The sequence below is a fragment of the Patagioenas fasciata genome, chromosome 2 (genome assembly GCF_037038585.1).
Source record: "Patagioenas fasciata isolate bPatFas1 chromosome 2, bPatFas1.hap1, whole genome shotgun sequence".
NCBI classification, from domain to species: Eukaryota; Metazoa; Chordata; class Aves; order Columbiformes; family Columbidae; genus Patagioenas; species Patagioenas fasciata.
In genome coordinates, this window is record NC_092521.1 from 98,140,188 (window position 1) to 98,284,366 (window position 144,179).

Below are 144,179 nucleotides of genomic sequence, written 5' to 3' on the forward strand. Positions count from 1 at the left end.
CTGAGTGTCTCTTGTGAAAGCTTTGGATTTTCTTAACTGTATCTATTCCTATTTTTCCTTCTCATTAGTCTCCCTGGGAGCCCCAGGCAGAGGCAGCAGAGAGATATGGAGTAGGAAAGGTCAAGGGAAGACTTGTATTAATATTTGCTTCATTGGGTGACTGGAGCCTGACTAAACTCTCTCACTCTGCTCTCAGCACTGTCAGGAGAGGAGAATTACTCTGTTTTCTGGTATATTGTATTCACTTTTGTTTGCCTAATACCTAACATGTTTAGCTGTTGCCTGGGAGGGATGTTGTTCCTGATGGTCTTTTCAGCTGGAGAAGCCTTGCTGTGTGTCTGCTACCAAAGTGAGCTGAACTATGTAACATTACAGTGTCAGTGGCAGTACAGCGGGATAGTGCCATTTTAAAACCATAATCAGAATGGAAACTCAGGCTAAGAGCACCAACAACCAAAATTTGAAAGATGCTGGGGCCTCCAGCCTATGTCACCCTTAAGTTTTGATACAACCAGGGAAGCAGCACTCTGAGACTCCTCAGGGGCAATGGCTTAAAAGTGATAATAGGGATGCTCTGGGCTGCAGTGGGACCTGAGTCCCTCCCAGATGGATGAGGAAGAGCAGCAGGGGCTGATAAGCTGTGGTGATCCAAAAACCAGTAGAATGCTTCTGGTAGTGATGGTTGATGGGGTTTTACACTGACCCCTCCTGCCTCTGAGCTGTGTTGTCTTCATGAGAACCTGAGTCTCCCCGATTTGTGGTCTGAGGCACTTGGCTGTGGGAAGACTCTAGAATGCAGGGTGGAGGCATGGGGTGGCTGTAGAAAAGCTTTCTCCTCCCTTCTAGCAACTATATAATGGTTCGTATGATAATGTGTCTTTTCTCTAAACTGGTGCTTCAGTCTATATAGTTTGTAGCTTTTGGAGGAAAAGATATTCCTTAGTTAGCCAGAGATGTTCTGATTAAAGTTCACCTGGTAAATATTACTATCTTACTAGTTCTATCTGTGAAAACATGTGATTTTTTTTTTTCTTTTTTTTTTTTTTTATTTTTTAGGCTGAAGTGGGTCAGTAACTTCACTGATATCAGGTCTCTCATACAGACTTTGATCCCTGTGGGTTTTCTTTCTGCCTGTTCTCTCCAGACACGTGGCAGAGCTGTTCATTCTGTTAAAGACAGAAGTGCCTGTTTTGTAGCTGGGCTGCTTGGGCACAAGTGTGCAGCAGTGGTGCTGAACTGGCCTGATAAGGACAGGTGAGGTGCCAGGGGCTCTAGTACCAGATGCTTCAAGTACAGGGTGTCTAACTGGTATCTGAACTCTGTCTTCAACACCTTTTCTAGGCTTTTCTCCAACGGTTTCACCTTTTCCTGTTTCTACCCTGTTCTCCCTGTGCTTCCACATCAGCTTAAAACCTAATCTCTGCTTTGGGGAGCAGGTTTTCTGTGGTGCACCTTTGGCAGGAGTGGCTGGGATGCTTTTGTTTGTGCTTGCCAGGAACAACCTGTTCAGTTTGCAGATCAGGAGCAGTTACGCTGGCCACAAAAAAGAAAGTTTGTTGTGGTTTGAGCCTGTTAACCCTGTGGAGTCAGAGAGGTGAACACCTCTGCCTGCTTCCCAGGCAGTCCCTGAGCGCTGTGTGTGTGTGTGTCTGTGCCCTCTGATGTGCTGGGAAGTGTGGTTGAAGGTCAGTGGAGTGCCAAGGTCTGGCACAATGGGGACTGGCAAAGTGTCAGCTGAGGGAGAGATTCATATTAGCAGCACTTCAGGATTATTTGAATTTGGCATCTGGCACAGCCACTCCAGAGGACCGCTCTACCTGGGCACTGCCAGCGATGATAGGTGTGCCTCCTTAGCAGGGCCCTGCTGCTGCATGGGAGTTCAGCTGGGACACGTTCATCACTTGTCCAGAGCTCAGACAGGGAAATACCACAGCGAGATGAAAGGTGAGTTTTGTTATGAATTTGATCCTTCCACTTCTCCACCTACAAGGTAAATTCTTTCAGCAAAGGCCTATTCACATCTAAATGACCCAGTAAAACTATCAGTGTGCTTAAAATGACATGACCTGAGAGAGAAACTGAGGACTGGCTCCCCACCCACTGGGGTGAAGGTTTGACAGGTCACCCAGCCCCTGACATACTGGATGCATGTGCCGATGCTCCTGCACGGCTGCTTTTGCAGGATGCTGTGCCCAGCCTCCAAAGTGCCCCAGCATCTGCAAGGAGCACCTACTGGACAGCCAGCTCCTTGCTGCTGGCACCCACCTTCCTTCCATGCTGCACTGTTGGTACCATCCACACTGTTCCTGAGCCACGTGTCATTCTCCTGGGCGTGTCAGGACAGGAATGGTGGGGAGATGTGACCCTGCTGAAAGCAGAGGGGGAGGGAGGGTCTGAGGTCAGAGGTGCTTGGGAAGATGCTTGAACACAAGGGACACAAACACAGTTGTGGGAGCTTTTCCCAATGCCCTGGGCTCCAGCTGTGGACCTGAACAGGGCATGTGGAAGATGCTTCACAAGGAGCATGTTTATGTGGGGCTTGGAAGAGGAGGGATGTCTGGGGGAGGCCTGGCTGCTGCTTGCCTCAGCATCTCTCCTGTCTTCCAGGTCTCTGTTCAGGGCTGCTTCCCAGCTGCTCCTGATGGGGCAAGATTGTTTCTTCAAGCCCATCCAAAATCCCCTAGAAACCCTAGAGAGGTGAATGTTGCAGAGAAAACACAAACACAACTACAGATAGGGGAAGAAAAAAGACACAGTCAAAGAAGGGAAAGGCAAATGCATGTGTAGGAAAAAAATTCATGGGAGTGATGTGCAAGACTATGTTATTTTTATGTTGATTTTGATGAGATGACTCAGTTCAGCTGCCAGAGCCGAAACATATGGGATCCATAAAAATTATTCAAAGAAGAGAGCATGTATGTAAACAACAGGGGGTATCTCAGCAAGAATCAAACATGTGTTGTAGTTAATTAAAAGCCAAATCCTAATTCTAAGCTTCTTGTGGCTCATAATCCCCTGAGCATTTTGGTCACACTTCCCAGTTGTGGCTCAGGTTTGAATGGCTTCAGGCATGGGTCTGTGGTTGTGCTTAGTGTTACATGTCTGTGTGTGTCCCACCACAGCCAGTCTGGCCTGTGCTGAGTTTATGCCTTTGTGGGCAGGGAGGCTGCCAGGGTTGCACACCCACCTCCCTCCAACAGCCTCATCTATTGCTGATGCCGCTCAGTGGGGTGCAGGGTGGTACCCCCCATCCTTCCCAAGCACCTTCTGTCTTCCTCTGGTCCTGTGCTGGTGTATTTTGGATGCTGCTGCTGCCTGGCTGGACCCAGCTTACAGTTACAAAATCAAGGAAAGGCTAATGGTGGCTTTGCTCCATGAACAATAAATAGCAAAGGATTGTTTTTCTGAATTCCTGAGTAGCTCCAGCAGACCCTGGACACCGGGCAGAGTAGGGGTGCACAGCAGTGTGTGTCCATGGGGGCTTCCCCAGCACAGGCTGTGGTGGTACCCTGTGGGGGAGGTGTCAGTTTCTACTCTGAGCACAGACACCGGGGTACATTACTCCGTAGGGAGGTATGTCCATATCTTACCTCTTCCCCTGGACTTATTTGCATGGTAGCAGCAAAGTACTCTGTGACTTCCATTCCATTCCTCTGGGAAGGCAAGTTCCTCTCAGCCCTGGGATTTTGTGTCAGTCAGTGTCTGTAACTGTCATTATGTCACTTGAAAAGGATTAGCACCAGTGGTGACCAGGACTACTTATGACCTTGTCAAAGGAGGTGTTATTGTAAACCTAATTATTCACAAGTTATCATTATACAATCATATAGAGCATAATTTTATATAATCATAATTATCTAGCTATATATTCATATGCATGTAGTGATAATGACTGTTTTTTTCCCAGAAATGATTGTGCTCCAACATATGTGAGACTAAAATATATATGTGGCCACCATTCAAGACCTGGAAAGCCTAGGGATGATAAGGCTCTGGGGCTATGAAGGACGTAACTTTGGTAGTTGAAGATCGGGTTTCCCTCCCCCAGCTCATTCTTTGAAATGACTGAATGGTTTTGGCCGAAGTTGTGCCCTCTATCTCTTGTTACTGGATTTTGAACATCCAAATGTTCCTATAAAGCCTGTTGGGACTTCTGATGGGACTCCTTTGTATCCTGTGGGCTTCCTCAAGCAGCATATATATTACAGCTTCCCCCCTAAGATTTGTTTTAAATAATGGATGCTAGTGTACTAAAAGGAAAGATACCATTTATTTTTAAACAGGATTCAACTAGAAACCATTTGCTGTATTCTTTGCTGTATTCTTTGTGTTCATGCTGTATTCTTTGTGTTTCATTTATGTCTTGTGCTTTGGGAAAGCAATGTGGGAAAAGATGTACAAGTCCAAGCTGGAAAAGAAAAGAAAAAGAAAAAACAAGTACTGTATCAGATATAGGATTCTGCCACTTACTGTAGTGATGCCCACAGTAAACCCATGGGTACCACTTGATGTATCAGCTGGTAGTACTGAGAGTCAAATGCAGATAGCCCAGAGGTGAAACACAACCTACTACCCTGCTTGCAGCCCCAAGGAGCATGGGACATAAGATTATAGAATCACATTGGTTGGAAGAGGCCCTCAGGACTGACTCCAGCTCAATTTAACATTGTCCCTAAGCCATGTCCCTCAGAACCTCATTTGCATGTCTTTTAAACACCTCCAGGGATGGTGACTCAACCACTTCCATGGGCAGCCTGTTCCAATACCTGACAACCCTTTCTGTGAAGAAGCTTTTCCTAAAATCCTTGTGCAACTTGAGGCCATTTCCTCTCATCCTGCCACTTGCTACCTGGGAGAAGAGACCAACCCCCTCCATGCTACAGCCTCCTTTCAGGTAGTTGTAGACAGCGATCAGGTCTCCCCTCAGCCTCCTTTTCTCCAGGCTAAACAGCCCTAGTTCTCTCAACCGCTCCTCATGACTTGTGCTTCAGGCCCCTCACCAGCTTTGTTGCCCTTATCTGAACTCTCTCCAGCACCTCAATGTCTTTCCTGAGGTGAGGAGCCAAAAACTGAACACAGGATTCAATGTGAGGCTTCATCAGCACTGAGTACAGTGGGACAATCACTCTTCTAGTCCTGCTGGCCACATTATTCCTGATACAAACCAGGATGCTGTTGGCCTTTTTGGCTACCTGGACACACTACTGGCTCATATTCAGCTGGCTGTCAATCAACACCCCCAAGTCTTTTTCCACCAGGCAGCTTTCCAGCCACTCTTCCCTGAGCCTGTAGTGTTGCCTGGGATTGTTGTGACCCAAGCGCAGGACCCAGCACTTGGCCTTGTTGAGAGAAGCAGCAGTGCAGGATCAGCAGCTGCTCAGTGACTTTGTGCAGAGGGGAAAGTGAGTGTGGAGGGGAGAAGGGGAGCAAGAGGGCAGGAGTCATGAGTGTCACAGAGAGATTCGTCTTGTGCCTCTAAAGCATCTTTTAGTCTGTCATGCCCACCATCACAGTGTTTTTCCAGGTTGTGCTACATCATCTCTGCTCCCGGAAAGTGATGGACCTGCCAGAAATGCTGTGGAATAAGAGGTATTGATTTCTGGCTGTGATCCTTTCTTTAAAACTCCTGCCTACATCATGGTATGGAAACAACTTGTAAAGGAGGGGTTACATGGGTGGACAGACAAAATAGGGACCAGGAAGTAAAAGGTGGTTGATAATAATTGTCTGACTCAAAGGCAAGAAACTAATGTGGGACTGTAGCAAGCTGACTTCACAAAATGATTTAGGTATTTTTCCTTGAATGTTGGTCTCTGCTGGGAAATAGTTGGTGTGGGCACACTGACAGACTTTTTCTGTTCCTGGAAGAGTCAGAGGTGATTCTGGACTTTTTGGGTGGGTGTTGAGTGTCTGAGAGGGAGCTGTCTCAAAGTGGTAGCTCAGGGAATGGCAGATGACAAACACTGTGGCATGTATTACTCCATGGAGAACTGCATGTGTTGCTATAGGCTTTAGAACTTATACTGAGGCTTTGGTGGGTGCAGCTTCCTTGAGCTGACCCTGAAGAGGGAGTTCCTGGCCACTGAACACCTTTTGCTGCATAAGACTTGTAGGCACCTGACTTGAGCATCCTTGTTGTGAGTCCTTGAAGGATCATAGGAAGCTGTGTTTGTCCTTGTCCCTCCCTGTTATCCTCCCCTGTTTCCCCAAAAACTCTCATTAGTGGCCTCAAGGAAGGGTGAAGCTGAGACATGGGACAGAGCCATGTCCCTGCTCCAGAAAGTAGGACACCCTCTCTCAGAGGTGTGGTCCCACCACGGTCATGCACTTAGCCACATCTGAGCCACGTCTGGAGGATGTCCACAGCAGCACAAGGGTCTTATGTGGGTTACAGAGTGATTTGAAGTATGCTTGTGCATGGGCTTGCTGCCTGGCTAACAGGGCACCCTGTGGCCTCTGGCTTACCAAATGCCTGTTCCCCAGATCTGGGAGGAGTGGGGCAGGAAGGGATTTGGCTGTGCAAGCCACCAAATGGTGTCCAGGTTGCTGTTCCCTGGCCTTTAGCAAGGGTTGGGGTAGAAAGAGGATGAACTAGAGAGGTTTGGCCCGATGGGAATTCAGTTGCAGCAAGCTCCTCTTCGCTGTGACGGGAAAGTTAAATGCTGGTTTGCAGCACAGCTGAAGGCAATCTCTGCTCCCCTCCCTGGCTATACTGCAGTGAGCGACTCCCTGGAGATAGGGGTAAATTCTTCTGGTGCAAGTAGGTTACATTCTCCAAATGATACAACATATGACGTGTCCAAACATGGTTTAAGTTGCTGGAGTGATGCAACTTCCCATTAACTTGGATCACAAGGGTTTTAATGTGGATTGCTGCACACTTCAGCTGTGATGTGTGAGACTGTTGATCCCTTTTCACAGAAGTTAAACGATGTCCTTGAAATATTTCAGATGTTTCTCTTTACGGAAACTTTCACAACTACTTGCAGGAACAGAGTCTTTGCAACTTTGGAAATAACCAGGCTTTCCCTTGTGTACTTAAGGCATCTCTAGGGACTTCGCTGGTTTCCCCTTTCAGCAGGCATGACACAAGGTAACAGCAAAGAGTAGGGTAAAGGGGGGTTGTTCATGATCTTGGCCCTCTGCCAGACAGCTGCCTTCATTGCAGGGCAGAGCAGCAAACTAACACAGAGGCTTCGGCCAAGCACCATTTTAGAACCAAATCTGTGTGGGCACAGTGCTTTGGAGAAGCAGCCACCATGGCCAGGGCTGGAGACTGACCTTCCCAGCAGCTGCTAAATGGAGCTGATGAAGGTAACCTTTTAAAAAAATAATACCTCTTTATCTCTGGGTGGGCACCAGAAAACTGAGTGACTGTTTTCCTGCTAAAAGCTTTCTTTTCTTCCTGGAAAGGCCTCCAAAGGGTTTGGAAATGCCAATGACTCCCTTCTGCTGCCTCTGAGGGCTCCCTGGGGCTGTTGTTGGATGGTGTAGAAAAGTTTTGAGTGGCGGAAGGTTGGTTACTGCCAGCATACACAGTGCTAATATCAGTGTGGTTGTGCTGCAGTGAGTTGGATTAAATGCTAGGAAGAGATAAAATGGGTGAGGTCACAGCCCCTGAGGGAAGTGGGGCCCTCTCTGAACAGGATCATCTGAAAATACCGGAGTGAGGGGTACAGCAGCAGATCAGCTGAGGCTGGGTGAGCCATCAAAAGTCCAAGAGTGTACTTAGGAGTAACTTTACCAGAGAGCGGAGAAAGCAACCCAAATGAGGAAGGAGAAACACATGCAGGTAGTATTAAAGAAATCCCTATTCTTAGTTTACTATATTCCCACCGTTCTCCCCATCAGTCCTTAGAAACCTGGTGAAGTGAAGGAAAGTACCTGGGCAATGTTAGCAAAGAAGTTATTGCAGTTGGCTGAGTCTGTGCAGCTTTAAGTTACAAAGTACAGTTTTGGCAAAATTACCTCTGAATATGTCAGCCTGTTGGCAGCACTGACAGCTCTCATGCTTGCCACCTGCTGTAGGATTTGGACTCTAGAAAATGGCAGAGAGATGCTGAAACTCCCCACTAACACCCCAGCCCTGCCCAGATGTGTACAGGCTGCAGAAAGCTGCTGATGTGGATGCTGGTTCCTGCACCAGGCACCTGTGGCAGAGCAGGCTGCAGAGGGGAAATGAGATGCAAGGTTTCTTCAGATGTGGGCTCCCCTGGTATAAGAGTTGGATGTTGGGGAGAGGAGAAGTCAGAAAAAGAGGGATGAGTGCATAATGCTAAGGATGTCTGATGTCAAAGGGGAATTGTAATTTGAGCTTTGTCTGTCCATCAGGCCTGATTTATCCTCAGGTGAGAGATGTTCATCATATCTCCTACTGCTAGTAAGGGCTTTGCAAGGTGGATATTATGGATGTGCACTGGGGGAATAACTGATCTGTGCGTTTCCGTTTACTCTGTGGCTGAATGCAGGGGGAGTTTTAGGTTGGTGTTAGCAGGTGTGAGATCTCTCAGGAGGAGGAAAACAGCTTACAGAAGTGTATACAGGTAGTATGTGCTTTATATTCTATGGCATGAACATAAGCACTGTGCTGCTGTAGATCAAGAATTCACCTCAGTCCTGTCATGTCATCATTACTTAAAGGACAAGCTTAAAAATGAAGCATGACAGATAGTGCTGTACCCCAGTATGACCTCCTTCAGCTTCTCTCAGGCAGAGCTTGAAGGCCCTTACAATATTCTCTCAAGGTAGCTCATGGTTGTCATTGCTCTGAGAGGCTTCTGAAGGGTGCATGGCGTGGCATGGGCTGCATGGATGGGTGCCTGTGTGTGGGGAATAAAGCTGGGGAAAGCAAACCTGTGAGCAGTCTCATTGCTCCTAGTTCTTGTGCCAGGGGATAGTTTGAGCCCATTGTCATACGTTGTAAACAGCTTACTCCTTGTTGCCATTTCCACCCCTGGATAGGAGGCACCCAACATGTCAGTGAAGGTGGGGTGTACAGGAAGGCTTGCTGCACTGCGGTGACCCTCCTGCCCATTGAGAAGAGCTGTCATGGGCTGTCCTGTGGGGAGATGCTGCATAATGCATGGCCTGACAGGTGACAAAAGGTGTCTGTACCCTAGATGAATACTGAAAACAGAGTGAAACAAAACAAACAGGGGGATCCCTGTTATGCTCTCTCCCCTTGCTTCCTGTTCCACCAGGCAGGTGAGGAGAGCATCTCTGTAGGTGTGTCAGGATGGAGGGATAAGCTGGGGGAGCAGGAGACAAGTCTGTCATGCAAATCAGTACAGGTACATAAAGGTGAGGTGGCAGTGGCTCTAATTGAAAACAAAGTAAAAGAGAGGTCTTTATGCTGAAGAAATGAGTTTGTGGGAATACCCCCAGAAAGCTGCCCAAAATTATCATTGGGACAAAACAGCCCCATTAAAGGGGAAGAGATGGTGAAAGTGGGTCATGGCTGGGGCTGAGGGGATGCTGAAGGACTTTGGAAAGGGTCTTGGTTGGGGAGACAATGCCAAGGAGAGGCAGCTGGTAACTGAAGAAGGTTTGCAGAAAGCACAGCACAGAGTACGTTGCCTTCTTATTCTGAGTGTGTATGACCCCTGCTGTTTCTACACATAGTTTGAGAAAGCCTCTACTAAAGAAATCAGAGGCTGACAGTGGAAAGATGCTCTGCAGCGGTATTTCCTGCTGGAGGTCCAGATTTGGGATGGACTGGAGGTACAAGTGGCTGAAGGCTCTTCCAACAGATACCTCTCAACTACTTGGGTGTACAACACTCACTGTTTGGAAAGCAAGAAATTATATGGGGCAGGGAAGATAAACAGGACAGAAAGAGTAACTTGCAAGGGTAAACAGCCCTCCAGGTAGTTGGAGAGGCAATATTTGTGTTGTGAAACCTGTGAGCTTTTGGGCTCAATCTATTGGATTTAACGTGTGTGAAGGATGCTATTGGGTTTGCAAGGCTGCTAGAGTAAGGCAGGCAGGAGGCTGTACCCCAAGGGACAGGTCTTCCCAGTAAAAGAGATTAATATCCCAAGGGAAAGTTAGCTCCCAGCCCCGCGGGGCTGACACCCCGCAGGCAGGGACGGAGATGAGGACCCTCAGGCGGGAGGCGGCCAATCGGGCTCCCATGTGTGGTTTCTTGCTGCCATCTAGTGACATTCGGGAATACTGAAAAATGTCAAAAAAGGCCTGCTTGTGGTGTCGGGCTGCACACGGAGCCGCTGAATTTGGCAAGCTAAACAGCGCGGAAATAATCCTGGAATATCGCGGTCTGTTTTCTGTATCTCCTGCAAAACAGCCGTGGGAAGCTTTGGCACTCTAAGACAGATTTCGATGGGTAATTGGTCATGGAACGTATTTGTTGGTGAATATGGTTATTTCCAAATAGAGACAAAACTAGAGCTGCCTTTTTTTCCTCTCTGTGGTATTGCTGCTCCAGGTCCGAGCAGGTTTGCTTTGCCTGTGTTTGCTGGTTTCCTCTTAACGGTGCTTTTGTAATGTCTGCACAGAAACAGTGAGAAGACCTGATAAAAACTTGGAGTAAACTTGAGTGATCTCACTAGAAATTGCAAAAGACCTGTATTTTTGAACTTTCAAGCACTTAAGGCTTACCTAATAATGATGATTTTTTCTATGGAGAGGTGCAGGGAAGACCTAACAAAGTAGACAGCAGGGCATTGATTGAGATGGGTTATTGTCATCAGAGCTTTCTTGGTCCTCCCAGTTCTAGGAAATTAATAGGGTTGTAGTTAATCTAAACTTCTAAAACTGGACTCTACCTGAACTTCTGTATGAAAATATGAGGGCTTTCTACAGAAACCAAAGGGAAAAGCTCCTATGAATTTTGATTAGTCCAAGATTTCACTTTAAAACTTGGGAGCCCATTTACTACTCCTGAAATAATGACATGATGAGAGAATATTTCTACCTTGGAAACATTTTTTGAAAGTTTACTGGCGCATCTTTGTATGTGCTGCTGCTGTGGCCTGCTTATCCCAGTGCAAATATGCTTTGGGTATGCGAGTCTTTCCCTTGTGTCTCCAAATACCCTTGGCAGGAACTAATGCCTTTGCATACTGCTATCACCTAGCAGGCTCCTACCACCCACCTCCAAACAGTGGCTTGCAAGAGCAGTGATGGAAATGGAATATTGCAAAATTACTTTATTTCCTCTTTCTCTGTGCCTTCCTCCTGGCCTGAAGCTTCCTAGGGAGCCCTTCTACAAGGGCTTTAGCTGCTGAGAGCAGGACGCCTAGACAGACTGCAGGTATCCCATGACTATTACTTCAGCCTTTCTTGTTCCCTGGCACCTCAAGGGAGCTGTGACGCCAATGGTGATAAATAATTTCTGCTGCTTGTGTCCTTGGGGGCAGCTGAGGTAATTACTTGGAATGACCCTTGCTTTCAGCCATCATGAAAACCTTACCATAATCCCAGAAGAGCTTAAATCCTTGATAGGATGTAAACTGTTGGCACCATGGGCAGTGCATATAGCCAAATAGGAACATAATGCTGCATAGGAACATAATGCATACTGCCCTCCAACCTGTGTATTTTTAAAACAAGGTTAATGATCTCTTGCTAAAAAGAGAAAAAATGTGCAGTGGTCTTCAAAAGGTGGTGATTGTTTATCCATCTGTAATGTTGTAAAGGCTATTATCAGGTAATTGGAGATGACTGTCCCCTTCATTGGAGTATGGAGGTTTGTTCGAACACAAGAAGGTGATGTGTGTGGGACCTAGGGGAGCTGACAGTGCACTCAGGTGGAGATGGGAGTGGTGATTTGGGGCTGCTTGTGAATCAGAGAACCTCATGAGGAGATGGTGGTTGTAATACTTTCCCCCTCTGAAGGTGAATCTGTCTTTGTCATGATAGGTTTGCTACACTCTTTGATCACTGGGGAGGTACAAAATTGAACAAAGTCAAAAAGCTCCTGGAGGCATGCAAATGACTCTCAGATGGTGAAAGGCACACAAAAAGCAGAGCTACCTGTGTTGGTGAGCTCTTTCCAAAGAGCAGTTCTGTGTTACTTTTCACCTTTTGCTAGAATAAGGACTGGGGAACAGACCATAGCAGAGGTTATGCTGAACAAGTTCTTGCCTTCTACCCCTGTCTTTGCTCTGTATCTGAGGGCATCGTATTGGCTAACTGGCTTCAATAATCCCAAAAACCCAAATCTGAAGATGACTCTAGTGAAATCACATCTGAGGCAGAGGAGAAGAAAATTATTACTTTGTACAAACTCTAATTCATAGCTTTTCCTTATGGTAGGAACCATGTATGTGGCAAACATTCAGATCAACTTCATAGCCATCTGCATCAGGACCAAGGCTTCAAAACTCCACATAGAATTAGTCACAAAAATCTGAGAAAATGCTTTGCTTTCCTTGCATGGCAGGCAGAAAACTGTGTGTATCCTTTGGAGTTTGAGTATAAATGTATAAGCACACAGGTAAACAATAATCCTCTGACATAGCTTGAAATAAATGGGCAGATTAAAAAAAAAATAGCCTGGCTTTGTTTTGAAAGGATACTAGAACATGTAAGTTGGACAAGAAGCCTAAACAGGATTGCTGAAGGAAGCATGTTTGCGTATCAAACCTAAAGCCCCCAGGCTGAGTGTTGGATCCTAAGAACAGAAAAATCGCAAACTTAGAGTTTCTGCCACTCATGTCTTATCGGTCATTTGGGCTGGAACTCCTAAAGCAGAAAGTTAAATTTAGAAGTGTGTGGTTTTTTTTTTCAATCTTGTTCAGCCACCAGGGTTTAACTGAGGGCAACCTTCTCCAGAGGAGGAGGTGGTATGTGATGACCTCTGGTGGTGGATACATGCAGAAAAGAGAAGTGATGATGTTGTGGTTTTTTTTTTTGTTTGTTTGTTTTTTTAAACTTTGTGATCAATTTATTCCCTCTTGGAGCATTCATGGGATGAGAAGAGCAGCTGGAGGCACCGGGAACCACCTCTGCACAGATTTGCTTTCTCTTTGGCATGATGGCAAGGGACCGGCTTTCCCCTTGTGACTGGATTGTAGTACCTTGCTTGTATTTTTGAAAATCAGTGCTTCTATCTGGACAGTAATATTTTTTCAAGGCTTTGTGACCTCTTCTCTGAGGCTTTATGGGTGTAAGACATGCTCACTTTCATATCAACCCAAATGATTTTGCCCTTGAAATCCCCCTTTCCTTCCAGTGCCCTTGAGGTAGAAAGCAATGGTGGTTTACCATCAGGTTTGTCACTGATCCAGTAGTTCTTGTGGCAGGTAAAGAGGGACAAATTCTTGATATGGTAATCCTGACCAGTCCTAACCATTTCAGCAGTGTTATCTGGAGTTCTTGCTTTTTGTCCTACGGGAGCTGCGCTTCTGGACACTGTTGGACAACCACTGAGATAGCTAATTGAGAAAGGAGGTGGCCCTGCCCAGGGTAATTGTTTGACAAACCTATGTTTTTAACTATGAGTGCATTAAAAGTGTTTCTGAACTTAGCATTGTTCAGATAATCCATAAAATCAGAGACCAGATGTTTCTTGAACCTTCCCCAAATGGTGGATGCTTGCGGAAGTGGCTAAAGCACTGTTCTACTTGGCCACTGTGCTGATAAGCACTGTCCTGAATCTTCTGCAGCCGTGGTGGCTGAGGGGCTCTGTGGTGGGGATTTGGCACCTCACATCACCTGGGTGTGTGGATGTGCTGGGTCTGGAGTGGCAATTCTTCTTCTGGCCCTGGTGCTATTCAGCTGTGCTGTGGGGGCCAAAGCACAGAAAAGGCAGAGCTACCCCTAATCATCATGAATTTGATCTGCAACAGGGGTTTGTTTCAAATTCATCAGATACTAGGAGTATCCATTTATTTACAGTTCTGTGTCCTACTCAGAATGGCTTCTTCAGAGTTTGATTTGATGTCTGTGGGATCTATGTGGGCAGGCACCTCAGGATTGGTTGATAAAATATCTGTAGAAAACATCTGTACTCCAAAGCTACCTGTTTTCGAGAGTTAACAGCCCTTTAAAACATCTTTTCATTGAAGTCTTTTCCCTATTGACATTATAGGTAAATATTATATGTATTTTTACTAAACATTAATAGTGAATTGTTTACTTAATTACTAAGACGCTTGCTAAATGCTGCCTTCAGCTGTACCTTGACTCATGTGGGAAATTTTTGGTGTAAAAGTATTTTGAGTCCTCTTATATCTTTGCACAGTCCCAAGAAGTCCCAGGTGCTTTGTGCTTGTCACACTGAACATCAACACAGTGCTGTTGTCTGGCTGGAATGAAAACTTCTCTGTGAAAGCAGACTTCCCTTGTTCTCTCTTTTGGGCATTCCTCCTGCTGTCTTCCCACCAGTACTTTTCGGTGTGTCCTAGGGCTGAAGTGAGTAGATCCCATGACTTTTGTGTGACTGCTTGTAGCAGCAGCAGGGCTGCAGCTGTGTAGTGTGCCTCCCTGCCTGCTAGGGCAACATAGAAACTTAGGCCATGTTGTAGCATTTAATCTTCCATTACCTTCGTGTACATTTAACTTTCTCAAGAGATCAAGAAAGACTTTTTAACACAGTAACATTTCTCTGCACAGACCTGATGAGGTACAGCCCATCCCAGAGTGCTGCAGACCCAGGCTGTATTCCAAAAATACTGCTTGAAAGGGACCGGAAGTTAGCACAGATGTCCCCCATCTCTCTTTGCTGGTCAGAACATATGGTGGCACAGCCAATGGCAGGCTACCTGCCCTGGTTATTTAGCTGCAACTCAAGCTCATCACAGACTTATTTCAACTTGATCATATACTGCTGGCATAGCGAGTTGCTGCTTGCTTGCAGCAGCAGTGTTAACAGATGCTTGGTATGCTGAAGGTGGTAAATATAGGTCACTACATCCTTGGCAAAGCTGCCCACACTTTGCACGGGTCTGTGAATCTGTGGAATAGCAATTCAGCTGCAGTGGTCACCGACAATGGACAGACATGAGCAACTTTTCAAAGGAACAGCATAGCTGCGTTGTACTGGGGAGAGAATACGGATCTTTAACCTTAAGCAACTGCTCCTGGGCATTGGTTGCAATATAGGAAAGGAGGTGTGGAAAGCACTTCACAGGGTCACCTCCTCTCTAGCTTCTCTGAAGCCTTTGCTGCTGCAGGTTTGTCTAACTGCCTGTAGAAGGGATAGAGCTCACATCGCTTTGCCTTGGCTGTCTGCTTCTGTGCTATCTACCCTCATTAGAAAGCTGGGAGTCATCTCTGCCAGCCCCTCATTCTTCTGACCTAGCAGTCTTTGCTGCTGTGATGGTCGATGGACATCTAGTCTCTGTGTTCAGTAAAGCTGAAATTGTCTGTAGTCATCTACTTAGGACAAAATGAATCTCACCCTAACCTTTACTGATATTGTCTTCAGCTGAAGTGCTTACAGTGGAGACACCTTTGTTTAATCAGACTAATCCCATTCCTGTTGTTTCACCTGATTTTTTTTTTCTTTTCCTCACTATCATGGTGTTGCAGGACACCGGTTACTTGTCTTCAGTATGAAAAACAGATTTCCTTGGGCAAAAATATTTTCATTCTTAAACCCCCTCCATTGCTTCTCTCAGTTCTCTCTCCTCTGAATATATTGGCATTGTTTAACCTGATTTTTCTCACAAGTAATCTGAGACTTCTGATTGTTCCTGTGGCTCACTGCTAAATACTTTCCTATTAGTTCTTATCTTCCCTGAAGTGTGGTGCCCAAAACTGGAGACAGTTCTCTAGCTGAGGCCATATTCGTGCTGAGCAGAAGGAACAGATAGCTATGTACAGAAGCAACAAATTTTCTTTCCATTTCCTCTACTGCTTTCTAAAATCAATATTTTCAATGTTTCCAGAAAACTCCAGTGCTCTGTCATACATTCCTTCCTCAAAAGCCACTCTGAAGCTTCAATATATCTGGGTTTTGTGTGCATTAAAACACTATGCACATACCCTTTCTGTGTGCCCCTGGATGCACAGGGCTACAAACACTTCAGGAGTGATGTTGATGTGTGTAATTATTATACATGTCACTCCTCTCCCTGACAGATTGTTCCTTGGCTTTCTGGTACCTCATCCCATACAAAATCCACTCTGTGTACAGCCTGAAGCAGGCTGGGTCCAGGTCACTCTTAAAAAATAGTTGTCTGTCTGTACTGTTCTGAGCTTGTTGTTATTGTTGCATTTTGCTTCCATGTAACCTCAGCCAATGATACCTCATGGATAGTTCATTTTTCTAACTTTTGAAAGTTAGACTTTTGATATATGCTAGACCAAACTTCATAGGATACTCATAGGATTTTTGACTGATATAATCCATTGATCTGTAGAATATGTATTTCCTGATAATTTTAAACTCAATACTGATAGAGTTCAGATTTTTCAAAGGAATCCAGGGTTTGGTTTTACTGTAACCTAACGTGTTACTTCCACTGGTAGGAGGGCAAGAAAAAGGCATCTTGGTGACACACAACATCACCTCTATGCATGTCTATTAATCTTCACCTTTAATCTAAGATCAGGGTATATAGTACCGAAAATCTCAGCAGTGTCTGTTTTAAGATTTGACTATGTGGGGGAGGAATGGATGGAGATAAACCAGAGGTAGAAGGCAATTTGAGTGAAAGCAACCATGAAACAACAGAAGTGCTGTTCTGAGGAAAGAAAGGAGTGAAAGGAGCACAAAGAGGGTAATGAACGCCAAAAAGCAGACGTTGACAAGCCTGGGAAACAGGTAAATGTGTGTCTTCTGGGAAGATAATCCTGAAGATAAATGGACTGTCAGCTACTGAAACTGCTGGTAACAAAAGCAGAATGGTAAGCTATCTGGATGTGAAAGAAAAAGGAAACCAATCAGGAGAGCAGCATCCAAATGCACCAGGAGCCAAGACCTGGAAATCAAAGGGACTTATGTGGTAGGTAGAAAGAGGGACTTATAACTGGCAGTGATTACAATATAGCAGCATAAACATCCTGGGGTGCAATCAGAAAAAAATCACATGCAAAAACAATCAGGAAAAATCTAAAACGTCAGCTTTCTATAAATAGACAGAGGAAAATATACATCTTTAATTTAATGAAAAGAAGTACAAATAGCAGATGAGGCATAATGGCTGGAAAAGTCAACATTTTCTTTGCTTCAGTTGTGTGAAGAAAGTATCTGGTTAAAATCAATTAAAACTTAGAGAAGCTGAATGTATTCAGTTCAGCAGAATAAGGTGAAGAAGACATTAACTTCAGAGTTCTCAGAGGTCTGGAAATAAACCAGGATGATTTCTATCTCTAAAAAGGTGGGGAAAGGAGAGCCTGAAAATGTTTAACTAGGTTGCCTAACACTGAGGCCTAGAAAGTTACCTGAACAAATTATTTAATACTCCTTCTTGTAAGTATCAAGAAAATTTAAAATGTTAAGAAGTCAGCCAACATGGGTTTGTCATGAGCAAATCATGTTGAACCAGTATAATTCTCTTATCTGATGGAACAGTCATCCAGATGGGTGAGGAGAAAGCAGTGAATGTGGCATATCTTGATTTGGGCAAGATTTTGGGGACTGTCTTATAAGGAGGTAGTGAAGCATGGTACAGGAGAAATAGACATGTTGTTGGGTCTGTAAGTATCTCTATTCAGAGAGAAGTGACCTCTGCCACACTGCTGGAGTCTTAGTGGACTCCTTCAGATGTTTCTTCTCAATCCATATATCTAGTTATGCCACTAGTTCATAGGTGTATGAACAAACTGTAAGCCTAAAGATAATGATATGACCTCAGGTAACACAGGTCTTGCTCTACTCTGGTCTCAGGTTGTTGGTAGTATGGTTACTGTCATTAAAAAAAAGGGTACTTCTCATTCTCATAGGAAGTGGGAGAGAAGTATTCCTTTTAACTCTGCAATGCTAAGTCCTCAGTGGAGGAGCGTGCAGTTCTTGTAACCACATTTTAAGAAAGACAGAGGCAAAAGATGGCAATAAGACAGGGCTCACAAGGCAAGATAAGGCTCAGAAAATACTGTCTGAGAGGTGAAAGTCCTTTCAGTCCAGGGAAATGAAGGAAACACAGCATCGATGGATTGTGTGTGTGAAAAGTTTCAAGAGTGTAATAAAGGTCAGTTGGTGTCTGTGTGCCCTTAGAGCAAGAAGAAACCCACTGTGCTGGTGGCAGAGAAGACCCAGCAGAGAGAGTCCATGGTCCCTGTGTTTCTATGGTCCCTGCTCACCATAAAGTATTCCCAGCTATTCTCCTGGGGGAGGTTTTGCAGCCCTGGAGGTACTTGTCAGGCTGGTACCACGGCATCAGTGGTATGCAAAGTGATGTGGCATTGCTGCACAGCAACAAAGTCAGGAAAGCACACTCTGCACATTGCATATAAAAATTAGAAAACCCTTCTGTATGAAATGATTCCTGCCATGTTCATGGTCAGCTCTACGGCTCTTATCACTGGGCTTTTTGAAGGAGAGCACATTTCCTCTGTCTCATGCAGGAAGGAGCTCATTATTCCTTATTAATTAGGTCTTCAGTTACTAATCTGTTATGTACCTTTCCAGCAACTGTTTACAGATAAGTGTTGTAGGATCTAATTGATGGAGGATAATTAGCTCCTCCCTAATTAGACTGAAGTGTGCTTCTTTTCACTCTGTGGATGATCGCTTATGAATGAAAGGCCACAAATGGAAAGCTCAAGATGTGCAATGTGTCAGGAACTAATTTGCTTAAACTATTTTTGAAAGCTTATTCAATTAATATCCAAATAGTAGGCTTATGCATGAGTGTGTGGAGCTGACTTCAGTTGTTGACAGGTATGTGGTTGCTGCAGGCTTGGGAGTTAACGTCATGCTCTGTTACTGTAGGCTGCGCGGGCATCGTGAGCAGCAGGTCCACAAGCATCAGCAAGGATGATACAGCATCTGGAAATAAAACAAAACCTTCTGGAATTTTTGTTTGCAGCTTCATCATCTTACACAATTGTCTCAAAACTGAAAAAGGAAGAGTTCAAAGCAGCCTATAGCCAAGTTTTGGCAAACTTTGGGGTGCCTTTTTTTTTTTTTTTCTTTTTTTAATACCTAGCCTCTGAAACTCGCAGAAGTGTCTTATTGCCAGAGAACAGGTATTCAGCATCCTTTGGAAACCAGATGCTTATATTCAAGAGGGCGCCAAAATTACTAGCTATTGTATGGGGATATAGCGGAAGATTTGGCGAGGAGGTTAGTTAAATGTAAATACGCTGAAGTGACTTGCACCTGTCTGTAGAAAAAGCACACACATCACACTAATTGTCTTACTGACCTTGTGTGCTTGATGAGTAGAACCTCTGTGTTAGATAACACAGGCCTGTGAGAAGCTCTAGGCACCTTATCACTATGTCTGAGATTCCTGCTTTGTTGTGAGAAAGAGTGAGAGGCTGCGCCTGCCTGAAGCCTTGGAATACAGGGGAGCTCAGCAGGCCCAGCGATCTTCCAGCAGGGCTGAACTGACCAGCGCCTGTGTCCCTGCTGGTGTCACCTGTGCCTGGGAGCTCAGGTGTGGCTTCGGAGATCCCCCAGTAGAGAGGTAACTAAAATAAAACTTGCTCTTTGCAAATGCATTCGTGGCCTCTGGCTCTTCTTGCGATGTGCCTGCGTATGTGCACACACTATTTTCCAAAGAGCTTTTCTACAAAGACTCTAGATGTTTCTTTCTGTAACACAGCTATGAGTTATTGTCATAATTGGTCTCAGTTAGAACACTTCTTTTCAAAATGTGACCATTTTTCCCCATGACTGCCTATGGTCTCCTGGCTGCAAAAAGAATACTTGGGAGTCACTGAGCTACCTTCTGTGGGTGGATATTCACTGTGTAATACAAGTGCCAAGATTTGAAATATGTGCTGATGTATCTTTAAACTTGTAAGGGAAGATGTGGAACTTATATAATTAAAAATTATGTGGATTCATGACACAGCCTGAACTGCTGTGGAGGCAGATACACTTTTGTATGGATGACACTGATGTCAGGCATTTGACCAGAAGTCTACTGTTCAAGAGCTCACAGAAGTTAATAGAAAGCATCTCATTGACTTTCCGTGTACTTTGAATGAGATGACACAGCTAGAAATCCCAAGGGAGAGTAAGTAAATAGGCCTTTACTCCTGGTTGTGAAGAAAGTATTGAAATTGCATTCCTTAAGGATTTGAAACCCCAGAAAACAAGAACATAAATTCTGTTCGTTGTTTGCGTGTGTGTGGTGTTTTTTTTCTCCCTCCCCAAAGAGATTGAACATCAGTTTAATGATTTGGGAAGTTATGTTCTGCTGCAGTGCTGCTGACCTAACATACTGAGACAGACATGGGGGTAGCAGAGAAGACATGGATGAGGTTAGGATTACCTGCAAATTTCTAATATTCGCTGAGACTGGAGAATTGCTTCAGTGGCAGTAGCTATGTTCCCTAGAAACCTGATACTGTTAATCAGCAAAGAAAGATTTCACTGTTTCATTATGTGCTGCAGCTGAAACTCAAGGAAATTACTTGTGTCTCATTATCAGATAAAGTTAAGATGCCAGTATGAAAGAAATCTCTTTTTCACACTCAGGTTGAGAGTAATTTATTTTTGCTAGCTTAGATTTTAAAAATAGAGAGCCAGCACAGGAGAATACAATAGAACTGCACAAAATCTGGATACCACAGATCTGCTTTGATACAATAACACTTTCCAGCCTCTCTTTTATCTTTATAACCATTCCTAGGTATGGTGGGAAGAGATTAGAGTGGCAAGCCAAAGCAGCGTGTCTGTCCACTGTGAGGCACTCACCCCACTCCATTATTCTGTGGAGCCTGCAGCTGTAAAAGGGGCTGGTACCATCACCAGGACCTGATGCTACCCAGAGTACCTGGGGGACAAAACAATGCTTGGGGGACAGAGTGTAACTGTGCAAATCCCTTTAGGAAAGCAGGAGCAGACTCTGCATCTTCATCTGGTCCACACTTTTCCCTTGTGAGGAGCGACCCTGCACACCTTTCCAGGTGCAGGGTACTTCTCCCTGGCATCGGCACCATGCCTGGGGCTGGAGCCTGGGCTCTGTCCATCCTCTGTGCTCCCCATGGAAAGGAACACCTGGGACAGCCTGCTCATTACCTCTGGGACCCAGCCGGTCCCTGAGCACCCCCTTGCCCTGCTGTCTGGAGGGAGGCTGGGGAAAGAAGTGCGCTCCCAGTAGAGGTGGTGCTGGGCTGCAAATAGCTTTTGAGCAGGATGGGTTGTGTGAATGTGTCTCAGTGCTGCAGAAACCATGTCTCTGAGATTGTCTACGCTAAAAAAAACCAACAAACCAAACTTGCTGTCAGTCCTCTGGGTGCTTTGTCCTGGGAAATCTTGCTGTAATGAAAGCCAAGCTGAAGGGCTTGGTTATGTTCTGGACAATGGTTGGTTTCCAGTGAGGTTTTGATGTCAAAGTTCAAATGTTTTTCTTGCAAAACACAACACTGACTAGGTTATGTTAGTTACAAGATGTAAGCTTACAGAAACAGGATAAGTTATCAGGGATGACAGCATGAATGTCCCTTCTCTCTCGTGCCATTAGAGAGAGATGCAGCTCCCAGCTCAGCTACCTGAGCTCAGAGCAGGGCAGAAACAAAGAAGCTCAGCCGGGTTCTTGTTTTCCTTCTAAATAACTTGGCAAAACCTCTAGAAGCCTCAGTGGTGAAATATAAAACCTTCTTGTCCCCTTGATTCCTCAGCCACATCTGAGCAAGGCTACGTGACTTTCTGAAGTGAGCTGAAATATGCTAATTGGGAAGTGCCATGAACTGCGCTCTGCTGCTCTTTGCCAATGTCCTTTTTTTCCCTTCCTGAGCTGGGAGTGTGCAGGGACTCGTTTTACAGCCCAGAGGAAGGCTGGAGTGTCAGCATTGATTAAAATGAGAGGAACATGAGGTCTTCGTTGCTGGAAGTCTTTGGGCATCAGTGTTGCCCCAAGCACAAAGTCACCCAGACTTTAAGACAGAGAAAACACTTTGGATGTGTATTGTAGTAGGTGCAGGACTTATTGCTTTCTCTTGGTCAGTGATAATTATGCAAATTGGTCCGCTTTTTCTACATCAGATAGATTTGATGTAATGACCAAAGCCAAAAGTTGAGGTCTTAAAGGTTATTCCACTTAGGAGAAAAGGCTGATAGAGAACTTGGTTGCCTCTGAAGTCAGACTGTACCTCCCATCTACAAGGTTGTATTATTGTGAACTCAGGAGCAATCAAACAACTAGGAGGCTGTATCTTTATTCAAAATCCCGATCTCCTTTAGCATGTTCCCTAGCTAAAAACACTGTTCTCCATCACTCCCATGGGCTGTGTACTGTAACATGTGAAAGTCCTTCCTCCTTCTGCACCTGAACCAGCTTTTCTCCAAATCTCTCTGTAATCCTCGTGCTTTGAAACAGAGCTGAGCTCTACCCCTTTTAACTGAGAGCTCTTTAATTTTTAAGACATCTTATTTGCCTTGTTTTAGGAGGATAGGCATCCTCAGTTTTCCTCTTCCAGTTATCTATAAGGAGTTAGATCTTGCACTTTCCAAAAAATGTGAATGATAATATCAGATATAGTAATGATATATGTCAGATAACTCTTAATTTTTGGTAGCTTTGGTGAACTGCTCTAGCTATAGGAATTGTGCATGCATATTTGGATATATTACTTAAATTTTCAGCCTTCTTTTCCTAGTGGGAAGGATGTCTGAAATGTCAGCATACAGTTATGACTGCTCCAGAGAACCTAACTCTTAGTCAGGTACCTTCTGGCTTTTCAGGTGCAACATTACCAGTCTCTCCTAAGCTGAGTGCTCCTGTCTTTTTAATAGGGAATAGAACAAGATTAACCCAAAACATTTCAGCTGCAGCAAGTTTGGATATTTGAGACACTTCTCCAGCACTGTTGCAAGCAAAGGTCCTGCATCCCTGGCCATGCTCCACAGGTTCCTCACCCTCCTGAGCCTGGAGGCAGCTCACAACATGCAGAGGAGCAAAAATGAGTCAGTGCTGTGGACACCTCTGCATGCTCCAGGAAGTCTGTGCCTTCAACTCATTGCTGTGCCTTAAAGGCAACCTGGCACATGAATGAATAACAATCCACACGAACTGAGGAAACAAACCGCAAAAGCAGCTTTTGAGCAGAAAGGTTGCTCCTTTCTCTAACTCCAGTATATAACTATTGCCTCCCTAAGGCTTTGCTTTATTTACTTATTTTCTGCATGTGAGGTGCAAATGAAAGGCAAACTATATGGGTCGGGTGTGATGTCCTGGATAATAAACAGCTGGAAATAATTACCTGCTACCAGGAAGAAGGATGATGGATAGAAGTGAGGAACAGCTGTGTGGCATCTTCAGCTGGCTGCTGTGACGGGGGAGGGGGGAGAATGAGAAATGCCTAGAGAAATTGCTTGGAAGGGCTCTGGGGCCAAGGCAAAACGTGAGTGCTAGTAACAGGTCACACCACAGCAGCCTGCTGGTGAAACTCTTCAAGGGATGCTTCTTATTGTGAGACCTCTGTACTACCTTCTGGAAAATCTAATATTAGCCTTGGCTGCCAGCAAGACAGATATTTTCCTAACAGGCTGTGGGAAGCTGCTGCTCCACTATTTCTACTCTGGGACCATGAGTAGGGGTGCCCCCCTGTCTTTTGGAGTGGTATGAATTAGGAGGAGAAAGGGGCAGCAGGTCTGCAGCCAGCCTGAGTCCTTGTGTAGGAGCAGGGATGCTCAAGCCCTCACTCTCGAGGAAAACAGCCAAACTCGCACATTGTGGGCTCTTATACTGCTGGGACAGTTCCTATAGCTGACAGCTTCTCCCTGTGGCTACTTTCTACAGCTGGGTTTAGGAGGGGGGGATGGCTGTCACCAAAATGCATGAGAATCTCCTTCATAGCCAGGAGGCCAGCAAAGAGCCCAGGAAACTGTTCCCCTTAAATAGTTAAATGGCTGCCTCTTGACAAGCACAATGTCACATTGAATTTGAAACAGGGAACTTTTTATATTTTCCCCCTGATTGTGCTGGCACCTGGCAGATGCCTATTTACCACAGGCATCAATACACATAGTAATCAAAGGAAATCAGAGGCACAGATTAGCAACAGCTGCAAGTCATTAGTGGCAGCCATGGGAAAGCACAGCTCTGCACCCAACTTCGAAATAACCAATATGAGTATTTCAGAGCACGAGGGTAACCGCAGGGCACTCTGCAAACACCAGAGAAAGCAAACAATTGCCTCGCTTGTCTCTTGAGATGGCTTCCTTCTCCCAAAGGCAGTGCCATGTTATCGATGAATCAATCATGTTTTATTGGCCTATTGAACATTAACTCTTTGGGAGGCTGAATTTCACGGACCAGGAGTTGCCAGAGCTGGAGAAGGGGCTCTCCACCTGAGCAAATTTTATAGTGATTATTTCCCCTGGACTGTTTGCTACTCTGGTTGCTGGTGTCTTCGACAGTGTCTTGACACAAATGAGGGCTTGGGATCTCTGAGACTTAATGCTCCTTTTACAGTAAGTTTTATTTGAGCTAGTGAAGAGCAAATGCTGACCAAGAGACTATTTGTGTATCTGATTTCTTTAATCAATTCATTTTGAACCAGAATAGAGTCCACATCTTATTTAAAAACTTGGTGCTGACTGAAATTTCCATTGCAGATTTAGGCAGCTTGAATTTCTATTTTGATCAGTCTCCGGAAAAGCCGATTTTACTTCAAAGCCTCTCTGACTCCTGCAGGAGCAGGAAGCTGCTGCCCTATTAATAGAGAGAGCAGAATTCAGCATCGCTGAGGTGCAGCATCTCCCTAGTAGTCCTTACATGCCTGACTGTACCTGTCATCCATTCATCCTTCCTTGGCAAGGCTGTCACCATCGTAAGTGCAGCCCCCACTGTTTGTGTGGTCTTTGTGGTCCACAGCAAGTGTTTTCCAATGCTGCATGCCTTGCGCCTGCTGGACTGCAAGCCCATCCCTGCCTTGTGTTTGTCCAGCTCTTGGACGCCTCCAGGAGGAGGTGGGCATGTGTGAGGGGGTTGGCAGTGAGAAGATGGACAAATGCTGATCTTCACTAGTTCAAAGTACCCCTTGAGCTTCTCCTGCCTTTCTCAAGGAGAGGAATAAGAAGAAAAGGGTTGGGAGAAAGGAGTGTAGTTGCAGAGGCTGGAGAAATGGCAAGTTGTGGGGAGAGAAAAAGACCTTTCCAGAGAAGCTGTCTCCCATGGTCAGCCTGACACTTGTAGCCCCTGGATTTTCTCCCAGTCCCAAAACCTTCAGTTACTCTCAGCTCCCCACCTGCATCTTCTGACACAGACCTTATTTCTTATCTGCACAGTCAGACTTGACTAATGAGTGAGGTTTAGTCAGATCCAGCTTCCTCCAAACTCCTTCCTCCTGTGTTCTCTCCACTGTTATTGTAAAAGTTGAATTTGGTTTTCCCAGGGATAGTAGACAAAATTTACATGGAGGTAAAAGTGAAATTCAGTCTTCTATCCTAAGGCCTTTTAAGCTGGCTCTGTAAAAAAAAAAAAAAAAAAAAAAAAAAAATATATATATATATATATAGAATATGCAAACAGAACATTCAAGGTAACAAAGGAAAGGATTATTTTTAAAGTGAGCAATCTCAAAAGACAAAGCACATTGCAAGTGCTTGCGTCTCCTAGTGTTATGATGAAAGCAAGAAGAGGCTAGAGGAATGTTAGTTCTGCTACTCTTTCAGTCCCACAGCTGTTCCCATTTGTAAACTAATGATTTTAGGATCACAAGAGTAGTGAGCAAGACTTGTCTTTGTGGGGAAACCTTCAATGTTGTTAGCTGCATAAAGTAGGGTGAGTTTCTGTGTGCTAAGTAAGGGAAGCAGGATGTTTTTGGGAAAATTCCTAGGTAAGTGATTGTTTTTAAAGGAATTTTCAGTTTGCTCTTAGGTTTGCAAAATGGAGTAGTAGAGTGCCTTCTTCATTCTTATTTCACCTAAAAATTGTAAAGAAATGTAATTTTCTGAACTTTTTTTTTTCTTCAGTAAGAGATCTTGTTTTCTGTGTGTCTTTGCTTTCTGTCTTCAACTTGGGTGTTTAAGTGCTTTGCTTGCCAAGGTACCAATCACACTGATTTTTGTTCTAGTATTTTCAAATAAGCCTTTTCTCCTTAATGTAGTCTCACTGGCTGGCACTAAAAATGCCTGTGCTGTACTCATTTGTGGTGCTTAGGTGATCTAGGCTCTTCTGTCTTTGCAATTCCTTCTGCATCATGTTCCAGCTAGATGTCCTCATTCAGACACATGGAGAGATCAGTAGATGACAATTTGTACCTGCACTGTGAGTAGGACTCTGTTGTCAAAACTGGCAAATAGTCATATAACTGTTATGTCTTCAGGGAAATTAACTTCCTATATTCCTTATATTACTTTTTTCCCCCCCTCTTTTTTTTCTTCCACTTATAACTGCCAAGCTCATGTTGAAAGGACAGAATCAATGCTGGTGTAAACAGGAAGTCTAAGGGAAGGCCAACAAAATTGTGAGTGTGCTAGTAGACTTGCTCATGAGATGAGATCTAAAGAGGTCAGTATATTCAATGTATCAGAAACAGACTGAGGCATACTTGACCACTGCATGTAAGTACCTGTATATGAAGGAGGGAGACACCTTTTCCAGAAAAATTTTTCTGTGGAAGAACTGGCAGGGTTGTATGAATTTAATCTCGATAACAGAGATGATGTTCCAGGTATTTGAATAGTGCAAACAGAGGAGCAGCTCAGCAGAGGAAAACTTCACTTACAGCTTTAAAAGGAAAAAAAAAAAACAAACACAGCATGTGGCTTTTTTTTTAAGGATAAGTTTGTGAGTAGACATAGTGACACTTTTTCATACAAGGGTCCCTTCATTCATTGCCATCTTTGCGGATCTTCGGGGAAGAAGGATTTCTTTTGATGGCGTGTCAGTGCTGTGATTTCTGTTGAGGCACAGGCTGCAGAACAGATTTCAAGCTTCAATCTTTCTTGCCAGGAAGGGTTTCTCACTGTTTGGGGAACTGGTAGGACTTGTTCTCTTGTTTGTTTAGCTCCTTTTTTTTTTTTTTTATCTTATAATTTTTCTGTGAAATGCCCTTGTAAGCAGAGCCATCCTTAGGGGCAGAGCCCTGGATGGGGGTTCTGTACTCTGGAGATGTGGCAGATTGCATACTGCTCAGAGTGAAAATGATGTATGGGGTCAAGTGGTGAAGATCTTAAGGCTTTTTTCTTTTTAGTTTTTCCTTTCTTTGCGGTATAGGTCATGAATTACCTTTTCAGTCACCCAAATATTGAATTGCCTCTTCCAGTTGTATCTCAGCTGTTTGATTTCCAGCCATCACAGGGCTGTGGAGTTCGGTAATGCCACCAGCCTTTCCGATGCTTTGTTTGGGTTGCATCAGCAGTGATGTAGGCTCTTGGATTAATTTTTCAAAAATTCAAAACTGGTGCTTTGTGGGTGATGTACAACATCCTAGCATAAGTAGAATGAAGTGGTCTGTCAGACCACTATTCCTATCGGCACTCAAGCCAGTGTCACATATGGAATGTGAATCCTATGTTAAAGTCCATACTTTCCTTATATCAGATTCTGTGTAAAATGTAGAGCTGAATACTAAATTTTGTAACAAGGTGCTACAAGTACTGCTGGTAGTTTGTCTGTGCTTGGAAAAACAGGCAACTCCTATAGGTTGTGTACATATCATAGATACAGGGCCCGCAGAGAGACGGGGCTGTGAAAATGGTAAGATGACTCTTAGTCTTTCTTCTGTAATCAATGATTTTTATGCTGGAACAAAGTTACTCAGTGTTTTCAGCTTTTTAAATTTTGAGTCTGCACAAATGAGTAGATGAAAAGAGTAATGCGTACACGCTTGATAAGCCCTTGAAGGAAATGAAGACCTGGATTTGTGCTGAGTGATTTTGATTGGTTTCTCCTTAAAAATATAAGGCTAAAGTTCACCATTGTAATTCTAAATTTTTTTTTTTTTTTTTTTTCATGTTAGCAGCCAGGCAAAAGGGTACACAATGTTTTGATTGCTTTATTCTCTGTTGTGCTTTCAGAGCTACCTGAAGGACTTGATTGTAGATCAGTTAGCTGCAAAATGAAACCCATCATAAAGCATTGAGACTGAGACTGATCTGCTTGTATAAGGTCCGTTGCACATGGGTCGCTAACTTGCATCTCGAAAAGAGATCGACAGGGAGTGGTGGTCCTCACCCAACCTGGCTGGCAAGGGCAGCCAGAGCTGTGCTTGGTCAGTGACCTTGCTTCAGGGACTGCAGAGGAAACTTGGGTTTCTAAGTTTAGTTGCTGTGAATAATGTCCAAGTTGGATGCCTGAAACTGCTCTAAGAGGGTGCTATGAATGCCCGTCTTTATGCAGCACTGGCATCTCTGTTCAGGAGGGCCTTGAATGGAGCATCTATACTGATTTAACTGCCTTTCACATCTGTTGGAGGGTGTATGTGTGTACCCTTTCAGGTCAAGAAAAATTATTTTGTAGAAACCTAGCTGTTAAAATGACTAGCTGCTCAGGATTAAAATCCAGAATGATTCAATTTTCAACTCCTGACAAGGATCTCTATGTTTCCACAAGTACAAATACTCAGGAATCACTATCTTGTTCCTTCCAGGGAGTTGTAGTGTCTTTCACAAATCACATTTTTTTTCTCTTTAAAATAAAGCCCTGGGGTGCTTTGCAAGATGCTCTCGGTTCTGATTCACCATGTGAGTGTGTTTGTATGTGCAGGGGAATGAGGCTGTGTTGCATGTAGCCCTAGAGGCCTCATTAAATTGTGATGTGTGGTGTCACATTTCAAACCCACAGTTCTTGCTGTCCCTGGTTTAAAACTTGATGCAAATGATGAGTAACGACGGTACAGAAGCTGTCTTGACAAATAATCGCTACAAAACAATGGCTGAAATGATTTGAAACATCCGCTTGTTTTATGTCCTTGGGTTTTTCAGTTGCTCAACTCCAAGACCATTGTACTTGAACTGTCAGAGGTGCGTCGCACGCTTTTTTCCCCGTCCAAAATACAAAACGTCAGAACCTCGTAAGCACTTTGGAAAATGTTCTTGATGACTAACGTGTTACTGGCTGGATATGTTTGGTCATGTCTTTACACTCATTTGTGTTTCCTCAGGAAATATATTAGTGCTGTTCTGATGAAGGTCAGCATCTGTTTGTACTCATTTAACTAAAAGAAATGTATTGAGAAGGTCAGCAGCTCTCTTAGACCTGAGAGAATAATTAGCAATGAATTATTCTACTGTGCAATTGTGTTTTTTTCCCTATTTGTTAACTATCTGCAGCCAACTTCTAAAATGTGTCAGCACTAAGAGAATTATTCACAAATCACTACTCGACAAATAGTTTGAAAGGGTGCTGGCAGGTGGTACAAAGGTGGCATGTTCCCTGCCTGGAGGAAGGCCAGCAGGGTCGTGCCGTGGTAGAGGATGGGCAGGACAGACGGTATTGGGCCAGCCTTGGTGCAGAGCAAAGCCTCATCTTGGCCCCACACAGTTACCATTCCTTTCCACTCCAAGGTACACTCTTGATACTGCCCAAAATCCCCAGGCTGGCAGCAGCAGACTAGTCCTGAGGTTTTGGAGAAATCAATTTGCTGTTTGTTAGTTCACAATAAATAATTTTAAATGATGTGTGTTAGTACCAAGAAAAAATGACCAGCAAAATGAAACAAGTTGTCTCTGTGGCAGGAAGCAGTTGTCCTTATTTCACAAGGCTCAGTCTCAATATGTAAGGCTAAATCTGTGGAAGTCCGTGGCTATGTTAATGTGCATTTTGAAACTCTGAGTGAAAACTATACCTGAAGTTATCAGTCTGCTGACTTGGCCAGTTCTCTCTGCGCTTTTTTTTTTTTTTTTTTTGGATGTTGGTCACTCAGTACAGTTGTGACTTTTTATTAGTCTGGTCAAATATGTTCTGTATGTACTTCTCCTTCAACCCCTTTGGTGCTGAGACAAAGCATACACATGAAGAAGATGCAAGAACAATGTAGACAATGTGCTTGTGGTGTTTCGGTGAATGGCTGACTCAGTTGAAATGTAGGATTTCCACCACAAAGTGTTAAATTATCTCATCCACTTCGAACATGTAGACAATTGGTGTGAAAGGGAACTTTAAGAAGTATCTGTCTACATTGAGTTCAGGTCCAGGTCTGTCCCCTGTTAAAATGTTAACATAAAACAGAAACGTTAACAACTGATCTGTGTATTCGGCATACAACTCTTTAAAAACAGCTTGCTTCTCATTGTTTCAGTGACTTTACTCCTCTGAGATATTGCTACAATATCAAAACCAAGAGGTTTTTTGGGAAGAAATTGAACACTTCTGTATGTCAGAATTACTATTGTTATTATGAAATAGTATGTTTTCTGCTTAATGGGACTTTCATGCAGTGTCTTTGTGGTTGTTTTTAAGCTTCCGATTTTGTGTGTGACCGGATAGAGTAGCTTGTTAACTTTTGCTGTTCTCATGTGTGTCCTTTTTCTAGGAGTTTCTGAGAGTGTTGCCATGAGAGGAACTTTCTATAGAAGTAAAATTTAAGCCTGGCCCTACCTAGACTAGACTTTAAACTTCAGGGGCATAACTCAAGGAGGACAAGGGTGTAATGTTAATGAAATAAGCTCAAGTACTGGCAATCAAGTTAATTTGTTGGGATATGTTTGATCAAGTATTACACTGGCTAGTAAATAACCCTCCACCTGCACTGATTTCTTTTAGATTTTGTTTGCATAGTTTATGCTTAAGTGGATTTCAGAATAATCTTGATGTGAAGAGGCTGCCAGAGGACAAGAACAGTGTTTCCTCATTGGTTTACTCTTTCCACAGCTTGGAGAATCACAGCTAATTGATACTGTTTCCATTTTAATTACACATAATTTTTCTGTTTTGCTACCCAGGGAACCAGGAGAAGAAAACAATACTCTGTCTACATACAAATCTTCCAATCAACAATTTAAAACCTTTATGTTCCCAAATTTGTTCTTTTTATTTCAAAATGAAAATGTACATGCTTGGGCAGGTCCTCACAAATTTTCATTGAGCGGTGATACTGCCACTGAAGTTCAGACCTGTAATTTAGTGCAAGAAGCTTGCTCCTCCTTCTCTCCCTCCCTTTCCCTGTGTGCTGGGGTTCAGAGTTGATGTTCAGGGCTGATGTCAGCATTTCCAGTTCCCATGGTTTTGGGAAGAAGTGTCCCACAAACAGAAGACACTGTGGTCCATGTACCTCTTGTGCTTCACCTGAGTCCTTTTACATGCTGTCCTGCTCCACTTTCAGCCCTGTGCAGGAAGGGCTGTATTTATGCTTTGGTAAAGGCTGTGATACAGGCACGTGGGATGTTGCATTGCTTGCTCTGGTTGCATGAAAGATGCTGTGGGAAATAATGAATATGGACATAGGACAGAATGGGGAAAGTCAGCAGCTTCAGGAACGTGGGAATCGATACTTCAAGGCAGAAGCCAGTGGGAGTTTTCCTGTGGACTTCAGTGGAGCTCTTGGGTAGAGAAGACTTTCTTATTTGGAGTGAGGAGTTGCTGGGCCAGGAGTGTGCACAGGAGAGATGCCCTCTACACCTCCTGCCTCAGTTAGCAGAGGAGTCAGCAGAAACCTATGTAAAAAAGTGGCTCCTGGAGGGAGTAGGAAAGTGGGAAGGCTGAGAAGTATTTTTAGTTGAGAACTGTCCATATTTCCATGCCTGATGACAAAGCCTGCCTGCTCCAGTTTGGAAAAGTAAATATTGGCTGTGGGGATGGTGCTCCTGATGTGCTAAATCTCCTTTCCTAATGTTGGTGGGCTCAACCTGGACCTCAGGCTCATGTTTGGTTAATCTGGAGGTGTCAGAGGGTAGGAAAGCAGTGCTGCTTTGGTGCCTTGCCATGCCTTTTCTGATCAGCCAGGCATCAGCTATGGTCCCTGAGCAAAACCAGGCAGTTTGTGCTCCAAGAAAGCCTCACTGACTGAACTGCAGCTTTATGATGAAGAACAACTGAAGGCTGTGATCCTATAATGTGACAAAAATACCAAGGTTATGAAAGAAACCATTATACAATCTCAGCTGTGCTTTTCCTTTCACATGCGCAACTTTTTCAGCACAAGCATAGCAGTCAAGCCTGGTTGTTTGGAAGAAGGATGGTATCCCCTGGCACGTTAGCACTCAGAGGTGACAAGCCACTACTCAGAGTAAGCCCTGGGTGGTGTGGGTCAGCTTGACACAGTGGAGCCTTGCTGTGTGGGACCTTCCCACCTCCCATAGCCAAGACGCCCTTTTGCCCTGCGGTCTGTAGTATCTCTCATCTCTCTTCTTTCCTTCCCCTTCTGTTCTAAATTTTTGCGAATCCATCTCTTTGTACCAAAGCTTGTGACTAATGCAGCAACTCCTATTAGGTCAAAATAGCTGAAATCATATGGCAATTACATATGCATGCTCAAATGCACGCATAAGGTTTTTTTCCCTCCCTTCCTCCCCTGTGCCCCCCTTTTCTCATCTCTGGAACAAAACATTCCCTCACTGCTTGGAGAGCTGGAGCAGCTGCCCAGCTGGCAGGAGCAGAGTTGTTAATGCTGTCAGTGAAAGGATGAGTCACATTGCAAAAGTTATTTAAGAGGGTCAACCTTCTTGTCTCCTTTCCCCTCCAGCCACCGATCCTTTCGAGTTCATCAAATGCTGGAGGTCTGCATTGGCTGCTGCCCGCAGAGAGCACAATGAAGGCTTTTCAGTGCAAGAAGGCTCCTGATGGGAGTCACAAAAACAACTGGTCCTGTGCTTGACTGATCTGTTGGTCTCCTGAAAAAAGCTTCTGCCTGTCTTGGAAGCATGTGACACTAGCTCCAAGGGTGACTTTTTTTTTTTTTCCTAAAGTTGATTAGATGGGACTTAACAGTGTGTAAGGGGAAATGCGAAGTAAAAGGCATAAGGATAACAAAAAAATCATGACACATTTAACTTACTTTTGGTTCTTATTTATTTATTTATTTATTTTTTTTTAGAAGGAGGTCACCAAAAAACTGTCTTCTTCCTAGGAAAATCATGCTTCTCTAAGCTCTCTGGGGGATGCTCAGCTCCTCCAAGAACCCTCTCTAGCTAAGACACCTTCAATGCCATGAACTTTCTCCTCCTGAAGGTGACTAATGTTTGCTGCCTCCCCAGACTCCTGCAGGACCAGAGTGCCCCAGGAGCCAAATCTGTATGAGCCAAACTCTGCTCCCTCAGAGTTTGACAATAACTTCCTCAGTCAGCACCAGGTTTGTCACAGGGCAAACTTGGCTTGTTCATGTTCTCGACTGGGAAAAACTTTGATTTCTGAGAAGGCAGTGTTTGAGAGAAAGTGGGAGATCAAGGCTGGTATTGGTGTAGGCTTGGTAGTCTTGCTTATTAAATATCTTCTGGTGAAGACAGAATTAAGGTCTATCTATTCTGATAATTTCTTATGCTTTTAAATTATGTCTCTGAACATAGAATTGCTGAATGGCTGCCATGTCTGTTCTGGTGCTTGCTTACATCCATGCTGTGAGGGAGACTGATCTCTGTTTTTCCCCATCTGCAGAGTGTAGTCCATCGTGCTTAGAGCTGTGCTGAAGAGGCGTGGTCTTCCCTGCGTGGCCTGAACTACCTTAGGTGAGGATCTCCTCTGCAGATTTCAGGTTATTAATGCTAAAACAAAGCTGTTGCTGGGGTCATACTGATGAGATGGGACTGGAGGTTGTTGTAGCTTCTTCTGTGGTTTGCAGTGTGTAAAGTGGGCATGTGCATGACATGCATGGATCATCTGTGCATCCTTCTTCTCTCCAAGTCTATAGTGCCTATGAGAGGATGCTTAAAACTTTCCATTGCTCCTTAATGTCCATAGTACCTGCATTTTCTGATATGTGTCAGCAAGTCTGCTCTAAGTTGCTTTGACTGCTTGGAGGGCTCAGTTTCCTTGATTAAAAACAGGTTGGTCTAGAACTGATCGGATTATTTTTAAATTTAGTAGAGTGGAAAAAAAGACAAAAAAAGTATTATGAGAAGATTCAGGCATCCTTGATGATAATAGTTCTGTCTGGGCAGAAGAGGAAAACTCTGAATCGAATCTTTTGTTGCTTTTAATGCTTAAAATGTTTTGACACTTTTCAACATTCCTTTAGAAATGTTTCTTATCACTTTTTAAGTGATTTACTCATGACAGACAGGAATGCAGTCCCTTCCAGACTGTGCCACAAGCGGAGAAGCATTGGCTCACAGTACTACTGTGGCAGAGACTTCCACTGATACTCAGTTGCTTGCTCCTTTCTGACCCCCTTATGCCCTTGCTGAACAGTTAAATATAGTTGGTTAATCCTACAATTAGCTTGTTAATGATTTTTTTTTTTTTTTTCCTGGATGATCTGATGTTGATATAACAAAAAAGAAAAAAAAAAAGTCCTGATTTCTGAAAACCAAGAAAGTGTATGTGGATGTGTTTTCCTCCTTTTCTTCCCTCTCCCCACGATTTCTCTAGTGTACAAAGGTATTAATAACTCTTTAATTTTGGTAGATAACTTGAAATTCTGGCCTTGAAAAAGGCAAGTAACCTAGTTAAGTAAATTTGGATATGTCAGTGGGGAAGGATGATCTCTTGATGGTGTTTTAATTAAATATCTGGTCAAGATACTGTGTTCCTTCCCTTGCCACCCCCCAGAAAGATACCCATAAGTTGACTATGAAATATAATAGCAAGTGACTAAGTGTACTGACAGAAGAATTACAAACCCAGAACACTCATCAGCGACAAACCAGTCTTGTGTCATTTTGTGGGTGTCTAATTGGCCCGGTTTAAAATACCAAATTAAGCCTGAATATTCAGATTAGAAGACTAAAATAGCCTCTCCCAGAAGTTTATTCTGTTCTCTGATATTTTTGTCCTATTTTCAACCTTTATAGAGGTGACACATCCCTGCTCAGCGTTACTGGCTGCGCATTGTCAGTCTGGAGTACTGGTGCTCCATCTGTGAGCTCCAGCTAGCAGCAGGTACTGTAAATCATAGAGATTCATGACAAGGCTGTGAAGTTTTCTGAAGGACAAATCACAGTATCTATGTAGAAAATCACTCTATCTAGTAACCAGGAGTGGCTCTTGGGCTCTCAAAAGTTGCTGTGATAATGTTGTTGGGTGATACTTTGACTGTTGTGAAGTAAGTATATAGAAACGACATGTGCGTTCCTGTACGTTTCGCAGCTTGTCATCCCTATGCATTCACTTTCACGCTTCTGCATACGCTTGTTGCCTCAGAAGAGCTGAGCTGAAATGGAGCACGAGGCTTTTCCTGTACTCTTCTGATGTTATTTTTCTTAAATTTGGGAATGGAGAAGGTTGAATCACCCAAAAGCACATGACCCCACACTGCTGCATGCTAACAGCAACTCAGATGAGAGGGACCAAAGGATAATGGCTCCAGCGCCTAAATAGCCATGTCCTGGAGGGCTTCCAGCCTGTGATGCCACAGGCAGGTTTGCTTGGTTGTGGTGTTCTTGGGAACTCAGTTTGGCTATTTTACAGGTGGATGCAACTTGGATTAAGATGCACACCTTTTACATTTGGTTTTGCTCTTGCTAATACCATAGGTCTTGGGGGTCCTATGGGATGCCAGTGGCTGAATGATCCCAGCTGGTGGAGACTACCAACAGAAGCTTTTGGGAGTCCAAGTTCTAGAACAAGGCTTATGGTGACCATCTGGATGAAAAGGGTTAAACAAATGGACTAGCTCATCAGGATGAGCAGCCATCAGCCCAAAGTAAGTACTTGTAACTGTTGGATTTGGTGGAACAGGGTTTACAGCAGATCATTGACTGAGCTTGACTTTGCTGGATTCTATTCACAATGTGAGAGCTGCAATGCTGATGGTCAGAGTTGACCTCATGTGTTGTGGTGGGGCTGCCAATGCTGGCCTGAGTGGGAAGGATGGGGATGACTGGGGATGGGTGAGCCTTGAGACCTCTCTGTACAGCCTTTGCTCCTGCAACCCTGCTCCATCACCTTGAATTTGGATAGTGCACAGAGACATCCTTGGACTAACATGGATGTACTCCAATATCCATCTGCAGTGAACTGTGCCTGGAGAAACTGTCCTGCCATGTCCCTTGGTGCATCCTTGGGACATTTGTGTATGCCTAGCTTCATCTTCTGTGTTTCTTCCTCTTCATATGAATTTTTGAGGGAGATGAGAAACGTAACTGCAGTGGGATTTCTAAGAATAGCTTCATGTCTTTTCCCTTAACTGATAGCCTCATTCTTACTTCTTTTGGTGCCAATGTTAATGTGTCTTTTGGCTGTTTAGGGGAGTTTTTAGTCTTGCTTAGAAGAATCTCGTCCATTTTCCTTATGTGCCACTTGCTGTGCAGTGGGAAAGGGTGAAAACCTACAGTTACTGAGTATTTCACTTCAGAGGCTTTTCAGTTGACAGGTTTCTGTACCACTGAGAACCTGGGCTCAGCTCAGGGTACCACCACAGTGCAGGGGACAGCAAACATCGTGTTTCTGTGCAGTTCCTGAAGCCTGTGTTACATGGGACACTCTGTCATGAAGCATAATTTTGTTTCACAGCTTATTACAGAAACTGTGCATGAAGCCATGAGAGAAGGGCACATATGTGTGTCCACACACGCTGAATCTCCTTGACTGGACTGCGTTGCCATCCTGTGCAAGACTTTCATGCAAAATATATTTGTGTTCTTGGTGCGCCTGCTGTGGTGCTCTTGAAAACAGGAGAGAGACGTGACTACTTTAGGGCTGGCCCCACTCCAGATTTCCTGGAGGCCCATGTGTGCCCCACAGAGCGCCTTCACCATCACCGAGCACTGTTGTTAGTGCTTCTGGCATCAAAATCCAGGTGGCGACTCCTGTCTCTTCCTCCACCCTCCACCATGAAAGGGTAGGAAAGAGGGGGAGGAAAAAACCCTAACACAACGATGCATGCATTGGAGGTCGAACAGTCTCATGGATAGTGTGGGGAGAAGCACATAAATTAGAGGAGAAGCTTCCTCCTGAGGAGGAGGGGAAGCATACACCTTGGAGGCAAAACTTTCTCCTGCCAGCTCAAGCTGGGACAAACCTGCTTGCCACCTCATTACCCCAGAGAGGTTGTCTTTGGTGTTGGTGGCTTCAGCATCATGTCTGACAACAGCCATTCTCTTCAGTTTGCTGTTCCTAAAATGTACTTTAGGAAAACTGCGTTTCTGAGCCCAGTTCAGAGGAGTGTTACCACTTAGGACAGCATTTAATCACATATTGGAGTCAAACTGAGATTGAGTGGGAACTGAGTGATGCTTAAAGAGAGGGAATATACAGCTGAGACCTGGATCTCATTTGCAGGCTGCAACTGCTTTATTGCACCAAGCAAAACCTGAAGATGAGGCAGGCCTGATCCTTCTTTAGCATTAGGGGATGAATACAAGGAGTGAAAGTGGGGTTGACCACCCTGTCAAGGCAGGAGTTTGGATTTTGTTGATCCTGTGTGTCCTGCACTCCGAGGGCGTATCAATGTGGTGCAGGCAGGAGTGACCATACCTATCCAGCTTCACAGGCTTGTCCCTGGACCTCATCTTAGCTGAGGTGCTGGCTCTGGACTGCTGGACATGATGCTGGGTGGTCCCCAGACAGGGACCAGAGCTGTGGCTTTTGTTGGGGGGTTGTAGAATTGGGAGACCCACATAGGGCCTACATTTGGGCTGTCATGGGAAGGGGCAATACAAAGTAACCCCTTTTTCTTGTCGCTGTTCCCACAGAGATTTCATAGAGAGTTTATACTGTTGACTTTTTTTCCTAGTGCAGTAGGTACTTCAGGCCTCTGGGGACTATGTGTGTGTGTGACAAGGACCGAAGGAAGGCTGCGGGAAGCATGGTCTTTCCTACAGGTCCCTGCTGGGAAGCAGTCTCCGCAAGGTCTTCTTCTCTCTCTTACTAGCTCAGAGCATAAGAAATAAATGTGGCTTTGCTTTCCTACGGTTTCAGTAGCTCCAGGTAGTTTAGGGTTTATCCTATGGCAGTGATGAGGCTCTGGCTTTGCCTTTTGCGTAGGTGGGCTTTAGTGTCATAGCTTGTCTCCTAGGGCAGGGAGTTTTGAAACTATGTTTTTTTGGTTTTGGCATCTGGTATAGGAAATGTAGTGTGGTCAAAACTAGCAATTTTCTCTACAGAGAGGCAAACCCAAGAAAGCTTTCCAGCAAGCTTGTTTGCTTCTACAGATTTTTATTCTTAGTTTCAACAGGGAAGTTGAACAAAAATGAGTAAGGATCAGAGACCTCACACAACTCTGGCTGAAGAAAGCATGCAATTCCACTGCTGAAGCGGTGTTTCCTAAAATAACAGCCTCGGGAACCTCTGCAATCTGTTTCCCTGTCTCTTACCCTTTCACAAGAACTGAGAAGTCTTTCAGTATTGTGAAGCAAGGCTGCGAAATAGCAGCCAGAACAAGAGTGCCTCAGTCTCTCGCGCTCTATCTGGGGACCTATTGGGCTATTATTAGCAGGGGATACCAAATACATTTTGTAAATATTTGAAAAGCCTTGCCAAGCGGTGTTGCAAAGACACATGTTCTTTTATGAGCCCCACAATCGTTAAACTCAGGCAAAACGCAATGAAAGAGCCAGAGCAGTTCCCATGTATCATCCCATTTTGTTCTTGTCTGTGTAAGGAAATGCACTTGTAAGACTCTTGGCTTGAAGCTGAAAATCCTGCCCGTGATTCTTGGCACAGGGGTTTTCTTTGCAAGTGGAGATCAGACAGCTGGTCTCCTGAGCCCCTGGCCCAGGACGTGGTGGTCTCCTGGCACACACCTCCCGTGCTGAGGTCCGACACCTGCTCTGCGGGGTCATCCTGCTCCTCCAGCCCAACACCAGGTGCCTGTCTTTTTTTCCTGCGGGGGATTTGGGATTCCCTTATAGCCTCTTGTCCTCTTCCAGAACAGGAGTGACCCGCAGTCTCGGTTTTCATCGCTAGAGGGAGGGAAACTACACGGAATTGTCACACCCCGCCCCCGCTCCTCTCCTTTCTCTTCCTCCGTCCGTCGATCCATCTGCTCCAGGCAGGGTACCCAAGTGTTCTTCTAGCTTTTTTTTTTTTTTTTTTTTTAAAATAAGAAACAGGTAAACCCGTGGTAGGTGGGTGGTTGTTCTTCGACGAGTACGAAACCAAGGTTTGTGCACATCCTCGTAGGTTGCTGGGAGCAGGGTCTGGGAGCCGTGCTCTGGGAAGGTCTCTGTAGCCCCGGGGACTCGCTGAAGGAGGTGGGACCACCAGAGCAAGGCAGGCAGTAATTTTTTGTGGGAAGTGAAATTGAAGTGCGGTGTTGCAGAAGTCACTTCCCACCCCTGTGGTAATAAAATTGATGGGTGAGGGACTGAGTGAACTTGACACATGCCATGCGGTGAAGACACAGGCTGAACACTGTATGGTGGTGTACTTATACCCTTCTGAACTCAGGGAGGGTATGTGCATTATCTCCCCAAATATACTTTCCTTCAAAATACCTATCAACGCTTGTATATCTTCTAGCTTCATAATCTGTGCTGTGGCCAGTTTAGTGTGGCTTAACAAATAAAATAATTCAAAAAAATGCAGCTTAAGGGAAGACTATTCTCCCACTCTAATGTGTATATTTAAAAAGCTGAAGTAATGGAAAAAAAAAAGCTTTGACAAAATCAAATGATGATCGAAACTCAAACTTATAGGTATTCTTGAAGCAGTGTATCAGAGACACCCTTTTCTATTTGAAAGCGTAGTGATTTTGAAATTAATTTAAGAGAAATAAGACAACAATTTCAACCTAGGAATAGGAACATAGCCATAAAATCAACCAAACCAGCTTCTATGGGAAGTGCTAGAGAACAACTTTTCACTTTCAGAACCTGTTTTATGAAACCTGGTAGCACTTTACCAATCACCCCTAGACTTGGTTATGGAGCTGGTTAAAGTCTGTTTTCCTGATCAGAATGGAACAAACTAGCTATGGTGTTTTTAGCCTTGTTTGCTGAGGGGACCATCCATCTTTCCTGCAAGATATGTAAGGGTGAAAGCAGACACGTCAGAATGAGCTACTGGCTCTGTAAGAAAACCAAGAACTCATTTCTGTTCTAAATTTTCTTACAATGGCCATGGTCATAGCACTGTGCTGTATAGCACTGCAGGCAAAGATGTTATCATCTGTTAGGAGGCTGTTGCTCCTGAGGGTGCATTCTTGAGGGATGACAGTAGACTGATAACTTTTTCTTTCAATTTTAAATATTATTAACAAAATAAGACCAATAATTCATTGCAACATGGAAATAATGATAATTTTAAAAAGGAAGTAAAACTGGCCAAGAATGAACATGACCATAGCTTGTCTGTTGCTCAAGCCTGAACAGTGGAAAAACAGAGTAACAAATCAAAAGTGAAAAGGCCCATACATAGTAGGTATGGGTTTGGTAGTGTGTGGTGTGTGTGTGTGTGTGGTTTGTGTTTTTTTTTTTTTTTTAAGTACAGACTACTATATATTGTTGGTAACAGTAGGAAACAAATTTTTAAAAAATCCACTTTTTTTTTCTTTCTTAATGAAAAGAAGCATGAGTGGTCCAGGATTCCACCTCTGGAAAAAAACTGAAAGATGAAACCATAATGATGGCTTCTTAATTTGTGACTCAGAGGTGGTCACACTTGTAACTGTCTGCATCATTTTCAGGAGGGAAAAAGGGCAGATTAGAGTAATCTTGAACATATTTCCCCTTATCTTTTGATACTAAAAGAAATTGCATATCCACTATGTGCAAAATGTGGCTTCTGGCAGGGAAAACCACATGGAAGGACTGAAACAGCAGCAGGTCTCTGTGGAATGGGACATGGGGCTGTCGGGTTGTGCTTTGGGCTCAGCCTTCCTCGGGGAAAGCCTTGGCTGGCTGCAGCACTGGAGAGGGCCGGCAGCGGTGGAAAGGAGGCAATTTCCTTCATCAAAAACCCAGTGGCCGGGAAGAGAGGACAGGTTCCAGGAGGGGACGAGTGCCCGCAAGAAGGGTGTGCCAAAAAGATGTGGCTGGCAGCAGAGCAGCTGGCCTCTGCTGCTAATTCAGATTGTCTGGCCCAGGAGGATCCTAATTACAGCACAACTGCTGTTGCCATAATCGCTGCGGCAGGAGCAGTGTGGGCCATAAGGCACTGAAAGGGACCTGGATGTGGCAGTAGATTATTAGAGTTACTGTGCTCTGTCCTGGCTGCTGAGTTGTGCAAAACCTACCAGATGTCAGGGAGGAAGAAATGGGTCATCATCAGAGTAGGCTTGTGCAAATGTCATTGACCGCTTATGTGAACAATGTGATTGCAGAGCCAGGCTGAGGGTGTTCACGGGGAAAGCATTGGAAATGCAGCAACTTTACTTAGGCATCGGAGTCTGATTTGCAAAGCTACTTGTGTGGCTGATGTCTGATGTGAATAACAAACTTCAGTTCTTCACCAGGAGTTGTCTGTAGCTGTGTTGGATGTACCGTTAAGGAAGGCCACTCAGCCACCCCAAACCAGCTGCTGAAAGATGAAATCATCCTTGATGAAACCTGGGCACAGCAATTATCAAGAAAAGCTGTGATGAGAAATGAGAACTATGTTTTAGGATGTGAATGTTATTTCTTTATTTTGGATTCCTGGTATGTTCCATAGGTCAGCTTCTTCGGATATATTTTGAAATAAAAATAATAATTGTAAGCTCAGGAAACAAGCATCCAGAGGGGATGCATCAAAGCAGATGTGATCTTTGTAAAAGCATGGGCAGTTTGTTGGCAGTCTGAAGTTACTGCTGATGTCTATTGTATCTAGGCTAGGAGGTGCTCTCACCATTTCCTTTGGGAGACAGAAGCATCAACAATTTTGCAATGCTCTTTTTCGGAAGTACTCCCTCAGAAAAGGGCTGCGAAATGTTAAACTGCATCTTTGACTTGGAGCCCAAGTGTTTCCTGAGTGGAAAGTCTAATGTTTAGTCCTCAGATGCAAATAAGGGAAGCGGGGTGCAGGTAAAAGTGTTATTCCTGCATCCTCCCGCTTGCTTCCTAGCAGAGGACAGCCACCGGCTGCTTCCCCACAGGCTGTGCCCCAAGCGCGCGTTTCTCTCTTGTGCCAGACTTTAATCACATGCAATCGCCTTATGGATAGCCGGGGCAATAGTGCTGATCTTAAACATTGCTGGGTGACTCGCATTTGCTTTATCTAGGTCTGTTCACACTGCTGCGGCTTTTCTTGCTGGTGACGACGTGGCAGAGAAGGACAGAGTGAGAGAGTGAGATAGCGTGGAAGAGGGAGGCCGTGCCAAGGTGACGAGCTATTTTGCATTGGCATCTGATGCTGCTAATCAGTAACGATGTACTTTAGAAGGTGTCTTTGATAACACACTTTAATAATTTAACACCTCCTCATATTTTTGGATGTATAATTTGCGTAGGGATTACAACCTGAATCTGCTTAGGTGCCTCCGGTTTGTGACACAGCAGCAGCCTTTGAATCAGAGAGCGTCGGCTCTTGCTGCTTAATCTCTGAGGCAGCCAATTTGGGGACAGAAGGAATTTTTACTTTATCTGCTCCGAACACACTTGTACTTTATTCCTTTGTATTGGAAAAACAGAAAAAAAAAAAAGGCAAAAGAAAAAAAATTCTGTGTGTGAGAGCACGCGTGCATGTGTTTATATAGTATGGGAGACAGAGACAAAACTGAACAAGTGTGGGAGGGTGAGAACCTTTATTGTGCAACAAACTGATGGCACCAAATATGCTGCATTTGTTGTGAGTTAAAAGGTTTATACAAAGATTTTCTTAGTAGTGTCTAAGATCTTAATAGGGTAATTAATCTTTCTAAGTGTTAGTGCCAGATTATGGGATCAGCTATTACCCCTGGCTACAGAGTACTCCTTTGTGTGTTGCTATGAACAGGACTAAGTGATGAGACTACTTCATTTGCCAAACAGAGATATGGTTGCTGCTAGCTTGTTTATGTTTGAAATGCATTTTCTGGTGCGGTAAGAGAAGGCAGCACCATTTCCCTGGGAATATTGGTGCCCTGTAAAATGAGCCTTATTAAAAGAGAAAGTGGATGAAGCTCTGTAGAATTTGCAGAGCTTTATAGAATAGTGTATACATACTTTAAGAGACATAATGGTGAGTTTATTGGTTTGACTATTTTTTTTTTCTGAGCAGGGAAATAAATAGATAGCTAATGTAATTGTAAGAAGCAGCTGTAGGAATAGATAAAAAGAGTCTCTACTTAAAAACTTCTGTATGGAATGCAGAAGCCAGACACTTTAGTTGAGGAATTAAATTCAAGTTGTACTGCAGTAGGATAGGGTAGGACATAAAGGACATGGGAGTATTTTCCTGAGAAATAACCCTTGCTCAGGCCTGTTCATTCAAAAGTGTGAGTCAAGTCTATCAGTTGTTTTATTAATAGATAAAGGATTTTTTGTTTGTTTGTTTGTTTTTGTCTTTTTTTTTTTTTTTTTCAGTGACATTGGAGAGGGGGAGAGGCAGGGAGTGAGAGAAAAGTAGTATATTACCCAATGGTTGTCACTGAAACAACAACTGGGTCATCCTGAAGAAATGGCTGCTTGGCTGAATTTTGACATCTCCCATACTGCTGAATGAGCGAACTCTGATCAAGGTCAGTATAAACTGTTCTGCCCACATCACTTAGTCTCCAGTCTAGTGAAGGCTGTTGTGTTCTTAAGTGATGATAAAGGAAAACTCCAAGCTTTAACCTATAATACACCTGTCTTGAACCTACGATTGCTTTTAAGCCATCCCAGGAGTAGTCACCTGTGAGTGACCATATGTGCATGCGTGTGCTTCATGTATAATAGTGCTGGCGAGGTTGCTGTATATTGAGGTGAAATGCTCTGGGCTTGTTCAAGTTGCTGTCATATTAGATTAGACTTTCTTCTAGGTGTTGGGTGGGAGGACACTCACCCAGGGTATGTGGGAGGAAACCTTTGCTGTGTGGCAGAAGAGCTGGTCGGTTTGCAGAAAAGTGAGGAAAAGAGCAGTCGTAGATGTTGGAGGAGGAGGGGATCTCACCACCTCTTACGTTGCTGGTGCTGATGGTGTGCTGCAAGCCCTCTAACAGGGTTGTTATCTCTATGAGGGCAAGTACCTGATTACAGGGTCATCTAGGGGATCTGGCACTGACCACTCACCTCTGTAGCGACCATGGGGCCATGTGTGCTCTTGCTTTGCCTGTTGTGTAATGATTGACAGTTGAGTGATGATGAAAAGGAAAAGCTGCAGAACCTGGTTTACCCACTTTTCAGTCTCAGTGGGAAGTTTACATTTCTACAAGGCTTTGGGGATCAAGGGAGAATCCTGGGATTGTGCCAAACCACCAGAAAAAAGTCATAATGCTCTGGTTTGGCATAAGGTTGAAGAAGCCTCCCTGTGGGCACACAGGGTTGGATGTAGGATTGAAGGGGGTGGTCAGTCAGGCCTTGAAGAAGTTTTTTCTAGATGGTGACACGTGTTTGCCTGGCTTGTCCCTACGCTGAGAGGATGAAGTGCCAGCTCTGCTGGTCTGGTAGGGCTTGTACAACACTGAGCAGCTCCTTGCAGGTTCTGATTGGCTTCCCTTGCAGAGGCTCCTGCAGCTGGCTGTGTGCCAGGGCCCACGGAGGTCTGTGGTATTTGGGATGTCCACCCTGCCCAGCTGCTCTGGGGGAAGGTGCTGCTTAGCTGATGATGAGGAGGTCACCAATTTCTCCCACTGGGTTGCATCAGTGGGGCTGCCCACAAAGGCAGAAAATGGGGGTGATGCTCATCCCACAAACCTTGGGGAGTGGAGGTGCTGCACAGTCATCATTCTTTCTTTAAGTGACTGGAGTATGTTTTCTAGAAATTGAATGTTTGCCTGAAAACATCAGTGAGCTCCTGGCACTCTCATATTGTCTGAGCCTCTTCTCCCGCACCTAATACAGGGATTTCTCACTCAGTGATGCTGCAGAGATGTGCTCTTTTGTAAGCAGATGTCTCCATTGGTCATACGACATCTGTAGCTTTCTGCATTCAGTATTTGCGATTTGTAATTTTTTTTTTATATAAATCTCAGTTTGATTCTAGAGATGTTATGCAACATGAGATGCTAAAAACTCTGAAAGTCTTCGAAGGTAATTACAACTACCTTACCACAAAGAAGCTCCAAGGTTTATGAGAAATAAAAAAATCTATATTAATGCAGAGTTAGATGACCCGGTTGTGACAGAGACCTTTTCAAGTGGAAAATTCAAATCCAGGAAATACAGAATCAAGGTACGTGCCAATAAAACATTAACTCTCCCCCTCTGGAGCTGGCAGTGCTCACTGGGAATTATCTGCAACCACTCCAGCTGCAGTCACTGTATTAGCTGGAGCAGTACAGAATGGTGGGAGGATTAGCTGGAGTTTGGCAGAGTTTGGAGGATAATAGGAAAAAAAGTTCAGGGTGAGTGAGAAGAGAAGCTGAATGCACATACCTCTGTGTGTTTATGTATGCATAAAGAAAAACACCACCTATGTGCCAGGGGGAATTTGGGAATTTTACTTCAGCACTGAGCTGCAGCAAGTAGACAAATATCTAGAAACAGGGAATTAACGGCAGGAAGGCATAGGAAAATATTGACTTACAGGTTTAGTCCTGGGTTGAGGTGCTGTTGTAGGTTATGTAGCTGGGCGTGGGTAGGTGTGCACAGCTTCCATTTGGTACAGCACACCTATAATGCAGTTAGCATTAGCAGAAGGAAGGTTTCAGATGCTGTCCCATGATGGTTATCTGTGGTCATCCCCATTTCCTTGTGTCCACAAACCGTGTTATGGGAGAAGTGAGGTAAGGGAGCAGTTGTACAGTTGAATTTTCTTATTTCCAGAGGATTGCTTATCCAGAGTAGTACGTATTACTGGGCAGCACAGACTTTCTGATAACAAAGGTAATCATCAGTGAATTTCATAGGTTTATTCAATAGTCATAGAAATGTGGGTGGTGGTGGTCTTGTAAATAGTGATGACTTGAGAAGCTGAAGTTGACATAGGTTTTTGCTTTATAAATATATATATATATATCTCACCAATGAGGAAATAAGGCGTCATACGATTAAGTGGTTGTGTTCTTCTTTGTGGTAACAAAATTTGGTTTGTTACATGGAATGGAAATTATAGTCATGTTTTGAAATATCTGTGGGCTGGTAGAAAGAAAGGGAATTCAAACCTGTGGTCTACCTCTCCAAGTCTTCAGTGCTTTCCCTGTGGTGGCTGTAGCAGCTTGAAGCTTGCAAACAGCAGGCTGATACATTTCCATTCCCAAACCCTTCAGAATATCAATACCTCAGAAGCTGTATATTAAGCTCCCCTGTGGTTGGGTTTCTGAAGCTGATCCAGGGCTGAGTCCTGGCCCCTGTGGTGCCTCAGCACACGTTGAAGAGCTGGGGCTCCAGGTCTGAGCACGTACCCTCCATCGCACTGGAGTTCAAATTTGGAGCAAGCTAGAAGCACTTGCAGGTGGGTGTGAGAGGCGTTAAACACCTTTCTGGCAGGCAAGAGGGGTCTGAACTGTCCTGGGTGCACTAGAGTCCTGGATGCCTTTGCTTGGAGGTTGTCCTGGGCAACCCTCAGGCAGGCAAGGGTTGTGGTGAGCTCCTGACAGCAATGCCGGCACAGCCTTCTCCAAGGTGTAGGGCTGGAGCTGGGAAGCTGAAGCCCCAGGCTGTGTGTTGGGCAGAGGCATTTTGAGTTACCTTTTCTCAAAAGACCCTGACTTTGGATGACAAATGGGCCCTTTAGAGGCATGGCACATTTGCAGGTGGTCTGAATTGGCAAAGGTTTCAGACCTCTTTGAAGACTTAACCTTTCAACCAAAAAAGCTTCACAGTCTGTGTGAGAGCTTAACTGGCCCTTCACTATGACAAATACACCCAAATGTCTCCTCTTATCCTTCTTTTTCAGCATACCCACATTGTTAAGAAAACATTGCAATGAAGTGCTAATGTTATTTCAAGAAGCAGCTAAATAAAGCCCCTGGGAGAGAAGCGACTTATTAACAAGTCATGGGACTTTAGTATGCCTCAGGCAACGTTTTCAAACTATTGCTCTCCAAATCAGTCGCTATAATTATACCACTTACCAAACAGAGAAGAACAATGTGGGAAATTCATCTAATGTAATATCATAGGTCTGAGCTTTGGAGCAGAACAAAGTGGGTTATTGAAACATAATAGTAAAATAGGTGTGACTGCAGAATAGTGGGTCAAAGCACACCCTCAGATGAGTAATTAATTCTTACTATCCTACTTGTTCTATATCATCCTTAGTATTTAATTACACAGTCTTCCTTTCCTTCTGTCCCAACATACACCACAAGGCATTTTTTTTTTTCTTCGAGCCTCGGAAATAGTAAAACTTGCTTTATTGGAGCTGCTTTTCTTCAAATAAAACTTCTACCTCTGCTCAGACCTTTTGGACTTTAATTATGGCTTTCTCTGGAGGGTATAAGATGGATGTGGATGTCCTTGTGTCAGATGCTGTACCCTATGTGTTAAGGCAAGAACCTAAAACCGGTAGAGCACTGGAGAAAGCCACTGTCCTCTCTGTAATTTGCAGCCTTTGTTCCAAGCTAAAGCCCTTTGAAAGGGGTTGGGTGTGAGGTGCAGCAGGCTGTTGCCACAACACAATCCTTATCTGGGGATGAGAGGCTAACTTTTTCTGCAAGGATAGATGAGGACTAAATGCAGTAAACACTGCCCTCTTGTTACTAACCTGGAAAAACAAGACCCAAATGCTTTCTTAAAAAAACCATTCCCTGCCTGTTTAGGTGCTTACAATGTTCCTGTCATTTTAGTCTTCAAACGCCTACTATTCTAGCAACTCAGCTGATAGCACTGTGGAAAGTAAATCTCTCTCAAGCATTTTCCTCTCTCTGGCTAATAGCTAATCTAATAATAGTTTGACTCCTACTACCACAATAGCTTTCTTTACAAGATGTGTAGTGGGAGGAGGCTAAAGATTTCATCTCCTCCACAGTGATCCAAAACTTCTCGAAAGTGGTGTAACAGGACTGAATCAGGGCTCTGCACTGCTTATTTATCACACTACAGACCTTTACAGGCTTAAATGTTTCTCAGATTTTACTTAAAAAATACAGAAAAACCAACAACCAACCCTCCTCAACAATGCAAGCCTCCCTCAGTTTTGGTTAATTTTTTCATTTTTGTGTTAATGTTAGTGTTTCCATATGAGATTTATTTATTTAGTGGTTTTTTTTTTTTTTTTTTAAGTGCTTCTTTATATCGGCTCTCAATGATCTTCCTATTAGTACAGGAAGCTGGCAGCAGCCAGTCTGCAGCCTTTGGATAGCCAACTAATTAAGGGGAAAGCAGGTGTGGATGGATCTATTGAGCCTATAAATAATTGCCAAAAATATAAGTTATTGGTCTGTGAGTGTTAGCAGGTGGAGAACTGTTTTATACCTTCAAGGGAGAGAAAAAGCAGCATTAGAGGAAATGTGTGGTTTTTTTTTTTTTTTCTCCCCATGATTTAAAATCGCTTTAGAAATAAAATATATCTGTTCTCAAAAAAAAAAAAGTCACGCACGCAATTAGTCTTGAGGACATATAAAGGTAGTTCAGATGCTCTTACTTTCATTGACCTGGTCTGGGTGATGAACTGCATGATCTGTAAAGAAATAATTCATATTCTTAGGCTGTCAGTTGGAAACATAAATCAAAAGTGACTACACATGCTAGTGCCTATCTTTTTTTGTGGTTCTGTTTATAAATAAAATTTTCCTGCCTTCCATCAAATGCTCAAAATGTTCTAATCTGCAAAAAGCCTCTTTGCCCAGTACTGAAGGAAAATATGATCTATTGAACAAAGCACTATGCAATGGAGTTTGTGTCTAAGAATATATTCTCTCCTCACACTAATTTCTCCTCCTCCCCAATTTCTGTACTGGTTTTTTTCTGTTGTGCTGGATTTAGTAATTTATTCAAACACTTCTAACCAGGGGGCGTTTTCCACCAGGGTGCAGCGGCAAGAGACCACAAAAGCATTTCACAACACATACAAAATACATTAAAACACGTTCAGGGTAGTATAACGTGTGATAAGATAAGGTTAGAATAGAAAGATGTAGGACAGCCACCTACTTACTTGACTAGTTTGATTAATTTTCATCTGACTGATATAAAAGTCTTCTTCATGGATATGTATTAATCTTCTGTGGGCTGCGTATAAATTTGAATGCAAGCAATAAATGAATGCTTATACTAAAGCTTGCATGTGTCAATCTGAGAAAGACATGGTGAGAGGAAAAACTCAGCACTCAAAACATACACATTCTTCTATATTTTAAAGCTCTGGGAGGATCAGCTCAAGCTAACGGTGGTTTATCTGGAGTAGTAAGGAAGGAGACCTGTGGTCTGAGGCTTTGGGGAGGCACTGCTGGAATGTGTGCCTTGAAATGATAATGGCACTTTTTTTTTTCTTTTTTTTTTTTTTTTCCTCCTTTCTTCTTCTTTTGTCCCCCTTAAATACTCAAGGATGGAGATGGGGGAAGAGTTTTCTGGGTTAGATCGATCATTACGAGTTGCCTTTTAATGTCAGCTCTGATTCTCAGGGCACTCAACCGTGATGTGGCTGTGCACATGAGACCTTCTTCCCTGCCTGCCAAGCTATAGGATGCTCTGGCTTGGAAAGGGGGAAGTTTATAACTTTTGCCCCTGGTTCCTCTTTGTATAGATAATGAGATATTCACTAGAGCAAGGACTGGGACTGTGTATCCAGCCTTCCTAGCTAACTGTACTAATTAGTCTCTTTCTGTTTCTTAATGAATCTGTACGTATTCATTGAGAAGTAGAACAGCTCCAATAGGAGAGATTGAAAGAAAAACTCTTTCTCAGAATACCCTGCAGCCTACCTGATAGTTACAACTTTCTCCTGATGGTTAAAGACCATGGTTTAATTTATTTGAATCAGGTGGAGGAAAGAATAAAGCTCTTTTGCCTCTAGGATGAATAGTCTGGCCACTAGACTGTTGCAAGCAAGGAGAATGGTCTCTTTTTGTAAGGTGTCTGTGTGTTGGTCCTTACTACTTATGTTCTTTCATTACAAGTGCATTAAATCAAAAGTTCTCAAATTGCAACTGAAGAAAAGGTTGGCTTGCATTTGTTTACTAGGCAAAGTAAATCTAGATTTTAAAAGCTATTTCAAATCGAGCTAAAAATTTCCTTTCCTTATACCACCCCAGCAATCTTTTTATGGTTTTATCAATTGTATTGACATAATTTTATTGATGTGCTTTTTAAAGCACTTGAACCCTACCTGTTTTCCTATTTCATCCTCAGGAACACTTATGTTTTGTCATATATATATATATAAAATATATATATTTATATACATTGTCACAGAATAAAAAGTACTAGTAAAAATAAAAAAGACTTGAAGATAGGTGGCTAAACATTGGCTGAGAATACTGACAGATTCCATCCTGCTGGAAAAAGCTGGTGGTGAAATGGATGCTAAAAATAAACCTCAACTTTAAAAGTCAGTTCTGACAGACCTGGGTGCTGCTTCTCTGTGTAAAACAATTTGCCACAATCTGTGGGCTGATATTGCAGTAAATTAGGTTCCTGATACTTACTGTTAATGAGTCACTGAATAAATACATCTGTATAAATTAGCCCACAATTTGCCTGTTGCAAAAATAAACACTTTTGATTTCCTGTGTGAACAGCATGACAAGCATTGTACGCAGGAAGTTTTTACCAAATACCTGTGAGAAGGGAAGGGAAAATGGTCAAGAACAGGTATGTGAGGAGTGGGTGGTGGGATGGAGAGGTTCTGCCCTTGCATTGCATCTTGCTAAGCAAGAATGGGGCTGTGCAAGGCAGCGCAGAGTGTCAGTTTACAGATCTGGAGAGTCTTTAGAGCTGTCCTCTTGTTTTAAACTGTCTGTCCTCTGCGTCAGCCTGAATGGGAACAACAGCAGTAAATCATGTATCCAACAGCAGCATTCAAGATGTTAGTTGTGCTTTGGTAGCACCGGGGCTCGGTCTTTGTGACACTAGATGCTCTGTAAGACCAAAGTAGGAAATGTTTCACTCTCAGGGTATTTTACAGTTCGAGTCTCAGAAGATGTATTAGCACTTGGAAGGAAGACAATGAAACCAGCAATGAGAACTTGGATTTATATAGGCCAGACATTTGCACAGTCTCAGTAGATGATTCCTCTGCTTCTCTTGGGTATTTCTGATCTCCAAGTATGGTAGTCCAAGTGCTTTACAAGTCACTGAGTCTGAAGAAGACTCGACCAAACATTTTTCAGTGGAAATATCTCCACTCCTATGCAATGACATTAGCTGAAGATACGTGGAAACAGAAATTAGTTCAATTCTCAGCCCTTGTGAGCTGGGTAGTGCATTTAGCTGTGGAGCTGTTCTTCAGTGCAGGGCATAATCATATTATGTCAGTCTCCCTGAAATGGCTGTCTTGGGTCATTTCCAAGGGTTGCAAGGAGTTCCCTGTCTGCTGGTACTAGACATGTGGCCTTATTGAAATGTCTCCTTCGATATCTAGAGGCTGCAATGTGTCACACTGATACACGTTTTTACTGTAACACTCACTCAACAGCAGCTCTCTGTGACAGTGCTTTTCTAATGCATTGACATCCAAGGAGATGGATGCCTGTATAATGTTACTTCTGTTTGCATAGTTGGTCTGATAAAATGAATATCCTCCCACAAAGTCATTATGTGAGTGGCTTATGACGGCATGCAGGAATATGAACTTCGGTGCTTATTCTACCAAGGATACATATATCCCATGGATGTCCTGTTGCAAGCATTTATTCTGGAGATGAATGGCTACATGTGGTGTGCATGAAAGGATGAATCACTTCTGCTTGGTCACAAATGTGAAGGAAAAGGTACTCAGGGTCTGTCTGAGGTTGGAGGATAAGCAGTGGAAATTGTCAATGCAATAAACCTAAAGAATACTTAGCAATTTCTAGGATCATTTTGGTGGCTTCTTTGAGTTGCAAATGCCTTCAAAAGCACCTAGCAAAATTTTCTGTCTAGTCAATACTATTTCATATGGGTAGCATTTGTTAGGCAAACAGATGTGAGATTTTTATGCAGTTAACTTCTGTCTCTCCCGCTATCAGGCATGGTCTCTGCTCGTTTGTGCACAATGCCATGGTTCCTCATCCACTTTGTGACTGAGTACACTACCTGCAGCTGGTCAACCTGATTTGGGATTTACCATGTGCCTGTCAGCCCAGAGAACACATGAGCCCTGCTAGGGGATGCGCTTGTAAGGGTTCACCAGTGACAGAGGACCAAGCGTACATGCAAATCTCACTTCTGTGTGTGGGGTGATCTTCAATGCTGTGTGAGGAGAAAATAAAAAGATATATGGAAAGCACAAAATGAATGAATGAGCCAACTATACTGTGGCAAACCATAATCTGGCCAGGAGAAAACAGGAAGAGAAGGACTTTTTAAGCTTGACTTTTTTTTTTTTTAAAAAAAAAAGATACGCTTCTCTGAACAGCTATTTCATGATAAAACAATAATTGCGAAGTTGTTTATGGTGCCCATATACACACATATACCTATACATGGTGTGTAACGGCCTGACCCAAGTCAATTTGATCTGCAGAGTTGTGTGCAAGCTTGTACTGGCTGGGGAATTTGCAGTCTCTTTCATATTGCATAAGAAGTATTTGTAGAGATTACCTTTTGCCCAGAAAGGTGAATGCCTCTAGGCTCCTGCTCTGGTAAAGGGAAACAGAGGAGGTCCTCCTAGGTGCAATCTGGAGTGGCAGCGGTATGGGAGAGCTTTTCTATCAACAGTGAGGGTCGAGGCTGATGTGAGCCTGAGTCAGTACCCTTCATAGGGAGATGTGAACTTGGGGAGGCCAAGTGGTTGTTATTTATTTATTTATTTATTTTTAAAGAGGCATGCATTTAAAGTTAAGCTTTTAAACTCTTAGTTCGGCATTAAAAACAGACACCTGGCTGTCCCAGCAGCAGGTCGCACATGGGCTCTCCTGCTTGCTGCAGGGTGATCTGAGGTCCTGGGGCTGTGCCACGCTTTCTCCAGCCTCGATCCACTCAAAGCTTTGGCTCTGTTTCACAGCTCTTCATGGAAATGACTCCTCATTCTGGTAGGGGTTCAGTCTGTTTCTCAAATGATAATGTAATCCAGACATGAACTGGCAGAAATGTCATGAGACTTCTCGTTCTTGTGTATTTCCAGTGTGACCGAGCTCAAAATATCCTGAGAAAGGCAGGCTTGGCATTTTTTCTGATGAACTGACACTGACCTGATAGTTTATTGCGGTTTCTTCCCCAAAATATGGTTACATAGGAAAGAGACCAAAGGATCCCTTTCCCATCCCTAGCTTGTTTTCCAGCTGTTATAATATTAAAAACTGTTATTTTTCCACTCTGTATTTTAATAATTGCTGCTCCATCAAAATACAGTTGAAGACCACCTTTAAGCATATGCTAATGTTAACTTAAAACCTATCTACCTCTGAACCATGTGTAATATACATTTCAGGAGTCTTAGTGCACCAGGTAGGAGAAGAAAAATGGAAGTTTAATGTAGCCGTCTGAGTACAAATTCAGAGGGGGTCCTTCCTCTCTCAATATATGGGCAGCCTAGCATGACTTACCTCCTTCTTAGATTTACATCCCAGAGTTGGGCAGAGTGAATTGCTGCCATTTTTATGTTTGTGCCTTGAGACAACAGGACCTTTCTTTCTCTCTGCCTCCCTGTTTTGCTCCAGTAGCAGTTAGGGATTCCTGATATATCCTGAATGATGGAGGGACAGAAGGTGTTTCATAGGCTTTTTCCAGTCTTGTCTGTATGCAAAGTGGAGTACTCATGTGGCACAAGAACAACCATTGGGAAAGAGACTCTGATGATGGGCTGGGGTCAAGTACCATGTTTTCTGAATCCTCTCACAGCTGGGCAACCTGCGTGCCTGACTTAGTGAGCACAGTTGTGGCCATATGGTGATAGACAGGGACTTTAACACAGATCCTGTCCCCATTGTGTGTAATCTGCCATTTTTTGGAGGAGGAAAGCCTAATCTTGACTTTTCTGCCTAACCTAGACAAACTTCCTCAAGAAAGAGATCCCCTCTTGTGGAAATCAACTAGGAGACACAGGTAAAAAAGATGACATCATTTCTTCATATGTCTTTCCAATGTAGTGACAAATAGGTAGAGAAAGGTGCAAGTGATTAATCTGAAGTCTCGCAGGAAAACTGTAGTAGAGCTAAGAAAAAATCCTGCTCTTCAGCCTCATAGCACTGACCTCCCTGTGAGCTTCTTGTTTTCAATTGCTGAACCAGAATGGCAGCATTTCACACCACATATATCCATAGTTTTTTGGAAGATATAAGGTATGAGGCACTGGCAGGCCAGATTTGCTGGCTTTTTCCATTTGGTTGTTGTTGGGCAGCTGCGTTTACTGCCTGTCTGTTCTAGTCTTGGCCAGGCACTTCTGCTGTTTCCAGATGTTGGTCCTCAGCACCTAACTGCCAAGACATCAGTGCAGATGGGGTCATAGGTGTTGCTCAGAGAGGAGTTTGGGAAGAAGCTTTCTTCCAGTTTCTACTTCTCCCAAACATTTCTCAATGGTAGTGGCAAGTGTGCCACCTATGGAGGGCTGAGCTACCTCTTCCACAGATAAGAAAGCATGGGAGACAAGCAGGTGAGCCTTGTCCTACTGGTTTTGAGCTAGTGGCTGAGCTGAGCTAATAGTTTGTATATGCCTGATATAAAGTCAAATGCAACACTCAGTTAAACATATCACTTTATTTTTAAAATCTGCTTAGCTTAGGTGTGCCGGTAATATCTGGCAATGACTCTCCACAGAGAGTTGGCCTGCTGCATGCTTGTTAGAAATGCAGAAAGGACCATCAGTGCCAAAGCTGCAAAAGCTTTGTACTATAAAATATCATAGTGTAACAGGTACATCACAAATCAATACTACAGAAGAATTTGAAATACACCGTGTAGAAATATTTACAGACCATGGAGATTCAGAAATATTGCTGGTGTGGTTGGGGGAATCAATACATGAGGGTAATTACGAAATGCCGCCTTCTTCTGAGGCAAAAAATATAGGTCCCCATCCTACCTTACAAGCAGTTAATGGGGACCTTTATAAAGTTCCACTGAAGCCAATGGGAAATTTGAGGGGTTTCTTTTCCTCAGCTGAGTTGTCTAACTGCACCCAGTATTAAGTTACAGAAATCCGTCCCTTCTAGTTATTTTAAGGAAAAAAAAATATCCAAGAAAACAGGAAAACTCTGAGATGATAAATGGCTGGAGAAATAAATGTTTAAAATGCAGGAAATTTTAGAAAAACCTCTAAAAACAGTTCCTCAGGTTTTCATCTAGCTACAGGTTTGATTCTGGAAATGCAGGGATCAAAATGAAGTATGTCATTTAGGATTTCTTTTTTTTCTTTGGATTTCTGTAGGTCTTATTTAGTTTTCCCTGCTAAAGCAGATGTAGGGATGATAACACTTCTGATGGTGTTTCATTCACCTCCCTCTATGACACAGTGACTTGCTTAGTGGATGAGGGAAAGGCTGTGGATATTGTCTACCCAGACTTCAGTAAGGCCTCTGACATTGTTTCCCACAGCATTCTCCTGGAGAAGCTGGCAGCTCATGGCCTGGATGGGTGTACTCTGCAATGGATAAAGAACTGGCTGGATGGCCAGGCCCAAAGATTTGTGGTGAACAGAGTTGAATCCAGTTGATGGTTGGTCACAAGTGGTGTTCCCCAGGGCTCAGTATAGAGGCCAATTCTGTTTAATCTCTTTATCAGTGATCTGGATGAGGGGATTGAGTGCACACTTAGTAAATTTGCAGACAACACCAAGTTGGGTGGGACTGTTGACCTGCTGGAGGGTAGAAAGGCCATACAGAGGGATCTGGACTGGCTGGATTGTTGGGCTGAGGCCAACTGGATGAGGTTCAACAAGGTCAAGTGCTGGGTCCTGTACTTGGATCATAACAAGCCCAGGCAGTGCTACAGGCTGGGGTAAGAGTGGCTGGAAAGCTGTCTAGAGGAAAAGGACTTCAGGGTGTTGGTCAACAGCAGCTGAACATGAGCCAGCAATGTGCTCAGGTGGCCAAAAAGGCCAACAGCACTCGGCCTTGTGTCAGAGATAGTGGGGCCAGCAGGACTAGAGAAGTGATTGTGCGACTCTGCTCAGTGCTGGTGAGGCCCCACGTTGAATCCTTTGTTCAGTTTTTGGCTTGTCATCATCAGACATTGAGGTACTGGAGCAAGTTCAGAGAAGGGCAATGAAGCTGGTGAGGGATCTGGAGCATAAGTCTTGTGAGGAGCAGTTGAGGGAGCTGGGGCTGTTTAACCTGGAGAGGGGAGACTTCATCACACTCTACAACTACCCAAATGGAGGTTGCAGCATGGAGGGTGTTGGTCTCTTCTTTCAAGTAGCAAGTGATAAGATAAGAGGAAATGGCCTCAAGTTGCACCAGGAGAGGTTTAGATTGGTGACTGAGAAAAAATTATTCACTGAAAGAGTTGTCAGCCATTGGAACAGGCTGCCCAGGGAAGTGGTGGAATCACCATCCCTGGAGGTGTTTAAAAGGCACGTAGATGAGGTTCTTGGGGACATGGTTTAGAGATGGACTTGATAGTGTTAGGTTAATGATTGGATTCAATCTTAAAGTTCTTTTCCAACCAATATGATTCTATGATTCTATATAGCCTCTACTCTTAGTTGCTGAATGTGAGTTATGTGGCCTGTCAAATATTTTGGAAAGACTGTATTTAACTCTTGGGTAGGAGAAGGCACCTCATCCCTGCAGTAAACTTACAAGCAGGGTGGAGATGGAGGCAGCCTGGCCTTGGCTGCTTCAGTTGCTAAAACTCTTTCATACTGTGCAGTAATGTGGTCTGTGGTTGCTGTCTGGTAAAGTACAGCCTACAGAGGTCAGATTCCGTGGAGTCCTCTCTGGTTCTGCAGGCACATGAGAACATAACAAATACCAGATTTGTGCCTCTTCCATTGGTCTGAATTCTCTGGAGCAGGGAGAATATGGCCTCGATATCTCCACTGAGATAAACAAAGGCAAGTTTTAGCTAGTATACATCAGAAAATAACATTTATTGAGATTAATCTGACCTTAATGAAGGCTTCCGGACATCTCCAGTCTCCATGGCAGAGAGTGCTCTTGTGATGATGCTGTGCCATTAAGCCAAGAGGGAAATCCATTTTTGCAGGTGCTGCTGACCGCACAAAGGTGCTGGGGGAATGCAACGCTGCTGTGTGCCTATGCTGTGAGACAGGAGGAGAGGTCTCTGGATACTTCCAGGAGAGCCAGTGGCAGTACTTCATTGAGCATCCTGCCGCCATGTGAAGCTTCTCCCATTAGAGCTGTCACTTTGGCATTAGTACTGTCTGACAGCATGGCAGTGCTGCAGTGAGGTCACCTACCAGCTAGTGCTCTGATGTTTCCCGGTCAAGATGGCACTGCTAGCCTGATCGAAATGGTGCCTCAGCAGAGTGTTTTGAAGGGAAGCCATCTCCAGAGGATGGAAAAGTCAAAGCTGTGAGGTGGACAGACTTACAAGAGAAAGGGGTGAGTTGTGGGTATGTGTTGCACCAAGTCTCTTTAGATGGTAGTTGAATAAAGAGAAGTTACAGCAGAACCTGCGGGTTTGGAAGCAGCCAAGAAGGAAGAGCCAAAAAATCTGGAGGCAGCAGAAGCTGATCTTCCGTGAGCACCAGAGACCAGTCGACCCAGCCCAAGCATATTGTTACTGTTTTATTAAAGGGGTTGATTTGGAGAATGTTGTGTTTGCAATTCAGCATCATGCCTTGGAGCCTTGATTTCAAGCCTTTATTTATATGCTTAATTGTTGCTATGGAAATTCAATATTTAAAGAGGTAATTATTGCTGATCTTGTTGCATGTGTCCATTTCTGATGTCCAGCTGTTAGCTCTTTAGCTCCAGTCTAGCAGATTAATTACTACTATTGATTACTTTGAGCTTCTCTCTTCACACCTGCAGTTTGTGTAATTAGCCGGTGGCCTCCTCTGAAAATTAGGAGCAGTTTCATTTTGGCACCTTGCCATTTCTCAGCCATGTGCATTACACTGATGAACAAAAGCAAATCTGTTTTAAATAGAGATATCTGGGCAATGAACTCTTTGTATTTTTGAACTATCTGTGGATAACTCAAATTACACCATGTTAGCAAATATTAGACTCCATTGGAAGACTACAGATAGTGAAAAAAAAAAAAAACAAAAAACCAAAAAAGCAAACAAACAAACAAAAAAACCCAAAACCCACAAAACCCCAACAATTCCAAAGCACTGATATTTGTTCTGAGTCCCCACCAGTCAGTAAATGGTGTCCTCGCTTTTTGAAGTTTATTGTCCATAGTGATTTTTGCACTAAATGGGTCCCAACTATTTGAGTGCAATCACTTCTACTTTCAACATGCTTTTCTGAGGTGGAATTGTCTTTTCCCTGCTCTGTGTGTGAGATTTTTCCTGTCGTTCTTCCTGGATGCATATCAGGGCATATCAGAGGGACATTAAGCAGGGGCATAGGAGGGGTGTACCCATATCCGGGAGACCCTTCCCTATCCTCTCCCTTTCCAAGCACTGTGCTTGTCCCTGGCGATCTACTGTTTTCCAGTGACCACCCAATGACCATGCCCCTTCTTGGAAAGAAAAGCTTGTTCTGAAATTCCGTCCCTTTGCACATCAAGGAGGAAAAGACTGAGAGTCTGTAGGCTTTGTTTTAAGAAAGAAAATATACTACTTTTGCCAATGGGGTCATGGCTTCCTCCTCTCCAAAAAGAAACCTTTTCTTTATGTGAGCCAGGTTGCTAAGCACAGGTCATACTAACATTGTGTGATTTCAACAGAAGCAGCGTGCTGGGAGAGTGAGGGGTGAACTCTGTCTTTGCTCTCTCTGGGTGAGCATCCAGTCTAGATTTGTAGCAGACCAAGGACAGCCCAAAAGCATGATATGGGTGGCCTGTGAACTGAAGTATGCTGAAATTCAGTGTTTAGGAACTAACTTTCATATTAATGCTGTGTGACTGGATGGTCTCCATGTATCAGTGGTTTAGTGTGCTGTGGTTCAGGGTGGTGAGTCTCCAGAGTCAAGGTGGCAATAAAGATGCGCTCCAATTCACGGGTCAAACACCATTCCAAAAGTTGTGAAGTTTAGGGAAGGGAGGGAATTCATCTCTTTTCTGGTTGGGTAACATAGTTGTTTTAGACTATTTGGTACAGGACTGGCCTCCAGACCAGAAGGTCCCCAGCTGGAATCTCATCACCGCCACTGTTTCTAGATTAAATTCTAAATTGTGTACTGTCATTTGGAGGCCTTCTGTGCAGGGTCTCACTGAGTCACCAGTTATTAGGAATGCCTCCTATTATCGCAGCCCTAAAAGCTATTTGAACAGAAGCCTAATGTGACTGTGATTTCCAAGGACCATTTGCTGTTATTGCAGCTCTGCTTTGCTGTGAGTGAGAGAAACAAACCAAAGTTGCTTTCAGATCACATGAAAAGGAGGGACAGGGAAGCAGTGGAACTAGAGTGACATTCAAGCTGCCAACAACCATAAATTCTCCAAAAATAAAAAATATTTTTATTAACTAGAGCGGGGTCATTTCCACTGCAAGAAAACGAACGGGTTAATTTTCTTCAAGCAGATACATTTCCAGGATTCTGTAATTCTTCCCAGTTTTCTAAGTAGCTGCAAAAAGCAGCTGCTGAGAAAGTACATGGAGCCTATGCACTGCTCCACCCTGTGAGCCAGAGGGACCTCCTCTATAGAAGAGGAGGACATAGCAGAAAAGCAAATGTCGGCTCTCTGGGAGAGGAAGGCAGTTACTTGTGTGCACAGAATGGGAAACTACAAACATAAATATTATTCTGAAGGCACACAAGTGCATGTGAGAAGTCTATATGATGTGGGAGAGTTTGCAATCTGAATAATATGGTTTAGGGGGTGGATTTCAGAGTGCTCTCGATTCTACTTTATTGCTGTTTTTTTAATAAGACTTCTTAGTCCTAAGTTCCCTCCATTAAATGAAAGTGGAATTTTGCCCAAAGAAGGGCTGATTAAGGTAATAGTAAAATAGGTCTTTTGTAAAGAATTTTAGAAGATCACTTGTATCTACAGCTATGTGTGCTGTGAACAGCTTGCTGCTGTTTAGGGGTACTGATGTGAAATGGCATTGGTCCATTAGAGCTAGTGGTTAAATGCTGGTTGAATACACGGCCAAATATTTGTATTAGTCCTGGGTAATACAGTTGTATACACAACTGAGCCCTGACTATCCCTTATCTAGCCTAGTGCTGAGGTGTTTGGCAAGGATAAGGGGCTACATCATAGACACTATTCAGAGCATGAGGTGCCAGACATCTTCTTCATATCAGATGGTCTGCAGCCAGCCACGCTTGCAGAAGGACAGACGGCTGGTGAGGGAGAAGACAACTGGAAGCTGGGACCATTACAGGAAGGCAATGGTGCTGCCAGCCATTTTCCTTCCTTGTTCCCAGCTGGATATATCCCATTTAAGATGCTGCTGTACTGTCTTGAGCAAACAGATTAGCAAATGGGAAAGAAGTTCAGCTAGCTGTGGGGTAACAAATAGGTGGCCAGACAGAAGAGAGAGCAAATGTCTTTATGCATCCATGTTATGTATCCAAGTGCTCACAGCACTTGGACGTGGCACAGGCTGAGTCACAGGGGTGCTTTCATGGCTGGCTTACTGTACTTTGAGATCTCTGAAATTTAGGGCTGAAGTTTCAAAGATTTCAAAGTAGCCAAAATCCCACCTACTGCAGCAGGGGTCATAGTCTCTGGCCAGTGAAAGGTGCAGAAAGGCCATTCCTGTGATGGTTGTCCTTTGGGTTCAAAGAGTAGCAACTGATCTAATTCTGTTGAGAAATAGCAAACCAGCCTGGAAAAAGTCAGGTCTGCATGTACAATGGAACTGGCTTGGTACCAGCTGCCTATGTTACATGATTTAAATCACCTATAGGCCTTGCTTTGACCTAACCAAGATGAAGCCTGGGACAATTTGCTCCTACCCACACAAGAAGCTGGATCTCATGGCCTGCAGGTGCAGGTGAGACATTCATTCCCATATTGATGATGAGGCAGACCTACCACACTTATGGTCTGTGTCTGTCATCAGGGCTAATGTGCTGTGTAAAAGTGGTGACAAGCTGGAAGACTTCTGGGGCAATTCCCTTCCTCCTGGAGGAAGATAAGGTCACTGGTACCACACCTTTGGGGTTGTTGGTAAGAGAAGTGCTCTATCTACAGCCTGTGACTAAAGCTGTGATTAAAGGCAATGAGTGTCTCATCCTGAAATAAAATAAGTTTGCTTAGCTAACAATTCAAAGGCGCCTACTGGCGTTATCAAATACTTCTGAGTGGCCAATTCAAGAGGATCTGAATATGTGCACTTTTGGAGATTGCTGCTTATATCATTCTGTTGCCTGTATTTTTAGATGTGTAAACAGTCTGATGTGTTGCTGTGCTTAGAGTATGTTAAAGATGTGACTTGAACAGCCTATCGCCCTTTTTGAGAGGTCTCATCATTCAATTTCTCATCATTGCTGGAGCTTTTTTCCCCATTTTACTAGATTGAGAGGTACTGCCTACTGCCACCATACACTTCTGTGACTCTGAACACAGCTAGTTCAGACTAAAGTCCTTTCAAAACACTAGTAAACAGGAATAAGTGCATGAGATATGTATGCAATGATGAAAATGAGATGCTTACAGCTGGCAAGTTGTGTATCAGAGATTTGTAGATTTGGAGTGCCCTTTATTTCTTGACTGTTTGTCTCAGTGCACTGACTTTGTTCATATGCTAGGTGTTGCATTTGGCCTTTGGCATCAGCCTATGCAACTGTCACTGACTTCATCTGAAGCTGTGTTGAAGTGCTGTGCTGCGTCACCTCCTCCTTGCCCAGGAATTAAGTTGTTTGAATTGTTATGTGTGTGATCCTTCTCTCACCTAATGACACAAGGTGGTTGCACTTTGTCAGCTTTTCTTTTTTCCTTTAGTCAGTTTTCAGGTAAGATGGAGCATTTATTGTCAAAAGCTCTCCTGACAAGAAACATTCTGGATGTAATGAAGTATCCACAGAGATTAATATGATCTTTGTCACCAAAACATGTCCCAAAACCACGGTACTGATTTCTGTGTCCTAGTTGTCCTGCATCTGTTTCCAGCCTCAGACTATTACCTTTTAGATAAAGGGGCTGATGTAACCAAACTGTCTCTTGGTGTCCATTGCTTAATGATGTGGCTTCTACGTTGTTCATGAGCAAAGGAAATAACACGGTGCTATAAGGATCCTAGCAAAATGGGGACAATCTGGGTTCTTTATATGACTTCAGGATGCATTTAAAAACCTTGTACTGCACTCTTGATATAAAATCCCCTTCTTGAAAGCATTTATTTTATAAGTCACACTTTTCCCTCTCAGCATATATGTACATATGTACTATGCATGACATACCTGAGAGATTTTTGTCCCTAAATAGGGAAAACATAGGTTGGTCTGTGTTTTGATGAGCCTGTGTGTCCCATACACAGTATCAGCTCTCACCCTAATGAGCTGAAGCTACATTAGCAAAATCTCAGGCAGATAAATTGACATTAAACCTTGGTTTGATGATCCTAGTAAGACATTCAATTAATTCTATTTTGCTACAAGCTAATTTATGGCTTTGTGTTTATTCCAAAAAAAATGTTGGATGTACAAATCAGTAGGAGACAAGGTAATGAATTATTCTACCTTCCTTCATGCTCTTGTCTTCACACTTTGCTAGTATAAGAATGGAAGAGGAAATATGAAAGAAATGTCTTTTGATGTATGAAATGTGGGTATTTTCTCATACTGTGCTGTATCTAACTGGTGTAAACACATAATCAAGCCCTCTAGGAGATGCTAATTAGTGCAGTAAATGTTAGTTTATTAATTGCCATTACATTTCTCTTTGTTTCACCAGCGAATGTTTCTTTTGAGGAGAACAGATTTGATACGGTGCGTCTGTAGAATTTGTTTGTGTTCATGGCAAATGAAGACAAGTAGCCTAGCAAAGCTGTGATGAATTAACAGCAGTCCATGCGATCAACGTTCCTGTAACGGAGTCCACAAAGTGCAGGGGCTTCTGTGTGATCTGAGAAGAAAAACAACACAAAACAAAAAGCCCCAGAGGATTTGATAACAATTTTCTGCTCCATCTCTCTACTTGGTGTGTTTTTAATGAGCCCTCCAAAAGCACAGGTAGTAAAACTTTCCCTTTTTGATGTGGCAGAATACACTGCCAAGACATACTGCAGGAGAGGTACTTCAAAGGCAAACAGCCAGCAAATACAATTACATTAGGTGAGGCTGCTGGGTATAATTGAGTTCCTCCCATCCTTGGAAAGTGATAGAAGACAGTCCCTTAACAATTCCTTCTTCCTGCTCCTCCAGCTTGTTATTATCAATCAATACTTTCCCTGTGATGTTCACATTTGTAAACTATACCATTATCACATGCAATGTTGCCTGTGCTGGGTACAGCGAGCCAAGATCATGCCTACTGGTAGATAATATAGGGTCAAGTGAACAGTCCCCCAGTATGCAGCAGTAGCGTGGGCTATGGAGAAGGCAGAAGGAACATCCAGGGGTCTGCCAGCCTGGAAGCCAATCCCTTCCCCTCTGGGGAGGTGACCAATAACTGCTGGAAAGGTTCCTGCAAGTGGGATGCTGGTGCTTCTGGGAAGCTGTGGAGTGGGCTGTGTGCATTGAAGCAGGTTGGTGACCCAGGAGGACCAAGGTGGGAAGTGAATTTGCTGGGTGGATCTAGGGCATGGCTTGACTGAACTCTCAGGACCTATTTTTAGACTTGGTATGGGGAGAAAAGCTCTACATGTTTTTAATCACTTTGCTTGTGAAGCCAAAACATAGGAAGAGTTTTTTTTCCTTCTGTTTGGAATGTGAGCTTTTGTTTTGTTTTCATGGACTTTTGGTTAAAACACACCTAAACCTAGATATCTCTTCATAGTGCTTCCCCTGCTGAATTAGCTCTACAAAGTCTTACAATACAAAACAATGAATATCTTTCACCTAGACTTTTGAAAATGCTTTTAAATTGTTCTCTTTAATTATTTGCCTAGGTAAATTTCAGTAGGTCACTGAAAATATGAGGCTAGAATGCTCATTTGATCTTTATCCTTGAGAAAAAAGTTGCTTTGCGATCTCTTTGAATAGCTTGAGTCCTTAACCCCATTCAGGACAGATTCTAGTTTGCATTTTTAGAAAAATAACAAATCCTATGTCAGAAACATCTAGCTTGGACTTCCCTGGATGTCTGTTGAAGAGTCAGGATCCTTTTTGCTTCTTTCCACTAAGGTCTTTCCTCTGAGCTTCATTTACTGCAGACGTCAAAAGCAGGCATAGATGACTCTCTTCTGGGACTCTGCATGGCATCACTGGGTGTTGCTGCTGCAGGTCTTCATTAGCATGAAGCAATCGATCTATTTTCTGCTGATAAATAATCATAACTAGCATATAAATGTATAGTTCTGTGCTCATTGAAGCACTGAAATAGAAGGTTCTGTCCAAATGTTTCCATGATGAGTAAAAGAAAAAAAAATGGAGCACCTTTTATTTTTCAGATTAGAAAGATTAAAAAAAAAAAAAAAAAATCCTACTGTGGTGTTCAGTGTATTGCTTCACCAGAGCTTGAGCAAAATTCCACCTTTTTAGTAAGGGGACTTTTTTTGCTGGACTCCAGTAGCGGAAGTATGGTGGAGGACGGACCTAGCTTAGACAATTGCTGGAAATCTGGAGACAGAAACTGGTTTGTCCTCTGAGATACAATCCATATATGCAGAATCCATCTGAATAAATGAGCCCCTTACTTAACTGGGAACGTACTGTATATTCCATCTGCAGACTGAATGATTGCTCCATTTCAAGCCTCCTGACTCCCATGGAGCCATCTGGTACATGCTAGTTTGTACGAATAGGTGAGGATTCCTGCTAACACAACAGCCTTCAACTAGGCAGAGTGCTGATATTTAGCACTCTGCTTCACATCTGCGTGCAAAGCTGTAACAAAACCCACAACATTTTCTGTCTTTAATGTTTAAATGAACCTTCCTTTTTCTCCTGGAAATTCAGTTGGGACAGGAACAATTAATACAATTACATCAGAAAATTGATTGAGCTATTAATACATCTAACTAAGCAGAGATGTCATGTTATATAGCATTGTGAATTTTTTTCCCTTATTGCTTGCTTAGGGCTGAGCAGAAAGGAGGGTGGAAGAGGGGGAGAAGGTGTGTGTCATACAGATACTTTTATATCACTTTGAGATATTGTCAGAAAATAAAGCTAATGGATATAATTAACGTCTGTAAGCAGCAGCAGCCCGGTCATAGGGCTTATTAATAGATATGTAAAGGCTGCGTCATTTTTGGCTGCCCTGCTGTGCCTGAGATGTCTGTATGGGATTGGCAGTCTGTGGCTCAGCACCACAAAGAAGGTGCCTCGGTGGCAGCTGTATCACTCCAAAGGATTTTAGTGAAAGTGGATGGAACAAAGTGAATAGGGGAAAAAGGGAAGTGAATTAAAAGGCAAAGGCTGTCTGTTTCATTCTCTGGCACCCAGATCTACAGACATATTTAAGACACCTAAGACATAGCTGAGGAGACCTGTGTGCTCTTTGGCAATTTAAAAAGAATAAAGTGAGATCAGATCCCTCTTTTCTCCCAGAGGCCCCCAGAGCCTGGAGGGGAAGAAGGTCAGGAGGACTTTCCAGCTGCTCCATGGAATGTGCTGCTGTTCTGGCCTGGGGAACGATGTCCCTTCTACCTCTGGAGCTCTCAGCTCAGAAAAGTCCCACCACACCTTGCTCTCTACAGAGGTTTTGCAGGGTATGGGCTACTTTGGCTTAATCTGGGGTGAGAACTTGCATCTGTAGTAGACACCTGTCTGGGTTTGGTTTGACTCTATTTATTTATTTATTGGAAACAATGGTGGATCTTTCCAACAAAAGTAACTTTTTTCAGCCATTCATTCTAGCTCCAGCTTCTGATGCATCCTGACTAAAGAGGAATCAATGTGAATAGTGCAAAGACCTGTGTTTTCCTGTAACATGGTGAGTACATTGTGCAGTCTTGTGTTTCACATCAGTGCAATCTCACTTTGTTTTAGTAAATGCTACCCCTTAGACATGGGATCACTTACAAACTGGGGTCTGTGCTCACATGTCTGTTGCAAAATACAGCCTGCTAAAAACAGCTGTAAGGAGCTCCCTTTGTCTGGTTGGGGTTCTTCACTTAAGTGCTTGTGGTGCCTGATTAAATTAGTAATCAGAGATATAGTCATGCTACTTTGTGACTCTGAGAGCCTTGATTGTGGATTATATTTACACACTGCAATTTCTTTCTAAATGGAGCTCTTTGTATTCAAGGACTTTAAGAGTCTTTCAGCTGTTGATAAAATCCATTTTACTACATAGACTAGTTCTTGCAGCGGTGCCAAGTTCTTGGACAGGCATGTTGTGTAAATCAGTTTTTCGTTTGCACAATAATATGGCTATGTAAAAGTTCATGTGTGATGCAGTGGTTTTGCTGACCCCTTGCACTGAAAAACTGCATGGTGGTAGACTGGCAGATGCATTGAATGCCCTTGTGTCATGTTGTCTCAAAATGACAGTTTCCTTTCTTGTTAACACAGGGAATGGCTTGAACCAAATCCACATAAATGGTAACAACAAACCTTGTGGTTTTTAAAGCACCTGCAGGGATCCAAATGCTGTGGCCTATATCTGGTCAAAACAATAGGGCTGGAAAGGCAGCCAACCTTTACAGAATATTTTGTTGTGTTTAAAGCCAATGATGTGTGCTAAGCCTGTGGCTCTGTCCCAAACGTTTAGGTATCAGAAGCACGCGGGAGATCTGACTCCTCTGCTGATTTTGAGACTCCGGAGCCCTTCAGATCATCCCTATGGTGGCAACCCTTTTGGTGGGGAAGTACCTGATCTAAGTTTCTGCTTGTCCTGTTCGGAACAGGGACAGGAGACCTGATCTTCTGCATCAGCCCAGCTGCATTGATTTGTGAAAGGGCTCAGGGAAAATGAGAAGGACTTGGCCCACCGTGATGAGGTGCTCCAAAGTGGGGGAAACCTCGGGACAGTCTGTGTTCTGAATCACCTCAAAGTGGGCTTTAGCCTCTAAGGGCCTTCTCTGCACTTGACCAGAAGTTTCACTCTGGTTTGGAGGAAACTCTCAGGAATAGTTTGTTTGTTTGCCTTGCTTTAGTATTATTTTTTTTCTTTCTTTCCTTCTGCTGGAAACTGTTGGGTTCCTATGAATAAAATCTTACTTCTTTCTCTGGCAATATTTGTTTCAAGCTTTCTGAAGAAAAATCTGTCTAGCTTTAGTAGGTACTTCAGTGGCTACAATTGAATATCTTACATTGATACTAACATGGAAGTCCTGTTTGTAAATGTATTAGTGGGACTTAAAATGTAATTCTATTCCTTGCTTTGCTACTCTCCTGCAGCAGCACTTCAAATCCCTGTGCTTCAATTTCCCTTTCACCCACTCCTTGTCTTCTCCATAAAAATTCTTTAGAACTAGATTTTTACTACTTCCTTGGGATAGAAAATCAAACTCTGATCTCACTCAGGTTTTTGTGTTGTTGCAATGTAAATATTATTCAATTGAGTACCTTTAGTGATTATTTTGGGGTATCCTACCAGCTACAGTAGCCATTGAGCCTATTAGGATGGTGAAGACTTTGGATGAATTAACAGACCAGATGAACAGACACAGCTCACACACTTGCAACAAAATTAATTATTTCCAGAAAATGATAGTACCATCTTGCAGATTGTTGGAATGATGCTACCTACTGGCATTTTCCTTCTGCCACAGATAGCTGCAAATCACCCCCTAGTGAACTGAAGTGTCCTACAGGACAGCAAATGGATCAGGAATGCTCCAAGGGTGAACCCTCTTTGAGTGCAGGGGGTTTCTGTTCAAACAGCTGGAACTGCATTTGCCTCTTGTATTTTCTCTTCCAGCCTATATGCAACTGCAAGCCTGTTGAAGCAATCTGACAGGAAAAAAAGTCTGAACTGGTGGAAAAAAAACAAACCACCCTTGTATCCTCATGCCTCTCATGAGACTCTCATTTCCATCCCTGGCCAACAGCAGATGCTTGCTGAAGGGTGACACAAGCATGGTGATAAACATCTGAACACCCTCCAGTGGATCTTGACCATGACAGGTCACAGCTCAAGCTGGTGCAGGGACCTGCCAGCAAGAAGGCAGCTATCGGTGGGATGTGTACCTCCAAAGACAAGCCTGACAGGATGGAGGGGAGGATGAGGAGGCACACACAAACGTGGAGAAGGGGTGTCCCCCAGGCAAGCTGGAGCTTGTCTGGGGCATTATTTAACAGCCAATTCCATCTAACTGCAAGGTGCTGTCTCCAGTATGGTTTTGCCCAATCACACTCAAACCAGCCTTCCTTCTTTAAGAGCTATTTAAAGACACTGGTGTTATCTGTTTTTACTACTTGTTCTTTTTGATTAGTGATGTTTAGTGATCTCACCCTTCATAGGACAAATGTGACTGTTTTAGGATTTGGTCTCTGCCAGGTGTTTGATTTGGGCTCTCCCTGAGCTTGGCTCAATGTTCCCTGAAATGCAGGAGCTTCAGGCTACCCTCCAGCCTAATTTAGGTACAAAAAAGTATGGCACGTAGGTGTCATCCCACCCAGCTCATTCTTTGGTGCATAGAGCCTCGCTGTGATCTTGAAGAAACCTGTCCCAGGGGCTCTGTGTGTTGTTCAGAGTTAATGGTAAGGCATAAAATCCTACCCCAGGATTCCCCCTGAGTCTGAGTGCCTCTGCTGGCAGTCTGCTGCTCTTGCTTCAGGCTCCTCCACTTCAATCATTGAAGTGCTCTTATTTTTTGTGGCTGGATGTAATGGGACTTACCTGGTTCAACTGCCAAGCTAGGTCAGCAAAATAATCTTGAATCTCTATGATAATTTCTCCTATTCTACCACAGTGACTGGATTAGTGCTCCCCTTGGCAAAATGTTAACATCTCTTCCCTCACCACTAGAGAAACCCTAAAACCTTTCAAACCACCAGTGCATGAACTAAAACTGCCATGGTCACCTCAGTTTCCATAGGTAGCATCTTTTGTTCTGATTAATGAGATTTTTTTGGGGGTGCTTATTGCTATGGCGGTAGAACCGCTTGGTGACTTGCATGGCGCGAATAAAGTGGGACTAAAATGGTGACTGCAAAAGTTGAAAGGCATACAGTTACTGGGTTTTTGTTAATTCCATCTTTGCAAGAGGATAGCAGCTGCTTTTCTTTTCTTTTTTAACAGATGGAGTGATTTCTCATGTAGTGTTACAGTAATGACCAATGTGACACAGAAGGAAAATTCTGTGACAATATGGTGAGCAAGATCTTATTGACAGCTCCACTTGGTTGTAATTTGTAAGCTCTATATTGTTGCTCTATTCTTTTTATCTCCCTGCCTCCTCCCCACCCCAAATGCCGCCTGTCTTTTCTGCCATATAGAATTAGATTTCAAGTCGAATGAACAGTTTAATTTTAAGGACTCTTAGCTAAAAGCTGTTCAGAATCTTTATCAGAATTTACACCCAATCATAACTTTAAAAAACTAAAAAAATCACTACATTATGAAGTGATGGTATGAAAATTATCTCCTATTTCACTTTTCTGTTGAAATGGCTGCCTTGATTTCTCCTGTAGCAGCTGACAGGGACAGGACTCACTTGTCACAAGGTAGCCTAGCCCTAGCACAAAGGTGGTGCCACTAAGGATCAGCCCAACACAAGGGCACAGCCCAGGTGTGTGAACCATGAATGACCAGGGAAGAGTGTTTGTACCCTTCCCTGTGATTAAACAGTGTGCAGGGGCTGGAAACAAGCCCAGGGACATGATTATCAACCAGAACCTGCAGCTTCTGCCGTGCGTAGAGGTGCTCAGAGTAAATGCTTCCATCTACTCGTACAGGAGCAGAAAACCCAGCTGGAGACACCCACCCAAAGCCCCTCTTTTGCAAGACATGGTTAGCTGTGTGTCATAAAGTAAAGGGCTCCCAGTGTTCTCATGAGCTTCTCAGTAATCTGTATGGGGAATAAGTCACAAGACAGAGTATCTGTGGGAGAGCTGGGATGTTGTTCTACTCTTCCTTTGAATCTATGAAGTTTGAAACTTGAAAACAGAAAGTGAATGTTTGTTAGCATGATGCTGTAAAAAGTACACCAGAAATGTTTATAAAAGAAAACTTTATGAAATAATGATGTGATTTGTATGAGGATGATAAGGAACACAGACAGAACAGTCCAGTGGATTCAGCAACAACCTAAAACTGGAACTTCAGATAATATTGTGCCAGTGGGAGGACAGGTGGAGCTTGTATGTGCTGCAATCCTGACCTTCTCTGGACCTGTCTGAGGGGTCTACAGTCATCCTTGCTCCTGAGATGTGTGGGCTGGCAAATTCAACTCCCTGAGGAATAGTCCCAAGGGCTGGTTTTCATGCTTGCTACCAAATGCCAGTGACTCTTACAGTCCTGTTATGCACTGTGTACAGTGCAAATGCAGCCATTTCTTGATAACAGGGAGAAACATCCCTAAGAGAGACATTTTCCTTTACAGCCCATAAGTGAAAATGACTTTTTTGTCTGTCCTGCACGCACAAAATGAGGCTGTTTGAATCTCTGTAGCAGATTTGTCTTTAATTTCTGGAACTGGTGGAAACATGTGATACTGTTTTTTTCAGAAGGTTAGTTAGAATAGTTGGGGATTAGACTGATTCTGTATTTTGCATTAACTGCCTTTTAAAATTTCTCCAAATGAAGGGCTACCAGCCTGCTGCTCAGTGACTAATAAATTTGATTCATCTTCGCTCCCCACAGGGTTATCCTCCTTCTTACTAATGTTTGACATTTTACGTTTTAATTAAAGTCGCCCTCCAAGCAGCAAACCACTAAGAGAATGACAGATATTCTTACTGCAACAAGATATCAGTAGAAGGGCAATTCACTAACTATATCTTCAATCGTGCCTTATGCACTTATGCACTACTTCACTTATGCTCTACATGACCACCTAATGTTTGTGTGCATATGTGTGTGAGAGACAAGGCAACAACTATCTCAACATACAGGGCATTTCAGTGTCCTAAGATGCTATCAGTGAATGTCTGAATTTAAGTAGGAACTAACAAGCAGGAGCAAGTGGGTCTAGGGAGTAGTGGTACTTGGCTGATACTGTGCAAGCACACATATGAAGTTGTATAGCCTAAGACAAGGGAAGGAAGGCAAAGAAGAGGAAAGAAATTCGAAGCTGTGAAAGCAATTGCAATGAAAATGTTGTAAATGGTGTGTCAGCTGCTTCCTGGCTGCCTCAGGTGTATCTGAGGGACTGTTTTTATGGGACTTCCCTGTAGAGAGAAGCAGAATAAAGGAGGACTGGTGGATAAGCCTGGTGGATATGTGTAGAGGGGGTGTTTCTGTAAAGGCCTGTACTAATGAGCATGTTAAAATATCAGCAGCAGCAGAAGAAGACCAGGCAACAAAGCTGGTGTCAGCAACAACATGGAGGAGATGGTTGGTGGGAGGAGAAGCAAGAGGCTTGTGTGCATAGGTGTAGGTGTGAGGCACGTGAAGCTGGATACCAATGTTGCAATGTGCATGCAAGGAAGAGGAGGTAATGCTACCAAAAGGGATGCATACCCTTTGCAGAGGTGAGTCTGTAGGCCTCTAGAAATGTAGTAACAAAGACCTTGAAAAGTGCTTTATTTGAACAGAAAGAGGGAAAACCTGAAAATATAGCAATAGAAACTTTTTTATCTGATGTGTACACAAGACAGAGAAAAGATAACACATGGAATCTGGGGTACAGAGCTTGATAATAACAAGATTGTGAAGCCAAACGGACAAAGATGGATGCAGGCAGAAGGACAGCACCATGCTGTAAATACATTGGGGAATTGGTGCCTGACTCTGTACAGAGAGACAGAGGAGAGAAAGGAATTGATCCAGTGGTTTGAGAATGGCACCAAATCCAGAACGAGCCCTTCTGCTTATGAATTTCATTTACCTCTGACACAGAGCTCTGATGACACTTGTCCACCTTCTTATGATAAAAACCTTTATTTTTTTTCAGATGACAGCGGTTGTGAAGAGAAGCTGCCAAATTGACGTAACCAGTTGACATGAGAAATGCTTTCTGACCACCCGCAGAATGAGGGGATATTATTCAAGTTTTAGATCTTTCTGCATGACAAGAGGGAGACAGAAGATTAAGTGACACATTGTTTAGAAGCAGAGTGCTCAGTTTATATTTAACTAATAATTAATAGATGTATTGTAAGTAAGAAACTAAACAATTATACCTAACATCATCAATTATTTCTTAGTATAGATGTATTGTATGTCAAAATTTTCAAAAATTGTAATGCGTATATGATCATTGTGTGAATATAAGCAATGCAAGAACATCCAGTCACTGGAGCACTTATGGAAGATGATCCTCAGTGTTCCCCAGTGCTGATAAAATAAAGAATGCCACTCAACAGTAAAATTGACTCTGCTCTTAAGTTTATTTCTTAATTTCAACTGGACGTGTGTGATGTAAAAGGTGCCATCTTTCCTCATGTAGTCTAAGAGCACGTGGTTATGTTGTGAGAAGGCATTGACAAAACTTACACTTCACTTGTTTCTAACCTAATGCAACGTCTTGACTCTCACTGGCATCTCTTCCTCCATCTCAAACCAGCAACAAAAAAAAATTTTCTCATGTATATTGTGTCTGCTGGTACTGAGGATTTTTTTCCAAATGTCTTTCAAAAAAGACAGCATGCAGGAGAAACTTGCAAAACCCTGCAAGTTACAGGCTTGTCTGGGCCTTTCTGAATTGTGATGCGAACCCCAAAGGAATAGAAGAGAAATGACAACTCCCTTTCATGTGATATTGTGGCTGCCCTTAGGAGATGAACAGTGAAATACGTGACTTCTGAAGACAAACATACCTAATAGAGAGGCAGAAGGCTTAGATGTATCAGTGTGAGTATATGGGGAAAGAGAAAGCTGAACACAGACAGTGCAGTTTGGTATTCACAGCTCATTTCTCCTTTCTGGGACAGAAAGGTCAGAGAAACATGATACTTCCTCCTAAGCAGCATTGCCAAAACCAGACAAGCAAGTGGGACTAACTGGTTCTCTCTAACTCCAGGGAGAGATCTGTGTTTTCTGCCTACCAACTATTCCAGCAAACCAAAAACCCTGTGACGTGTCTTCTTGGTAACAGCAGCTGAGTGAATAGAAGGTGTTATAAGAAATAGTGTTTGTGTCTCCCCATGACTTGGTCCCGTAGGAGGGAATTTAATAAAAATGGTAGAGCTGCCTCCTTCTGTCAGGACATCTGCATTTTGTGTGGTGGAGACGCTTATGCCAGCCCTGGTATAGTTACATGGACTTCCTAAGGGCCATTGCTGGGTGTCTGTGTGGTTATGGTGGAAGCGATCCTGGGTGTTTTCAGAAGCAAGGTTCTTTCAAGAGCGTTTCTGTGTCAAAAGTGCAAGGACTCGTGGATGTTCTGCAAGGCTGTCTGAGTGCATATAGGTACACAAAAATAGGAAGCAGACACCGTCTCTCAAGAAAACAGGTACAACACTGTGCAGATTTTTTTACACTCTGCCAGCCATCCCTTGGACATGTTGAGTCATGGGTTATTCTACACAAGTATATGGAAAGAAAGAAATCAAAACTAGCTAAACAATTTGAATTTGAGGTGGATTGATTAAATTGCATTAAGTCCCTGTGTAGATGTTCTTGTTCAGAATTAAAGTAAGATAAGCCACATAAAGGCCAAGTTAATTCTGAGTAAGATAAGTCTCATAAAGGCTAAGTTAATTCTGAAGGAGAATATGTACATAGAGATTTAATGCATTTTTAACTAATCCATTTTAGCAGTTAATTCAGATTAACCGTACTCAGTGTTCCTCTCTGGGAAAGCCCTTCAAGGGAACAAGACAAGGTAAAATGCCAGGCTCAGAAATGCAATGTTTTTAAAGATCCAGCACTGTCAATTACAAAGCAGATAATTACTACCACGGTATTCCTGAGTTGAATGGCTGCACCCAGACTGACCCATGTCAGTGCTGTCAGAGGCAGCAGCGGTCCTGTGAAGGACTCGCCAAGGGCATCCTTGCTTCCAGGAAGGTGGTGTAGGAAACAGTGTGGTGTGCCATTGAAGCAAGGGCTAACTCACTGCTATGAGGAATTTTGATGGTTAATGAGACTTCTGTGATAGCAAAACACATCCTCCTCACGATGAGTGTGGAGCTGGCTGATACCTGTGCCTGCTCATTGTTGGTGTGCAAGAGAGGCAGGACGTGGTGTGAATCTTCATGGTTCGTTTCCTACCTGGAGTGATGTATTCTTGGCCCAAATACTGTCTTCGCTCCCATGTGTAAACCAAACATTACTTAGCCCTGTGCAGTCTCTTTTTTAGCTTAAAAAGCCAAAATGTGGAGTTTAAACTTTATTATTGATTTTAAAAATTTATTGTGAACAATAACTTAAAGGGAAACAGGAGGTTACGAATAAATAATAAGGTGCATATGTGTACAGGGAAAACACAGCAGTCCATAAATATGGTTAGGAACTCAGTTGTACAGTAAAAAGAAGGGGTATAAAAATGTAGACAACTAAAGCAATATGTATGCAGAAGAATAATAATCTACCATGAATTAAAATACGCAAGTATTGGGGACTAAATTGCTTTTGCTACTCTATACATTTTTTTTAAGTACCTAGAGGCCTTCAGGTACGAGTGCTAAAGTAAAAATATTATTATTATGGATTTTGAGGGGCAGATGAGTTGGAACTCAAGGATGTCGCCTGTGCCTTAGCTCTGTTTCATGTAGTTAAATGCTTTGGGCCAAATTTATCCCTGGTCTGCTATATTTACTGTTGAAAGCACTTTAGAAAAGTCTATATTAAAGCTATATCTAAAGAAACGCTGAATTCTGAACAGGCATCCAAAACAAGGCAATAAAATCAAAGATGTTCTCTCAGGTCATTTTAGTTTTGGGTGAGGGGAGCAATTGCTCAATCACATTGGTCCAGTGAATCTGAAACAACAGTGTGTGAAAAACATGGTGGCAAAATAATGTCTCCATGTGGGACAAGTGCTAACGCTAATCACTGGCAAGGCTGTTTCTCAGTTTTCACTCATGGATTTTATCCTAATTTTATCACTGATTGCTCTTCTTCCCCAGTGACCCCTAAGGTAACTTTTCTCCCTGTTTCACAGGGAAATTTGAGGCCAAAGTTTTTGCTGCATTATGGAGTTCATGTAGGAAAATTATTCATAGTGCTCAAGTGCAGCAGCCTGCAAAGCAGTGATGATTTTCATGCAGACTATGAAGAGCTAGGGCTGAGCCTTGGAAGATGACACCAGGGCTGCCATATCTCTGGATCTGCAGCCTAAGAGGCACCCTGAGCACACCTGTAGCAGCAAGTGTGTTTTGCTACTGTCACTGTCAGAGATGGCTTGGGCAATAGTATGGTAACGAAGGCAGTGGTGCTGCTGGGGCACAGCTGCAAGCAGTGACAAGTGCCAAACAGACCAGCTCTGTGATTTCCTCATCTGTTTTAGATTAATCTCCCATTTGCTTCAGAGCATTGGGCCTTCAGGAACAACCTGCATGACTTTGAGAAGGTGAAACAAATATTCAGGAAAGGAAAAAGGAAAGGAGGGGAAGACCTCGGTTTTCCATAATTTATTTTATCTGTGTGTAAGCTATTTCTGCAGAGTTCAATAACTCCTGTGTCCAAAACAGACAGTTAAAATTTGTGTGGAGGAGCTGATGTCTGTAGCCTTACTTCTTGAGCAGCCATTTGTCTGCCGCACCCTGGTCCAGCTGTGTTGTCCTCTTTCCTTCAGAGCCTCCCATGGCAGGGCTGCAGCCACATGAAAGTGAGGATGGCTGCTAAGCAGGGGCACATTTGGAAGAACAAAAAGAGCCATCTGGGACGTGCGAAATGCCTCCCCAAAGAAGGCAAAAGCGACAGGCAGGAGGTTGTGGAGAACCTGCTTGATCGCTTGTTGTTTTTCCACAGTGATGAATTACATGAGAGCGGTTGAGTGATCTTGAGGCTTTGTAACATCTAGACATATCTTGTTTATTTTTGCAACCGTGTTTTCAACATGTTGTTGGAGAACCTGGCATGGTTGTATGTGCAAAGTCCCAGTTTATGAGAGAAGGAGGAAAGGACTTGTACCAGTGAGTGACCAAGACCACAGCACTGTTTGCAGTGATTTTTCTTGCTTGTGCAAAATATAGTCGTGCCAGAATCAGTTGATTTTCAGTGCTGCAGCTGCAATTTAAAGGTTTAATACCACAAACTACTTTGGTTGATAGCAAGGAGCTGGTACAGTGGGGCTTAGCATGGCATTTGCTTGGCCCTTGTGCAAGTGGTTTTAGTGTGCATGGGCGGCATGGAGCAGCATAAACCTTCACACCTGAGGGAAAGAGTGTCCAGTGCAGGGGTGAGTCTGTGGCACCAAAATCGGCACTGCTAAATGCCCTGAGAGAGAAATGGTCAGGGACAGAGCTGGAAACAGGGTGACTGTAATGAAGATATAGCATAAAAACTCCGGTAAGAGACTGAAGTAGTCTGTGGCAGGAAGCAGAGTTTGAAGAGGTTGTGCTCCCAGCCCTGTTGCTCCCTGGAGAAGCAGGGAGCCTTGCACAGCCACTTTGATGCTTCTTCCTATTTCTGACTCCTTTCTTTAAGTGCTGTGCTCAGCAAAGAAGGAAAAGGCAGGGTTCAGTCTTGGATGACCCTGGTTCCTGTCTATGACATAGTAAGGCCTGTATATGAGAGTTAAGAGACATGTCTGTAGTTAGTGGGGGTTATGTGTAAGAAATGGTGTCTGTCTTTCCTAGATGCTGGATGCAAGGAATTGCTGGCATCCAGAGTCTGAGATCTTCATAACTCAGAATTATTTTCAACTGGGGTACAGACCTACACTAATGCAGTGGTCTGTGTAAATGTGTGTGCAGGCATCACTGATGTTAGGCTTCTTTTTGTTTTTCAAGTGAGGCTGTGACACAGTTGGTACTGTCAAGATATTGCCATCAGGTGCCACAACATCTTTGAGATTTGGGATTGTGCTAGAAAGCTCCAGGTCTTGTTTTCCCTCCAGGGAAAAAAAGGGGAAAAAAAGGGGGAAAGGTGGAAAAAAAAGAAAAAAACCCAACAACCCAGACTTACCATGAGCATGCTGTTGAGTGGAGAGGGGGCAGGCAAGAGAAGGTGTTAAGTGGTGTAGAGACTCAGACTGACTGAAACAGAGGGCAGATCTAGTCTAGTAATGTTAGCAATGTATTTAATTGATGTTTCTTTCTTTTTTTTTTTTTTTTTTAGTGTGACAATATGTGGACAAAGAGGAATTAACAGGTTTTAAGAATTTAATATTTATAAAACGTGAAAGACACACTGACCAGGATAACTTCTTGGGGACAGGGTGAATGGGAAGCGGCTCAGGGTGGAATTCTTGGGTTTTTTGGTTTCTGCAGTTTTATTTTCGCCTGACCAATAACGTTAGTCATTTTCTGTGTACCAGGTGTTGCCTGAAACATGTGCAGATGATAAAAAAGAAAAAAAAAATACAGGAAAAAAGGAGAAAACAGTAATTTTCTATAATGATTCTGTGTTAGGCCAGAACTTGGTTATGTCACAGTATTAGTACTGCCTCAGTTAAAGGTTTAATTTTAGTTTAAACCTAGAAGTGCAAAAACAGTTTTACCACAGTCTACAATTGCAGAACTAAAAAAAAAAAAAAAAGCTTGAGAAATGGGCCCATGAGAACCTCACAAGGTTCAACAAGGCCAAGTGCAAGGACCTGCACCTGGGTAGGGGCAACCCCTGATACCAATACAGGCTGGCGGTGAAGGGATTGAGAGCAGTCCTGCGAAGGACTTGGGGGTACTGGTGGATGACAGACTGGACATGAGCCAGCAATGTGCGCTTGCAGCCCAGAAGGCAAATCATATCTTGGGCTGCATCAAAATGAGCATGACCAGCAGGTCGAGGGAGGTGATTCTACCCCTGTGCTTCACTGTGGTGAGACCCCACCTGGAGCACTGTGTCCAGATTTGGAGCCCTGAACACAGGAAGGACATGGACCTGCTGGAGGGGGGCCAGAGGAGGCCACCAAGATGATCAGAGGGCTGGAATACCTCTCTTATGAGGGCAGACTGCGAGAGTTGGGGTTGTTCAGCCTAGAGAATGCGCCAGGGAGACCTCATTGCAACCTTTCAGTACTTAAAATGGGCCTATAAGAAAGAGGGGACAGGCTTTTTAGTTGGACCTTTTATGATAGGACAAGGGGTAATGGTTTTAAAGAAAAGGAGAGGAGATTCAGGCTAGACATGAGGAAGAAATTTTTTACAATGAGGATGGTAAGACACTGGCCCAGGTTGCCCAGAGAGGTGGTAGATGCCCCATCCCTGGAAACATTCCAGGCCAGGCTGGATGGGGCTCTGAGCAGCCTGATCGAGTTGTAGATGTCCCTACTCATTGCAGGGGAGTTGGACTAGATGACCTTTTAAGGTTCCTTCCAACCCAAACTATTCTATGATACTAGGGAACTGACACAGGTTGGGCTCAATGGAGGGAGATAGATATGAGAAAGAGAGAAGAAAGAGCACTACCACCTCATTTTCCCCCCCTCTCCTGTGTTTAAAATGGTAAGTTTTGTTGCCTTCTTTGTTGCAGAACTATTGGAGGGTGACAGCGATGCTCCTAGGCTGCCCTCCTGGGTCCTGTCAGCCTGGGAATGTGGTGGGCTGGCTGGATCAGGGAGCATGCTTGCAGGAGTGAGCAAAAGTTTACATTTGTCAGAGCAAAGTGAAGAAGCATGGGATTGGAGAACACTGGGTGCTGCCATATAAGCACCATAGCCCCAAGTCTAATGGGTAATAGAGTCATTAATTCTGCTGATTAACTTGGCCTTGGGGTTCATGGAAATGACATCCACCTCTTTTTTTTTTTTTTTTTTTTTTAAGCTCAAACTGTGGAACGAGGGAACATAAAAAAACAAGCTAATTAGAGAGAAATCAGGAGAAAAGAAGCAGGGAGAAAAGAGAGACAGTCTGAGCATTAATGAGACTGATTTGGGAAGAGGATGTGACAAGCTCTTCAAAAGCATTATTGTCAAATGTGTCACTGTTTCATAGATGGCTAACGCTACCTTTGAGCTTCACGCTGATAGTTAATGATTTGAAACTATAAAAAGATTGAAAAGGTAAAAGAGAAAATGGCAGACTAGACTGGATTTTAATGAGAGTGTGTGTGTCCCCCCTTTTTTTCCATATGAACCAGCCTTGGAAAGTATAAAAAAAGTTAACTTTCCCTCTTGGGGGCAAAAATTGTTTACAAAGGCAAAGTGCAAAGGTCCATCTGTCTCACTCTGACCACCATCCATCTCCTCTTCACTGTACCGTTGACTGTCCCATCCTCTGTCAAGCGGTGGCGGGGTTGCGGCTGTACAGGCAGAGGGCTGACAAAAATAAGCTGAGATTGATGGAAGAGACAGCTATAGCTCTTGTTTGTTTTTTTGTGACGTGCTGAGCAGAAGCAGTCTTCACACTGTGAAATGTAACAAAGAAATCTAAAGTGATTACGCAGGTTCATTTGTCAGTATCACTGCTCCAGCTATTGCTGTGTGCGACAATGAGATGACAAGGCATTTATTGCTGATGGTTGGTTATTAGCCGCATTATAGGAAACATTAGCACAGTCTAGGATACATAGACCAGGGAGACAATAGCTTTCTGGGCTTCAGACTCAGCAGGGTAGCCTTGTCATTAAATTTGGTAGTGCCAATTTATTTTTTTAAATAAATAAAAGAAAACTTTGAAAACTCAATCTGTAACCCTTCTTTTACCTTAAGACTGATCAGCAGGTTTTCTTCAAATGCTACATTTTGTATTGGAAAGGCTATGCAGCACAGCAGGCCAACAAATCTCCTACAAAGCAAGAAGCATCAGAAAAGCTTAATGATACACTGGCTCCTGGCTGATCCCATCACTGCATTTCAGCTCTGACCTCTGCAGTGTCCTTGTTGCCACCGGGATAGACCAGGTTCTTCTCAACCAAGTCCCCTGTGAACCTACAAGGAGAAAAGGCAAGAGGCATCTGTAATCTTGTGTTATGATTTTCGTGCTGCTTTTCTTATCTTTCGCAGATCCACCTCTCTTCTTGCCTGGGTGCTGTAGGGTCAGATCTTGGTAGCTCTTCCATCCTTACAAAAGGCCCTGTAGAAGTCACTGAAAGTGTTTGACAGCGAGGGCTAAGTGGGGAATGTAAAGGTTTGGCATCCCTGGGATGCGACTGGATGACTGCCATATTTATTAAGCTGTAAAAGAACGTGCCTGTCCTATGGTAAAAGCTGTATTTACACAGTGACGTGAAGCCAACCCTCAGTTCTGGGGTGAAGTGGCTACTTTTTGCAGCCTTTTACTTTTGCAGTAAAAACAGAAATTCTGGTGGTGGCTCCTTTTCAAAGAAGGTTTTTATTATCTAATTCATTTTTGTATGAACTCAGTCAGTGAGCAATATATTCCCTGTTTCATTTTTTTTTCTGACGTTCAGCTTCAGTTTATTTTGTGCTACCGTCAGATTTCCAGAATGCCCCAGATTTTGGCACTAACAGCACTTAAATAAACTGTAATGGTTGTCCTGGGAAAGTTGGAAGTTTTGACAGCTGCATGAGGGGATCATGGGACTTCAGCCCATAAAATACCAGTGCAAGGGGACTTAACAGTGTTTTAAAAAACACTGTCACTTGATAACATTGTAAATAGCAGCAGGAACTGGATTTGAAAAAAATCAACCCAAACTCAAGTATCTTTGAATCCAAAAGTGAAATTTTGCTGGAATTTCTTCATCACCAGATTTGGGTGAATCAAGTGTTTTCCTTTTTCTTTTTTTTTTTTTCATTTTATGTAAAATGTCATATTCTTTGCCCAATATGTTGTGTGTCTAGCAGCAAGTTGAATTTAAACTTTTTTGCATTCATTGTCAACTATTCAGTCAGAATCAGACCCTTAAGATTCATAAGTTAGGTTACAAATTTTGTAGAATTTTTGAGGTTAAAACCAAATAATAATTAGTAATTTTTTTTTTTTTTAAAACTACATTTACCAAATGTGTGTGAGAAAATAATTAGTAGTAAGGCCTCTAACATTTATTGAGCAAGGTGATTTTGCCCTCCACTGGACACAATCAAATTCACATCATCTGCCTTTGCCCAGCAATTAGTTTTACCTTGAACTACCAAACTACTTTCCCAGATTTCTACATCACTATGTCTTTCTTTCTTTATTTCTGCTTTTAAGTTAATTTTGTCTTCTCTTAACTTCCAACTTCCTGCTGAAATCCTGTGATTTCAGTGAAATTAGAAAATCAAGGGAGCTGATAGCACTGTGAATCACTCCAATATCAATTAAAGAATGTGTGTCTGTTGAGCTAGGATCCCTTGAAAACAGAAATTTCCCCCATAAAATGGTCAGATAGCTTCCACATTAGGATCTTTTTTCAAAAAAACAGAGCAAAGAATTTAGTTCAATAATAAAAATGAAATAATATAATAAATAAATCGTGTCCCTCCACCCTCAATTTCATGAGAGTTTTTGAAAGGGTAACTAATAAGTCTAAATCGATAGTGGCAATCCAGAACCAGATAGGAATCTGGTATCTCTTGAGGCCGTGAAGCTTGAAACTTGCCACAGAAGAAGCATCTGAACTCTCAGAAAGGAAAGCAATTTCTATTCAAGAGCACACAGGCATTTCTGACAGGTAGGGTCTGATGAATCAGCATTTCAGCTAGTGAGTTAATGCAGCATTTGGCAACTCAGCTGAAAAAGAAAAAAGCCCTTTGGCATGAACTTAGTTTCGGAGATGTACGCAGTGTGTCTTTGAGAAGTGGGAAGGTTTTTGAAGCTATAATGGAGGCTGTTTTAATTTGGGGCAGACTCATTAAGGAACACAGTTTAAAAACATAGATTTTGTTCCCTCTGGCTGTACGCCGTGCTTCACACTAAAACTGGCAGGGGCACAAAGGAATCCTAGGGAAGGTATCTGTACTAGAAGATAAAATGTGGCAAAGACAGCCTGTTCCATGGCTGGCTCAGATCAGGTAAGGGCTGTATCTAGCGTACCCACCTCGCTGTGTACACTAGAGCTACAAGTATTAAAAGGCATGCTAAGATGATGTGTCAAAATTTCATTTAAATCCTCCTGCAATCAAAAAGACCAATGCTTTCAAATCATTAGTTGTTAAATATCAACTGGTGTCAATGGAGTTTTGTTGTCTCAAATGGAAACAGTGGGGAGTGACAGAAAGATGCAGTTGGCAATACTGCGTGTTGATCCCACCTTTCATCACAGCCATTTAATTCAGCCAGGGGCACATCTTGGTCTCTGTAAAGACTGAGCTCTGCTTCTGCTCACTCTTCTCATGTTTTTTGTAAGGAATATTAAGTGTGGCTTTCAATATACATTATGCAAGAAGGGCAATGTCTGCATTTCAACTGAGACTGAAATGTTCGACTAAAACTTAGACTTCAAATCTACCAGGATTTTGTACTCAAGACAGTAGCAAGTAACTGATGACACACAGATAGAAAATGGATTCTTTTAAAAAAAATGTTGTTCTTTCCCCTGTATGATGTTAAACTTGCAAAGAATAAAGTATTGACTGTCTATGCATTGCAAACAACAAACAGACATTTTGGACAAAGGTTTTTGTTGTTACTATTAATCATTATTTGTGTTGTGACTGAGCCTCTGAAGGCCTCCTAAAACCAGGCCTCCTAAAACCACTGATGAACCAGGCACAACAAATATCAGGAATTCATAGCTTAAGCGCAGAGAAGAGCCCTGAGACAGAGCTGTCTCATGGAAGTGACACATTGAACTGTGGTGGAGAACGTCCCAACTGACGACTACAGCAGAGTCTTGGTGGTGGGCCCTGCTCAAGTGGCGTGAGTACTCCCCAGAGATAAAGCCGTGGGGAGGCTTCAGAACCTGGGTTAAGTTCTCTGCCCGGCACTGGTCTGGGAAATGTGGCTGAGTGGCTTGGAGGTGGCACAGCAGCCTTTGGGGTAGTGCTGTGTGTTTGTGCATCCATGGGCCACCCAAAGGTGGACTCTGAAACACCCACAGCCACACAAGGTCTACCTCCTTGCCCCGGGCTGCATTTATGCTACTGTCTGCATGTGCAAAAAAAACACCCACAGGAAAAATCGAAGTAATGAATGAAGATTCAATGCTGGCCTTGAATCTCTGTGGCCAGTAGATGAAAACAAAACTCATTGCAGCAACGTTGCTCAGGATGACCCATGGAATTTCGCTTTTAAAGGTTAGATGGTAAAAAAAGTGGCTTTGCTGCCTGTAGGAAGGAGAGTGTGTCTGTAAGGTCACTTAGTTTTCACACTCTTGGAAATGTTACCTCCACCCTTTGCAGGGAATGTAAATCAAGTAAAAAACCACCCAGCAGGGTTATCAGGGTAACACTAAATCAACACCAGCTGCGACTGCTAGGGATGAATTTAAAATTTACAGTGAGGCATATGTCTATTGCTACTGAGTGACTAACAGTCTTTTCAGTTAAAACGTGCAAAGACCAAGATGATGATTTTCTTTTTTTTTTTTCAGTGGTCTGATGAGAAGGAAACTTGGAAGCCGAACTCATCCAGGTTTTTTGTTCTGTGTTCATGGTGTCTGTAAATCAAGACTAAACTGCAAGCTGGAAGAGAATGGGAAGGAGGACAAACTTTCCTTTCAGCAGTTTAAAAAAAAAACAACCAACTGCTGCTGACTAAAATCTGCATATATCATCTTGTTATTGAAAAGTATAAGTAAAAGGTGAGAGAAAAATTGTGTCTGATGTGGGATGTTTAGTTGACAGACAGCTCATTGTAACAGATGTGGCTCATTTTAAATAGCACTGTAAATGAGATCCCAGAAAGACAAGGACAAAGGCTAGGAGAGAGCACTTAGACTAATTAGACAGAGAAATCCATTTCCTTTTTAACTGAATGCTCGTCTAAATGTGCAGAGATTTCCAAGTTATGAAGCACAAGCAACGGATAGAGACTACAGCTATCAGTTCAGAATCTGCAGGCATGGAATAACAATGATCCCCATTTTTCAAGTACTGATCTTCAGTAGTTTGTTAAACCTGCACATCATCTCCTCACTGAAGTTCCTGCAGATTAATGGCATGGCTAGAAAGCTTTTCATACAGTGTGTGTGGGGAAATCATAAAGAAAGGCAAAAAAAATGCCTCAAAAATTGTTCTATTTTAGAAATTCAGTATGTAAAGGACTGGCAGCCCAGATTTTTACTTGTCTCAAACTTACAGGGGAAATAAGATTCGAGGTTAAAGACACAAAAATGGTACTATGGTTTCTGTAGCAATCAGCACTCTGGGCTCAATACACCTTTCTGTGTGTGCTTTATGTTGACCGCAAGACACTGAAAGCAGAAGCCCTCTCACCTGGCTTCAGCTCTTTCACTGCCATATTCATATATTTTTACCCTTATAAATGCACATAAATTGAAGTTTTCTAGGATACTCCTACAGTTAACTTTGAGAGACAGGAGCATCTCCAAAGTTTGTTTTATCTTGTCCAAGGTATGTGTCTGAGATGGGCATCTCTGGAATGTGAATTTGTCAACCTATTGCCTCTCATTGACTACAGAAGACAATTGGCTCAGATTACCAGAGGTGCTTCTAGATAAATTACGTAGCTATTTTATGAGAAGTGATGTTGCACATATCACCAGAAATCTCAGAAATTTTTTCACCAAAAATCCGCATGCTTGCTTATTTTTGAACTCTTTCTCTGTTCTGCTCAAGACCAAAGAAGGGGAACTGAGAAAGGGAAATTTGAGGAAATGGAGAATGTGTCTCTGTGATTTCTGTTGTCCCTTTTTTAGCTGAACATGCAACCAAAATTTATTGCCTTGGATGTTATGGAAGTGACTAGTGATTGAGCTGGGCATCTTTGGTGCAATCTTTATGTACCTTTTTCTAAATAAATAGTTCTCCTTTCTTGGAAGCCAGGGAAATCAGATGAATGGAAAATGTTTTGCAGCTCCAATCTCTCTGTCTGTTCTGCCAGCACTTCTCTGACCTCTTTGAGAGCCCTTATTTGCAGTCATGCTACAGTGCTTTTTCAGACCATCTCTTTGCCAGTGGTTTTTGGTATTTTTGTCTGCACCCCAGCAATATAGTAACATGTGTTAGCAGGGCAGTAGCAGTGAAGACAGAGCAATGTATTTTTCAGAGAGCCATAGGAACCACAGTCTGTGGGTCTTCTTTAGTCTGGTTGGTATCATGTATTATAGCTTAGACAGCAGAACATTTTCACTGCTGTTGCCCATATCAGCTGGATTGACCAGAAGGGATATAATAATGCTAGTGAAAGTCTATCTAAGAAGTCTGGCAAAAGAGTGAAGTGAGGACAAAGTAGTTGTTCTCTCCAGGGAAAAAGACTGAATTGTCCCTCATTTCCCTTTTCAGAGCCAGCTCCTCTGTAGAAGAGTAGGAGTGGGAGCAGAGAATGATCAGCCCTGCTCCTTCCTACATCTCCAAATATAGGAAGAACATGTAGGATAGGAACATTGTTTTAGGAAGGATTTGGTGCTTCTGGGCTGTGCTCCTTGGAAATAAAGGAGCATTTAGTCCATTTGAGGACGAAAGCAAAACCTTTTGCCAGTGTGGCAAGAAGCGGCTTTCTAGATAGTCTGAAGAATAATGCAGTGTCTTAGTAACATATGTGCCAAACAAATGTGTGTTTTTGAGTGTAAGATCTGCCAGACTCTTGCCAGTGGTGCTTAACAGGCAAATTGCTTAACAATTAGAGGAGGAGTTCTGCAACTGGGATCTGTGCAGGTGCAGGCTCCTGGTTATGGGCCAGGCTGATTTCGCAATGCCACTGGCTAAAATTATTTTTAAAGAAAAACATAATGGAACTGTATTTGAGTTGTTTTATGTTTGTATGTACCCATATATTTCTATACATGTGTCTATAAGTGTGTGAGGGCCTGGGCAAACATAGGTACGAGTGTGTTTGAACTGTACGCTGACAATAGTTGGAGCAGCATAGAAGTATTGCCAGGGTTGGTGGTGATGAATTAACCCCAGTGGACTGAGTTTAGTTTGATGACTCTGAAACAAAACAAAGCCATCCTCAGCACTGAAGATTAACAGCACGTGGCATGGTGAAATAATCGACTTTAGAAACTCAGCAAAGTTGTTTTGTGTTTTCAAACAGCATGGGATAATGTGAGCACAAAAACATATTGCAAGCCTAGGCTGAGCACAGGTCAGGATAATCTCAGCTGGACTTTTCCCCGCATCTGGGGAGGACATTGAGCACACAGAGCAGTACTTTTCAGACTCAATAGCTTGTCAACTTCATTTGTTTACACAGTCGCAGAATAGGAAATGTACATAATTATTTAGATATGATTTTTATCAGAGACTGTCTTAATTGAGGTACTAAGAGAACTAGCTGTAGAATAGATTTTGGTGACAGACGTACTATGCTTTACTGTTATGTAAAAAGCCACCTTACCTTCTCTGTCAGCTGTGGTATCTGGCTATAATTAGAAAAAATAATATCTGTCAAATAATTGGTTATGCACATTTTGATTAATTTCCTGAGACAATTCGCTCTTGTGTCACTTCTCAATCTCCATGTGATTTCTTCATTTTCCCATTTGGGAGAACTTCTGATTAATTAGACTCCATAATCTTGCAAACAGCTTTGTAAATACATGCAGTAAGGTTTATTTCCTTATACACTTGTGAGATACTACTGTAAGCGACACATGGTATTCTCGAAGTGTGTCCCGTAAATTATATAGCACCATTGCTACTGGAAGTGGAAAAAACTATAGTAGAGCATCTTTCTTGAAAGTTTAGTTGTAGCATGAAGAAGGAATGTACTAGTTTATGAGCACTGTAAGCCTACTTTGCTGGTTGGTTGTGCTTCAAGCAGGTTAAGATTGTGAAAGACGTTTTTAGTGAGAGAAAATGTTTTGAAACATAAGACTTGTTCATCTCATTGTGGCTTTGTTAAGTGCATTTAATTTTCTTTTTAAGAAGTGAACCTGAAGAATTTTCATAATTGTGAATTTGATATTTATGTCAGACAGCAACGATTATCCTCTCCAAAATGTAAAATCCAAACAACCAAAAGAAAGAACCTACGCTAGAAAAAATGGCTTTGTTCCCAGGCATGGGACCAACTGAAAGATGGGAAGAAGGTGTGGAGAAAACCAAGGAAATCTGTTTCAAATCTTTCCTGGGGCTGCTGCTTCGATAGCATCTGTGTGTGTTGCATTGGCAGGCATGGTGCCTGGGGGACTACAGCCCTCTCCAGTGGATCCACAGGTGTGTGGGTGTGAGACTCGCTCTGGATCTACACAAGGCACCCTTGTGCCCTGCCTGGCTGTGCTGTGGGTGCCACTTGGGCAGGGGACTGAGTGGCAGCGATGGCAGCTCACAGTGCCAGCCCTGTTGCTCCTGCCTCTGCAGCTTACAACAGGCACCAGCAGTGGCACGGTGGCAGCCTAAAGAGCCTTCAGGCTCAGGGCAGAGGTTATTTTATCTGATTTTGTATAGATAATAAAATATTAAACATCCAGTATTTCTCCAGAATAAGAGTAACTGGAGAAAGAGCAACTGTTTTCTTTCAATTTTCTCTTTCTTTCAGCAATTCCTTTGGGGCACACAGTAGTAATAGTAACAAATATTCAATGTGCTCTCATATTTGAGCCTTAATGCAGTATTTTCCTGGAGCATATGCACTACTGATTATCTTTCCTTATAAAAGTCTTCAAGGAGATCCACCAGCATTTTGGGAAAGACACAGTAGACTAAGACTCGAACATCATAAACATTAGGTTAAAATGTAGGATGAAGTCACAGCCCTTTCGAAAACCTTTGGAGTTTTTTACTGATTTAGAAGAGGCCAAGACTTTCCTATAATATGTTATGAAAATGGGCCAGACTTGATATTGGTATCACTGTATTGAGCATGGACTCTTCTCAATCCAATCTCTACTTATTTTCAGTGTAAGTTCACCCTCCTCTATGGAAAAGGCAGACCTGACCTGGGGATGGATGCACTGTGACCAAACCATGATGGGCAGCAGGATTTTCCTGCCCATCTGCATATGGGTCGGGAGATGGGGTCTGCAGGGGAACCCTGGCGTCGATCCAGGGTGCAGCGAGGTCTGAGGTGAAGCCTCCTTTGCTGTACCCAGGCTGATCAGTGGGGTGCACACCTGTGCACAGGAGAACACTGCACCAGGACACTCTTACTTACTGCCTCCCACCTGGGAGGTCTGGCAGGCATTGCACTTAGCAGTGCTCTTACCATCCTGGTCTTGCTTTGAGGAGTGTAGATCTGTGGTGCTGCATTTCTTAGTCACTTCTCCATTGTTGGAGATAGCATCAAGAGAAAAATACATCCACCTCTGGCTCTACCAGACTGTTTTCAACCCCTCACATGCTAGTGTGTTTAGCTATTCAATAGTGTACGCTCCTCTACACTTCATATACCTTTCTTCTCTTCACTTTTCTTCCACGTCCCTGAACACTGGTCTGTATGTTGTATTCCTTGCAATTCGTGATTAAATCCTTCTGTTTAGAGCCCAAACCCTACTGACTGCATTTTCAGCTTCTCACCTTCCTGCCTATCTCCCACCCCAAATTTGCTGTCCTATCCATTTGGTGGTCTCAACTGAGAGAGGGTGTCGCCCACCATGGTGAGGCCCAGCTGCCTTCATGGCAGCATGAAATGTCACCAGGAGCCCCGAGTGAGGCCAGTCCACCTGGGTGTGCAGAAAACTGAACTGCTGCTGCCTGCTGCTGTTGTGACAGATAGTGCCACGAAGTGGATGTGATGTGGTTGTTAGGCTGTGATTCGGTTCATACTGGGTGGTATTGACTGGTGTTGGTTCAGCGCTTGCTACATATTCTATCAATTGACCTTCCAGACTGTATTGCTGCTTTGCTTCTTTTACTTCTAATACTGCTTTATCTCCAGGTTTTGTAGCTCCTAGTCTTCTTGTGCTTGATTTCTCGTAATGTTTCTTTAGTATTGTTATGCAGAAACTCTCTTCCTTGTGAAACTGTGCTTTCTTTCCTTTGCTTCCCTTCCCTTTGTTCACCTTTTACAATATTTTTTAAGAAATCCACGTGTTCTTCCCTCATCTATGATTTCCATTAAGAAATTCAGCTTCCAAAATATTTTTGCCCTCAGCAGAAGAAAGAACTCTAAATGCAGGTGTTTTGCAGTAAAGCTCAGAGGTGCAGAAACAGGTTTTATAGCAGATCTTGTCAAACAGGATTTACAGAACCCGATAACATAATACAGTTCGATAACAATGCTTTCACGAACTGTTCTCCTGACCATCTGCAAAGCCTCACGGCTACACCAGCTGAAGATCTGGTAGCCTATTTCCAAGATGTTGTTTATAAATATGCACTGAAAATGTGAAAGAATAATTGTAGCTAAGTGCATTTAGCAGGGTGCAGTTCACTGCAGGTATTAATTTTGGACTTTTACTGGAAACAAGGGAGACTACATTGTTTGCTGTGTTGTTTTAGCACTGGCTGGTAAGAAAACAAGTTAGGGAGTTAGAATATATACGTAGATCTACGCAGCTGTCTATATGGCAAAATTATGGTTGAAACTCAGGAATTTCTGTCCCACAGCTCTCTGCTCAGCCCAGGAGTGTGCTGTCTGTGTGTTGCAGACCTCTAACATACAGATCTATTGTATCAAGTAAAGAGACTAAGATTGCAAGAGATTCAGCGCAGGAAAAATAGCAAGCTTGTGCAAATCAAAATAATAAAAGATAAATGATACACTGTTGATTAACAATGTGTGAAATACTTTCAGCAAGGAGATGCAGAGCTTCAGAAAGAAGACCAGGGGATTTTCAAGCCTTTTGTTAGTTGTGAGGGATAGAAAATGTCTAGTAGTAAATGTGAATCCACACAGATATGAATTATGATAATTTAAAGATTTCTGATTCATATGCCTGGCTGAAGTTCAGGGTTATCAATTAGGAAATGTTTTCTAGGTTCTTATCACAGCCTTTGTGTAGGAGTGAATTTCAAACTCACAGCCCAGAAGACTTGTGATTGGTGTCAAAAAAGGGACAGGATTTTCAAAATATATATTATAGAACCATAATAAGGTGCCAGCTCTTTAGAAATCTCCCCTTGTCAATAGTGCACAAGTGCCTATTCTCCATGCAGTTTCATCCAAATTCACTCTTTAATGACCTGGATCATGAAAGACACAGAAAATCTGAAGATAAAACAAGTCTAAGAAAGATTGCAAGCACATTGGGGGAAAGAATTACAATTAAAAGTGATTCGACCAAATTGGAGACATTTCCTAAAAACAGAATAAAATTTCACAGTGCCTCATGCAAGGTATTGGGCAAAAAATCATTAATCAAATATAGGATGAGAAACTGTTGTTTTTTTCCAGGAAGGATCTTGGAACTATGTTGAATCACAAGATGAGCAGGTGTAAATAATGTCAGCCTGTTGTGGAAAGGAGAAAGTCCATCCTGAGATGTGTAAAAAATCCCACCCAAACCCAAAAAAGTGTCATGAAATAACCCTTCTGCTGGTAAAGCTATTTTATGTCCAGTATCAGGCACTGTGCTTCTAGAAAGCCGTAGATCACTTGGAGAGAATGGAGCAAAGCAAGATTAAAATATCTAAAAATGTGACCTAAGCACATAGACTAAGAAGAGAAAAGGCAAAGATTTGAGTTATTTGTCCTGAGGGAGAGTAGACTGGTGGAGGAAAGGGACAGGATAACAGTTTTCAAGTGGAAAGAGGAGGGAATGATCTACTCTCTATATCTATGGTAGGCAAAGCAAGAAGTAACAGTCAGAAGCTGCAGAGAGGACCTAAGTGAGAAAGCAAGACAGAATATGAGGATAGTGAGGAACCTAACAGGAATATCTGTGAGGCTGGGGAGCCATCCTTCTCAGTGGGCTTTCAGACAAGCCTCTACGACAAATGACGCTGACATACAGCTTGCTCTTGCCTGGGACATCTCAAGGTGTTTTCCAGCTCTGCCTGCTGCGATATGCGTCAATGAAACCTGCAGGAATGATGCCATGCCTGCAGAAAGCATGGGACAGTCAGATGATAAATGGGTCATGCAACGCTGTGTCTGCATTAATGCTGGTGAGAGTTTTGCTACTGACAGCCAGCAGTCACAGCACCCCAACTTTTAACTTAGAAGTGCAGAAGTGCAATTTGTTGCTGTTGTGTTTTGTGATGATTAAAAAAAAAAATCCTCAAGGGTTGCCCTTGAATCTGCTGGGATTTTCCAGAGCTTCTTTGGACTGTTTTTAGGGACTTTCTTCCAAGCGTTCCTTTTCCCTCAGCACTCTCTGAGAAGTTAAATTGTAAAAAATATTTATGCTGCATCTTATACTGTTGTTTTTGCTTGAGCAGCAGGCTCATTATCTTTGGATGCAGACACACATTCCTTTTAGACCTAGCTGTACTACAGTGAAATGTTTCTTCTGCCCCCTCCCATCAGGTGGCCTCAGGAGAGGCAATATGAGGGACCTGTCTTTGAGAGCACCTGGGTGCATGTCAGCCAGGCTACCTGTCACTGATGCATCCTTGTCCTTTGGGTGGGTACTGTGGTGCCAACAGGAACAAGTGCTTTAAATAACAGGGTAAGTACTGGGAAACCAGCACTGCTAATGAAGCTCCTGTGGAAATGGGCAGCTCAGATGCATTTTGAAAATGTAGGAGAATTCAGTCGCATGGACACAGGCTGTTCCCTACCATCTGACCTTGCTGCCACAGGATGGTCCCAGTCATCTTTTTTTTTTTTTTTTTTTTTTAACTAGTATAGATGTAATCCCTATTGCCAGCAAACTCCTCCAAAGCAATAACTAGTGTAGCAGTGAGACTTGCCATGAGGGCAGTGGCTCTCCAAACTCAACCCAATGGTCAGCATGACCTCAACTAAAACATGGCAGGCCTGAAGTAACTCCATCTAGTTCCCAGAACATCCCCTGAACAATACAGCATACTCTGAGTGTGTTACCCAAGCTCCATCAACTTCAACAGATTCCCCGCAAATTTCTAACCAGACTATCTGACCCAGATAGTGCCAAAACCAAACAGACAAGATAAAGCCACTTCAGTCTAGGCTCTGAGTACAACATGTAAGTATGAGGTGAGGTCTTAGTCTCAGCATGGTACAGGGCAGGTGCCAAGTGCTTTTTCAAACGCATCTCTCCTTCTTGTAGCAACGCTGTAAGGAAATGGCACATGTGTTTTAAAAATTGCCGCTCATTCAACATAGTAATATTTGAGTGTGTTTGTGAAACCACTTCAGAATTACATTTAAACAAAAGGAAAGAAAGAATCGTACTTCAATTATCTCTGAACAGACCAGCCTGCCTGATAATGTTACACTATGAGAGCAGCAAGAAAAATATTTTCACAGCCAAAACACTTGCCAGAAAAGTATTCTGGTCCATTTTCTTAAAACTACTATAATACTTTTTTTTTTTTTTTTTTTTAAATAGTATGATGCTTTGGAAAGAGGCTAGCTGTTGCCATTAACATACTTGAGGTTTTAAAGGAAATCATTATGACCACCACAGTGTTTTGTTCTATTTTTTTTTCAGAATTCTGCTTCATTCATTGAAACTGTTTTCACACTTGTGTTATTTTGCAGTGCCATACCATTGCAAATATTTGACCCATTTTGAAGTCAAATCTGAATACTTTCTCAGTTTAGATCCTTACATGTTCCAATTACAGAAAAAAATAAGGTCAAAAATTGGTGAAGACTTCGTGAGACTTCTAACAAAGCCGATTTTATTACATATGAATAATGATGTTGAATATATTCACCTTTGTGTCCCTCCCAGATTTTGCATCTATTAACTGAGAAGCTTCAGGGTTTCCCTGGTGGTCAGAAAGATGCAATGCATTTCAACACCACAAAGTCCAGAGAGCCTCTGGAGGGGCAGGATAGCTGATGAAGGTCTGGCCAGGGAGACTGGTATCTGAGAGAGTATCTTTTATGATAGTTGTGAGACAGTCAGAGGAGAAAATTTGTAAGATGATGTTGAGAAGGTGCTCATGTGCACCACGGAGTCAAAACAACTGCTAAGAGGGAAAGAAGGATGAAAGATGCAGGAAAGGCATCTTCCAGAGCAGGAGGCAAAAGAGGAAGTTAGGGTAAGAGAAAAATAATCTCTCTGGTTTTATTTTTAGGGCAATACTTATGGAACTGGAGTCTCATGGTATTTTGGGTTAGTTGTTTTGAATTTTTTTTTTTTTTTTTTTTTTTAATCATTGCAACACAGCTTCCTCAGATCAAGGTGCCATTCAATCTGAAAACGATGGATGATAGATAGCCAAGGACCATTTCTATCAACTGTCTTGTTTGATCACCCGCCACCAGGGTAGATGAAGAGTAAATGAGAGGAATTTTAGACTTTCTGCCTTCAGTCTTAAAAACTTAGGGCAAGTTCCCAAGGGCAAGCTGTGGAGTGACTCCAGAACTGATCACAACGCTGACGAACAGAAGACAAGCCAGACCGTAATGGTACAGCCCAGACAGATGTGTCCTCTGTTCTTTGAAACCATCACAGTACCTCCCCACACCAGCAGTCACTAACCTCGAGTGCTTGCAGGTCGAAGATTGGGTTTTGCTCTTTTTTTTTAATGATCCTTTCAAGCACTGATAAATTTCATTCAATCTTCCACAATGTGAACAGAGTGTAAAATCCTACATTGCTGCACAGTGGAAAGGGAACAGCGCTATCTTGTTATGTACTTATTTGTCTCCGTGAGGGATTGCTGCCAAGCTTCTGCAAATAGACATTTTTGGCCGCCCTCCCTTAAATGAGCAAAAATGCTGAAAATTTATTCCCACAAACCCCAAAACTTCTTTCTGGTATTTCATGACATTAAAACACACATACAAACATGTATACACACTGGCAAAACTTTGCCAGGATTAAAACTGCTTTTATGCGACCATATCATCTAATTTCCCAAAGCCTCAGAAAACGCTTGAAGGTATCTAAGTCATCAGTTTACTCAAAATTTTGGGGTTTTTCATATCTCTGTAACTCTAAAATCATTGCCATTATGACAGACAAAATCAAACCTGAAAAATACAATGGACATCTTGTGCAGCTATATTAAGACTATTTCTGAGATGGGGGAGAAAAATAGGGGAGAATAGCTAAGTCCAACACTTAGTAAGTAGGTAATAGTTCACATTCCATAGCTGGAGTAGTTTTTTATTAAAAGGAAAGCAAATAAAAATGACTGATTAAATGTTCCTCGCATCCTTATAAATCTGCTGTTCTCCAAAGAAGGCCATGCACTTGCTTGGAGTGTGAGCACATGAGTGTGTTATATCTATTTTTATGTGCAGGATATATTTCCACCAGAGACAGGTAGTAGAACTGATGAGTACAAGACGGGAAAAGGCTTTGGTGATGAATGATCAAATTTTCACAAACATCTCACCTCATTTGATTTGTTCATAAAATCCATTACAAGAATAAATAGTATTTTCCTACCTCAGGCATTCTGCAATTCTTGGCCACAGGATGATGGTTTTCTGTTGTTGGTTTGTTGGAGGTTTGTTGTTTACTGTCTTTTGTTAAATAGTATGTCATCTGAAAAAACACTGGCATTTTTTCTGAAGGGACATTGTGGCATTGGGAAATTGACAGCATCATCAAACAGTCAGCAGTGGTGTATAGGTAAGGAATTTATATAAAGAACTTCCTATCTAGAGTGTTCTATTTGATAGCCAGGGTTGGGAGAAGGAGGGTGAAAGAAACAAAGAAATGATTGTGCTGATATAAATGTTTCTCTTGTCATTTTTCTTTCTCTGAAAGCAAGAGCTTCTTGGATAGCCTGGGCTGTCCATTTCGATCAGTTTTGGTGGGGTCAGCATGCAAGCTTGGACTCACACCAAGGAAAGTCTCTGCACCTTGCAGAGTCAGAACCAATGTGGCATTTTCTGCAAATACTGCTTTGCAGTTTAATCCCAGAAAGTACTGTCTACTCTTACTTTTGCTATTGACTAGTCCTTTTTAAATAGTCTTCATCCTATGTGAAATTGTAAAGAAAATGAATTTTTGTTCTCTTAACTGGCCTCCAACAAAAGGTGTTTTGGGGACTCCACCACTCTGCGTAGGCTTGTAAGGCAGTTGGTGAGTTTTTTCTGTCCTTATATACAAATGTTACTGAACTGCAGTAGCACTTTTCAGTTCCTGAGTCTAGAGGCATGTTTTCTTCGGATGAAACCCAAGTGCAGAAGAAATCCAGGCCCAGTGAGGGCTGTGATGTATACCACAACCCCCCAGATCCCCCAGACTCTGTGATGTATAGCTCAGTGGGTAATGTATATGCAGCTGTAGCGACCAACATTTGCATTAGTTGTGGTGCATTAATGATTAAGCTCCGGAGACTCACAAATAATTAAGTTTATTAATATATGGAAGGCTTCACAATGCTGGGAACCTTTATCAGAGGCTCAGATACAGTTTTTATGATATTCCAGTAGGGAAGTTTGTGTTGCTTTTAAGTCACTCCGATGTTGAGGCTTTTCCTTCTCAGTCTTGGCAAAGTCAGTGATCAGCAACTTGGCCACCAGTGCTCTGCCACACAAATTTCTGTGCCACACAACAACTGGTGCAAATAGGTTCCTGCCAAATGTTCAGAAAGATGTGCTTGTATGCATCTTCCTCCCCAGGGCCAACAGGACAAGGGCAATTCATGGCCATGGGTTGTCTGAGGAGACTCTGAGACGCCTTCTGCTGTGCTGTGGTCCAGAGAGTGTCCCTGCAGATGAAATAGCAGCCTGGCTGACAGCACACCACTTTGAGTGATGTTGGGGTTCAATATCACTCTCGCCTGCCCAAGATTGTGCTAGGTGAGGCAGGCAGTGGCTGGACACTACCTCCTCTCTACGGGAATTTTTGCAGGGATACTGTGTCCTGTTGCTTGTGCCTGCTTCTGGAAGCAGCACTGTGGCTTGAAAACTTTCTCCTCATCTGACTACTTATGGTGTCACATTCATGAAATGGTGAAAGCTACCAGGCCCTCTGCATCCACTGCCTCTGCTCTGAGCTCGATATATCTGCCTCGGGTGCCTCCCATTAGGCGTGATGGACTTTTTACAGCACCTACACTGCTGGAGGACTCAGAGCGCCAGTCCAGACTGGGCAATCCTCTTTGCTTGGCAAACTCTCATCGCAGCCGTAAGAGTTTGTTCCCCAAGCAGACTCTGAATGAGTACTCTGCTACTGGTGCCCATCACCCGCTGCTCCCTTGTCAAGGCAGGATTAAGCTTCCTGACTTTGGACAGTCAACACCTGTGCTTTACATATATGCTATATTTTTCTCCTATTTCACAGTCTCTTCATATTCTCAGCTACTTTAAAACAAAGCTGTCTTCTTTTTGTTTTCCAGTTTACAATGAAACATTGTTCCAAACCTTTTCCGGTTACTCACAGGTTTCTAGAGAGTTTAAACAATATTGCGTGTTTTACTGCTTCAGTATATTCTTAGATTCTTGTTTAATTCTTCTGATGGCTAGAACCATATGCTGTGTGGTAGTCACTGAGACAGGGAGTCTGGGAGAGGTTAAAAGTGCATGTTAAAAATACAGTTTTCCACAGGTCTCATTGGGAAAAATGCTATTGATCTTTTGTCGACCATTTGAGCTTTTTATGTGTAGTTCTGCTTAAAAATGCCTTCAGGGAAGTGCTTAGAGAATGAAATTTCAGGTCATGAAAGATGGAAAGGCTGAGAACTCAAAAAAATCAAACCTTTCATTTTTTCAGAGAACAGTACAGACCTTGCACCAGGCTGGTGGCAATATAAATTTCCTCCTGCTGCTCCCATTGAGGTACTGGATTTGAATGAGCTGTGCACTGCTCAGAGGGTGGTATGTAACAAGTTGGTCAAGCCCTCTGCTCCACGGTGACCGTACGAGAAAGGTCTGTGGGGAGTGTTGGTCAGGCAGGGCTGGGCTCCAGGAGCAAGTTGTTCAGTAGCCTGAACCACCCGGTTTATTTGGAGGATGCAGTGGTGAAGTCCTCAAATGAAACATACTCATGCAGTTTCCCAGGCTTGGCCTGGGGTAGGTCTACTGGCCATTCCCACATGTCACTTATCGATGACAGGTACATGTACACCCCAGGCAGACTGAACTCTACAGCCAATGTTTGATCGTTTTGCTGTTGTGGTGGTTAAAAATAACCAACTGTCTTAGCCATGTGGGTTAAATATTTTAAATTTTATTGGGAGTGAGTCGACTTGGAGTATTTGGACACCAGGCTCTCCATGCTGAAGGAGCTGAACTTCCCTCTCCACTTCTCCCCCTTTCTTAACTTACTTTTGGCAGTAGTTTGCAGAAAACACATCTGCTACCCTTGGCAACTAAAGGCACCTTCATTTTCAGATAGACTCTGTATAAATACCAAACAAAACATATATTATAGATGCTTGGCTTGGATCTAGTATAAAATTTGTCTCCTAAGCCACCTTTTTCTCCTCTAGTTTATGCAGACATAAGGGCATTTCTGCAGCTATATAGGACTTTTCATCTACATGATGTTTTCATATCTGATTGAGGTCTAGTCGCCACCATCCTTCCCCTCCTGCTTCTAAGGACGTAACCTGCAAAACATGATCTGGACTGAGCACGGCTGCTGTTCATTTGCCAGAAAATCAGGAGGGAATAGACCCCATTTCTCCTAAAACTCAGTGGATCTGTGTCAGACCCCGAATGTGCTTCCTCCTTCAGCAAATGTGATGGCCACACTGAGAAAATAATTGCCATGAGTCGCTGCTTCATAAATTCTTGTCCTTTCCTTCCTCTGAGTCTTGGTCTGCCTGTAAGCAAGATGGGATTTTATCAGACACCCCCAGCATCCCTCTGAAGGATTCTTTGTCTGCGGAGCTGCTGGGCACCCATCTGTCTGTCTGGAGACAGAGGTTACATGGTATGTTTCTGTCCTTTCAGTGGATCTCTAGAATCCTTCTTCTGGGAAAAAAATATTTGGGTTTGCAGTTTTGAAAACTGCTTACCACAAATATTTGCCTAAAATCTGCCGGTGCAGGGAATGTTTCTTCAGTAAACACATTTGCCCGCATTTTTTCAGTCAGTAAACACCGCAGAGGTGTGAACACAGTTGAAGGGAATTAATTTTTAATATAAAATAATTTGGAGAAGGCTGGAATCAGCTTTTCCTCTTGTATTTTGGGGAATGCTCTCCAGTCCAAACCCAGACATGCTCATTGTGAGCCTGTACATTTTGAGGGGGGTGAAAAGAGGAGCGTGCTTTTAGAGCGCAAGATACAGCTACGTGTTCCTCAGTTTGGAGGGAGCTGGTGGTGTACCTCTGTGTGATGTGAACCAGCACATTCAACTTGACTGGAGATTAATGGTGAATTGTCACACTGTGAGGGTCCTCACAGCAGTCCTTGTGACCAGGCTTTTGGCAGGGGGGAAGAGAGGCAGATGGGAAATGGGGGCTCAATTTGCGCTGAGCCCTGGTGGAGGTGGTGCGTGGTGGAATCAGGTACCAAAGAGCTGGTGGGATTCAACATGTTTCTGTGGTGACTTAGCCCAGGAAAAATGGGCACACTGAGGAAGGGGAGGCCTTGTCTCCTTCCTGGTGAGGTGTCAGCTCCTGGCCAGGCTAGTGAGGGCAACTCCTCATATTTCAGGCTGCCTTCTTGGTGTCCTTTCCCCCTACCCTGAACTCTCTGAAGTGGGGCACCTTATCCTATGAATGGTTTTTCATCGCAGGTTTTCCTGCCCTCCTTGGTGGAAAGAGTGCTGCACTACTCTACTGTTGGTTCTCCAAGACAGTTTAACTTTGGGAGGAGACGAGAGGTTCCCAGATTCCATCTCTCGAGCAGGGGTAAGCCTGTGGTGGGACAGAGCAGCTTGCTTTGCCCTGGCCTGGGGGCTTCACCTGGCCTGGGCCTGGCAAGAAGAAAATTTGCACAGGGGGCTGGTGTGTGCAGAATTTCCACACTGTACCAAGGATGTGGCTTCATTATTATGGATTTGCACTCCAGTTTCAAAGCTGATTTGCAAGCTCTGGAGAAGTGGTAGCTTGGCAAAAGGGAGATGTCATTATTCTTATTAGCACCAGTAGTTTTTGACCAAAAATTCTGTCCTCACCCCCTGAGAGTTTGCTGATTTTCAGTCAAGAAATGTTGTGACCCAGGTTGGGTAAAATATTATATTTATTTCTAGGTAGGGGAACATCCTCTCAGAATGACATAGCCAGGAACATAAGCACGACTTGTTATTTTCATTCCAGGGATCTCTGAAGCTTGTCAGGGCTGCTGAAGATAATCAACCCCCTGTCTTATTAAAGATCCTTTTCTTCATCAGTATGTTGTCCACCGGCAAAGTGGGAGGCTCAGTCACTGATGCCAGGGCAGACTGAGGACTCATAGAGGAGCTAATTATATTTTCCCTTTTTTATTTTTTTTTCTTCTTTCATCACAGAAAGACAGAATAGTTGTGAATAAATTGGGAAAGGGGAGGGTGAAGAGAACTGAGGGTTCATTAATATTCATATTTAACCACAAGTACACAGAAAAGGTGACAAGGAGCTGGCTCCCTGGAAACCTATGCACCTTGGCAGTAGATGGAAAACTGCATTTAATTATAGCTACCTTTAGCTCAGCACCTAATGAGTATGTTTGAAACCATGCAGGGTTGCCGTATACTAGAGGAAGATCCAAGACAAACAGAAAATGAAAACCTTCCCTCTTTCTTTCCTGTACTGCTGAATTTAAAATAATTCTGCCAAGGCCCAGGAGACCCAGTGGACTTTTATTCTTGATTTCTCAGTGATTATCACAGAAATCCATCCAGGAAAAAAAAAAATCAAATAAGATGGTCAGCAGGGGGGAAAAAGCACATTTTAATGGCAAAAAAAAGAATGGAGAATTATTTCATTCTCACTTTGCCTAGTGAGCACTGCTAGGGTCTTGAGGTCTCTTTATTTTTCTCTCTCATTTCCTGCTGATTTATCTATTCTTTGATAGCTTTTAGCATTTTCTTCTTTTTAATTTTATTTTTGGGGAGACTGCTATCTCTGGATTTTACTGCCTTGTAACTAGGGAAGAGAGGAGCCAAGGAGATTTCTTCCACACACATTTCTTAGGGTTCCTTTAGCATGTTGGTTCCCACAGCAACTTTAAAACTGTAGAGCCAAATCCTCCATAGCACACAAGCACAGGCAGAGATTGAAGCTAGCGGAGATATATGAGTTTAGGGGAAACCAGAATCTGGTATATACATGGCCTTTCATCTAATAAACTTCACCTTGCTGAAATGTCTCAAACAAAACATTCGAAGCTGCTTTTTAGCTTTATGGCAAGGAACTGATGCTTGCCGTGCAAGCTCAGCAGATATTACTTTCATTTCAGTGGCTGAGGTAGGAAAGTTAGTATCCCAAATTAACCCTTATATTTTTAACACATGCTGAAATTTGGCTTTTTTCATATGGTCCAGTCCACGAACTGTCAATAATGACCTAGTAGAGGATTGTGTTTATCTTTAAGGAGAAACTACTTCCAGTGTGAAGAAACCTTAAAAGATTTGGCAAGTGAAATGTCATGTTGACCCAGGGGCGTGTTAGAGCTCTGCGATTCCTGAGCTGTTTCTTCTCCTCATCGCTGCTTAGGGCAGAAGCAGCAAGTCTGGCATTCAGTGGTGCTGCTGGTTCCCTTACACCCTGACCTGTGAAAGTCTGGTCAGCCGTGGCTCATCCCATTAAATGTGCATGGTCTGTGGGGAAGGAGCTGCTGAGGAAGAGCCACGTGCATCCAGGAGCCCAGGGGTGAACCCATGCAAGGCAGGAAGGCTGACAGGGTGAAGGGCAGTTGGGATGGGCAAACAAGCTATGAAATGATGGTTGTAATCTGGCCCTGATTCTTGAGTTTAGGCCAGTTATTTCTCAGCTCGTACCTTTGTTGTTGTTGTTTTTCCCCCTGAAATCGCCATGTTTGCTTCTTTCTTGGCTCTGTCCTTGGGAAATCTGGTAAACCTTGGGACAAACAGAAAATCATATGAGTTTCCATTTGGTCGTTCTCCTCTTTGGGTCTTTTTTTGGTGAGACTTTGCTAATGGTGAATGCTGCTTAAATATCCCTATGCTCCTAGCAGATAGATAGTTTCTTCAGATAAATCTCTTACGACCATGTGACAGTTAGTATACCATGTTTTCTCTCTCCTGCCTCTTTGGTATGCATTTAGTGATTTGTTGGTTTGCAGGAACTACTCTCAGCTTCAGAACCCTCCCATGTATTTTATTTTCTTTCCTTACTGGAGATGTTTCCTTCTGCTTTTACTCTTTGCAGATTCATATTGCTTTTCTAGCAACATTACAGTCTATTTTGGCTGATTTAGAACAGGACAGATAGAAAGGCACAAATATTATTCTCTGGTAAATACGCAAGACTAGATATGCCTCAAAGACATTTTAAAACATTTTAAGCCCTTACTCACAGTCAATTTATGTAGCTGACTAGTGGGCAAACATAAATCCCTAAATCTTTCTTCTCCTTTATTTTGATTAGTGTTGTTTTGTCTTTCTTCTGCTTTTTTTGTCAGTTTATTCTGAAGGCAGGAGGTACTAACATGCTTTCAAAAATCCTGTTATATTGCCTTTTTAGACACCTGCATGCCACAACAAAATTTTACATCAGTTGTCACTTATTTTTTGAATGAAAATAGTATTGAATTGGGATCAAGAAGAAAACCTTCTATGCATGTGTGCCTTTAAAGGCATGATATATACCTATAGCTGGATGTTGTTGCTGCTACGCTATCTTCTGTTTATTAGAGTCCTCAGCTGAACAGAGGAGATGCAGAGTGACAGGCCCTTTTGAGTAGACTGCAGGATGTGCCAGAGCCCGAAAGTGATTCATGAGGTGTGACAGACATCCACAATTTTTTACCTATATGTGGAGCTTAAAATGCTGCAAGATGCCTTTCTTCTGTAAAAAATAGCTGCTACTCGGGGAGCCATGGTTCAGGCACTGTGGGTTCTCCCTGTTGATGCTGCAGGGGAGGAGATACTGTTGTACAGGCTGGAAAAGGCACAGTCCAGTCAGGAGACAGTTATGGGAAAACTTCCTTTGACTTCTTGATCTTCTCATGGCCATTGTGATACCTTGTGATGCATAGTGTGCATTGCTCTGGTTTGCTTGAGGAATGAGAAGGGATGTCCTTTGCCTGCAAATGTGGTCTGAGGAAGTGTGGGGAAAAGGGGGAATACAGAGTCTGCGCCATTGTGAGTGGTTTTTTCTACTCTCTTTTTGTTTAAAACTGTGGGAAAAATGAGAATTTTGAATAATGCCCAGAATCAGATGAAGCAATCTAGCCAGAAAAGCACCTTCAACTCTGAAATGCTTCCGTTGCAGTTCTGTACAGGCACCTGAGGAATCTATATACTTCCTATAGGCATTACGGTCTCATTCCACCAAATCTTCCCTCAGGAAGTATCATCTTTCAAAGAGGTGAAGTGCTGCAAAATGGGAGTCCTTCACCTTGCCATGCCATGGCAAATCTTGCCTCCCTCTTGGGGAAAAGGGTCAATGAATTTGTACATCTCTTGAGGTGCTTTTACAATATTTCCAATCAAAACATTTTGGTTTTCAATGAAGTATGTGTCAAAAATATTTTGTATTTTTGGCTTTCAGTGAAGTATGTGGTTTACTCCCCACTCCCCTTGAAGATACACCAAATTTGTGGGGAAGAAATGGACTTAAATCTATTGGTGATATTATATTCTGTCAAGAAACCAGTACATCTTAATGGAACAATTTTAATCAAACATGGAAAAACCCCACTTTTTCTCAGCAGTGATCCTGCCATCTGCAGAGAAGAAATTTAGGATCTGGGGTGGTTTCCTTCTGGTTTTGAACCTTAAAGCTCATGTTTTCAAACTCCTCAAGCTATACAGGTGTGCATAGCTGGAGCATTATGAAAAATAAATATAAAGAGATTTCTAATAGAATAGCCAGCAGTGGTAAAAGTGGCTTCACCTGCTCCACCGAGAGGTTCATGAAGTGGTGCTCCCCTGTGGCAACTGGCACGCACTTGCTCTTGCCATCATCGCTATGACTTCTATGTCTTTCCTTTGAAATATGATTTCTTTGTGTCAGGTATATCTTTATCAATATCTTTATGCATGATAAAGCCCTAAAACTGATGAAGTGAATTTAGATGGTGCCTCCCACTGATACCCACTGACCGATCCTCAACCATTGCATAAGAGCCTGTGGGAGGATGCAGGGAGATGGCCCTACAACAGCATAGATAGATTATCAGATTGCATCAGGCATGAGAATAACTGTATGTACAGAATGTATTCAGCCCTCAGGCACATATCCATATGTTTGGATGCTGGTGGGTGTTTTTTTAAAGTTACTGTTTTAAAGATATCCACACAGGTGGTTAGCAAGCATTTGTTAGATGGTATAGCATGAATACTGAAGCAATCTGACGGCTCGTGGGTGAGGAATAGAAGGAAAAGCAGTGCTGTGTGCTCAAGCTTTTCAGGATAATGGTTATTTTCTTTAAGAAGGAAAGGACTAGTTTTTTTCCAGTTAGCTTTGGGGAAGTGCACAGGGCTGTGTGGAGGCTGACAGCAGGCTCTTGTTTCAGAGAAAACAAAAACTTCATGGGTTAGAGGCACTTCAGAAAAACAAAGCCGGTTTTGATGATATGATTTTTTAATTTTTTTTATTTTTTTTTTACAAACGGTATTTAATTCCTGGGTGCAGAGTGTTATTTTCTTTGTCATTCAAAGGAAATAAAAAAAGGACATAAAACATGGGGGGAAGGCAGCGTTTTGGTTTTGTGCTGGTTGGTTTTTTCTGGACGATGGAAATACATGTTGAGGCCAGAGTGTGCCATTGCCGAACAACACTGTGATGAGCAGCGGGACAAAGTTGTGCAGCCCCTGAGGCTGAGCAGTTGGTTTGCAAAGGCCACAGGCTCACCAGAGAGGCACAATCCTGCACCATTTCCTTGTGGGATGATGAGAGCTCTCCCCTGCAGCCAGCCGGCTTCTCTGGGTTTTGTTTCCTCCCTCTATTTAATGGTCACAGGAGCACCCCTCCAAAAGGACTGGTTCATTGTGTGGACAGTCAGTTCGAAGACACAATGTGTTGCTGGTGCACGCTCAGAAGCAGCTTTACTGGAAGGATTTTGAAGCCAGTTTCAATCCACAACCTTCTCCAGGTCTAAGTTTGCTCAATGAAGAGAAAGCAATAAACATCAAATAAAGATGGGTTACTAATCGTAAAGGAGATTTTCCAGGGACAAAAATCATTCTGAGGAACTTTTCCTTCTAAAACAGCAAAGACAGCCACTGAGCTGTTGGAGACCCATCTTGTATTTTCAAAAACTTGCTGAGAATAAAAGGACTGTCAGTAAAAAGCCCTAATTCCAAATGCTGCTGAAGCCATGTAGAAAACATAATTTCTTCAGACAGGCCCATGACTTCTCCATCGTGTCTCCAGCAAGTAGACTATCATCGCAACCTTTTGTTGCATCTACAAGGCTTGTGCCAATGTTTGCTGAGGAAAACAATTCTAATGTAGGCTTGCTGGCTCATTAGCTGTGAGCCTGTAAGGGCATGAGTGACATATGAGAGGAGTTAATTAAAAGAGATATTGTTGCGAGGAGGGAATGAATACCGGTGGTCATACAGGGTGGGAGTGGGACTCAGGCAATATTCATATTGAGCTATAACTGGGATATATAGGTGCCTGAGCCAAGTATTAGCAGCAGAACCACCCATATGCTGAGGGACTAGTCAGCTGGTGAAGCCAGGAAAACAGAATAGGACCAAGACTGACTCAAAATGTCAACATGAATCCCTTACTAAACTGACCTGCCCCACACAAATCTGTGCATTGTGAAGGGAGAGCTGTACAGAACATAATATTTTAACCTGAAGTGGGTCTGGCCAGCACTCAGCTGTAAAGACAGCAATTGCCTATCACAATTTGCTTCAAGTATGATTGAAACTCAAGGAAAATTAGTATACCTAGGCTGACACTATCAAAATTACTGCAAAAAATTATAAAGACTATCCAGTAAAAAAACCCAAACCACCTGTATTTCTGTTGAAAAGCCGTGGTGCTCCATGTGAAACCTTGGAAATGACTGAGTGATGCTCCAGGTCCTTCGTCTGCCAAGTCTCACAGCTGCTATATGGGTGGCTTCTACATGGGCTGTGTAAGGCAGAGTTGGTGGAAACTTGCTATTTCCAAGCTTCTGACCTCAAACTGTAGTGTATGTGGGTGGTCTTTAATGATCATTACTGAAATGACACCTTACGTAGGCACACACGTGTTCACCTGTGCACATTGTGGACTGTGCATCATCCTTCCATCCTGTGTTTTTGGTCATTTTGGGAATACCTTCCCTTGTGGACTCTGACTCAGTCTGTTCTTTTGCCATCTCTGAGCGATGTTTATACTGCATTATGCTGAGAAGCCGCTTAAATCTTCACATGCACCCTCACGCGCACATGCAGACAGTCCGGCATTATCAAACTCCACGGTGAGGATGTTCACATTTCTTCTCATTAGCGATGTGCAATGTAAAAGGTTTGCCTCGAGTATCTTGAAGACGGCAGTAATGAAGCTCTGAAGAAATAGTCAGGGGACTGGAGCTAATTAAAATGCAGCAGGGTGTAGAAGTAAAGGTAGAAGCAGCTCGCTATGCCATGTCTCTGGCAATCAGCAGTCCCTAGTTTACCCACGCTAATTGACAGGAGACGCGGTGCTACTGAGTGTGCACACAGCCAGCGTTAATGGAGTCGGCACACGCTGCTCTGCCTGCCTGACTTGTCTCATTATCGACCTTGAACTGGCAAAGGTCAGTTGATGGTGCTGCTTTCATCAAGATGACAGGTGTCTGAAGATCTTCTCTTTGTAGTATAATAATTTGGCAGTTGTCTTATCCTGTCTGTGAATTAGTGATCTGATCCTGAAGAGATGATGGATAAAAAAGACTGGCTTACCGTGGTGAGGAGCCGGGCTGTTGTGCATTTAAAAAAAATAACAGGTACTGACAGTTCTGGAGGAAGGAAACAGAACTATATTGCATATTTCCTCTTGGAGAAGGTTGTGCCTGAAGAAACGAACAGGCAAATTTTCACAAGTGGAAATGTAGTTGGTCCACTATTAAAAATCGGCAGCTTGTTTGAGTTGATAATGAGCACCAGGTGCACCGCTGTCTATCTGCAAATATCTAATAATAATAAGAACAACAGTCAGGGCACCTGACACCTGCAGTAAGCTGTGAGTAACAGTGTTCTTGAGGGGACGTCTCATCCAAAAGCAGCGCTGTCTCCCCAAGATGCATCATTATAACATGCTGCACCAGAGCTGCATCTCCTGTGCTCTCCTTTTTTTACTTCTCTGTTACAGATGGTCTCAGCAAAGACAGTGGAGACTGACAGAAAAACTTCTGCCATCCTCCCCTTCAAATCTGCAAAACCAGCATTTTTGACAAATACTTTGGTTTTTCTGAGAGATGACTGGCAGCCCGTGTCTTGTGGCTCCTCTGGTCAGAAGTGGAGCTTGCTGGAGCCTGGGCTTGCAGCTCCTTTTCTCTCCCACATTCACCCATGCAGGGTATTATAAAGATGCCGCATGCTGCCATGGTGGCATTTGGCAGTTGTTTGTGGGTGCAAAACAGAGTAAATCAGGGCCTAGAGATGGGAGTTGTCCACAATCCCCAGCAGTCCTGACAGAAAAGAGCTCACTGCTGAAGAGCCGAGAGGAAGTCTTACTGGGGACAGACTTGGAGGCAGTACTAGACCTCATTTTTCTCCACTAAATTAGGAAGGAAATGTAAAGTCAGCGGGAGGTCAGATATGTAAAACGGTACCTGCAAAGGGACTTCTTCAAAGAGGCAGGTGCCTCTTCTCCCTCATGTCAGTGTGGGGGCTCCAACCCCCCGTGGTTGGCTCCTGGGAAGCTCTTGCGCACCGTGCTGCTCTGTCTCTACTGAGCGCAGAGGAAGGTGCTGGTCCCCAGCCTGCGGTGCCCCTCCTGAGCAAGATGGGGTGGGTGCAACCCTCACCAGAGCTGGAGAAGGGAGAGCAAACTGAGCACAGCTTCTCTTTCCTTCACCTGCTGTTTTCCAGGATCTTTTTATAATATCCGTCTCTGAAAGCAACTGCTTTTTGCTTGTATAATTACCAGAATATTTCTTCATTTATCTGTGATTATAGGAAACTGAAGTATTGTATGGGGAACAGAATACTTTGTAGCCTGAAAATGATACATAACAACTCTCTTTTTAAAGATGTTTGGAAAAAAAAAAAAATGCTGGGACAAAATATATGTGTAATGTCTGTATGGCTGCAGTCCAGCTATAAAAACAGAAGACCAGGAACTTTTTACCAGGGCAAACCTGAGGTGACTAATAGGATAATTGTTGAAACAGAAAAATGTTTTTGCTATTGAGCCTTCCCAGTTGGACAAGTTTTCTCAGCTGTCTCTGAGGTTACTGCCAGGTATACAGGATGCTCCTGGTGTGTCATCCTCCCAGTACCTGCATTGGTATTGCAGAAACCCTCAGGCTTCCCACCACCCGCTGGCATGCGGAGGGGCTGTTTGATGTCTGCCCCCAGCACTACATCCAGTCCAATGTGTCAGGATGCACTCTCCTTCGGGGACAGGAGAACAAGACTCCATCTTTGTAATGGGTTGTGAAAGCAGTTGTAAAAATAAATGTTAAAACGAAAAAAGTGTTGCCTGAGTGCACCCTGAGATCAATAAAATATGCAAGCATGGTCTCCTGCTGTTCAGATCTGCAACAGTCTCTAACCTGGAGCCAGGGGGCCTGGAAAAGCACTTCGGGGCTACTCTAAGTGGCAGCTGGTAAGAATCCTACATTAATGCAACAGGTAAGGCTCATACGTTTGTACCCAGAAGTCTCAGGTTTAGGTGCCAGCTGTGAGAGGGCTCTCAGGAGGTCCCTGTCTAAAGAAGCCATGATAAAGGAAAGAAGTATTGATAAAAGAAACTAGCAATTAAGGTTTTATGCCTTGGTTAACTCCTTGCAGCACTGGGTCATTTTTTGTTTTGCAGAAGAGGATCTATCTCTTTCTTTCCCCAGCTAGGAGACAATCAATAATATAAGTGGTGAAAAACAAGGACAGTGGCCACTTTTATTTTCCCAGGGAAAGAGAGATTCATGGATCTTTTCTTCTTGAAATGAAAAACTCAGCTTATGCTACTGAAACCAATAGCAACATGGTAAGACAATAGTTTCTTCCTTCTACCAGTGGAAAGGCTGGTGAGTGGAGCAATAATATGCATGTGGGAAATATAAGATGACAGCTATGACAAATACATGGTTGTGTTTGCCTGTTACATCACCCTCAGTTTCTGCTAACTCCCAGGTTATCTCTTTTATTAAAGAAAAAACCTGCCAAACAAAATAACAAAGCCAAAACCAAAAAAATAGTAGTAGCAAGGGAAAAAGCATCACACAAGTATCCAGGCTGCTTCCTTGTTGTTTTTGTTGTAAGGATCATCTGGGTCCCGAACCCTGAATACTCTGGGAGTGGCAGTTTGCAGTATTCCATAATTAAGGCACCAATAGAAGTTTCTAAGGATTAAAGTATAGGATTTAAAGCAAAGTCATCTGGGAATATTTGTGGCACACAGGAGCATTTGTGTTAAGAACATTTGTGCCAGTCATTTGAAATCGTAAGTGTTTCATCCCTGTCCTTTTCCTCTGTGTGTGTGTGTGCAGGCAGCAAAGTCAGGACTGAAAAGTGAAGTGGCCTCTGGTGTGACAGCTCTCATAAAGGCTGTTGGGTGAGGCGTCCTCAGGGATCTGGTGCCAGTTTGTCATCTCTGAGGAGGGAGGAACAAGACCCATGAACAGTCAAGCAACTTGTGCAAAAGGAATCAGAGCTTTTGGGAGACACAAATGCAGCAGCTCTCCCACTGAATCAGGTACACATTTCAAGCAGAAACCAGTTTTAAGGTTTAGATTAATTCAAAGCTGTGCTGGGACCTCGCTAGCTGACTTTAGCTGCTCTGAAGAGGGACCAGTGGGTGGATGTGAGGTAGGATGGAGACTACATGCCAGCAGTCCTGGCTTCTCCTTTGTGGGACTCTGAGGTAGGAAGAGAGTCTGGAAAGGATCTGGGGTTGATTGACAAGGAGTTTCCTGGTGAGAGAAACAAATGTTTACTTCAGAGGTTGATATGTAGACAGTGGGAGAGGGTAGCAGGAGGTAGTAAAGAAAAGGATGTCTTGCTGAGACCACAAAATTCAGAATTTGGAAAGGGAAAAGAAGTACATTTTTTTTTTTTTTTCTTGTCAGCCAATTAGGGTGATGCATTAAAGCCACAGAGACCTGAGCTATGAGAAGCCTTTTGACTCCTGCATAAGCTCCCAAAGAACCTGGGAAAGCGGACAAAGAGGAGAGGTATGAAGAGGGGAAAAATAATCTTTTCTTCTTCCTTCTTGCTGGCAGCTCTCTGGGAAACTGACTTTTCTGTGTCTGGGTAGGGAGGACTGACCACTCTGGCTAAAAGTTTCTCTTACACCAGAACCAGGTTTCTGGGGTAGATTCAGGAACTGATGAGTTCTCTTTAGCCTATGTCACATGGGAAGTCTGACCACAAGAGCATTCAGGTCCCTTCTGGCTTACGTATGTTAAGTGTTGTCCCATGTTTAAAGAGGGAAAAGAGTTAAAGTATCCTCTGTCCCCTTATTCTCGTCTCCCTCAGCAACTCTGAGCTTTTCCCTCTTGTCACTACCCCAGTGGGTATTGCCTTTGGCTGAGTGCTCTGGGTGACACAGCTTTTGCATAGCATGCCCCTCTTGCCAGAGACAAGGAATTAGTTTCCCTGTTTCTGAGTGCAAATTACAGAGAATTATTCCAGACCCAGGCTCAGCCAGTGAGACTGTCTCAAAACTGTGTTCAGTGAAAAAATGAGGAAACATCAAAACAACATAAAATGAAATAAACTGGCATCAAAACTCTTTGAAGGTCTAAGGATTCCTGAAGGAGGCCAGAGGTCTTGAGGATGCAGTTCAAATGGCACTCCCAATTTCATCAGCTTTGTCTCCCAGCAGTTAAGACCTTTCGTTTTACAGCATTTCTTAACTCCAGTTCATCAGTGAAATATCAGTGAAACGTTTTACTCTGAAAGCCTGTCACTTCTCACAGCTACTCTGGTATGGCCAGATGTGATTTGCTGCGATTGTTAGTCATGGCATTATTAACTGTTAATGTCCAGGAAATTACATTTGTCCAGGTGCACTGCTTTGGGATGTGAGTCAATCTCTGTTTTTAGACCACTTCAGAAAGCTGGTTATCCCTACTCCAGAAGGATTATTGTTTTTCCAGCTCTTTCCAATACCATTCTCTAGAAAATCTTGAGTATACACTTTTTCGTTTTGCACTGATTTGCAGCAGCACAGAGGCTTGTCTGAATTTTCACACTATCCTTCAAAAGAAGTGGCTGTGTCTTCACACTCTCCTGTTACGCAAGAAACTCTCTCTTGCCTTCTAGTAGTAGCTTGAAAATTCCTGTATCTTCAAAGATTGAAGTACCTAAGTCCTGAAAAACAATTTATTTTCTAATCTGGAAAAAGCTTAGAGAAAAATATGCTGAGAGAAGGACAATGAGTTCCGTTCTTATATCTTGCCTGTTATGTTGTCGAGTCCTCTATTAATCATCATCAACACAGCACAGCAGAAATGTTTACCACAGCAGAAGACTACGCATTTAGTGGAAAGCATCTTTCTAAAGTTTTGTCTCGCTTCACTCAGAGATTTTTGTCAGATATGCAGATTTTCTATCACATTGCTATGTCACAGGAAAGCCAAGGAAAGTGAAAGGAAAAAGAAAATGAATAAATGAGACAGATAAAGCATGTGCAATGTGTTCCAGTGGTGCTTGTGTTGTTTGGGTCTGTGCTCAGCTCTGGGACTGTCACTATTGGAGATCTGCAGCAGGCAACAGAGTGCTCACATCCTTTACAGGAACCCCAGGCAAAGCCATGATGAAGACCAAGCCGCAGCAAGGTAAGTTGTTGAGGAAACACCTTTCCAAGAACTGCACATGCAGAAACACTATTGAAGTTTTCTCAAAGTGGAGTTGTGGGTTTGTGTTTTTTTTTCAACCCTTATATGTAACCAGAGGGAGAAGACATATTGTTAGAAGTTCAGAGACTGGACTTGCCTGACTCCATGCAAACCTGGATTCAAAAGGTGCCAACACAACTTTGCAAATCCAAAACATTTAGACATTCTTATAATCAGATAAGAATTAGAATGAAAGTTCTTTTCTATTTGTCTACTAAGAAAGTCATTTTAGTAATAGATTTTTTTAACGTTCCCGCACATGTGTATTTTTGTGGTCTAGATTTCCTTCTGCATTTCACATTTTCATGAGTTTTGGTCCGTTATATAATGGCATAATCAAGCCAAGGGAATAGGTAAAGTTTCTTTTCTGTGTGCTGCTTTTTAGCAAAATTAAGGTCATGACAGAAAAGCAGATGAAACCTAGGGAAAACGTAGATCATCTGAAAAACTTTTAAGAAAAGTCATCACTGCAAAGTCATTGTATATTTTTATGCAGGTGACTTATTTGTTTTCCAGATTCCTGGTTCTTGTGGCTAGCCTTTGTGCTTATGTCAAAATCTCCTTTGCTTTGGATATGTGTGTATAGTGATCCATATGGGTGATCCAAAGTCAAATGAAGTCAACATTGGTATTTCTATTAATTTTAATCCATGAAAAAATATGTTTGTATCGTATTCGGTGGTTTGGAATCTGATCTTATGCATTTGCAATGGAAATAAGTGTTTCTATGTCTATATCCCATTTATACTTTGTAAACCTCTTTCAGTTTTATTCGTTGCTTAAAAAAAAAAGAAAAACACCTATCATCTGCCTTTTGGTGTTATCTGTCTCTTATGAGGAAATCACTGCTATACTTGGATGTCAAGAAAACTATGACCATATGTTCTGTGATAATGGCTTAAAGGAAATAGAATTAAGCATTAAAAGTGACCTGACTGGACTAAATAATTACAAGGAGTGTTGAGAATTTTCCTCAGCATACAGCTAGATCCAGTCTTTGAGATCTGAATGGAACCATTCAGTTTCAAAACAAGATGGTTTCTGGTTTTGCCCCGTTCATCCAGCGCTCCATGTTTGCTGCTGGAACTAGATTCAGAAGGATGGAAATACTGAGCGGGAAAAAGACACCTCTGAGAAGCACTTCTTGGCTAAGTATGAAGTGCCAGGAAAATGTACTTGTGAGATTACACCCTAGGGGATTTGCACCCTTAATATATTTAAATTACAGAAGAACGCTGAGACTTTGAGGGAGCTCATTGTGTCTCAGCCTATGAATTTCACATATTCCCATTGCTACCAATAATCACATATGCAGAGAGTAGTTTTACAGCTACAGTCTGATCTGAAGTTCATATCTGGGTTTTGTTGTTCATTTGCAAGATAGCAGCCTGAGGCATCCTCCCCACTTTCCTGTAAGATGCCTGAAATTACTTTCGTTTTCCTGTTCAAGAGGCAAAACAGGCAGAGAGGAGTACAAGATACAGGAGGAGATGTTCAGTTTCTCTCCATTACCTGGTGGGAAACATTTGTATTTAGAAGTTTGGCTCTTTTCCCTTTTTCTCAGAATGGGAGCTACCGGGAAGGGAAAGGAGAGAAACTTGTTCAGTCTGGTCTGTGTCGTATGGAAACTTGTGGTTGGATTAACTCTTCCCAACTACAAGCAAAGCAGAAAGCCAGACGGTTTCACTTCTAGCCAGTCAGCCTGGCCACAGTTCAGTTCCAACAGAAATAACTCTTCTACCTTGTCATGAGGGAAATTAGTCATAAAACACTTCCTATGTTATGAATATTAGAGAGATCTTTATTAAAAGGATTACCTATTGCAAAATTTCTTTGTCATTGTGGCAGACACCAAATGGCCATTTTGTTTAAACCAACACCAGAGAGACCATGGCTTCACCTTTTGGACCATGCTGGCCATATGACCTAGCTAGGTATGGTGTGACCTTACCTCTGTGGGTTTCAGCATGTGCCTGGTTAGACTTTAACTTGTTTCTGTCCACTAGGTGTCTGCTTACAGCAATCGAGAGGAAAAAAGTCTTGTCACAAGGGTTCTTTTCTCAAAGGTCTTTCTGAAATCAGTGAGAACTGAAGGTAGATTTGTGTCTCCAAAATCTAGTCATAAGGAAGCTGCTATTTAGCACCCAGTTCTGCCATCCTGACCTCTATGTTATCTTTCTGTTATCTGGTTTTGCCAAGCTCCTTTCTCTGCCCTTGCCAAGCCCTCTCATTAATTTCTGAGATCCTAGTGTTCAATGTACACTCAATGGAAGTAATGATGGCAGAATTAACTTTAAAGAAGAGGATTGCAAGTGAAGATGTGAGAGAAACAAAGAGGAAAACAGAGAAGTACAGTTTTGCTGTGGGCATTGATGCATTTGTGGTGCCGTATCTCTATTGCAGTAATAAAAACTCGAGTGTGTCACCACTGTGTTTAGACAAGACCTCAGAGACCAGCAGTGACTCTTTAGTGGGGATGAACTGTGAGCCAAGCACCCCTTCCCATTTGATTTTTAGAATCATAGAATGATTTTGGTTGGAAGAGACCCTCAAGATTATCAGGTCCAACCATAACCTAATGTTGTCATTAAACCATGTCCCTAAGAGCCTCATCTACAAGTCTTTGAAACACAGCCAGGGATGGTGACTCAAACACTTCCCTGGGCAGCATGTTCCAGTGTTTTACAATCCCTTCCATGAAGAAATTTTTCCTAATATCCAATATAAACCTCCCCTGACACAACTTGAGGCCATTTCCTCTTGTCCTATCACTTGCTACTTGGGAGAAGAGACCAACCCCCTCCATGCTACAACCTCCTTTCAGGTAGTTGTAGACAGCGATCAGGTCTCCCTTCAGCCTCCTTTTCTCCAGGCTATTCTCTGTATGGGATGGTCAAGGCAGAGAAACCAAAGAGGACAGGTTTTACTGGTATAATTTGCTTCAATTCCCAGTTGGGGAGCAACCCAGCCACTTCAGGCAGCTTGGACCTGTGTGGGACCAAATGCTGAGCTGTTTGGCTCCTGCTTGCCTGACCTCCCTGAGCTGCTGAAGGCTTCTTGTCTCTGATCTGTCAGGATTCTTACTGAAAACTGTTCCTCCTGCTGATGCAGCATTGTCACACAGAGGGATCACTGGGACATGTCCTGAGGTGGGTAAGATATCACTGGCGAGGGCCTCAGATTTCGACTTCATGCGTGTGTTATGAATGCAACTTGTTTTCTGCAGAAGATTCTGAAAAGTAGATCAAACTGTCCTTTAAAAATAATTGTTACAAGGCTAAAAGAGTTCCAGCAAGGAAGACAGTAACATCACTCAGCAAAAAGGGATCCTTAACCGACTCTTAATTAGAACCCACAACTTCACTAAAGGCAACAGAGCAGTATAGGTATAAGAAATGAACAGGGCAGACCATTTAACTTCTGAGGCTGGTAGGAGCTGTGGCAAAGATTTACAGTTGTTGATATAAAGTGTCAAGGGTTTGGATTAGACCCCTTGCTTTTTTCCACTGGGATGCTTGGGGAGCTGATCATGATTTTCCTATGCTCAGTGATACTTCACCCAAAAAAGACCAAAGGTCCAGCCAATGTCAGCACAGCCATGAGCTGCATGGAGCCAGGCAGAAATTCTGCCCCATTATCTTAACATTTATCCATTTGGGGACCTTCCTCTTTGAAGAGGAATATCTTGCTTTGCCACTTGGTATATGCTGATAAAGCTATGAATTGACTCCTTTGCTCTTGATTTTCAACAGTTCTGCTCTTTTAAAGATCATATTTTTTCTTTCCCTTTTGCTCCATCTTCCCCCGAAGTCCCCTGACCATGATGAAATAGCATTGGGCATGACCCAGGAAGAGAGAAGCAGTGTTGAAGAGTGCGTGTGTGCTTCGTGGCTTTCCTGTGCTTTCATTTAGAATTAAACTGTCCGTGCAAGAAGAGAATTAAAATGACATGAACATTCTTTTTTTCTCCTCAAAGCTTCCCTTCCTGAACTCCACATAACAAGTTCAGATTTTTGTTGGAATTATTTCTCTCAGGACGAAGCCTATGGGCCATATAGGACTGAGCGCTGCAGAACAGCACCACACGTTGAAAATCATCCTAGCACACACTTGGGGGCAGTTGTGTTTTTCTGCAGTTCAGTCAGGCAGCTCTCTAAACTAGGAATCATTATCTTTGATTCTAATGGCTAACTTGACGGCTTAGGTGACAATTTGGGTGATAGTTATCTCTTGCATTCTCGTGTGAATGCTGGATAGTTTCCATGCCTGTGAGCCTGCAGAAGCAATTGACCATTTTTTTGTTTCTTTTCAGCTCTGGTGTTCATGTACAGCTGTCCGAGGCAAGGAAACAAGTTCATTGTGAAAAAATGCATAAACAGTTTGAATGTGGTGAAAGTGCTTATGGTTTTGCCCATGATTCAGAACAAAAGACCAAATCCTGAATCAAAGCGTATTATGTTTGCTAATAGCAAAACCTGAAAGCTGTCAAAGGAAAAAAATAAACAGAGGACCAAAAGGCACTCGTAAGAGGCAAAGAGAGCAAAAAATCAGCCAGAGGCATCTCTCATGGCAGAGGTGGTGCTGGGAGCAGGGTACCCCTGGCTGCCCCCCACTTCCTGGGCAGAGGGGCGATGTGCTGGGCACTGGTTATCTCCATGCTCTGCCCTCCGCAGCGGTGGTGGCAGTGGTGGTGGCAGCAAAAGGAGACTTCAGGGATCAAGGCTGGCTTAGGAAACCACTGACACGTGTTGACTGCCTGCTGCCACCTCAGCCGCTGCTTTTTGTGGCTGAGAGCTACCCCAGGCGCAGCAGGAAACATACTCTGGGCTGTTTTTTTATGTTAAATCACACCTCCTCCTACTTTTCTGAATTCTGTTGAGGGGCAAGGGTTATAAACTAGCAAAAAGCATTGGCCCCTTGTGTCTGCGCCTAGTCTGCTCGAGTTAATTCATTTTTTGGCTCATTACATTTTCTGCCCCATTACTAATCGCCTCTTGGGCTCTACTCATTGCCAGAGTTTTCTGACCGTCAAAACATTACTAAACAAATGAACTAAATAAAAAGTAAGCCTTCTTCAAGAGCCTTCCCCCAACCCTCCTCTTGTGTTAGTATTCCAACTGCGCCCAACAGGTAGGCGTCTGCACTCATGTTATCTGTATTAATTAGACTGTAATACCCTTGGCACAAGACAAGGACAGGGATGCAAAAGAGTCTCTCCTGCAGCTCTCTGATAATTTATACCAACCGAAAGCCTGCTGCAATGTCTTTCTCCAGTGCCACATGTACCAATAGTGATGCATAAATAAAATTAATTTTTATTAGGCATTTTCCCTCCCTTCCAACTAATTAGCCCCTTCTCCACAATATCTGAGCCCTACACAGTATTTAATGAGCATTTGCAGCAAACTCCTGAGGCAGAAGTACTGTTATCCCCAGACAGACTGTCTGCATCACCTATAGCCATGGGAGAAGTCTCTGATAGAGCGAAACATGAACTCAAGTTTCCCAAGGTCTACATTAGTGCTCAAATGACCAAATCCTCCTGCCCAGCAACTACCTGTAGTAGTTGTTTCCCGTTCCCCAACTTTTCACACTTGTATCTTATGCCAAACATACCTAAATCCTTCATGTATAAAACCTATCAGTTGAAACAATCTGTCTTCTGTATTAGGTTTCTTAACTTTGCAACATCTGTATTTCTTAAAGTCAGAGGGAATAAGAGGGTAAACATGATTGACTCAAGGGATAAGCTTGCCATGTTTTTCATTACACAAGTAATCTAAGCAGTTCAGTATCAAAAGTACTACCATTAGTTGCTCAACCTTGGGACATGCTTGACCAGGCTATGAAGTTTATGTTACTGTAAAAGCGGAGCAGGATTCATTGTGCAGCCAGCAATACCATGGTAGTAAAAGAAGCACCAAAAGTGAGTTTGTTCATTAGTGCCTGAATCCATGTTATCTGTAAAGGGCTGCATCCTACACAGATGAGCATCTTCTCTTAGCAAGAAAGTTTAGCACCAGGGGTTGTCCTCTGCTGCTCACTGCTCTCGCCTCCTCCCACTCACCCGGGGTGGTTTCTGTCTCCTGCAGGCTTTGCAGAGCCATATCACAAAATCACAGAATCAGAGAATGTAAAGGATTGGAAGGGACCTCAAAAGATCATCTAGTCCAATCCCCCTACCGGAGCAGGAACACCTAGATGAAGTTACACAGGAAGGTGTCCAGGCGGGTTTTGAATGTCTCCAGAGTAGGAGACTCCACAACCTCCCTGGGTTCCAGTGTTCTGTTACCCTCACTGAGAAGAAGTTTATTCTAAAATTTAAGTGGAACCTTTTGTGTTCCAGTTTGAACCCATTACCACTTGTCCTACCATTGGTTGTCACCGAGAAGAGTCTGGCTCCATCCTGATGACACGCATCCTTTACAAATTTATAAACATTAATGAGGTCACCCTTCAGTCTCCTCCAAGCTAAAGAGATCCAGCTCCCTCAGCCTTATCTCAGAAGGGAGATGCTCCACTCCCTTAATCATCTTTGTTGCCCTGTGCTGGACTCTCTCCAGCAGTTCCCTGTCCAGAAGTGTACACAATATTCCAGATGCTGTCTCACCAGGGCAGAGTAGAAGGGAAGGAGAACTTCTCTCGACCTACTAACCACCCCCCTTCTAGTACACCCCAGGATGCCATTGGCCTTCTTGGCCACAGGGCCACAGTGCTGGCTCATGGTCATCCTGCTGTCCACCAGGACCCCCAGGTCCCTTTCCCCTACACTGCTCTTTAATAGGTTATTCCCCAACTTATACTGGAACATGGGGTTGTTCCTATCCAGATGCAATACTCTTCACTTTCCCTTGTTATATTTCATTAAATTTTTCCCTGCCCAACTCTCCAGCCTGTCCAGGTCTTGTTGGATAGCAGCACAGCCTTTTGGCATATCAGGCACTCCTCCCAGCTTGGTGTCATCAGCAAACTTGCTGATAGTACACTCTCTTCCCTCATCCTAGTCATTGATGAATATATTGAATAATACTGGTCCCAGTACTGACCCCTGAGGCACTCCACTAGATACAGGCCTCCAACTAGACTCCTCCCCATTGACCACAACTCTCTGGTTTCTTTCCTTCAGCCAGTTCACAGTCCACCTCACTACCCGATTGTTCAGACCGCACTTCCTCAGTTTAGCTGTGAAGATGCCATAGCCCTCTTCCTCAGCAGCAAGAGTTGCTGGTAGCCTCAGGCACCCCTTTGGCCACATGGCCGTCGCTTGCCTCATGGGAAGATTCAGGCTAGACATGAAGAAGAAATTTTTTACAGTGAGGGTGGTTAAAACACTGGCACAGACTGCCCAGAGAGGTGGTAGATGCCCCATCCCTGGAAACATTCAAGGCCAGGCTGGAAGGAGCTCTGAGCAACCTGATCTAGTTGAAGATGTCCCTGCTCATGGCAGGGCGTTGGACTAGATGACCTTTGAAGGTCCCTTCAACTATCTATGATTCTATGCCTGTTGTGCAAAGGTGAAGGTGGAGAGCAGTGCATCTATGCCCTGCATGGCACTTTTAGAAGCACCTGTTGTCCCACATTCAGAGTGGGAATGAGGGATGGCACTGGAGCCCTGTGGCGCCAGGAGAAGAGAACGGGTGGGCAGCCTTCAGCAGGAGGGCAGCACACACCAGAGCTGGGGTGCACCAGAGCCTGGAGGCTTTGCTCAGGAAACCCAAGGTTTGGCCTTTGACGCAGGGTGTGTAGGTTTGTACAGAGCAGGGTTTTTTGTCCCTGCAGTATCATTAACAGCGTGTTTTGAGCCACTTTGGGAACTCACACCTTTGCCAAAGTCTTCGCATTGTCACATTCTTTTGGCTAATACAAGTATTTAGGTGAAGCATGAAGGCATTGTATTTCCAAAAGAAAAACACACAGAAAAAGGTCCGATCGTTTGTTTTTGTTTTTTTCTTTTTTTCTTTGGGTATGATTGTCTCTGCTTGTTTATGGCTGCCACTAATTTGCTCGTTTGCTTGCTGGAAAATAGCTAATTAAAACCCACTTCAGCTAACAAGCTGACTGGGACCATGCAAATGTCACTCTCTGCTGTCTGCTATTTTCGTTTATACTTTACATTATTAGTGTTGTTTTTCCTCCCTCCATAGTAATAAACACAAGGATAGATTTAGTACCCTCTTCACAGGTGTGTGCTTGTACATCAGCACATCATCCCGAGAAAAGTGCTGCTGTTTTACTGCACTTCAGTACTTTGAGTGTTATTACCTCTGACAGTTAATGGTTTCAGACTACACTGCTTGTTAGCACTAGATTCTGAACAGCTTCATCTATCTTTTTGTTTTTACACTGACTGGTCACATTAAGTATATGTGTCTGAGCTATTAGTCCCGTCTGTTCATTGCGTGCATTTCATTTGGTGCTTTTTTTCGCTAAAATTAGTATGTATTGTCATCCATATACTTCAACACATCGACTTTTGTTATAATTATGCTGTCATCATTTTGCTTCCACACACTTGCTAATTTATTGTAGCTAAATTAGACCTAATATTAGCAATTTTGCAGCTGTTCCCATAGACCATGCTCAGCCATATATTTGTACATTGTTTGGTAATTGGATTTGAGGGCTCAGGAATGGACGATGGCACTCTTAGAAACAAGGGAAAGATTTGAGGAAATGGGAGAAAAAATAAAAAATACAAGCCCCATAAGTGGTTTCAGGGGGGAATTTCCAGAGCTAGCTTTAAAGGTTTTCACATGGCCAAACAAATCAGAGACTTAGTATACCAGATCACAAACTTTTAAAAAGGCATGTCGCATTCAGGCAGGGGATTAGTCATTGCCCCTGAATATGCTTTTTATTTTAACCAAGACTGGTGGACCATGAAAAATCCCTGGGGACTTATGGAGGGTCTTGGGAAACAGTTCTTATTGCAGCACATTAGAAATCTCCAGGAAAGGATCTTGGCACCAGGGGAGGCTGTTCTCAGATTATTTCTTTGGGTTGAAGCATGGGGAGAGAAGAAGGAGAGAATGGTTTTGTTTCGGAGTTCAGGCTCTCCATCCCTGTATAGTGACACCCACTACTTGTTGCTTATCCAGCCCTGCTTCAGCTGATATCGATAGGAACAGAGGATGAAAGGGATGATTTTTTGAAAACAAGAGAGGAAGTGAAGAAGGCAGAATAGAGCTGCTCAGATCTTACATATCCTTTCTGGGAACAGGTTAGTTTATTGCCAAGGGAGGTACAGCTCCAGCAAAAGAAATTATGAGAGCCTACCATTGAATTTTATATGTCCTTTCTGTAAATAATTTCCTCATGTGATAGAAGACAAAATTGCGAAGGAGACTGTTCAGACTGACACCACAGAATCAGTTTAATTCCCAGTCCAACAGAAGAAATAAAAGAAACTTAATCACTAAAGAGCATACCCTTAACCGAAATGGAACTAAATTCTCTCTGCCTCTGATATATCCACCTGCTTAATAGGAATATTATAACAAGATGCAGTGCTGCTGGCAGATGCACATGCAAGTTTAAAAATAAGTCAGTGAAATTAACTAAAAAAAAGGGTATTTGCTCAGCTCTCATCTATAACACAGAGTTCTTTCCAACTCACTACAAGCTGTTGCAGCAGGCTGCATTCTGCTCTGTTTCTCCCTTGTCCAAAGCTTAATTTCTGTTTGGAAAAGAATAAAGCAAAGTGACCTGCCAAAAACTAAGACAGCATAGGCCGAGTCATGTAAGAACTCAGGCCCTACAAATGTCTTGTGCAGGATAGGAAAGCAGAGGCCAAAAGCCAGGCCATTTAACATATTTTTAAATTATTTCAACTCGCACAAAATATTTAAAATAACAAATCCAGCTTAAAATATACCCCTTACTCCCATAACAAACGTTAATAACCAAATCATTGACAGATTATATTCTCTTGTCCTGACAAAACTTTCATTAACCTTCCTCTCCTACCAAGCACCAGGAAAATAGATCAGTAGGTCTTACAGTAGCCTGAACAGTTACTACATGTAGCGATGGAGAAGTCAGTCTGTCAGCAGCTGTTTCCAGTAGATGCTGTGACCACAGTCAGCATAACCTGTGGGGGGTACAGGGAATTATGTGCTTCGCTCATTTACTCTGTTTTGGGTTTTTGGGGAGTTCATTTACTTTACTCTGGCTAGTCTTCTCTTGGACTCCATGATGTGGAGACCCAACTAGGTCAACCTCTTCTTTGTCAATGTCAGCACATCTTGCCCTGTTGCACATCTCTACTTTTGGTGTGATTTCTCACCCTCTTGTCTTCAGTCTATGTGAGATTGTCTCTTAAATGGAGGTAGGCAAAGGCTTTTTTTCTTCCCCCCCCCCGCCCCCCATCCCATAATTCCCAGTTATTATTATTTATATTGCTGAGCAGTGTAGAAAAATGCACGCAAAGAACACTCATGGCAGAGAACAGATATAATATATTAGAATACACATTTCAAGGTGATCATAAAAAGAGGAGGTTTGGCAACAGTAAGTCTTAGCTTGCACATACGGTTTAAGTTCTTGGTCTTTACTACTTTACTGTAACATCTTTTCTATCAAGCTGCTAAAGACCTACTAAAAGGGTACAAAATGAAGTCATTAGCAGAAACTTGTTTAAGGCCTCCACACACATATGTGCTCTTCAGGTAGCTGGCTGGGCAGTGATGTGAGGCTCTTATTTGGAAGCTGGAGCAATAAATGTCATGTCAGGGGCCAACTGTCTGTAATCACAGTTAGCAGATTGAACAGACTTGTGAAAATATTTTCTTTATGTGAAGGGAGACACTGCACACTTTGCCACAGCAGAAGTTGCTAAACCTAATGTAATATGACAAGTCCTTTGGCAGCAAAAGCCACATTTAATAGACACACTGCCTGTGAAATGGGAAAGAAACAAAAGCAGTTTTCTGCACAAATGTCATCATCTGTCTTTTGCAGTATCTCTCACCTTGTCCTACTCCCACACCTTTTGTTTTCCATGTGACATAGGCCATGTGGAGTGGTCTCCCTCCACATCACCCCCAGCTGTCTTCTTCAGATGCCCCGAGACCTGGTCTTTCCCCATCCAGAGCCTTGCTAGCGATGCCCAAACTTAATATTGCATCCTTGTGCCTAGAAATCGAGCTGGTAAGGGGTGTCTTGCTCTGCTGGCCATGGAAGGGAACCTGGCACACCCCAGTAGCTCCCCAGGGCCACAGCAGGGAACCCTTGTCACCCCGCAACGGACCACGGGCTGGGTACATCTCCCACATGTTATTGCCTAAAGAGGTGGTAGATGCCCCATCCCTGGAGACATTCCAGGCTGGGCTGGATGGGCCTCTGAGCAACCTGATCTAGTTGAAGATGTCCCTGCTCATTGCAGAGGGTTGGACTAGATGACCTTGGAAGGTCTTTTCCAATGCAAACTATTCTATGATTCTATGGTAGCCTCATGTTACAAACAACATGCCTGTAGTGCTTTTTGCAGCTGGTAGTGACTTTCAGGAAACTTCTAGGGACAGTTGTGAGACTGGGAATAGTCTGTCTGTCCTCTTCCTTTGCTAGTGGCACCAGTGGATGGCCAGCTGCGGCCAGTCTCTGCATCCCACCACCGTATCAGCAGGTACATAACACTGTAGGCTCTGCTGCTGCAAGTGTGGCGCTGGCTTGTCATCATAGGTGACCTGAATAGAAAGGGCGTCACACCTGAGTACCCCCTGGCCAGTATTCAACCAGAGCAGCATTCTCTCCTGCCTTGCACAGCATCAAATGCTAACGCTGCTTTGAAGACACAACAAGATTTCCCTACCAAATGGCGTGCAAGAAGGCATCCTTGAGTCAAAGGCACAAGGTCAACCAATGCTGTTTATCTTGTGCAAACAATAGTGGTGTGCATACCCTCAGACCCTTTCTGAAGCAGTTCAATCTCATCCTCCACTGCTCTGCCTGGTGGAAGTGGGTGGGGAAATGCAGCCTGAGTCAGACCTCTCTGCTTGCAGCTGTGTGATGGTGTCTTGCACCATTTTTGCACTGAAGTAAAGGATTACGTGAGGTGTGAGGCAGTGGAGAATCAGGCTCCCGAGGGCTTCTTAGAAGATGGCAAATAATTAATAACAGTGTGCAACCCAAGTGCAATAGCCTTAACAGTGAAGTCAAGACTTTTACTTGCAAAAACAATTGTTCTGTCACTGAGCTATTATAACAGAAAACTAGTTTAAAAAGGAGATCCTCATAAAAATGTTTCCAGCAGCACCCAGGGTAATTTTCTGTAGTGGCTTTGCACAGAATCTAAAGTCAATCTATTGAGCCAGAATATCTTTAGTACTAAGATGTGTTCAGGAACAGAATAAAGTGAACCCATCAAGAAATGGGTTTCTGAGATTTCCCTTCTTAAGAATTATTGTCAAGCTTCATGATGACTGGCAGCAATACTTGAGGGCCTACAGGGAAGTACAGTGCTGGTCTGCCTGCCATCCAGTCTTCTCTCTCTCTGTAGGACTTCTCTTCCCCTTGGCAAGATGCTTTTTCAGCTGAAAGGGGATGAACACAGAGACTCAGAGTAATTTTCTGATCTTTTTCCATTGAATGCTCAAGGACAAGATCTTAAAGAAAAGCAACAAAGAAACAAGAATAAGTGAAGCATTTTAAAGCTACTGCTCCCTTTCACAGTTCTTTTCAGCAATTTGGCTTCCTAGTAAGACTATGCCATTAGGAAGACAGGAACAAAGCATGTGTGAGGGCGTATGAAGGGAGGGAGGTCAAAAAATATGCTGCAGCAAGATGCCAGGCTCACATTTCTTATTCTTGACTCATTCCCCAACATGTTACTCCACATGAAAGGATGCAATGGCAGTGATCGGAAAAGCAAGCGTAGCATCCCTTGAACTACAGATCATTTCTAAGTTTCACTGAGTGTGATAGATAGATGAGCTGATCTAGTGATGAGGGTGTATATGTTCCATTTCTTTGAAGCTGTAGTAGGGAAAAGCAAGGAATAAGTTAGAAAAGACTTCAGGCACAAGCATTATAGATGAGAAAAGTAACAGATTGGCACTTGAGGTAATAGTGTTTGTTTGACTTAAGAGAATGATTTAAGCATGCTAAAGAATAAAATGGCAAGCGACATATATTTTCCCTCAAGTTTTATCTGAGATCAGCCTTTGCAGTTTTTGTTTTAAAATCAGAGCGCAGACCTTCCTGGCTTCCACTTTTCTCTCTGGGTGTTCATCAGACTTCCAGGTTCATTTCAGGCAGGATCACAGCATATTGGTCCCCCACTGCCTTGAAATTATGTCACCATCTATAGTGCATTTGAAGGCTGGAGCTCTACAGAGCTTGATACTGACACAGCCCAAGGTGGGTATCAAGGTCCCTGCCAGCAGTTCCCCTGGAGTCCTAGTACCCCAGTGCAAGTGCAAACTAGGAAGTGCAGGAAGAAATAAGTTTGAGCTGATTCATATTTAAACCACATCAACTTGCTCCGTAGCATTTTTTTCACCATCATAGCTTCTTAAGCGGCATTTAAACCTGTTCTCCTAGCCCACAGCTGCATGTTGGAAATGTCGTTTTCCAAGTCGCTTTCAATGTACATACAGATATATAGCCTGTGCTGCAGAGGAAGTATTTTTTCCTGACCCTGCTTTGCTTCTTAAAGTGGACCCTGAAAATATTTCACGTGCTGCACTGGTTAGAGCAATATCACTAATGTTGCCACACTGATATTTTAGAGAGCTGCAACTGTATTGTTTTTACCATAGAACTGACATTCAATTTGGATATAAATTGAGTACATAAATGTATAATAAACTGTTCGGTGATATTAGGGTAGTAACCTTTTTTTTTTTTTTTTTTCTGAACAAACCACCCAAATGACTGAACCAGTGTAGTTAATTAGAATCGATCTCACTTTTTAGCACCAGGAAGTGCATAATGGAAGATAAGATTGATTGTAACATTGGATCACTTCATTTAAAGACTGTTAATAGGCTAAAATGACAGAACCAATCTAAAATTATAATTTCAGAATCAATATAATTTTTATAACGTTGTCAAATCTAAAAAATTAATCTAAATTTATGCTGTGAAACTAGCAAATCCTTCCTAGCTATTATAATGAAATGAACCAACATTTTATTATATTACTTCTTTAAATAGAAAAAAGGCTTCTTTATTGGCATGGCATTGCAGCAGCCTAGGTAACCAGGCTTTCAGCTTAGGGAGTAGCTGCTCATTTCCTGCTTAGGGCAAGAGTAGAAATGGATTTTAACCTTCCCTGTTCCCATCATAGACCCATTTTTCCACATTATTAAGCCTCCACAACAATGTGAGAGCAGGCTGCATTTCAGAAGAAAAGATCAGGAGAGTAGCACTTCAGGAAGGAATACAAGTTTGTTAACAAAGCTGTAGTAGAAACATGGGCCTCCTTGTTCACTATTGCTATCCCTACACCCTCAGAGGAAATGTAGGCTCACCTTCTCCACGAGAAAGAAAAGGAAAGCAGTGGTAGCTTAAAGACAGATATTTTCCTTCCCTTACAAATTTATTCTGGAAGTAGGGCCTGTCCCAAGGCCACATTCCTGATTTTGATAATAATTTGATGTGTTCTGTCCCTTCAGAAGCAAAAAAAAGCTACTATCATGGCTTCAGTGCACATTGATGTTTCTGTGGATGTCAGGTGTTCAGGTTGTTCTCAATTTTTTTTTCCCTCTTTTTCCAACCATAAATTCACTGCAGAACTTGTAATGACTTATTTGCTCTAAGTTCAGAACCATTCTTGTATACTGAGCCATATGGTGTTGACTGGGCTTCCAGTGGCAGAGCTCACCCAGGGCTGTGGATTGTGCCTCTTTCACTTGAGCTCCTCAGCAGCAGCAGATCTGTCAGGAGTGTTAGCAACCACACGATAAAGCAGCTCTGGCCACCACAGATCTGGGCTGTTTACACCCTTGAGTCCATTTTGGAGCTACTCATCTCTCTCCTATGGAGACCTGGAAGTTCTACTTGGGAAAACCAGGGCTGCTGCTCTCCAATAACCTGTGAGTCATGAGTCAAACCACACTCAGGGCAACACCTAGCTATGAATTATCTCTGTGTGCTTTCTGACCAATGTTGATGTGGTTGGTAATAGCCTTATCTTCAGCTCTTCGTGCTGTGCTGCTCTTCTTTCCGGTGGTGATAGCCCTATAGAGCCTTCTTCCTGCTCAGTGTAAAGGCCAAGCTATGGGCAGTGTTTCCTTTTTAAAGCATATATACTGCTGAATGGCTCCCAGGACTAGCTGTCATCCCTCAGGACTGCACAGGGGTGAGGACCCCGATCTCACTGAAAAGAAGGGAACCTTCTAATAGATGTCAATCAGGCCAGGACTGTGGTTTGAGAGCCCTACCTTTAGTGGAGGGAATTAAGATTTCTCCAGAGAAGTTGGTTGGAAGACCACCATCCCTATTTCTCCAAAGAAGCTGCAGAAGCCTTTTTCTGAAAAAGGGGATGAAGCCTGGAAAAGTAGGACAGGGCATCCTTGTGTACAAGGAATTTCTCTTGCTTCTGCACACAAAAGAAGAGGCAATGCACAGGCAAACCCCACCCTGAATTCATTTTGCAGTGATGGGAGGTGAGGCTGAGCATGTCTGAGTGGGACCTGTATGAAGGATCTGACCCTGGGATTGCAGTAATTATTTCAGGAAAGAGCGAGAGAACACATGTACAGAGACCCCAAAGAGCACTTTGGAGAGCTTTGTGTTTCTTGGAGGTTTAATGTATTATAATCTGATTCGGCACAAGCCAATCTGGGAATAAAAGAGAAATGCAGAAAAACTAATGATTTGAAGCACAGGGGGATGTGGAAAGAAAACAGCACTTTTAAGTGCATTTTTCCCCTTTTATGCAAGATCTGACTAGGGCCAGGCAGAGAGAGCAAAAAGCTTCTGTGAGTTAACACAAAAGTGAACCAGTACTTTAAAGAGGCTTTATTTGCTCCTTAGAGCCTTCTTTTGATTTTTAATATCTCTGAGACTTGTCAGGGAGAAAACAGACAAAGACATTAGATTCCAGGTCTTGAGCAAAGCTCAGGGACTTGAGACTTCCACAAAACGAGAGAAATTACAGCCTGAAAAAGCTGACGACCTTACCCTAAGAACTGCACGTCAAAACAGAAGCAAGCTGGTCCATCCTCTGCGGAAGTCTCTTGTGTCGGCTGAAGGAGTGCTTTATGCTGATCCTAACATGCCCTCAAGTTTCCAGTTGAACTGATTTCAGCTGGATTGAGAAGGAAAGTGAATTGGGGAAAAGCCGGGCACCAAACCAGAGCTGCCATCTCCATTAACTCCAGCAGGTGGGAGCCATCCCAATGGTGAGCATACACAAATTACCCTGGCTTTCTCAAACCTGCTTCCTTACTGCCTGCCTGGGCCCAGGGCCCGAGTCCAGGTTTCTGTGTCCAAACGCTGTTAGGAAAAGTGGATACCGAGTGATATTACCAAGGACCTGCTTTTGGTTCAGTAGTTGACAGTCCTGAAGCCACTTCAGCTCGAGAGCCAAGAAGCCAAGCTTGGTTCTCACTGAGGGTCAGCTTGATTTGATTGTTTGAGTCTGTTTTAACTACACAAAAGAAATAATTTCAGCTGCTTTCTGACACTTCCATGCATTTGTGACACTTGCCTGCCTTCTGCTGATTTCAACCAGAAGAAAATAATGCTAATGGTAAAGATGTTATAAAAAATACACCCTGAGGTAAATTTTGCCAAAAGCCAATTAGAGACTTGAAAAGCAGATAGATGTTTCAGGCCAACTTGAAGCTAATCAAATTGAGCTTCTGGTGGTTCCAAAAGAGCACATAGACTGAACCAACTCTGAAACACCCAGCAGATGCAGCTGGAGAGATGTGCAGCCAGCTGAGACCCTCTGCTGAGGGAGCCTCAAGGTCTGCAAGAAGCCTACAAAATGCAATGGCTGCAGTGGGACATAAAGAAAATGGCTGTCTCTCTGTGAAGTGGGTTCCCAGCTACAGAGAAAGCTGTTGGTCTTAGGCAGCATCACAAGCTTCATTTGAAATCAGACAAGGACCACTCCAGAACTTTTAAAAGACAGACATATATTTTCTGAATGATGTGGAGTTTTCCAGTGGTAGCTTCATGAAGAATAGGTTTCACTAGTCCAGCCTAGGGACTCAAAAAATGTTGGCTGTCTAAACAGTAGAGGACTTGATCAGAGTCAAGCATGGGAAAACTTGGGTTTTCATAATCATGCATGGAATTCATTTGTGATAAAACATAAAAGCAGCTTGTATTTCTAGGTTAAAAGTCACTAGAGCAAGTTGTGAATTTGCCCATATTTATTGCTCGATTTAGGATAAGGAAGTGACTGCCATTGAAAGAATGCACAGGGAATATGTTGGGAGGCTTAGCTATTTTTAAGCAATTGATTTCTGCTGAGTGTGTCTCCTATGGCCATTACTTAATCTGCAGGACTGCCACCATTCTTCCCAGTGAAGACTCCCACACATATCCTGTTTTTCAAATTTCTGCGAGAACATCTGTTTGCGGTTCTTCCAGTGGATTTTGAAAATGCAAAAGCCACTCATTATGAGACTTTCCATTGTGACCTAAAACCTAGGATTGCCCATTCCAGAAGACTGAGTGGCTTTGACCATCCAGATGTATCTACTAGAACGTACCATTCTGAAGAAGGAAATTGAGGCAAGGATAAAGGAGAAATGACTCTTTGCTAATAATGAAAGAAATGCGAGAACTTCATGAGACATCATGAAAAATATATTGTCTTTTCCAGAGATATATCAGAGGGAGAAAACATGAAAGATGGTGGTCTACTTCAGCCCACTCATCCTGCTTCTATCAGGATTTGCACTTCTGCTCATGCCCCTGCTGCTTGCTTACAGATGTGTGTGTGAGGAATATCAAGAACTGACGTCAAAGTTCAAAACCCACCCTTCCTTCCTTCCTTCCTTCCTTCCTTCCTTCCTTCCTTCCTTCCTTCCTTCCTTCCTTCCTTCCTTCCTTCCTTCCTTCCTTCCTCACATGGGAAGAAGAAACTAGGTTTATCAACAGTTATCAAAAGACAGAAGTCCTTCTCCTATCAACTGTAGTTAGGAAGATGATCCAGGGTTAAAAAGCATCCCAAAGTTGTTACTGTGCAAAATTGACGTAACCATCACTTCTCTGTTGCATCTGTGGAAGAAAAGGGTTCACTCTCTAGATCACCCACTTCAGAGAAAAAGAACACACTTCATGCTCCTGCATTCAGCAAGGAATCCATAAGCATTTGTACCTTCAATCTGATGGCCAGACTGAGAAATACTGCACAGTAAGGGTTGGCCCCAGCCCAAACATCTAACTCACAGGTTCTCAATATCTGCTTTACAGCTATCCTTTGCTACAAGAGAAGTTACTTCAGGATGCTGTGAAGCCCCTAAGCAAGCAAGAGTGTTCATGGCCAGGAGTTTTCTCTTACAGAGCATTTAATTTGTGGGAAAGTTGTTTTTAAAACCTAGAACCTCCTGCATGTGTGTATGTTTTGTTTTTAACATGGATAGTACTGTTCGTCAAAACCAGAAGGAGAGCCTCTTTCACCCTGAATAATAGCTTGAGGTGTTCACTAGAAGCAGTGACTTGTCTCACTCTTACATGTTGGAAATACGTGTCTGAAGCACCAAGTGGTTTGTTATTCTCAAGCAGATATTTTCCTTCCTCTTCTGTGCATCCTAGATAAGTTCCCCAGTTATAAATAACTTGAAATGGTAGGAGAGTCTCTAGTTGTTGCAAATGAAAACTTTTACAAGGCATGGGTTGATTCTACTGTGGAAGAAGGACCCCAACTTATTTTTTCTGTTTGGTGGTTGTTTTTTTTGGTTTTTTTTTTAATCTCAAAATGTTTTGTGGGATGACTAAACTGTTCTCCCACAGCTCTTGTTTTGATAGTTTGAAATCTCTTCGTAATCTTCAAAGCGATAACTAGTTTTCCAGGGGCTTTCATTAACCATTAGAATACAACAAGAGCAAGTGGCTGGACATGAAAGCCAGGTGTATTCAGTTTAGAAGTGATGCATCTATGTTTAAAAGTGCCACTGACTGGGAGAGACCTTCACTGGTAGAGGTGACTTTCTTAAATCTTGTTACCATCTGTCCCAGATGAAGTATCTAGTAGGAAGGTATACTTCAATCAATCTGATATGAGCATAGGAATAGAAAAACTCTCTGCTCTGAACACCCAGAAGATGGGATCAGAGCTGTCTGCATCCCTTAGTCTTGCCTTTGAGGAGGCAGGGTTCTTCATGCAGATGTGGCAGGAAAAGGCTAGTGGATAAAAGATTGGACATGAGCTGGTAATGTGCGCTTGCAGCCCAGAAGGTCACCCATACCCTAGGCTGCATCAAAAGTACTATGGCCAACAGATCGAGGGAGGTGATTCTGCCCCTCTGCTCTGGTGAGACCCCACGTGGAGTCCTGCATCCAGCTCTGGTGTCCTCAGGATAAGAAAGACATGGACCTGTTGGAGAGGGGCCAGAGGAGGCCACAAAAATGGCCAGAGGGTTGGAACACCTCTGCTGTGAGGACAGGCTGGGAGAGTTGGGGTTGTTCAGCCTGGAGAAGAAAAGGCTCTGGGGAGACCTTATTGTGGCCTTTCAGTACTTAAAAGGGGCCAATAAGAAAGGTGGGGACAGACTTTTTACCAGGGCCTGTTGCGATAGGACAAGGGATAATGGTTTTAAATTAGAAGAGGGTAGATTCAGGCTAGACATGAGGAAGAAATATTTTACAATGAGGGTAGTGAAACACTCAAACAAGTACCCCAGAGAGGTGGTGGATGCCCCATCCCTGGAGACAATAAAGGCCAGGCTGGGCGGGGCTCTGAGCAACCTGATCTGGTTGAAGATGTTCCTGCTCATGGCAGGGGGGGTGGACTAGATGAGTTTTGAAGGTCCCTTCCAACCCAAACTATCCTATGATTCTGTGTGCTGCTGATGCCCTGCACTGCTGGATCTGTTAATGCAGGGACATATCTGAGGCTGTGAGGACATCTGCCACACTTCATATGCATCAGCTAGACCGTGTGCTTGTATGGACACTAAGTAACAGCACAGCAGCTCTGCACTGCAGGACTAGGTGTTTGAACAGGCCTTAAAATCCATGCAATGATACAAGTACGTGGTTTGTGTTGCCCACGTAGATGTTGAGGTAATTTTTTCCTCTCCTCTGTATGCTACCACAGAGAGCTTCTTATTTGGATGATAAGGAAGTGCAAATAGGACATAAAACCAGATGGAAATTCCTGAGTTAGGAAGACGATAACTTTGTCCTCTCATCCCATTCATAAGCATGCCAAGGAAAGAGTTAACATATCCTGAAAATACCTCCAAGGATAGGTATTTGTGGAACCTAAACCAGGTTTAAGAAGGTAGGGGGTAATTAGTGCAGTTGGTTTTTAATTATCTTTGAAGTCAGTCCTTGCAAGGCCGCCCAGCCATATCCAGGTTAATGGTCACCAATGTATGCTGAGTCAGCAAAACCCACGCGTTTACCTTCACCGGGGGCTCCCAGTCGGCTGAGGCTGGCTCTTTTTGCTGGATGTGCTGAACTTCTCTCTGAAGCCAGGATGATTAAAAGAGAAAATCATTCTACAGTTTTAATCAAGCTCACAGGAACACACCTTCCAGATTTTGTGAGACGAGGTATTTGTTACCTCCTGTCCTCTGGCACGGTAGCAGCTTAATGAAAGGCTGCATATTTTTCTGTTAGCAGCTCAACCACTTAATTCTTGAGTTCCTTCAGAGCTCTCAGATGTATGCCATCTGGTCATGGTGACTTGTTGCTCTTTAATTTGTGAATTTGTTCCAGCACTTCCAGTTTTGACACCTCAATCTCTCACAGAGTCTCATCTTCATTACTTGAAAAGAATAGCTCAGAGGGCTGCTTCTCTCTCTTACATGCATCTTCTTGTAGCTTCAATTTCATTAATAGAATTTTAACTTAGAGCAGAATTTCTAGCTTTTCCCAAATATGCCATCTCTCCACCTCCTACCAGTCCTGCAATATTTTATTGTGCTATATTTTTATTAAACAAAAACACATCTGAAAACTACATGGAACATGTGCAGACAGGTAACCAGTAACTTTTCTATCTTAATAGAGGTCTGAAAGTGAGTTCAAAGAAACATCTATCACATCCACAAAAGAGGATTGGACAAGAGAATTGGACAGTCCATTTAAACACATATAGAATTCCTTTTTGTGGCGAATATTATTTATTTATGTATCATAAAGAATAGCTATTATTTACTCTCTATTTGCTTTTCAGGTTTTCAGGGAAGTTGAGTCCCCGTTGTAACGCGCACTCTACAAACACATACTTAAAGGTAATTCCTCTTCCGAGGACTTTACAGAGAAGACAAATGGCTAAGAACAGACAACATACAAAGAAGTTGTCAAAGACATATGTCCTTACAGTTACATTTTTAATGGATTTTTCTTATATATACAATGTCCTCCACTCACTTTCCAGTGTCTCTCCAGACATCTACCCCTACCTAGTCTCACCAGGGTTTCCTAATATGTTTTATTTCCATCCTTTCTCCCCTGCAGGAAGATGTGACAGCAAAAGCCTTGGCAGTGAAGAACACCAGCCCCTGCCAGCCTTTTTTTCCTCTTTCTGGGAAACTGAAACAGTTTTTCCAGAGGTATCTTTGCTTGTGGGGTTTGGGGCAGGAGGGTCACCTGGCTTCTTTCCCTTGTTCCCTTCTTTCTCATGCACAAAGCATGGGTGGTATGGCAACTGCATTGCCCTGGCAGCAGAGGCCACTGCCAAAAAGCATCCTTTGCCTTCAAACCATGGAGGCAGAGAAGGGAGGGCTGCTCTGTCGCCCCTCTCCGTACTTTGAATTGGCAGGAAACTTTTCTGCAATGCCCTTCCCAAACCATGGAAATGGGCTGGCTGGCAGGAGCGATTGTGGATGGGCATGGAAAAGGCAGGAACTTGAATCTGCTCTTCACTTCTTTATTAAATCTAGGTAATGACAGAATCACGCTCCCCTCCTGACAAAGTCTGAGGGTCTCTAGTGACATTTATGTCACTGGAAAGGCATATAATACGTACACTGTGGTTTAATTTTATCTTAATGAAACAATATACATATAAAACTATCCATTAAATATAAAACAGTGAAGTAATTTGCAAATTTTCCTACGGCATAATAAATTAAGCATGGAGAGCACTAAGGAATGCAATTTGCAGTCATTTATAATGCAGTGTTTTATGTTAATAATTCAAAATCACATGCTATTTGGAGACACTTCTAATTAATGTATTTATGAAATTGTGAACTGTGACTGTTTTGGTTCCATTTAGCTAAACATTTCAACAGAATGGGCTTGCTGTTGTTTTGTGTTTGCTTAATGGCACCAGCAAGCATCAAATGTACAACTGGGGAAAGTTGGGGGTGGTATCTGTTGCAGCTTTTTTTATGTGTATGTGTTTTTGTCTGTGTGCTGTATACATGCCTGTGATTACACTCCTGATTTCACTGAGGAGAAGAAAGTTCTGTAATAATTTGAGAAGGATACAAGGAAAGGGAAGTTTTATGGATGAATAATTAATTGCAAGAAAAGTTCAGTACCTTCTTATAGAATTGCTAATATATTCAGTACTTTTCATATAGCAGATCTCTATACACTGACATTTCTCCTGACTGGTTAATTATAACTGATACAGCTCGTAAATTTGTATTCATATTTTTATTTAAATATTATTCAGCTTTTTTTTATCAGACTAAGTATTTGTCATGCTGCTGCTTTATCAGAACGCTATGAAGAATGTCATGATTCCCCAGAAAGTTATTATCCTGAGAGGACACTTGCAGAGAATTTGGATTATTTTGAAATTTGAAGTACATTTTAAGAAAAAAACCCACACATATCAGAATTTGTAGTGAATTATTACATGTCAAAGCCCTGATTCTGAAAATGGCTTGAAATGAATGGGCTTCTAGGCATATGCAGAACCAGATGCTAATAGCACTCTGTTGTAGCTCTGCACAGGAAAGTGAAGGGAAAGTTCTTGAAGTAATTTTCTAGGAACAATCTGTTTCACACAGGAAAAAAAAAAAGAAAAAAAAAAGAAAAAAAAAGAAAAAGAAAAAGGATAAGAAAAAGGAAAAGAAAAAGAAAAAGAAAAAGAGAAAGAAAAAGAAAAAGAAAAACAAAAAGAAAAAGAAAAAGGAAAAGAAAAAGGAAAAGAAAAAGAAGAAAAAAAGAGAAAGAAACCTGAAACTCCTCAAACCCATACTAAAGTGGTCCAAGGCACTGTATGTGGCACCTTCCACCTTCAAAAACAGTTCTGAGAATTCTGTGGGATGGTAAACTAAAAATGCCATGTCTCCTGGTAATTTCAAAGCCCACTTGCAGATCAGTAACTCCATGTCGAATGTTTTATTTCACCACTGTGCTTTCTGTATGATTGTTATTCTTTTCCTTTCTTGGTTGCTTGCCTTTTTGCCTTTTTTTTTTTTTTCATTTAGTGCTTGGGACAATACGTATATGGGTGGGAAACTGTTTTAAAAGTTCTCATGGCCTTTAACTGTGGTCTTGGAAATTGACCAATGTAATCATTAGACTGAGAATTAAAGCCGGATTTCGACCACTTTGTGTGATTTATATTTTAAACAATGTAGGAACTGTTATGATTTAGGAGGCAATATGGGTGTCAAGGACCTAGCTCCCTATTCCTTGCCGTCATCCAAGTTGTTCTATTGAGTCTTCTTATTTCCTTGGTATCAAACAACAAATATTGGCAATGCATTAGATTAGCTGAATGATTACCAAACTGCTTTTTCCTAAAATGAAAAACATTACCATATCTTATGCATTTCTTCAGTTTTGTCCAGTATGAGTGCATTCAGAAAAAGTCCCATGTATTTATATATTTGTCTGCTTCTGTTTCTAGTCTCAGACTAAACTGGAATTTCCAAGAATTGGTGAAAATAAAGATTCAGATCTGAATAATATTTAAGGTGAGTTGCTCTATCTGGATGTCCTTTCTTGCTGGATTTTTAACTAGAATTTCTTTTTCACTCAATGACATGGATTTGTGGGAGATTCCATAAATGAGGCTCAAATTGTTGGATCAAAATTTTTATCCAAGCAAAGTTCTTTAAGAATATATCTTCTTAAAAAAATATATATATATATTTATACACACACACACACATATATATACATGCACACACACATATATATATATATATATATGTACTTGTCACAGGGACCTAAGGTGTTAGATATGTCTGTGGTGCATCAGTACAAGACGTAAGGTGATGTAGTGTACTGGGAAACAGACTGTGAGACAGAGGGCATCTGGAATAGATGTTCTGTGGACTTTGCTAACTTATTAGTTATTACCTGTTGTCAACAACCGTGATGGCTTGGATACAATGATCCAGCTTTACTTTGAGCTGTATGCTCCCAGGTTTATGCCTGAATTTGAGTTTTATAGTTAGTGCCCATCTCTAAAATTAATTTACAGCAACACAGAAAGAAAGCATCTTTGCTATTTTGCCTTTTTAATCTTTTCTTCCAGTTTGAACATTTTTACTTTATTGTGAGGCATGATGGCTGCTTACAGCTTTCTGTTTCAACCTTGAAGTATTTCAGCATTTAAAAGACTATGGGAGGCTTGCTTTCAAAATCCTTTCTCCAGTGGCAGGAAAACTGCAAAACTTGGGAACACGTGCACTTGCTAGTGGTTAAATGCTATTCATTAAAGGTACTGTAAAACAAAGCAAGCCCAAAACACCGATTCTAACTGCTCTGTTCAAAGCTTATATTACCATTTTTGATTGTAAGTTTGCCTGAAAATTATGGTTTTCTTTGTTAGCATATACAGGCATGACACAAGAGTAACCATATCAAAATCACTTCAGTAAGTTTTGCTGGATGTGATTAGACACCTGTAACTTTTACAACTTGCAAATAATGTTTTGATGCTTTGTCTCACACCTTATTATCAGAGGGCAGGAATCATTGGCATGCTTGAATGTAGGTGCTTCAGCACATATAAAACAGAGTTAAATTAACCACAATGTTTTGAAAGAATAACGAACCCAAGCAAATTTAACGAGGGTGTCTCATGGAATTCCACCACATGGCATGTGAAGATTTTCTTTCAAATACATGTTAGGGAGCTTCAATGTGGATGTAATTATTAAATTGTATTCGTTGATCTGAAAATTCTGCCTACTAACCTGTTTCCTGGGGATAGCTACACTATGTATCAAATTGTAAATAGCTACTACAATAGTTAAGGTAAATACACATTTTCTTTTTTTAGATTTCAAACAAAAACTTTACCTCTAAAGTCCTTGACCCTTTCTTCCCCCTTGGGCTGTAGAAGGACATGCCTGTCCTCGTTTCTGGTTCTACCCAAAACTGTAATTTGGATAGGCAAGATAATCTGGAGGAAGAATAAACATATAGGCAAACTCCAGAGATGGAGTATGTTAAATAAAAGAATGAGAAATACTGAAAATTTTGTTGATTGGCTGTCGAGAGTTAAGATTGCGGGATGACAATAAAACCCTGGCAGATGCATTGTTAACCTTCTCCCCCCTCGTTTCCCCCTTTTGGCCCTCCCTCTCCTCCCCTTCCCACTAAGGACAGGCGATCAGGAGGAAAAGAAGGGCAGAGAGAAGAGAGTTGGAAGAATTAACAATGTTTTACTAATGCTACTAATAAGACTAGAGAAAATAACTCAAAATATACAAAACCAATCTTGAAAGTCTCAGCAACTGCAGAGCTGGCACCCGAAGTCCTGGATTGGACTCTGCAGCCAACCGGAGCTGGATTCAGTCTCTCACTAGGCCTCAGTTCGCAGGGACGACCAGCAAGGTCCTCTTCTAATGTCGGCCATAAGCAGAAGGGAAAAAAGGGACGAGATCCTCGTGATCTCCCACTTTTATATGAAGTATTCACGTGAATGGAATGTTATACACAGTTGGTCAGTTTCTTGATCACCGGTTTCTCGTTGCCCCTCTTGTGAGATGTCCATCAGTGCTTATCAATAAGTTTGCATTCCATTGCTATGTTTACCAAAACATGTGTCTGGTTCTCCAGGAAAATGCAGCTAATATGAAGCTTTAGCTGACAGGCAAATTCACTAAAAGAGAAACTTGTTTTTTAACAAAACCAGGACACTGGCATAGAGAACTCTTTGGTGCAGGACAAATCCTGGGAAAGCTAAAGCTTTGGGACTCTGAACTGGCTGGAGACTGGAGAAGGAGCAAACGGTCTGTGTCTCTTTTTTTTTTTTTTTGCAGGAGCTCAGAAAAACTCTACATAAGAGAAGAAATTTAGGGGATTTTGGTACATTGCTACCACAAAAGGATAAATTAACCAATCAGTAAAAGAAAATTCAGCACCTGCTGCAGCAACAGCTTGGTAAGAGGTAAAGGATTTTGCCACAGAGCTTAATCCAGCTCCCACTGAGTTCCCTGGGAACTGAATTCAGCCTTTTCAAGTCAGAGCAAAGGAAGTTTTCCAAGCTGTTCAGAATATTTCTATAGCCATGAACAAAGCTACTGGGTAAGACATAAGCAAACAAACAAAAAAAACCCCAGATACAGTAATTACCAGCAGTGTACGAAGTTGTCTAGCAGCAAGCAACAACAAAAAAAATCCACACGTCCTCTGCCGAACCGTTAAGCATTTGTCTCAGCAGTGTTTGCAAGTCCATTGCATCTGTTTGCCACATACATTGTGTGAAGGCGCTTGACTAGACCAAATGCTAAGGGAAAATTTTTTTCAAGTGCCACATTTCTAATATTCTTGGGCAGAGAAGTTGGGAAATCTGAGAAGGAGTTTTATGGGCCAAATTTTCTGAGACAAATCCCCATCGGCCACACTGAAGATGCAGGGACCTGGCCCACAGTTACTCCTGCCAAGGACCACATGGAGAACTTAGCAAGACCCACTTTATGGAAGCCACACCATTTGAAAATAAAATATTGAGTTAAATAGCATTTTCCACATACCATTTAACCACCAGTGCAGTTGAGAAAATAATATCTTTGAAACCATTAAGCAAACTGAAAAATTGGGGAAAATCACTGAATCAACGACCCAGTCTGTGTCTTCCCCCTCACTTGGATAAACTCGAAGTACTTGCTTTTTAAAGCACATCTCTCCCTCCCTCCTGCCTGTGATTTCATGCTGTTTGAGTCTAACTTAGGTGGGATATGCTGGGAATTAACAGTGGTACTGCCTGACATTTCTGCAAACCGAGTTCAAGGGGCAGAGGAACAGGCTTCTGGCGGCGGGACTTCTTTGGCAGCGCAGAGGGTTAACAGCCACCAGAGACACAAGTGACATAATGGAATATTCTTGGGCAATCCTGAAGTACTGAAAGAGACCAGGCTGGACAGAAAGAAATACCCCGAAAGAACCAACTTGCCTCTCTTTGGGACATTTACACTGCCAAGCAACTTATTTTACATCCATTTATGATGTGAGCATGTTGTGAAATGTTGCTCCCTTGCTAAACTTTGTTTTGGTGTGTTGTTCAGGACACTGGGAAAGAGAAATGGACTGCATTCAATCTCTATTAAAACAGAGAGGCGTCTTCCTCAGAATTTATTTTCAGAAGCTTTGCACTAACTTCATTCTCTTATTAGGTGAAATTACCAGTGAGACAGTTTTAGCAATGATGCCAAATGCGTTCATGGAAAAGATGTGTCTGTCTGTGCTCAATGAATTGCCTACTGTTTTGTCAGCTTAGAGAGAACAGATCTTTACTATGGGATTTGGGGATCTGGGATTAGGTCCTAGTGAGAATTCACGTGGGAAAAATGTTATATGTTATGTATTTATAGAAAAGCAAATATAGGGAAAGACAGCAAGAAAGTGTTACAGGTAGTTAGAGGTTCAGGAGAAAAGGAATTCATAACCTGAAAAAAAAATTCTGATATTAATATTGGTGATTCTTGAAAATTGAGAACAAACAAATTGGGAAATTTAATTTTTTGGGAATCAAAAGTCCAAAATAATTATCTCGGGAATGTGATTTTGTGGCATTTTCATATCCCTGTGAAATAAGCTGAAAGAGAAATTAAACTGATGCAAAACACGCTGGCTCACTGGAAGAGCATGCTTTCCGATTGTGGTACAGTGAAAATGAAGATGGAGAGCACTAGGCTCTCACTTTTCCCACAAGGGCCTAATCTCTTGTTTATGCTACATCTTCTGTAACACATCTGTAGGTACACAGTGCCCATGGCAAATATTCTCCCTGCAGGAGGAGAATGTGGGACATCATGAAAGGCATGAGATTCTAGGAGGTAAGGTGCCACTAAAAGGCAATTTGGTTTAAGATGGAACTGCTGCAGAATGAATGGGCTTAGGTCAGTCCAGCAATCTGAGGAATTCTGATTTGGAACAAGTTTGAGCAACAGAAAGTCGTTAATGATGATATCTGCGATTGGGGTGGGGGGAAGATAGAAAATTTTGGCAAAAATAAGAACAAATTAATCTGGAAAAAATTCAGCACTGTGGAAATGGCGTCTTTTATGTGAAATTCACTCTGAGGAAATGGACTATATGATCACTGGAGGTCCATTCCAACTAAAATGTTCTATTCTATTCTATTCTATTCTATTCTATTCTATTCTATTCTATTCTATTCTATTCTATTCTATTCTATTCTATTCTATTCACTATTTGTGTTATCAAGCCGGTCTCTAGATAGTCTTCAGGATGTTAAGCCATAACTTCCAGGGACTTGGCACTTGGCAGTGAAGCTTTAACTCTCAAGGAGAGAGTATTTTTTCCCTACTTATTCTCCTGTGTATATTATATACTGCACAGGCTACGGAAAGCTGTATCTTTAGAGGAGCACCTGTTTGAAAGACATGAGGAGCATGTGCAGAGAACGTGGACATCACACAGACTGCACTATTTAGACTGAAAAAAGTCCAGAGTAAGATCCTACCTTATCCTGCAGCCTGACCTCTAACACCACTGCTTCAAAGCTGAAGCATGAGCTGTAACTAGCAGAGTGGGGCGAATCATTACTGGTGGGTCATGCAGGCACATATTACGGATTTCAGGTCAGCCCAGCCCTCTAAGAAACACCACCTCAGATTGCCCTCAACTCATTTGAAGAGTCTGGGATGAGATTAATTTGGAGCGTGGGATAGGTTATCTCAGCTCTAGCCTACCAGAGAAAAACCTCTCATTTCTTGTGCTGCCTTTCAGGGTGAACTGGGAAGACAAGAACTGCATGGGATGCTGAACTGCCTCTAAAGGAAATGTTGGCATTAATAAGGGTGTCATGCTGACGTGTATGGAAAGCTGGACTTGGGGCTGCCCAGCTTAATTTCTTTAACCAAGCCAGTGCCTTGAACAGCTCCACAATAATGCTGCTTCTATGCATGTTTCCTTATAAATAGAATGTACAGGGACATGTTCCGTAGATGTATCTGTCTTTGCATCCCTGTCTCCAATAATTTTTGTTCATTTCAAGCAAATTTGACGTAGAAGTTTCTAGGTATTTGCCAGTTTGTTTGTTTGATGTGACATATCAAACATGGAGCTACACAAAACACGATAGCCGGACATGTTGTGGTGGCTCACTTGCACTGTTCATGCAGCATTACCCTCACTTTTCCATTCCTTACTGATTTTAAAAACAGAATGAAGAGCAGGAGCAGCTGCTGCCAGGAAAAGAAACTGCAGGAGCCGGAGGGACACACACGAGGGAGTGCAAAGACACAGGCTTTCACTGCTAATGACCTTGGCTTCTAGCACATCCCATGATCAGCATAACTCCTCCTATTGCTGGAAGGCACAGAGACTGAATCTGTGCATCCCATTTAGGGCTCAAGAAAATGAAATAAATCTGCTCTGCTTAACAAAACTGGTGATTTTCTACTTACAGTTACTTCAACCTTATGCGGGAAAAATACTTTCAGGAATGATTTTATTCCTTAAAATAAAAACCTACTCCTCCATAGCTGTTAGAGGGACACAGACCGATACTTGTTTTGTGTTCTACTCTCTGTTGTTTCAAACACTCTTGAAAGCATTTTGCTCTCTGTCATTATTGATAGAGCGTTGCTCTTGTTTTTACCACTCTGTAAGTACAGCCCCTTTTCCCATGAGTGATATGACAGAATGGTTTACCTTGCTATCATTCCCTCTCCAGCTAATTCCTAGTCAAGAGTAGGGCCTCTTTAGGTGGCTGGTGATGCTTCTGTTAGCTATGTAGTAGCATTAGCAGCTGTGTCTAAAACTTACTGGTTTCTTTGGAAACCTTGCCTAGCAGGTGGAAGAGATAGCCAAAAAAGAAGAGCTAGAGTAAATAAAGAGAGTTAGACTCCTCAACAAGTTCTGTTCTGCCCTTCGACCATGATGACCTTTGCATAGACTCAGGGAGACAATTCATAGTCAATTTTGTTCTTTGGTGAAGCTGTGTACAAACTGAGTCGGTAAACTGCTAAATAAAAATGACAGGTATTGATGCTTCCACTAACTGTGTTACCAGGTCACTGCAGTAGCAGGGAGGTGGTGAGGAGTCATACCCAGGAACATCCCTGGGACCTGCTCATGTCTGATACCAGTATGTAAAATTCCACCTGTTATTTTACAGGATGCTCCCTTGGCGTCACGTTTTCTCCTTGTTTCCCTGTTTATCTTCTTCTATCTGCTTACACTGCATTTACATTTTTCATTATTTCTTTTTCCTGCCTACTTTTTTGTTTCCATTTTGGCAGCTGGGATGAGAATACAATAACTTCACATTTGAATGCTTGCTCTGTGATACCTGAATGCACTAGGAATTACAAATATTCAATGCATCTATTCTGTGATGTTTTCCATTTGGGTTCTTTCTGCACATCCCCAAGGAGAATGAACATTAAATGCAGGACGGCCAAACATAAATATTTAGGTTAATTAAGAGACAATGAGAAATTGCCTTTAAAGTTGTTTCCTGCTGCAAATATCTCTAGGGGAAGATAGTTGTGGAATGATGTTCCTTTAATGTGGTAGACATGTAACATGTACAAAGGTACATACTGAATATATTTGGCCAGTTGATTTCGGTAAAGGACCATTCCTGTATGCTCTTCTACACTACTGTATGAATTATCCATGAATATTTAACTAGTTTTGTAGAGGAAATCTGTAAAAACATGAAAGCGATCATCAGTTGACCTCTGATCCAAGCTGAACCCTGCAGTTTAGGAAACAATGAGGAAAAGATTGTTCTTTTCCAACTAGAATTTGATTGTGAAATAAACAAGAGTCTATTTTCATGCAGGTTCGTGAGCTAAAAGGAGGAGCAAAAACTTTACATACATCAGGATGCAGCTATATTTAAAGCTTTTAATAAAATGTTGGCCAAAACTCAGACTCTGTTTCCATTTCAGTGCCCTGTACAGAGTCACAATGGTCATAATTGGCTACACTGGGCATTTCAGTTCCAATGAAAAAATCAAGGCAAGTTTGTGGTTTGTTTTATTTTTCTTCCCATTCTGGATTTTTTCTTTCCTAATCATTTCTAATCTCACCATTATGAACTTGAATGTACTGTGTTGTTAAGGTTTAACCAGCTAGAAAAATGTAGATACTAATGGTGCTAGAGAGTAACTGCACCTCTCTCACAGGTGTAGATGCTCTGTGGTGTTTGCAGGTGTGCTCTGGGCACTGCCCAGCTCAGCTGCCACTGGCACACCCTGCTTTCCTTTGCAAAGAAACTCATGGCATAAGCAGGGAAAGAACCATGCTACCCTTTAAGAGCCCAGGTCAGTGGGGAACGTGGTGAGTTATACCAGTCCCATGGTGCAGACAGGGATAGTTAGGTGGAGCGTGTTCAGTGTAAGTGCATTGGTGCCAGCTGATCCCAGTAAAGGATGCTGAAATAGCTCTGTCTTTGTGCCAGTGAAAGAGCTGGACCAGGATGAGCCAAGAGGAAGACATTCTCCTAGAGGCAGTTCCCTCCTCATCTATAAGCCTCTCTGAGGGAAAGTGAAAAAGAACTAAAAAAAGTTACAAAATCGGCCTTCGCACAATAAGGCATGACCTCGGGTTATGAGGAAGACAAGCGAATGGGACACTGAACTGTGTCCATTTTCCACAGAGTGAAACAATCCTGGTATCTTTTGGTACCTGCTTTGGTGAAGAAAGGTTAGTGCTTGTTCACTCTGTCTCATTGCAGACTGTACTTATTTCAACTGTCTCCAGCTGAGGCAAGGCATTTGAGTAATATGAATAGAGGCTCTTATCAAGTAAGCAATTATATGTGAGTTTAAAATAGCTGTAAGGTTCCAATGCCCTTACAATTTTTTTTTGCTCAGTATTCTATGTTATAGAAGCTATTTTATAACAAGAATATTCTATACATGCATGAGGTGTAACCCCTTTTTGATATATACAAAACTGTTTCAAGAATTCTCATTAAATTAAATTCTCATTAAATTGACTCAGAATAAAATCTTTGGCTTCTGTCTCACTGTACATATCTTTGTAAGGGACAGTTTGTTTTTTTTCTCCTTACTGTTCTTTACCTTTGGTTTTAATTTCATTTGCTTTGTTCAGACCTTGGGTTAAATAACTTTTACATTTAATATGTATCCTGATGGGGGCTCTAAACACGTTTTTGAATGTGGGAATTTAGAAGGGCATCTCTCTTTGATGTGTGGAGATGTATGCCTACTAAGTATCAGCCTGAATCATTCATACCTGCGGGCCTTATGCTTGTGTTCACACACATTCGCT

At 42.8% G+C, this 144,179-nt stretch overlaps 1 long non-coding RNA gene across 10 annotated transcripts; it reads left to right on the top strand.

Annotated features, from left to right (window-relative positions):
- Positions 1-1,154: 1,154 nt before the first annotated feature.
- On the top strand, positions 1,155-72,680 carry LOC136098419 (uncharacterized). 10 transcript variants are annotated; one of them, XR_011737572.1, is made up of 10 exons: positions 1,161-1,254; positions 1,855-1,944; positions 33,564-33,634; positions 35,600-35,769; positions 42,205-42,304; positions 43,487-43,641; positions 66,105-66,193; positions 66,974-68,526; positions 69,449-69,520; positions 72,264-72,680. It is a non-coding gene; the product is annotated as an uncharacterized lncRNA (long non-coding RNA). The 10 variants fall into 10 exon arrangements; XR_011737574.1 differs by having other exon boundaries at positions 1,858-1,944; XR_010650938.2 differs by lacking the exon at positions 1,855-1,944 and adding an exon at positions 32,656-32,853.
- The last annotated feature ends 71,499 nt before the right edge of the window (positions 72,681-144,179 follow it).